We start from the raw sequence: 143,342 nt of genomic DNA on the forward strand, positions 1-143,342 counted from the left end.
GAGGGGATGGTCCCTTCTCAGGCAGCTCCTCATGCGTGACCACTGGCAAGGGCAAGCGTGTCAGGCAGGGTGAGGAAGTGGCCCTGGCTGCCCTCAGCTCCCCCAGGGACAACACCATGGCAGGTGGGTTTCCCATAAGTGGAGTGGAAAGCTCTTTATTTAACCTGCACCCGCCACCTGCCCTCAGCCCCGGCCTTGCCTTCCTCGGGAGCGTGCCAGGGCTACTTTTTTGGCAGGCTGAGCCAAAAGAAATATTTTGCAAGCAAAGGCTCCAGGTAACCCTTTCCTGCCTGGGGCTGGAACGCTGCAGAGTGTCAGGGCAGCCCCCTTGCAGAGCATGATGCAACACGCAGCCACCCCGAGCAGCCTGTGCCCCGAGGAGTCACAGAGCTGCCTCCTCTGGCCGGGGTCCTGTCCCTCCCCATCCCCTCCTGCCCGGGGAGTTCATCCCCACCACCCACCGCCCTCGCGCTGCGTCCGCACGCGATGGAGGAACCCGAGCAAATGACGACAAACAACAGCGTTAGGGGTGTGACAGAATGACTGGTGATTTAATGCTTCTTGAAGTTTTTTGTTTCCTTCCACAGGGCATTGGTTTTAAAAACAAACAAAACGAGATAAAATAAATTAATTTATGTACACTTTACATACACTGTGTCACATGGAGCTTTGCAGCAACAGTAACCAGAAATTGTTACAAAATAGAAAGTTACATGGCTGTTGCAGGCCCTCAGCCGCCTGCAACCTTGAAGGTTGTCATCCTGAGCGTGGTTGGCAAAGTGATCATGTAAACATGTTTAGAAGCATTTACGGTGGACAATGGATGGGCCAGCTTCATCGTATTCCTGCTTTGTGATCCACATCTGCTGGAAGGTGGACAGGGAGGCCAGGATGGAGCCACCGATCCAGACAGAGTACTTACGCTCAGGTGGGGCAATGATCTGGAAAACACCAAGAGAACCGGGATCAGCAAACAGGACTCTGCCGCGGGAGGCAGGCACGGGGCTGTGCACAGCCCCACACTCCCAGCACCCTCCTGCTCCAGCCTTACCTTGATCTTCATTGTGCTGGGCGCCAGGGCTGTGATCTCCTTCTGCATGCGGTCAGCGATACCTGGGTACATGGTGGTGCCCCCGGACATGACGTTGTTGGCGTACAGGTCCTTCCTGATGTCGATGTCGCACTTCATGATGCTGTTGTAGGTGGTCTCATGGATACCTGCGGACTCCATGCCTGGGGGCAGCAGGGGGAAACAGGCAGGCACAAGTTAAGTGCAAAGCAGGAGCTCTACGTGAGACTCCGGAGAGAGGGGAGAGGTGCCAAGGGAAGAGAGAGGGAGGGGGCACACACCGATGAAGGAAGGCTGGAAGAGGGTTTCTGGGCAGCGGAAACGCTCGTTGCCGATGGTGATGACCTGCCCATCAGGCAGCTCGTAGCTCTTTTCCAGGGAGGAGGAAGAGGCAGCGGTGGCCATCTCATTCTCAAAGTCCAGCGCCACATAGCACAGCTTCTCCTTGATGTCACGGACAATCTCACGTTCAGCTGTCAGGGGGAAGCAAAGGCATCAGTGTTTGCAGAGGAGGAACAGGGAGCCCTTGCACTGCCTCCATAGGTCTGCTGGGACTCCAGACCCCCAGCCACACATAAGCTCCCACCAGGGACATTTTCGGGGCTTGCAAGGGGGTGAGAGCATCTCTAGAAGTGCGAGGGTTGGAAGCGAGAGGGAACCTTTTGGAGGAGGGAATGGTGCTTACCTGTGGTGACAAAGGAATAGCCACGCTCAGTCAGGATCTTCATCAGGTAGTCCGTGAGGTCCCGGCCGGCCAGATCCAAGCGCATGATGGCATGGGGCAGGGCATACCCCTCATAGATGGGGACGTTGTGTGTCACACCGTCACCGGAGTCCAGCACGATACCTGGGGAGACAAGAAGCAGCCTTCTGAGAGATGTGGCCCACAGAGGGTCCTGCCCCGGGGACAGAGCGCTTGTCAGACATAGGGGACCGGTCCTGGGTGTCCTTGCCTGGGGAAGAAGGGCCAGCAGGACTTGGCACTCACCAGTGGTACGGCCAGAGGCATACAGGGACAGCACAGCCTGGATGGCCACATACATGGCAGGGACGTTGAAGGTCTCAAACATAATTTGGGTCATCTTTTCACGGTTGGCTTTGGGGTTAAGGGGGGCCTCAGTGAGCAGAGTGGGATGCTCTTCTGGGGCGACACGCAGCTCATTGTAGAAGGTGTGGTGCCAGATCTTCTCCATGTCATCCCAGTTTGTGATGATGCCATGTTCAATGGGGTACTTCAGGGTCAGGATACCTCTCTTGCTCTGGGCTTCATCTCCTACATAGGAGTCCTTCTGACCCATACCCACCATGACGCCCTGCAGGGGAGGAAAGCGGGGGCTCAGCAACCTCTCCACGGGCAGCAGCACGGGGCTCCCCAGCAAGACGGGAGGGCTGGAAGGCAGCAGGGATCCGCAGCCACGGCCGTGGCAGGGCATGCAGGGAGGCTGGCAGGAGGAGAGCACCGTACCTGATGGCGGGGGCGGCCAACGATGGAGGGGAACACGGCCCTGGGGGCATCGTCCCCGGCGAAGCCAGCCTTCACCAGGCCGGAGCCGTTGTCGCACACGAGCGCGGTGGTCTCGTCCTCGTCACACATGGTCTCGGCTGTGTCTGCGGGGCACAGGCAGCGGGGCTGAGCCTCACGGCCGGCCGGCAGCCGCGGGCGGTGGCGGCGGGGCCGGGGCTTACCTGGGCTGGCTGCGGGCTCCGCGCGTCGGGCAGAGAGAGAGGCTCCCGCTCCTCGCCGGGTCACTCGTGGCCGCCGCGGCCGCCGCAGAGCCTTTTATCACGGCGGGCGGCGGCAGCGACCGGCCCCCAGGAATGCGGCCCCGGCCGTCCCCATATTTGGGCGTCGGGCCCGGCGCGGCCCCGGCCCGGCGGTGCCCAAAGAAGGCGCTCCTGGCCCCGGCCCAGGTGAGCCGGGCCCGGCCGTATAAGGCGCGTCTGCCGAGCCCCCCCCGCCACCGCCCGCAGCCGGGGCCGAAATAATCCCCCGGCACCACCGGCCCCGTTAAGGGCAAAGCAGGTGGGGGCGGCCGGGAGCCCCGAGGGCTCAGCGGGGCAGGAGGCGAGCGGCCATCGGCTCCAAGGGCCACCACGTGCCGGGCTTGGGGCTGCGAAGGGAAACGCGCCTCTCCCGGGTCTTTCCCACAGCTATAGGTGAGCCTGGGGGGAGAAGGAACAGGAGAGAAGTGACAAGGTAGATCCCCGGTTTGCAGGGCACACGGCGACAGCACATGCAAACCCCACAATTTTACACATCAAGTAAGCTGTGCATCCTTTCCTTGCTGTGATTCAAAAATGGAAAATAAATGCACGGGATAACATCTGTCAGACAAATGCCTGAAGAGGAGGCTGGTAAAGGACTAATCCTGGTCTGATCCCAGGAGTCTGACGTAGTCCTGAATGCTGGTGCCATTACGAGTGCCCATTGCTGGCTGCTGAGCTCGCCAGGCAACACGGAACCAGTCAGCCATCCCTGTGGCTCACCCCTTCCAAAAGGAGTGCGGTCTCACAGGCAAGTCATCCCTGACGAGCTGAAGGTACCATGCAAGTGAAAAGGAACAGTTCATCTCCTTCAGCTATGGCTATATAAGCACAGATTCCATATGGGACACTTGGAAGATTTTACAGATCCTTCATTTCCAACAGAAAGAAGAGGCAGTAATGCAAGCAGATTTGCAGCCTTGACACTACGTTGACGCAAATCGACTTTCCAGATCTTCTCTGAAGAGACAATTGGTCAAACATAAATCCTTTGAAAATTTAGGGAGTCAGGCAAGAAGGAAGAGGAACAGTAGGCTGGAACTAGCACTGTGCTGTGAGGAGTCTCCTGAGAGTGAAGGTATTTCTGCAGGTGACTTCCTCCACTGCAAGGCATAGAAGACAGCTCAACAGAGAAGCAGACAACTTTTCTTCTCCTCTGTTTAACTTCTGCATCCTCCAGGTTGGCACCATTGCTCTTTACCATTGGCAGCCATCTAATCCCTTCTGCTACAGATTTTGAATTCCTGTCAAGTTACTGTATTAAAATGTGCTCCTCTCTTGCCCTGTTCCTCAACTTGTATTATTCTTCAGTTCTGTCATCAACAACAGGCAGTACAAAAATCGGAAGCCTGAAAGCACTTAAAGGCATCACAGCCACCAAATCTATTTACAGAACTGTAGTGCTTCCTTGTGGTTTCCAAAATACGGTCAGTTGTGTTGAATCAGAAATTTAGTAACAGAAACCCTAACGTTGCTGAAAGATAAACATCCTTAATCCTGCAATGAAACATGATGCAAGCATAAACCCACTCTATCCCTTCTGTCCCCTTTTATTTTCTCTCTACCCCAATCTAGTTCACACAAAAGTGCCCAAATGGCAATGTTAATTCTCCCACTTCTGAGGAAAATATAATTTTCTGCAGGTAGATCTGATGTTTATCTGGATTCACTAAATGAATGTGGTTTCTGTCTCAAGAAAGCAGCTAGAGTTAGTTTCCAGTACAGGGCACAAAGAACTCACTATCCACCATGCATAGCTTCTGAAATTGATCACAAATGACAACTGATAAACTTTCCTGCTGCTCTGGTGACAGCAAAGAATGCAAATGTGTACCTCCCCTGCTTTGTGTGCTCTCCATTACTGAGAAAATAACTATTTAAGAAACAACGTATATCCTTATTCAAGAGGAGCTATCCATCCCCCTTAGGCAGTTTTAACCCTCATCTTTTTGTCACAAGTTTGTTTTTGTTACACTTAGAAACAGCCTAGAGCTGCGGCATTTGCCACCTTCCATATGCAGTGGTAAATGAAGGCATCCTCCTGGAGCAGTAATCTGAGACAGGAGTTCTGCACCAGCACAGTTTATTACATAATGAAGCAGAGGACAGAGAGGAGGAATAGCCCTGAATCCCAGACTCTTCAAACTTTCCAACAGAACAGAGAACTGGTTCAACATTACTAGTACAAGAACATTAAACATCTGTTTAGACATGGAAGTTATTTTAATGAGGCTTTGTTTAAGTAAACTTATTGCAAGCAGCCTTCTGTTTTGGCAATAGTCAGATGGAAAGCCATTGTATAAATGCCAAGTGCGTCCCAACCCAGCAGTAGAGTAAAACAGTTGAAAGCCCTACACAGCTCATCCTTTCCCAAAAACCTGGAGAACGCTTTTACACCAGCCATGACAAACATGACCCAGCAGAGAAGCCAGGCACTTTGAAACAATGGATAAGGGTGATCAGAACTACTTGTACCTGGAGCAAGCTTTCCAGGGCTTGCTCTGCCGCTCCTGACAGAATACAGAGATCTGGCCAACAGTCTAGGAAGATATGAGATACCTCCAAGGTGATTTATGGTGGACAGTCAGTGAAAGAGATTCCTCTTCAAGCAAAATTTAAGAGTCTAGGAAAAGTTATGGCAGAATGTATTTTGCCAGGGACCAGCAATCATTTATTCCATCAGCCCCTTTCTCTGCTAAGTTTATGGATGTGAAACCACCCTCAAAGTGACATTCAGGCAAACACGTGGAATTCTTCCAAGGCTTTAAACGAGTGACTCCTTTGAAGCCGGAGCTGGGAGTTACGCTCACACTTCTCAGCCATGCAAGACTGCAGAAGAGCAAAGTTCGCTGCTTAGAACAATCTTAGAAGATGACTGCTAGTGCATTTCTTTCCCATATTAGTTTGAACTTCTCTACATAAATCTATTCTTCCAAACAAGTTCAGACTCTCAGTCCAGCTTACTGTAATAGTACAGGGAGGAGGGGAAGCCATGGAAGGAGAGCTGTGCTTTTAAAACTAGAAACTGGATTCTCTTCAACCAATTTAACTTCTGACCTTCTCAGCTGTTAGATCAAGTTGTTGCAGCAGGCATGGAGCCAGACAAGTAAAACATAAGGGCGTGCAAGTTGCTCTGCAGTTTCTGGCTCTCGAGCTACGTGCAAAAGAAAGGTGCAACACATCAGATCACAGTAACTTTTATTGAAAGACTAAATTCTGCTGTTAATCAGAATAACTGAGAAATTGATTATTTTTATTATTATTCCCATGTCAGAGACATCCAACTGGGGTTAAAAAGGAAAAAAGTAGTGCCTACCAGTAGAGACCAAGGCACGGAAGTAAGGAAGATCATGCTGCACTCCCACACTTTCGCAACTGCTTTCGAGGTTTCTTCTGAGCCTAGGCACAAGCAGTTGCTGTGAATGACTGCATGGTGAGCTGCTAATCCCATTTTACATGTATGCTAGAAATAGCTTAAAGGGAAGTTAAATGGATACAATACTAAAACGTTTTGGAAAAGTTTAATTTAACAGATACGAATTGAAAGAATGGAGTATTTACTGGACCAGAAGGCTTTGAATGAGAGGTGCACTTTATTCCTCTCCGTCACAGACAAGCTGAGTGATCAGTGACAAGCCAGTTATCCTTTTCGTGCAAGTAACCCTTAGTGCAAAACTGAAATTACCTAGCTTCTACAGCAAGAAGTGTTGTACAAAGAAAGAGTGGAGTTATCTGATAGAATAACCTGTTGTTTCCTAAGTGATGTTCGCAGTGACCCTGCATTAACATGTTCAGTATTTTCTCTGAACTGAAACTACAGCCCCAGTGGTGACAACACAAGTTTCCCACCCTCTGCACTGGGTCCCTGCATTTCACCCTGCATGTCTATGTATCCTTGAGTCTCAGATAGGACACACTCTAATCAAGATACAGAACAACACAAGTTTATGAAAGGCATAGAAAATGAAAACTTTATTTTTACTTTGTCTGAAAACACGACTCTGCGTCCTCTGACTAAAGCATCCATGTTTATACATTTAAGACCAAGTATATTACTCATACAGACTTTACCACAAAGTTTAAGCAAAAAACCAAACAAAATATAAAAAAGTAAACAAGAATTCAACAGTTCTTTAGAAAAATATTTTAAAACCCCAGTGAGAATCATGCTTGTCCCTGAACGTAGAGCTCATAGTTTGCTTTTAACACAAATTCGAAGTAAGCGTTGTATTTCAAGTTGCCGAGTTCGTTTGCTTGAAGCAAGTCCTTCACCTCTGGTAAGTACTCACTTAACTGAACTCCTACAAAACAGAACCATTTATTACAACACTAATTGAAGTACTTTGCATCAGCAGTAAATACCATCTTTAAGTAAACACCTGTGCCTGCCTCACAGCTAAATTACTCCTTTGGAATTGGGAAGCTCTGACTCTATTACACACGTTGAGAAATACAATAAAGCTTAAATAGCCTTTAAAACCAGAGTTGAGCAATTTAATGACTAAACCAAAAATCCAAGTCTTTACATAACACTTCACCAAATTCAAAATAAGTAATAAATAAAAGAAAGGAATGAAAAATAAAAGCTCAGTCATACAATAACTATGTATCATTTGCAAGAGTTCCAGCATAGGGTGTGCAGGTCTTACAAATGCAAGGAAAATTGACACCAAACTGGAACTGTTCTGAAGAACTTAAGATCTGTCTTTCTCACATGAAGCCTTATGTGTTCTGCAAAAAGTTCCTGTACAGTAATATTTAAAACAGGCTTTGACTCTCAGTTGCTTCCCTTCCCTCCCTCCCTCCTCCAGCTGTGAATTCCACGGCCATAACTTCCTATAGTCAGCTTTAAGTGGAGAACGGGAGGTGTATTTTTTGTTTTAGCTTTTGGACAGGGAATACAAAAACAAAAAAAAAATTGGCTACAATAGATTACGTTCTACAGAGCGACAGTCAATTAGTTATTATCCTGTATCTTACAGAAGAGACGTATTCTCCTCCACAAGACCTTCTTTACTGCACAGTAAGCAACTGCTAAAAATCTTCTGAGTGCCCTACTCAGCAAATAACTTCAAGATACTAAGATTATAACCAAGGAATCTGCTCATCTTTTATCCCCCTGAACAGTTTACAGAGATAGAATTAGCTCCAGATGATTTTAACTGCTCAGTGGAATGAACTTTTCATTACTCCGAGAATTTAATAATGCTACTTTTTTACACATGAGTGTTGAATCTTAAGCAGCTTTTGAAACAACAATTTCAAGACATTCAATTATATTTAAGTACACTTTACCTTCTTTCAATAGCTTTTGTAGTATTTTCACAAATATACTATCTTTAGATGCTTCAATTGGATCATCTCTACCATCTGAACAGGACCATCTGCAAGTCAAAGAATAATTTTGGGAAAGAATTACACAGACAAAATAATAGGAAAACTAACAAGAAAAAAACCCACAAGAAAATCAGATAAATTATCAAAGGTGATGAATACATGTCCATATGGAAACATTATGTGCTTGGTCGTAGCTTAAAGCAAGAGGTTTTTTTCTACCTTGTGTTAATTAATCTTTATTCCACGAGTAAAACTGGAACGAAACTGCACTACTATAATGTGGTCTACTTGGGAGGAGGATAGAAATGGTTTCCATCTTCTAAACCATTAAAAATCCAAATCAAACAACATTATTTCTTTGATAAAACAGAAGTATTATCCACTGAGATAAGAACTACCTATTCTCAGTAACTCTATTTTACAAGTGAGGTGATGAAAGTGTAGATTTATTTTTTTGGTAGGATAAAGCAAGAGAAGCAATTCTCGAATGTGAAAAAATCAAAACAAAGCAAAAATCAAACACTGAGAAAAGAAATGGGGAAGAAATTTGCAAAATCTAAGTTGCAGGCCTGTAACAGCACACACAGGCAGAAAACAAATAGTTTGTTTATCTACTCTGGGATTAAACGTGAAGACTCATGAATACCAGTCTCATCTGTGACACAAAAACATACCAAACAGATTTTTCTAAGAGAAGGATTGTTTTAAATGACAATTTTTCATCCTTGCAGAGCTTTATATGCACCACTTCAAAGTCAACACCAACCTAACTTGTTTTGCTGTGGTTCTAACCTTTCAGTTGTTAAAATTTCCTGTTGCATGTGCTAAGCTGTCAGACAAAACTGGTTCTCATATCACTCTCTAAACTACCATGGGCTTGTGGGACATGCCTGTAACAGATCTGGACCTGGATCCACAAGCTATTATTGACAAATCCTCTGTACTTCACTGGTTTTACCCTGGATGTCTCTTCAGCTCTTGAATGTCTAGGATTACATCTTTAATTCCACTGGGAAGAATGTGAGGAAAGGAGGGAGGGAAGAGGGATTTTCTCCCCTCGGGCACAGAGGAGGATAGTGAGGACACTAGTAGATCATCAGGAGCACACTCAGCAAGGCTCTCCATCCTACCCAGCAACCTTACCACCATCTGTAGCCCTCAAATTAAAAATCACAGGCCATCCTTAAAAGCAGCTACTGTCACATCTCAAATGTTTACTTTTGCACACAGATGGAAGTTAACACCACCTCTCTGTAAGCCTTTGTGAGCCTTGCTGGACTGGAAACTCAGCTGGGCCATCAAGTTTTCGACCCAGTACTCAGTGTAAAGTCTACATCTCAAATTGCCCCTGGTTAGCTGCCAGGGTGGCCAAAATCTTGTCAGCATTGTACATGTTTGAACTGTTAAAATACCACATTCTAAACCCTGTGCTTGTCCAGGGTAGATAGAACATAAACCAATAACTGGACTGCTGCCATGTAGTTCTGAATTCTTCTGTCTTTAAAATAACAGGAAGGGAAAATACTTGGAATAGTGTGAACCTTTTTCTGCTTATTATTTGTGTTATATGTGGACATAACTTAGTCACACAATTAGGAATTATTTCCTAGACACCACTGCCCTTTGGAATCTATCCTATACATAAGTGTGAATCCAAATGCTGCTTACATCCATTTTAATCACAAATGGCATAGTGCATTTGGAATGTATTCTCATCTCATGTTTTCTTCCTTAGGTCCCTCTTGGAACACAGGTGGGAGTTAGGAAAGTAGGAAGACTTCTGAAAGTTAGAAAGGAGAGGGAGGAAATGCCATTTGTGTTACTTAACCTGAGAGAGAACTGTACCACTGTTTGATGAGAAGATTCTTGTGACCAACTGGACTCTGCTTGTATTTGGGTTTGAACATACATAAGACTGACTTTTCTAAGCACTGTCTAGGCTTTGATCTCTTACAGCCAAGAATGCAGTTTTAACTCAAAAAGGTCATGGAATTGCCCGTGTGGTTCAATGGCAAATCCCAAGTGAAATTAAAGCTTGCAGGAGTGACCTCTGCCTATGTTATCTTATTTAAAAGCTTCTATATGAGATGCTTGAAAGGACAAAAAGAAGAGAAAAGTTTTAAAAAGTTCAGCATTGGTCACTTCTTTTACCTTAGGAAAGAGTTCAAGAACAAAAGCTGCATGGGTTCATTTCTGTGTCAGGTGCCAGGACTGCATGGTAGGTTGCCAGTGAGATAAACCAACAAAGCACTGCAGATTTTTTTCTGCTATGGTTTCACTTTACAAATAAGAATACACGTTCTGATCAGACACATTATACTTTACCAACCTTATCCTGTGAAATTAAGTATTTTTGGTGAATTAGAGAATAGTACACTAAAATATAGTTCTGGAAAAGCTGTGTCTCAGTCACTTGTATTTATACTTACCCATCTCTTTGGAGAGCCTTACAGAGAATTTTAAGTTTAAGATCATTTACATCCACTTCTTCTTCCTTCAATTCATATAAGAACAAAAGACAGGCAAATTAAAATTTTAGGGTTTTTTTTCAAAAAAATAATTACTCTATCACACAGATTGCACCAATGAATTAGATTCTTCAATCACCAAACATCATTTTTAACATATGCTGTTTTAAGAGATGATCTGATTGGACTGTTGATACACCAAACACTGTTTCTATTTAAAATCATGGATTCAGACTTTCTACATTGCCATTCGACTGCTGAAGACCAACTAACACAGTTTGTAAAAGGCCCATTTTAAAATACCAATTTGTAAAACATTGTATTCCAGGCAAATTTTATTTTACCATGTGCTAAATGATGAGTGGAGTCAAAGCTCTTTTTTAGTATGGCCAAGTTAACTAATATGCATTAGTGTCCACATTAGGTTTTATGAATATATTAGTAAATGTTTTCAGAAATATGCATTTGATTTGAAAAGGGCAGTTTCCTCATTGCACAGAAACCAACACCTCTGATTTCTGCTGAATGGTTCTACACAAGTTGTTAAAAAATTTAATATCTGTGTGAAAAAAAAATTGAAATTGCATGGGTTTAGAGTAATATTTATTTTATTGAGATGAAAAAAATATAGTAGGAAAAAAAGCAGTTGGCAAATCTGTGCTTCAATGCTATTTAAATGTTAGAAAGTGGTGACTATCCTACATTACCTCATGACAATCAGTGAAAACTGTCAAGAAGGAAGACACAAGAACTAAAGTACTAAAAACAGTTGAACTTTGTCCTGTTTGGAGACAGCCTGTAGGGAAGCAAGGCTCTAAAAAGAAACTATAGACTATAAATGGGAAGTGAAGATGAAGAGTGTCATTTTTCTTAAATTATCTAAACCACATTTGGCATTATGTCTCCAGCGACTTGAAAACAAACTGAAAAAACATATCAGGGGTTGCTTTAATTACCACTAAGCTAATATGCAAATTAACTACAGATGCATCACCCTAGCTTAAATAATAATAAAATAGTCTCTAGGTTAGAAATGCTTCAAAAGATTTTCCTACCTCATCAATATATTCCAGCAGATCAAGTGCTTTCTTGAAGTCATATTCATTGGCTCTTCTGTTCTCATCACATATGAACATCTATGAAATCAGAGAATTAACATGGAGAATTATTTTTAGCCTACAAATTAACATAATCAGTATCTGGGACAGCCCACTGTGGGAACCCACCACGTATTTTCTACTTACATGACCTTCTCATGAAAATATGTCTTGATTCCACTGCTAGTATTTTTATAGTAAGGAATATACTTAAGGTTTTAGAGCAGCATTCCATCTACGTGACAATGGTCTGTGGACAAATGATACTGGATACAAGGCTGCTGGGTTTCAAATTTAAGTGCCATTTAAGGCTGTAACATTCCAGGACTACTGTAGCCAGAGCTCAGCTCCACAAATAAGCTCTCTGAATTATTTTGGTAATTAAGCTCAAAGCAGTACTTCAGCACATGTGCTGCCTTTCACCCCTTAAAAAGAACAAGTTCCCCTCAGTATTTCAATATCCCCCAACTCTAAATTAGTACTTCAAAGAAAAATTAACATCAACGCTCTTTTAATTTACACTTTCTTAGTTTCATTTTTGCATTGCAAGTAGCAAATATTAACACTAGTTTGACAATAAGAGAGAATTCAGAAGGAAAACTGTTGTGGTGCCTGCACTTGCCAAGTCCTGACTGACACTTCCTACCCTTCCCAAATCCCACAGACAGCCTTACTTAAAGACACAGGTAAGGACTTCACAATCTGCTATTAGCACAGTTCTAAGGAAATGACCAGAATGTGAACAAGCATGCTTGTTTACATGCTAGGCTTTGATTTTCTGCAGGATTACAGAAAAACACAGAAAAACTGACACCCAGACATAAGTGACTTCTTTTACAACGTATTGTTGTTACTCATGGAGTAATTTTTGTTTGCATCACTGGATGGTAAAAATGTGGCAAACAAGGCAGAATCAGTAAGGCTACTGGTTCCTGGCTGATACCAGAAAGCAGTGTGAAAAAGGGGTCAGCACTATTACTTATCCCAGTGCTGGAATTGTTCAAATTTTTGTTTCACTACAGGTTGGGTTTTTGTAAAAGGAAACAGAAGTAGAAAGACTTCTGATGCCTCTTAACAACAGGTGACCAAAAGCCTCTTCTTGCTTCTAGGACTTCCTTTTTCTATCTTGCAGCATCCTTCTCCACTGAGGTAGAACTGTTTGCTCATTCTGTCTTCCAAGTTCTGCCCTTCCAAGAACGTAAAGGAAGGTAAAAACTGTCTCACATCCAAAAACTGGTTTAGACCAGTAAATCAGCTTCTGGCACTGATCTGATTTGCTTTTTCTTGTAACAGCACTCCAAAGCACACATTCAGCAGGAAAAACTAGGACTAAACCCATCATTCTGATGTTTGCTGGTAGAAACTAAGTGAAGTTAAACTCATTCATACATTAGATCTTTAGGTGCTCAGCAAGTCATACAGGGGATGAAGGCAGCTGTGACCTTCTCATTTATCACAAAGGGACAGAAAACATCCTGCAAGTTTACCTGTGTAATGAAGCAAACACGAGACACTTACATCAATGAGCTGAGATGCAGACAGCACTGGCATATCGTTGAGGTTCAACTGTTTCTCTGCCAGGAGCTGTTCGGGAAGTGTCTCCTGATGTAACAAAAAGCGCTCCTGCTCTGATATTTCTTGTAGTCATTTAAGGAAATGAATGTTTCATGTTATTAAAATATAATAATAAATTCTGTGGCACAACAATAACTGTTAAGTCACAATACTATTCAAGCCCACAAGCGTTTGTTATGAAGCATTATGTTTGGACTCTCAGCCACGTTCCCACTGCACAGAAATACTTCACTCCAATACTGCCATCCCAGGGAACTAGTTCTTACTTTCCACTCATGTTCCCACTGTACTGAAAATGCTTAAACCTAATTTTGCCCCAAAACTTCAAAATTAATACAGAGAATTGGATGGAAGCTGTTGCACCATGCAGGAAAACGAGCTGGTTGTGACTTTAAGGAGCTGTGCCATGGACATGTTCCATTCCATGAACTGTTCAATTTTTGACTGTTTTATACTTGCCACTATGAGCTGCTTTAGGATGAGAAGCTTACTAGTCTCAGACATTCAAAATGGAATAATATCAACCACACTATATGAACCCTGCCCTTCCCACCAATTTCCATTGCATGTTAGAATAGGGAAAATAATTCTGTGGATCATTTTATCTGTTTAGAGGAAAAAAGAAAAATGTGGCAGAAATAATTAATCTTTCTGTATCACTAGGAAAGGGATACACAAAGAATTTAAGTTTTAAAAACTACATCATGTGCCACATGGAAATGTGTAGCAGAATGAAGTCCAGAACAAATTTTGAGTCCTCAAGCCATTGAAATAAAGCTTTGTTTATCTCATTTGCCATTTTAAAATTTTCCTATTTAAAGGTGAGATTTGTCACATCCGCATAAGCATTTTCACAGTAATAAAAAAACAAAATTAAACTTCAAGATTTCATGCAATGCTATACAACTTAAAGGGCAGATAACACATTATTATTATGAGCTAAAAATAATTTTAAAGTCTGCTTAGTTAATCTAATTATTACCAAGCTTTTTCAACAGGATTTAAGAACTATTCATTACAGAGATGATAAACACGCAGATAAACTGAAGTAAGCTTGAGCAGCAACCCTGAGTCATATTCCAAAGCTTCCCCCTAGTGGCCAGAATCCTTTAACCAGTAGTGCAAAACTGCTTTTTTCTCAAACAGCACATGTGCTGCACAAACAGTATTTTCCACAGGGATAGGAACGGCAGAGCAGTGGAACCATTGCATTTGGTAATGAAGCAGGATAGATACTGGTACTTTTCCTGTTCACATCATTTCAGCTAGAGTACAATGAAACATTGTCATGGTAACCTTCCTAGCTAAAGAGCACAAAAGCCTGAGAAAGCACTTCTTGATCACAACTGTATATATTTGCTATTGCATTACTGCACTTAAAAAACAAAGTTACAGGACTTCCTTGTACAGCCTAAGAGCCTCAGGCATTGAGAAGAATTCAAAAGTGAAAGCCATTCTACAAACAGGGTCTATTTTTTCTAATTATTTTTACCTTGCATCTGAAATATAAAATGCAGATTCATTAAAATACATTCAGTGTGAATGACTGACAATTCTCAGCCACTTCTCAAAGTACAGGTGCAGGTTGTTATTTCTGCCAATATCTTACATGTCAGTAGACAAAGTGGAAAGGTACAAATTTGCCATGCTAACTCATGAGAAAGTGAATACTGAGGTTAGTGCCTCACTCTGTCTTCCCTGTGCTTCCTAAAATGAGCAAAATCATCAGCCCATTTATCCTTACCACACTAAGTCAGGACCCTCAACATAAAAAATCAACAATCTCCAAAATTAATGGGATTCTAATTCAGTAATTTATTAAGTCTTTTCTTCACTTTGTCCTGTTGTTTTCTTACCTTCTATTTTCTCTTGTAGTATGTCTTCTGAGAAGTCTGACGCTAGTGCAGCTAATTTGCTCAAGCCAAGAAGTGTTTTCTTCTTTGCAAAATATCGTGTCTCCATATTTGCTAAAGTCTGCAAGGTTCTGTGAGCCTAAAATTAATAAAGATGTTAGAAATCAGTTTTGTAAACTAGGATCAGAAGGTTAACAGACAAGACTTTTATCTGAACAGAAGTCTCATAGGTATTTATTTTTAGTAATACTATAACCCTTAATTTTTGAAGTTGTACAATTTGCACAGTGAAACTGTGCATTACACTCTTCAAGAAGAAGCTCTCTCCTTCAACAATATATTAATATATTTAAAATTTCATTGCTAATCAAAAAAACCCTACCTCACTCTCAAAGGATAAATTGCAACTTCACACATTGTATCTTTAGGATCTAATTCAATCTGCAATAAAAGACAGGCAAATATGTTTTGACAGAATACTTTTCCATGCAGGCTGATTTACCTGTTAATTCAGGAATTCGAAAAAATATAATTGTGTGTAACTGCTGCAGTAACCAACTACAAAGGCAAGAATTTGTTTATCAAAGGAACAGTTTCTGAGCACTTACTCAGAAAAAAACTACCTATGCTGAATTAACTGTGTATTTTAGAATCCTTATCCCCTCTTCAGAGTGCTTTGCCATGACATAGAAAACTTCAATTGACACGAACAGAATATTAAATTATTCTCAGAGTGGTTTTTGTTTGTTTTGGTTGGGATTGGTGGGTAGGACTTTTTTGTTTGTTTAAGAGGGATATGGCATTACGTACCTAGAATCTGGACTAAGATAAATGTTTCCATGCTTTTTATGCTTAACAAATGTGCATGTGGATTGAAAGAAGCCATTTTTGATTTGAAATACTTTTAACTGTCAAATGACATGCATTTTTAAGTCTAGCAGAAGGATGGAAAGACTGACAAGAAGAGGGGACGTAACTGAAAAGCCCAGAAGGCACCAAATGATCATGTTTAAAAACAATGGCACATTAATCTATCCACATACACATTTGCTATTAAAAATATTTAAACTATGAATGTAAATGATTAAAGTTATCAATAGCTTTTTTTACTTTCATGATACCTCCATATTCCTTAGCTTTATGTTAGTCTTGAAAGAAGAGTTCCAGTTTTTCCCTGGCTGGATATTATAACGCTATCGATATTCACTATAAATCCCCAATTCCATCAAAGCAGTGATCAGGTAGCCAAGCCAAACTTCCTTGGTAGAAAGTACTGAAAGCCACCAGCCAGGGATGAAAACCAGCCCTGATTTCCATTACATGGTGAAGCAGTTTACATGAGATCAGATGGTGCCTGAAGGGAGGCTTTTGGACTCCAAAAGTACCAAATTAATTCTCTGCCATTTTCCCCCTAACTCACCTGGATAAGCTGTCTTTTGATGGGGAAGAGTCATAACTCGGTAAATTACCTACTTGAATATGTACCTGACCTGTTCAACATGTGGTATTTACATTTGGCTGTATTTAAAAACCACTACCTTTTGGAAATCCTGGCTGTTGATATCATGTAACCAGCTCAGATGTTCATGTGCTTGCAGGAAACTGGCCAGCTGTCCATGCTGAGCAATAGGCTGAGATAACAGCTTTCCTCGCTTTCCTTTCTCCAGATACCAGCGAAACAGGAAATCTGAAAAGTTCTGAACATAACAGAAATATGAACCAATTTTAAAAGTTACTTTCCGGTACCTGGTTTGCCTTCTAAGTCCTTTATAAAATACAACTGGTAAGAAAATAGTAAGAACCTGCTTGATAAAGCCAGACACACACATGACACAAAACATAGTGTTGATAAAAATCCCCACGAAAGTCGTGACAGAAAGTCAGCTCTCTCCAACAGATGCTGATAAACACAGAATCCTTCAATTAAAGAGATGAAAGTGCCAAAAGTAAATTCTTCACCTTTATACACAAGAACAGGAGTAGGTATCACATCAATCCTAATTCTTCTCATCTTGTTTTCATACCTGTTCCTTTGCCCCCCTTGAAACTCCATGCTTAACATTTCCTTTCATAAACAAGTTTACTTCAGCTGTCACTGTTTTTGTAACATTCCCTCCTTCCCACAAGTTAACCTGCAACTTTCCTTCTCTCAGGCGCTGTTTAAGAAAATCAGTCTTTTTAAGAGAAAAAAACCCCCATTTTATCCTCAAAAACTTGAATGTGAAATAACTAACCAGGATTTCTTTCTGAGATTTAATTTAGTCTTTTCAGGACAATATTAGAGTAACATTAATAACTTAAAAAATGAAGTCTGAGGAGGCCATCAGTCTGACAGTCTATCCACTAGACTTATCTATTCAGCTCTACATTTGCCACAGTAACTTCTTTTCAGGAAGTTTTACATTTCCCCTTTAAAATAAAGAATGTGACGAGGGGAAAAAAGGGTAATTTATCCCCTTTGACAGTCAGGCTGAGTATTTAAGATGCACTATTTAAAAAGTTTGCTATAATTTCTGTCTATTATCGATATTTCTGGTTTTTTGTTACTAGAACAATCTTTATGTACTCTCTTTCCTATGAAACACATAGACTGCAGGATTTCTCTTTCCCCAATAGTTGTGGAAAGCTAAACAAATTCATCTCACCAATTCTCAAATCAAGCCCCTTTTGTTCCAGTTGCACACATTTCAAGTAATCTCCACCACCTTTTCCTTAAGCTTTCTAATATTTCAGCACACTTAATTTTTACACTGGATTTTAACAGACAGTGGAAAAACTGTCCAACAAATATGTAGCAGGACAATGCAAAAAACCCCAAAGCAACAGCCCTACCTTCCCACTCCTCCTAACTACTTTTATACTTATACATTAATTACTTTTCTATTTATACATTTAACAATTTCATCTCTTTTGGAAATTATCCTCCACTTTATGTTAAGTTAGTTTAATAAAACAACAGTGTAATGACAACAGCACCTGAGTGAAGGAAACGTCACAAAATGCTGAAAAATGTAAAGAGTGAGAAAACATGTCTGGGGGAACAAAAAGATCCCATGAAAAGGCACTGCCCATACAGGATGCACCTTTCTTTCTGCTGGCTAGCTTTGCCTTCCCAGCATAAAATACTCCACTGAATATTTCACAGTGAATATCGACTTCAATTTTCCACATTACCCCTGTATGTATACATAATTACATACAAAAAAAAAGGGAAAAGAAACCCCAGAAAGAAATAATAATTTTGCAACATTTCAGGTACAACCTTATTATAAAACACTGGCTAAAGGACACAGAAGGGACTTGCCTGATCTGCAAACTGAGTCATGTAGCGTTGTAATCTGGCCTGGTTGTCTGTCTGCTCACACATTTGCACCAGGATATCAAAGTCGCAGTACTTCTCTGCTAAAGCAGCTGCCAACTGGTACTGTCCTAGGGAAACTAAGTAACAAAAAAAGGGAAGTTTTATCAAAGAAGCTCACCTTTGTCTGAGACCAGAAAAATGAAAACAAGTTTCAAGTGTTGCCATCCAGGAGATACTGACACATTCCCAAAGGAACACTCCCCTCCTGCATACATCTCCTGTGCACCTGCACGCTCACAGATCTACCACCTCTGTTGGACAGCACAAGAGGGAAAAGGGAACACTAACTGGCATCATGTCTTCTGTTTCCTCTGGAAGTTACCAGCATCTGCTATTGCACTGGGGGAGGGAATTCCACCCATGACTTAACATCTACAATAGCAGCCACTTAACAGTAGCCATAGGCTTTTGAAAAAGAACAGGACAAATAAGGACAATTGGGCTTGCATTAAATAAAAACTACTTAGAATTTTTCTTTTCATCCAGTTAAATACGTAAGCGTTGGCAGAAGACTCAGTTTTGTTCATAAGGAAATATGAACCTTAGATTGAACATGATTTAAAATGTATTTATAAGCTAACAGAGCCCATGAATGTCAGGAAAATGGATGATAATTTTATAAAGCTTTTTCTAAGAATGCTCAAAAATTATCATTAGATTGTTCTACTTATATAATTTACTTCAGCAGAAAAACCACCAACTTTCCAAAGTTACTAAAATGCATTTACAACAACTTATTTCCATTTTAAAAGGGAGCTTTTCTATGTCTTACCCATTCAGGACTTGACCACATCCAATACATTAAACAATGGGTACAATTATAAAATAATTGGTATTCAAAAAGTAACTATTTACTGACAAACACAGAACAAACTTTCAGGCATATAGGTTTATCTCAACTTGCAACAATATAAACATTTAGAATCCATTTACAGGCTACTTTCTGCCAGGCAGCCCAAGATAAAAATCCTGCCAGAAAAATGTGACAAGTTGGCAGAAGACAAAAATCTAAGCGCCCAGGTGTCTCATAGGAGATACACACACGGAGTGCAGTCCTGGATGCTAACTTGTAATCTGCTTTTATTTTGTAATTATTTCACTAAATCACAAACCAGTCGTTTGTACTCAGAAAGCAACTGTGTAAAGCAAGCAGAATTCAAGCACTGATGCCATTTACTCCGTCAAACCCGTGTCATCTCCTCGTGTCACGGACCATTTAACCCTTGTGTTACAGGACACGGAGAGCACTCACGCAGAGGGGACAAGAGCTCGGATCTCTTCTGCACGTATTCCATTTCCACGCTGCTGTACCGCTCCTGGTCAGCCAGACGATCCACAGACTTGAGCTGAGCAACGTAGCCGTCCAGGAAGCAATCCAGGAGAGCCACCAGCTGCTCGGCCACCACGCTGCGGAGGTTGCTGTCCACCTGGGGATACACCACCTTCAGGATGAGCCCGTGCTGCCGCGTTATTGCCGCGCGGAGGCCACTGGAGGCTTGGGAAAACAACACAGCGAACATTAAAGCAATCATCCAATCACCACAGCAATCCGCACCACAGCAAAGCCTAAGAAAAACATTACTAGGTATAATTAAAAAAAAAAGGAAAAAAAGCTAGTAAATCTTTTCATTTTGAAAATCGAAGTAATACCGTCACCATTCCACCCCCGCAATGAACAACTACTCCCATCTACTTTCACATATTAAACCAGGCCAAGATGTCATAAACACAAAGCCTGAGCTAGGCAGATCTATGCTACCAACTCAGCTCTTTTTCCAGAGGAAAATTACTTGCACTATTTCTAGGCAAAGCATGAGTATATACACAAGGAAAAGGCAACTTCTTAAATACTTCGATATAGTCATCAAAACACAAGAACAAAAGGGTTTGCATGGTTCCTCCTTTTGTGAGGAGGAATATGGATTGCAAGACTTTTGTCTTGGAAGCACTAAACAAATATGTTTTACATGTAGAGGCTACAAGGAACTTAAGCACCAACTGGAAAGTGCTTGCTTGTGAGAACATTTGTTCTGACATGTGAACATCTGTTCACTACTAAACCATCAAAACAAAACACACTTATCCAAGTAGAGAATCATCAGTCCCTTTAAAACAGCTACAGATCATATTTTATGATTTATTTTAATGTTATGTACCCTACAGATCTGCCAACCAGAACTAATGCATTAGAAAAACTATAAAAATTCTAAAATTAGTTTTGTTTCCCAAACTTGTGGTTTTATAGCCAAATTTGCAATCCAAGTTTTAAAAAAAAAATCATCAGTACTAAACAAACTAAGTAGTAATTGATTCATCCCATTTCATTCCCCAACTGAAAACTTCATTTTCACTTACTCTCACTGACAACCCTGTGGCAGCTTTTAATAGTAAGTTTAAAATTCAGACTGAAATTCATGTGTTCTGAAACTTATGAACTTGTAAATGTATTTTCTCACCTGTCCATGGAATATATTCAGGTTCTCTTTCTGGAAGTTCTCCTGTTTTATATAAAGAGGCTCTAGACTGACGATACTGACAGGCAGCCTGTAGCATGTCCTATTGAAAGGTAAGGACGTGAGAGTTTTAAAGTCTACTTCAGTACACACAGACAACAAAAGATGCTGTGTTTTGTATTTCTGAAATGTTCTTTCAATATCCACATTCTTTCTACACCACTTTCTCAGCTGGACAGAAGGGGACATACCGATTGAGCAAGAAACCTCGGCGCTCAAACACAAGCTCTTCACTCTTTGCTACGTATTCATGACTTCACAACTTCCAACAAAGCTGCAACTTCTCAAAATATTTTTAACAGTGGCTCAGGAGCAAAAGGAAAGTCCCTAATTCTGCCCAAGGCCATCTTTTCCTTCCTACTGTATTTGGACATGTGAAAAGCACACTCAGTTTTCTTCTCATGTCAGTAACTCGGAAACTTGCTCTGTGCTCTTCAATGTTTATCTTGCCCTCCCACAAAATCTTGGTTATGGCAGTTCTGTACCTTAATGATGTTGTTCACATTGACAACTATCTGGGCCCACTCAATTGATTCAATAGGCATATCTTTCAGGATTTGTTCCTCCTCTTCCAATAAGGATTCAAAGATGGAATCTATCTGGGATACCTTGAAGACAGAAAGAAGTTACATTGAACACAAACATGTCCACTGTCAGCTGATACCTGAAAGCCAAGAGTTGTATAGAAAAATAAGTACATTAGTATAAACCATACAAATAGCCAAAAATATAAAAAATATAAAATATTATACCCTAATGCATAATGAGATCGCCAGCTTATGGTTCATACAATACTTAAAATGAAAAAAAAAAACCCTTCTTTCTGGACTTCAATCTGAAAGGAAAAGGAAAAAATCCTCATTTCTGAAGACAACTCCATACACTTCCATTAAGCATATTCCTCCATCATCTTCTGGAATATCTGGCAGCAGAATCTTTGTTAGATAAAGTATACTGGATAACATATCTGCTTTAAAATAGCAGACAACTATTCCTGTTTTCTTTTATATTTATTTTTCTCCCTTAGCAACTATTGTTCTCTGCAGTAAAAAACTTCCTAAGAATAAATGTTTTGTGCATAGTTCTTCTCAAGAAGGAAGAAAGAAATAAAGACTGGGCACTTGACTGGAACGCAGCATTAACTGAGAACTAACTTAGCTTGACTAACGTTAGAGAGAACAAAAATTATAAGTGACTGAATTAATATAATTCCATCCAGGACAGCTCATCAAAGCAGCTCTCCTATCTGGAAAGCTTCATACTATTCAGTTCACCCCTTGAAAATTATAATTTAGCACGCCTCTTCTTATCTGTCAAAAAATTTCTGTTGTCCTTTTCATTGCTTATCCATATTAGGTAGTTGGAAATTGTAACAACTTTACTTCTGCTACATCAAATTTGTCAGAATTCATGTTTCAGCTGCAGACACAAAACATACATACACTAAAGTGAAGAAAAATACTACCATGTTATCCCTATTTAAAGGGTAGTTGTGTAAAGTTGAATTTATTTTTACAGTTGCACAGGGAAAAGTTTCAAAGCACATTTCAAAGCACTGTACTACATGCAAGGCTATACAGTAATTCAGGAATGACAGGTTTCTTACCTCCCTGAAGAACACATCAGCAGGGGTAAGGCTTGGTGGAACATCACATTCCCTTTTGTTTAATGTAATCAGAATAGCAGCATTCACCAGCTCAGGCAGCCTAGAGTGGTGATTCTTGAGAACAATGGCTGCTGCCAGTTTCTCTGCGTGCTCACAGAGCAACAGTCGGGTGGCCATCGGCATCCCTCGCACTGGAAAACTGCCCAGGCGCTCAAATACACCAACCTTTTATCAAAAACAAAACAAAACAAAATACCCCATGCACTTTAAACACTGTTCTAGAGGAATCAAGGCAAAGTAATACACTGTGTGTGCTGATAACAAAAGAACAGTAGGACCTACCTGATGAAGAAACTCAATGAAGAAGGAGTGTGCTTTTGTCTTATCCTCTAGCTGATGAAGAAGAATGAGAGATGTGTTGCTGAAACCAGCTGCTTCTAAAAAAAGTAAAATCTTAGGTCAGAGCACTTGATATCTTCATTTCTGGATAACTGTGGTTTTTTCCCTCTGAGGCAAACCAATCTGTCAATTTTTATAGTTGTACCACACTGGTACGTTTTCCAGTACATGCACACATTTATATACTGCTTATCATGCTATTTTTAATCTGTTTTTTCAACTCTATCATAGCTGAAGTAAAACTTTTAGAAGAAATAAAGTATCTTTAGATCAGTACTATTCCAAAATACTCAATTCATTATGCTGCTAAAATAGCAGCTCACAAGCATATTCTAGTTTTAGTACGATTCAGACTCATATTTTTATCCTTATGGTGGACTAGCTATTGCTAAATTTATTATGCCCTAGACCACAGCTACTAGAAATGACAGTGTTAACAGGCATTCAGATCTAATTGATTCTGTATCCAGATTTTTTTGTATAAACTAAGTGTGCTTATATCAAGATAAAAGACTTCGAAGAGCTATCACTGAACAAAATTAGCCAGATGATTTCCAAGAAGCTATCAATTTTCATTTCTGGCTTTAGTCAGGAATAAACACAGACAGGCTGCCAAATTAAAAATAAAGCTGCATCAGAAAATAGTAAGGCTCTGATGCCTGACAATTTCCAACTGGCTGCCTCACACAACAACAGGAAACATCATCCATCTGTAACTATTCACATGAACTTTCAAATGAGGCCTCTACTCTGTAACTGGAAACTACCACCTAGAGGTTTGAGGCACTTTCAACTTGAAACTTTTAAGAAACACCGAAGCATGAACAAAGAAATTTCTTGCTGAAAACATGTTCACTTTAATCCTTTCCATACAACAAGTACTTGTAAACCAGTTTCTTTAGTCCTCTTTCAGGCAGACATATACACCAAAGCCCCAGAGGAGTACGAGTTCACTGTACCCAGGATCCAAGGTGACCAGAAGCTGTGCAGTCACACTGACAAAAGGCCTAAGAATGAACAAATAAGCTCTGTCTTTTAACACATCTATTTTTTGGAAAATGATTCAAAACTACACAAGGAATCATGGAAATACTAAAGTGACATCACCTGATCCTTGCACAAAGTACCCTTCTCAGAAATATGTTTTCCTTGCTGTTTGTGTTTACTGTATGAAGTCAAGAACTAATCACAGCAGACTTCAAGTTTATCTGATAATATCAAAAGATGCACCTTTAAGTCTTTCTGGAAATGTATCTAGTGGTGACAGAGGGCAAGGGACACCTAAGCTTAAAGTACAATGTTATCTAGAATATTATGGATACTATTTCAGAAACAAACAAACAAACAAACAAAAATAAAACCAAACAAATGAAAAAGCTCAAACCCCAACACATTACACTTACCTTCAGGAACAGATTCAGCCCATCTCGGATCAGAGGCAGGGTAATCATCCATTAAGTCCACACTGATCTGAGTCACTGCTCTATCCAGTTCAACATCAGACTCCAGATCTGCATTACTTGGAAAGAGCTCAATTACCATGCTTTGTGCATTGACTATATCTTTCCTGAAATTAAAGAAACAAAGTATGCTAAATAAAATCAATCAACAGGATTACAGAAAAAAGAACCCCTCAGTTAACAGGATTTTCTGATACTTTTTGTGAAGTGCTTTAGGTTATATACATCAAGCATTTTTTGCACTCTCTCTAAACTAACTGTGGATAAAAGGTATTCCAAATCTTTGAAAGTAGGAAGTACAACTTATAAATCAAAAAAGCACAGGCCAGGAGTCAAGGCACACTTTTTTTGTTACCTCTATTATTATTATTATTTAACAGAAAAGACTCCTCACACAGAGCTAAGCCTGGAAGTAACTGGTAGTTAAGTCACTAAATTTCTATTGCTTGCTTTAACATTTTCTTGTTTTCTCAATCACTTCCACTAATGGCAATAGAAGGGAAGCTCATAAAAGCTCGAAGGAAAATGCTTCAGCAAATATAATGCATTATTTTTATCTCCTATCATTTCAGAGAATCCTCTCTTACTCATATCAAGAAGTAAAAGAACAAGAAGCAACCAAACACAGACCTCCAAAGTATGAAGCTGTACTTCTGTGTAAAAAATTATATAATATACACAAAACCCAGGGATTTGATTTGCGACTAAAAAACTTTTAGTAGTCAAACCAAAAAGGGATATTGTGAGTCCAGTACTAGAAGTATTTATATTTCTCATGAAACTTTCAGTTTGAACACTTATATGGCCAAGATGTCTACAAATTTTTAAAAAAACAACAACCCAACAGTGCACACAGAAATTTCACAAAGGTAAACTAAAGCAAAGGATAATTTTGAAAAACTGGAAGATACTGGATCTTCTATTAAAAAGAAAGTCCCATCTTTACTACCCAGCAGGATGAATTTCTAAGGAAATCTGGTGGGACTTTATTAGCTCCTTCAAATCATGAAGTGCCCTCAGAAAGGGTCAACCTGGTCTTTCCACAGAACTTCTATTCCCTCTGAAGATCACCAGATCTGTAAAGTTGCCAGAGCTCACTGTACAGCTGGAACATTTTGCACTTCCAGTGGCTCCACAACCTTCCATTATTTGGTCTGCATCAACTCACTGGCCATCTGGACAGGCCACTGCTACATCTGTTCTGTGGGAGACTGCTCCACTTATTTTACCAGACTATTTTTTCTGGAAAAAAAATCAGAATAACTAGTATATACATAAAATTATTATTTTCTTCTAGTTTCATAAATAGAACCCTAATTTTTATTGAAATAATTTCCAACTTTCATATTATTTCACACTCTTTTCCTTACTACCTCGCACTTCCTTTGTTTTCCAACCCCCCTTGTACATATCCTCAATGACATCATGTTTGTTAACTGTGCTCTCAGACCCCAGCTAATCCAGCCACCTTCAGCAGCATTTCTGTTTAATGACACTTCTGAACACATGCAGAATTTGTCTAAATTCTTGTATTGGTATCCATTATTCTCTGTTCCTAATCCCCTTCATTATCTTTTACCTCACAAAAAGTTCTATGGCAAAAGCACTCCTACCTCTTGTTATCTTAAACATGTTCTTTCCAAGTTTTAAGACTCTTTCAGGAGATTAGTCCTAAGAGGGTTTGTGGGTTGTTTGTTTTGTTTTTCAAATACATAAACAATTAAAACAATCCCCTCTAAATATAATTAATCTAAGCCTACAGATCTGTTTATCTTCTTCTTTTCCTCCTTTGTTTACATCACCCTTCTCAACACCAAACATTTCAGGAGCATTGCACGCCTCCCCACACTCCAACTGTTCTAATCAGGATAGTTTCACAAACAGGGTATTTTTTTTTTCCACTCATTCTTCCATATCAGCCAATCTAAAATAAAATATCATCCTGCCCAAAGTCTGCCATACCAGTTAAATCTTCATGGCCATAAGTATATTCAAAAGTATTACTGAAAACAGCTAAGCAAATAAAAATGAGGATGAGAGTTTTTCCAGCAACAAAACACCACTTACTAAAGAATAAAGAAGTCAAAATGCAAAGCTGAAAAGTGTTTCACTGGCACAAACATACCCATAGAATTTACACAGAGGAAGTGACAAGTGACTGAGATTACAGAAGTCTGCTCCTTTCTAGCACACAGCCCTTCTTCACTAGCCTAAGGCATACTGAATGCTTTCCTAATAAAGATGTGTGTCATTAAAATAGCTACAACTAAAATAGCACAGGAATATCCTAACCAAGACAATCTCTTACTCAAATACCAGAGTGCCTTCAAAACCAGCAAACACAGTGTCAAAAACGAAGTGCAGTTTCTACCTGCAGTACTGTAGAAAAGCAGCTTTCAGTAATTTGGTTTTATCTTCTTGAGCTATAATTTCTAGCCTACCGCTTGCATCAAATGCAGGACTCTGAAAATGCAAAATAAAAACTTCAGCTGAAAGACAAATATTAATCTTCATTATGAAATGAAAACAATTTTTTTAAGTAGTAATGACACAGATTTAAAATAAAATCACCACCTAGAAGCAGTTGTGTTAATTAAGTCAAACATAAACCTCTAAGATAAGTTATCATGAAAGTCACACAGAGGTTTGACCAAAATTCACACCATCTGCAAAGGAACTTAGACCAACTTACTGTGCCCACCAGATTTTTTAAAGATAACTATTTGAAGATTCAAACCCACCATTTTTGACAGGATTTAAAAGGTATTCCGGAGTACTATCGTCCACAGAAACAGTTTAACTGCAGACAAACTTAACCAGAAAACAGTTTGTTAAGAATAACAGAGTTTCATCAGAGCAATCACAGAATTCCTTCCACTAAAATACTAGTTAATAATAACAACTGACTATAGTGTTACATTAGGCCTAGTGATAGACAGCAACACATCTACAAGGAAAAAATGCAAATTTCATGGAAACCTCAACTGTGAAACAAAGGGGAAAAAAAGCTACCCAAACTGGCAGATGTAAAAAATTTTGTTTTGAAAACTGCCTCCATCACAAGTGTTTGAGTCCCTATTTAAAAAAAAACACTGTAAAACTCAAACAAGCCAGTATTTCCACAGTGAAAATTCAAAAGTGACATAAAACCCACTTTGTCTGCACTCTGTTTTCAACCAGGAAAGCAAATAACCATTACCTCACTTCTTGGTCCAGCAATAGAAGACGACAGGGCATCTTCAAGGTCTTCAGGAAGTACAGAAATATTTTCCCTGGACAAGATAGTGAGAAGTCCACTTTTTCTGGCAAAGAAGATGGGAAGGCTATTACAGGAACCAGCTCCTAAAATACTATCTCCTAAAATAAGGAGAGGGGAAAAAAAAGCAAGCACATAAATACTACTTTATTTTAAAACCAAAACATAAGAGTTTCATAGACAATTATTGACCTCTGTCATTAATCAACCAACAGTAATTGATAACTGCACCTGACCTAGAAAAATTGTGGAACTATTTGTTACTCTAGATGTAGACTTCCAGATGCTGCAGGTGTTAAAAACCAAACCAAACCAGGAAGAAAAGAAAAGCAAAAATTAAAAACACCTTGGAAGGTCATGGATGACAGACTTAGAGACATCTGGCACTGAGTTCACTTCAAGGAAAAAATCAACCCACAGTGAATGTTAAGAAAGAGAAAAACCAAGGAAAAAGCCCCACAAGCAAAATCCCATCCTTTCATATACCAAGAACGGGGATTTGCTTCATCTACATTTGAAATACTGCACAGTAACAACACTGGATGTCACAGCAGAACTTCTCCACATGAGAAATTCCCAACTTGAAACATTTGATAATGGAGCACAAGTACGACACTGCCCTCTGAGATATCTAAGTACTGTAAAAATACTGAATTACGAGGTACCAACAAAATGTGATTTCCCTCCACAGCAAGTTACCTTGTATGCCAAATATGATCTTTTCTTGTGGTAAGGAAACTCTGCCAGTTCCAGTGGAACAAGCAAACACTTCATCTTCCTTATAAAGGTAAGCAGCATGGCTGAAGTAATCTGGGACTACCAGGCAGCACAACACTTCATCTTCTGACTGAAAGTGTTGAATAGAAACAATATCACATATATTATCAATCCCTTAAACATGCTAATCCATGCTGCCTGAACTTGTTTTAACTTCTAACAATGAGGTATGAATGTAACTTACAACCTAAAAAACCAAACAAAATCGCTTTTCATTTGCCCTAGAATTTTAGATCCTGTTTTTTTTCCCTTCCATATGCACTATATTCTTGCTAATTTCACATGGAGAGGTAAGTGAAGAGATCAATTACTCCACAGTTTTCACACTCTTCTTGCACCTTTGAGCTTTAACATGCCATTACAGGCAGTGGGGAGAGGGGGAAGAGTGGAAGAATTTTGCCAAAGAAATCTAATCCTCAGGTTTATGCTTCCAGGAGCCACAGCACAGACAGTGTATTCCACAGAATGTGTCCTCCCATCCCAGCAAGGCAGCTGCCTAGCAAGGACCAAAAACCAGATCTCGTAATTCCTTGTCCTGCAGCAAGAGTCTCAGAGTTTGAGATCTGCTCCAAATGGATTACAAGAGCGTATGATAAAATCACTCTGTAGAAACTTTCACAGACAGCACAAAAATTAAAATAAATCAGTAGGAGTCAGATCAGACTTATTTTTTAAGGTTTTATGTTACACGTTAAAACGCAAAGCATAAACTTTATGTAAAGTTGTATGAACATTAAGAGTTGCTGGTACACATTTTCCTCAGAGTATTACAAATAGGTGCTTCCAAGAGAACCTGATTTTCCTTTAGACAAAAACCTGACATATGATTTATGTACAGGAATGCTCTGAAACACTGAACTTTCTTAAGTCGGTATCAGAACCTCCACTAGCATACCTGAAAAGATGGATTATACTGTGTGACCTCCACAACAACATCATCAGACATCTGACAGCCTTTATCTTCTACTGTTATCAGAGTGTAGTAGACAAGACACGGGCGATCTCCAGGATGCCATGCTGCAGCAAGTATGACCAGTCCATCACTATCAACAACAGATATCACACCATTGAGAGATGAGTATTACATACTTTACTTGCTCAAACACTACCACTCAAAAAACCAAAACAAAACACAAAAAAAACCCAGAAAACCCCAAAGAAGTAACTAACTACAATCTCAACTAGATATTGTTCAATCTTTATTCTTTTAGAAAGAAAAACTACGCTATTTGCTCTTCCAAGTTACTTTATTAACTGTATTCATACTGCAGTACAAAACTGAACCAAGGCAGATGTAATTTCATGGAATTAAATTAAATGCAAGAAATACTAAATTCTCTGCATCTGCTGGAACAAGTTACAGTTGCTTATTTTTTGTCTTTGTAAAATCAAGACAAAACAAATATACAATCCTGATAAAACGACACTAAAAAAGTAAAGGCAATTATCGGGTAAAGGATTTGTAATGCCAAAAAGATGATAGCATGAAATACAGGATAACCTAATTACCTAAGGTGCTTGTTTTATCAACAGTTCCACTCCAGTAAAATTAAATTGCAATTATTTTCATGAAGTTTTTGCAGGAAAATAGATTTATCTCATTAATGAAGGTCTTAACAGATGCAAGTGCACTTCCTTACCGATTATGTTGCAAATCCATGTATTGTATATTTACTCCTCCTTTAATATCTTCATAGTTACTTTCAGATCCCTAAAAAAAGAAATACACCTGTTGTAACTGTACATAAACAGGCTATCAATTAAAACAAGCACACTAACCCTGTCCAGCTGGGCTGGCTCTTACCCAAATTGCATCTGTAATGTGTTCTTTCAGGATCCTGTTGATATCCCAGCTGAGAATGAAACGTTCTGATGAATCATCAATCTCCCATTTGTTCAGATTTGAACTTGTTAGCATGTAGAAGCTTGACCTCTCTCTATCCCAAAGAACATTAGAAATCTGCATTTAAAAAATGAAAAAGCAAAAAAGGTTAAAGGAAAGCCTGAATATTTGGATAGAATAATCTAAACCACTCTCAGCCCACAAAAAAGAGTCACTTCCTTGGACATTCTACAGAAGTTGCACTCAAGATGAGCCTTATGATAACTTTCAAGAGAAGTCTTATTTCACAGATAGAAGAACATCTATGCTAAATACACTTCTTGTACTTCTTGCCAACTTCTGTGGGGTTCATTGACAAAGCTCAACCCAATCATCAACCCTTGGCAGTGCTAAATTAGAAAAGAATTACAGGCTGGTTTCTTCAATTAGTAATGAGACCATCACTAGAAAGGGGCAGGACATGCAACCATTGCATATTCCCCTATATACTGCATATATAGGAAGGACTATTATTCCAAAGTTTCCTTTTATTCAGAGCTGAAGAGTAAGCCAGCATTTGCCTTCACAAAACATACAGATTTATTTGGTTTCTGTCTTTGTTTCAAATTTCAAAGGAATATATGTAAAATAAATGAGCTGAGTGAGTCTTGTCTTTTTCTGCCATCACACATCCTTATGCAATCTCTTATTTTTCCTTTCTTAAACGCAGGCTAGAAATTACAAAGAGAAAGTGAAGAAGACAAATGTTTCTCAGGCTTACCACAGCATCATTTCCAGGAGACAATATACCCAGGAGAGAAGAAACCCTTCTACCAATTCCAGAAAACATGCCCTGCCCCTGTGGCAGCGCATGTTGATGGATCTTGCCAGAACTGTCAGGTATCAACCGGACTAGTTGACCTCTGGAAGATGATAAAATAAAGCTTCCTCCCTAACAAAAAGAGAAAGCAACTACATTCAAAAAATAAAAATCACATTCTAGAAAACTCCACTCTCAGCCAGAATTCTTTTTGTCAGCTCATGTGGGTAAATGCTGAAGACACAAGGCATCCTTAGGAAAAGACAAACATCTCATGGGTACTTAGCACTGGCAGAGACTCATTTTCTTAACTTTGTGTGACATGTTCATCCATGTAACTCAATTTCTCAGTTAAACAACCCAGTTAAACAACAGAATTAAACTCTCACATAATCCTTGGAATCTAATGATAAAAAGTGTTACCTTCAGGACATTTATTACAGATTTAAGACTAATAAAGTTGAGCATACTTTTCCATCTTTAGATTAGGAATAAAAAGGGAATTTTAATATAAATCATATTGTTTTACCTTTACTGCTGTGAGGAAACTGCACAGAGAGCCTCCAAAGTCTGTGAAAGTGTCTGTATAGGATCCTTCATGTACAAGGTTGGGCCAGTAGCGCACAGAACCTTCACTGGTAGCAACCATTATTGCCAGAGACTTGAAGTGAAGAAGTAATTAAGAGAACAGGCATGATGATGATGATGACAATAATAATATTAAATCAGACAGCAGCTTTAACTAAAACGTGTTATTTTACATATCTAGATTGTAGGTGACAAAGACATGAGAAAGTAGTAAATACATATGGATGCACACTGACAAACCTGGAACTGAATCACAAAAACATTCTGCAGCATAACTTAATTTGTGCAGGGAATGTTATACTAATTTATTTTCCTAATGAATATTTTCTACTGGTTCTTGATCCTGATAATTCAGGGTCTGCTGCTGAAATGCAAACAAAACTTAGAGTTGTAAAACAGAAAAGAGTCTGTGGAGAATTTCAGATGTGAAGCTACTATGGAAGACATTGAATGCACACTATAATTTAACAAAGAAACTGCTCTAGTGTCTTTAAGAGAAATATCAAATCACATAGTAGCTCTTCTCTTCAAGGGCATAGGCCTGCACCATAACTCAGGAAATCACAGATACCAAATGAGAAGTGTGAAGCAAGAGACTGTTCAGGTAGAGATTTAGAGAAAAGCATTGTACTTAATCTACTGGTTGCTAAAAAAATGTAAAAATCACAGAACAATAGAAGAACTGTAGCTGGGAGTTATTATTGAGCTCCTTGGAGCTTTCTAATCAATTTTTTACTAGACAATGACTTTCAGGTCACAAGAATGATGAAATTCAAAAATACAATAAATAAATTATTAGGGTTAGATGTATTACTTCCTCTTAAACATCTTTAGATATGATTAAGTCAGAACATTTCAGGTTTCATGAGATAATCCCAAAATACTCAAATTACTTTTTATCATTTGGAAGAGTAACACACAACAAATCAAAGAAAAGATTGTATTACATATTCTGTGCTGCTGCTTACTTCCAAGGACAGCTTCTTAGCCAGTTTTATCAGAGCATCACATACATTAACTGAAATCTAAGCTAAAAATGAGAGGTTCTTTTCATGAATGACAGTGACAGGCACCTTAACACACTTTCAGAACAAAACTGATCTTTGAACTTCATCCTCTAGCACAGTAATTTACAAAAAGCCACTTAGGAAACCAATCAGTCAAACAGATCAAGCCTGTCCTTCCAGAGTCAGCTTCCTCACAAAGACCAGGCAAGGGAAGGTGCTGGAGTTTGTCTCTCATCTATGAATACTGGGAATTAATCCACTGAGCAATGTTTTCAGCCAGTACTGCACTTAAACTGCACTTGGTCACTTTTTGATTTTTGATTGCCCTGGTGTTTGTTAACACCTCTTTAGTTTTCTTCATTTTTGTTTGTTATGAAAGCATGTCAAGTAATCCTTAGAAAAACTGTTATTTAATCTGATCCTGTAAGATGCACATGGTGCAATTTAAAAGGATTAACAGAAGTTTGTTTACTTCAAAGGTATTTACTGCTAACTATCAATCCTGACCTTTTGAACAGATAGCATACCACCAGATGTTTTCAAATACTTTGAATATATCCTTTTGTTAAAAAACTATATTTTCAAAGTAATTCTTAAGACTCTTTTAAACATTAAAATTAAAAATTTGATCACCTGAAGAGAAGGTGCTTCACCTGAAGAATTGAGACAAGATATCGCTGCTAAACTAGAACTCCACTGGAAGTCACTGGGTGGCAGCTGCAACTCCTTGCACAGAGATAACTGGAAGAAAGAAAGGGATGACATAATAAATATCAGACTGGAAGAACTTATTCCTCTGCCACAAAATCTTCAGACTTTTTGACCCTGCTAAAAATTAGATTTCAAGTAACCCAGACACTGTGTAAGGGAACAAAAAAAAGGTCACAAAACAATTTCAACAAGGTTGTCACAACTGGCAAACAGCTAAAAAACATCTTCAAATTTTCAAATATCACTGGTTTCCTTTAGTTATTTCTGAGTGTTTCTCACAACACTACAATATTGGATTATTTCTACTGGAGATTATTTCACTATTCTTTAATACAATATTCTAAAAAAATTAAATTAGAAACACTTGAGAAAACTTGTTAGGTACTAGTAGGGTAGAGAGGGGAATCATTCCTCAGTCCCCTGTGCCCTTGAAGTTAAACAACCAGAAAAATTTTAATCCCATGAAAAATCTCTCCAAGTGCCAGAATGTGTGTACCTGACACTGCCCTGTAAGTGCAGGACCTGTATAATTAACATACATTGTCCTGATAGAAAGAAGCTGATTTTGTAACTACAGTTTTTCTCACACCACCACTGAAGGGATGCTGAAAGAAACACTGTCCTGAGGGGATATAAGAATTCTTGACCTAAGAAATCCAGGTGAAACATACGTTCAGTACCTCTGAAATTACCCGTGTTTTGGGGGTTCATTGCAAGTTGAAATTTGGTCCCAGAATAATCTAAACCAATCTGTAACATATCAACTAAATTTTAATTATCAAAATAAGCTTTATCAAGACTATCTCATTGAAGAGCCACACACATTAAAATTTGAAGAATTAACTTCAGTGTCAAGGTGACAATTAAAACTGAAGAGAGGAATATAAAAATTATAAGCTCTCTCAAAAGCTTGAGCTTCAGTTACTGTTATCATGACTTCCTATCAATCCTGCTGTTTTTGAGGGACACCAGACAAACTCCAGCTGAAGAAAACTCCAATCCCGTAAGTGCATAACCAGTTCAAGCAGCATAAAATACAGACTTTCCATCTTGACCCTTCAGTTACCTTAGCTACTGCAGACTGACCAATCTTCCAAATAATCAGCCTCTCCTTATGAACCAGCCAGGCCCATCCACTTTCATCCACTTGAACGCTCAGCTGGTCATCAGCTACATAAAAAAGTAACTTTTTTAAAGCATTCAGATTTTTAAAACACTACAGAGTAACCTTTAAACCATTAAACTTTTATTCTTATATGAAAATAAGAAATGTTTTCTATTAAATTAGTTTCCATGTTAGAATTTCCATCTATTTGATCAACATATTGAATTACTACATCTGGTTTAAAAATCCATTTGATAAACCCTCAACTTTTCAGAATTAATAAACAACCCTAAAACCCATTTCCATGTATTTAGCGCAGATTACAATAGCTTTGTAAATCCTTATACAATTTTAACATTATTTTAAAGACCCACATTTGGTTCCTCTTATATCTACTATAAAGGAAAAACTTGTCCACAGAGAAAAAATTGCTTAGGAGACCAATTTCTTGAACTCAGGAAAAGGTTTGTGTCACTAAGGCTTTTGGAAGAGATAACAAATGCGAGTCCACTCTAGGACACAGCAAAATCAAAACAGTAAAAAAGGTGAGAAAGAACCAATAAGTAAAAATTACTAAAAACCTACTATTAGCTTTCTTTATAATCTTGGCTTTTTACAATAAATGGCATAAGCAGGACCTGAAGGGTATTTCCATGCATTGACACCCACACGGGTATTATTATAATTATTACATAAATAACCAGGTTGGATTCAAAGCAAGACACAGACATTTTAGCTTCCCCTGCAAAGCCAACACTCCAATGGCATCGACACAATAAGACTTCTCTCATCTGTCAATTTTCATAGAGAAAAATAACATCAATTCTTACCATCAGCCTTCTTCAGGGCTTCCATAACCTTAACAGGCAGAGAGGATCCAAAAGCCTTAACATCATAGTTAATAGTCTCAGTTGCTGTAGGAAGCTGGATAACTCTGGTGGGAGTCGCTCTTCAACATAACAAAGTTACAGGTTACTTTTTATTGCTTCTTCATCAGTTTCAGTGGGCATTTACTTCATGAGTATCTATTTAGACACAGATTTATGTAAAATAAACATGCTTCCTCTGGGAGCACCACCTAAAGCAATAATTTGGTGGCTTCCTTGAAAGTTGCTAGCTGTCATCAAATTCTTTATTTTTAATGAACTGACTTTGAATATGCATTATTCCACCAGCAACACACTCACTGTTCAACTTCTCTATACTCTGGTTATCTACAGAATAAAGACATTCACAATGTCAGGAGAAGTTCAGCAGAAGCTCTTCTCTGACTGCAGGGGCTACCTCCATCATCCCTAGCTCTGGCACTGCTGGGCAGTGCAACACTTTAAACACCCATGGCAGCTTGGATCCAACAGCACTTCTACCACACTTACTTTGCTGCGGAGACTGCACTTCCCACCTGTTTCATAATATCATTTGTAAAAGCTGCTTTGCATCTTTCCCCACCTTCTCTCTGTGGAACAACACAGGCCTGTGTTGTCTTTTGAACGCAATTAGGTGAGCAAACTTCTCTGTTTAGAGAAGTTTCTCCTCACTGGTGAAATGATGTCTCAGACCTCCCCGTGTGAAATGGCAAAAGCTGATGCACAGCTAATAGAAAATTCCGACACCCAGTTTGCAAAAATTGTTAAACAGACTTGAAGTATAAGTTCCCCAAAACTGAACATGGGCAATCCTCTTCATCTCAACAACACCACAGATAGCTGCTCCCGAGAAAGGAGATTATGAAGCTGAAACTGATCTGATGCTGCATCTCAGTTTGGATCCATAGGGAAGGGAGAAGGCAGGGGAAGAAGCTGGGGAGAGGGGTGGGTGTGAAATGCCTGAACTTTGATTATTTTATCTTCTTTTTAAACATGGAAGCTCTTATTATTTTCATATATAATATTTGGGGATCATATATCACACAGGGATATATTTGAGGAACCTGTGAATTCAAAACCTAGTGAGAGGCACTCATAACGCTGGGCACGTGGTGCCGTATATTTAGGGTTTAATGTACAGTACTGTGATGTAACTGTACATTAAACTGTACATTAATGTAACCCACACCGGCTCGAGCACCTAACACCGAGGCCGGCTCTGCGGCCAGGCGCGGGACTCACCGCGCCGAGAGGGAGCCGCTCCTCCGCGCCGCCGGCGAGAACAGCACCGGGGAGGCGGCTGCCGCCACCACGGGTAGGCCCTTCTTTCCGCCCGGCCGAGAGAGAGGGCTGGGGGCGGCGCTGCCGAGAGTCCTGCGGGCCGACCCGCCCGGGGTCCGCGGGGAGGCGGGAGCCGACGGGAACATTGCTCTGGATGCGGGAGCGGCACCGGCCCCGCGCTCCCGCCAGGCGCCCGCTGAGCGCGTCACCGCGGGGCGGGGCCGCGCGGGAACCGCCGGGAGCCGAACGGAGCCGAACGGAGCCGAGTGTGCCCGGGAGGAGCCGAACGGAGCCGAGTGTGCCCGGGAGGAGCCGAACGGAGCCGAGTGTGCCCGGGAGGAGCCGAACGGAGCCGAGTGTGACCGGGAGGAGCCGAACGGAGCCGAGTGTGCCCGGGAGGAGCCGAACGGAGCCGAGTGTGCCCGGGAGGAGCCGAACGGAGCCGAGTGTGCCCGGGAGGAGCCGAACGGAGCCGAGTGTGCCCGGGAGGAGAGGAACGGCAACGGGTGGAGCCGAACGGACCCGAGCGCAGCGCGGCCCCTGCCGGGGAGCGGCGGAAACCCCGCGGCAGCCGTGCAGGGGTCCTGCCCCGGCCTCCAGCAGGTGAATGGAGCCTGGGTTCGTCCTCAGCGCTGCTAACCCTCAGCGCCACACTGAAACACGGTGCTCTCGCTCAGATGTTCCTGAAGCTGTGCTCGGTCTTTCGGGACGTTCCCAGGACGATTCACAAGGGAGGGCTTGAGTACCATTCCTCACTGAGTTCATGCGATTAGCTGGCACTAACCAGCTGGAGCAGGGAAGGCTGCATATGATCAAAAAGCAGCTGTTCAAAGGCCATTTGGAAGGACGTATTTTCCACGAAGGGTTACCTTATCTTTAAAATAGCCTGTACATTCCTGTGTTTGTCCCCAAATTTCTAATTAAATAAATAAATACCATATTCCATGCAAACCTTGGCACGTTTCACATCTGTGGTAAATAACAACCGTGCACTACGGCTGTTCTATATATCTTAGCCTTGAAGGGGGAGTACATGCTCAATGGCATCGGTTTGCATAAAAAACCTTTCAGAAGGTAAGTATGTACCACCCTCCTGGGGAAGAAGCTGAGTGGAATGTGTATTATCAACAAAGCAAATCAGTTAAGGTAAAATTAAATAAAAATAGAATTTAAAATAAATTGCATAACTTTTCCAAAATGTGTTCTTTGATAATAGACTCAGGGCTTTCTATGTGGACTGTGGTCCCCTATGACGGAACGTAAACGTGGATGAGAAGAACTTGGGATGGTTCATCTGGCAGGACTGAAGTGGCACATGTCAAGTGTCAGTGCTTTGACTTTTTCATTCAAGTAAACTCCTTTGCCTTTGATTTTATGAAAAAAAAAACAACAAAAAAACCAACAAAATTTAGTGGAGCATCACTACAGTGTTACAATAATATAGTATCCTTCTATATAGTCTTCTTTATACATATGATACTAAATCATCATGTTCCTGTCACTTCATCAAGAAAAACAAACTAAACCAACAAGGAAATGCACAGACAAACAAGTAAACACAGAAAAATCTGGAAGGAAATTCAAGCTGACATCCACATTTCCCAACATTCACAACTGGTGACATTCAAATTATTTTAAAAACGGAATGCTCCTCTTTGCAGCTCATTCCTAAAATATTTAAAATGATGCAGCATGAACAGTTGTGTTTTACTGATTGAACCCTCTCTATATGCAGCTATACTTCCTCAGGGAATTAGTTTGTTTCCCTGTGCTGGCTGTCCCAGCCCTGTAAGAGCTCCATCTTCAGGAGAAAGATACAATTCAACATTCAAATCTCCTTTTCGACACAGAAATAATTTGTACTGATACCAGTTAGAGACTTTAACAATTCTTGTCTGTCTCATAAATATCCCAAGTCTGCTAACCGATGTACCTGTTATGACAAAATTTGCCTTTCGGTGGACTGGAGCTTTTGTGTAGCTTTTCACACTTCTCTGTCGGCTGCAAAACCTGCCAGGGCAGCTAATGAGCAAAAGACATGAAACACTCATTCAGTTCAGCTGCAAGTAATTCCTGTAACCCGTGTAAATACAGGAATAAAGGGGCTCGTCGGATCTCACGTAAGGAGAAATTACATGAGTGAGGATCAAAGATGCAAACCCCTCTAAATACATTAACTAATAGGCAACATTGAAATTCAACATTGGGTCAGGAGTATTTTTTGCATATCTTTAAGTACAACATATGCTTCTAGGCAAATTTTATCTGAAGATAAAAGCACATCTGGATGCAATTTTATTTTCATTCTCTAATATTTTCACTATATTCCACAAGATGCCACTAATGGCACTAACATTTTAGGCTTGCCCAGCAGTAGGTATTTCAGCTATTGCCAATAAGGTCTTCCAGCAACAAGTTTTCCTAGCATGGATGAGTTTTAATGTGACCTAGGAAGCTTCTAGCTTTTTTAAATCTCCTTGTGGGGTTTTGCATCTTCAGATATTCTATTGATAGAGACTCTTCAATCAGAAACATGAGGCAAACTCTTCACTGCCAAACATATCCCACTGCAGTTATTCCAATTAATGTAATGCTGCTATTTTACTAGTTGTCCTTGAGAAGGTCGTTTATTAGTTGTTTCTAATAAAGTAGTTAGGCAAAACTCATCATTTGTATCACTGAAATTTTAATTAACAATACAAAACTTACATATGCCTTTAAAAAGGACAAAAACATATATAGGAGGGCATATTCTTTCAGATATCATCTTAGAAAGGAAGATAAACTAAAGAAATGGGAAAATAGAAAAGGGAAGAAAACGCATGCAAATGTTAGATTTTCCTATGTAACTTGATATAGTAATACACTTCTTTAGTCCTTATGCAAAGTCAGTTTTTTTCTTTGGTTGCCTTTTTTTTCCCCGTTGGGTTGTTTGCTTTATTAAAGAACTTTCCTCCAACTCATGCTTTCATAGTCTCTGATGTGTTTTAATATGTAGTTCTCTACAGGAACTGTAGATGGGGATCACAGTCAAGTTCAGAACACATAATCACATTTCGGAACAAACGGTAACTGGAAGGACAGCGCAGTGGAAGTCAGACAACTTTCAGAGTGTGTTGCTGTCATGCATTTTAAGACTACTGACAAACACAAAACACAAAAGTTCCTTGGAAAGAGAGAGACAATGATATGAAAATGATAAGATTGTCATTTAATTACCTTTAAAATACTGAACTTGAGAATGAAGCACATCTTCACACAGTGCATTACAGCAAACAAGATTCTAGACAATCTCAAAGTAAATACATGGAGAAAAATCTATGCACTGAAATTATCTCAGTGTGACATATTTTTAAAAGTTACAATAGTTATTAAAAAGCTTTCAATAAAAAGTTTAAACACATTTAAGTTTCAAAAGAATATTTTGTACATTTTGGAAAAATATAACATTTACTTTACATAACTGAAACATAAGTTATAGTCTTTGCAAGTTTCCATTATTCATACATTGTCTCATACATTTTCTTTGAATATATCCTTTTCTCTGGATTGTGAATCTAATGCAAAAGTATCACCATTCTGAAGAAAAGCTTGTTTCTGCATTAGTTTCCTGAAAAGTCCATTTGGATTTGCAAGTAGTTCCTCATGTTTCCCACATTCAAGAATTCTCCCCTGGCCAAGGACTGCAACAGAATCAGCATTTTGAATGGTAGACAGACGATGAGCAATAATTAGCACTGTCCTCCCTTCCATCAGCCGGTCCAGAGCTTCTTGCACTAGATACTCATTTTCAGCATCCAAAGCACTAGTGACAAATAGGGGAGTGGGAGAGAGGAGGATATTTGTTATTGTAAGACAGGTTGGTTTTGTAGGTATGAAGCTTATTTTGGCAAAACTGCAAACCCTCTCTATTCGTGGTGAAGATGAACTGCTGGAACTGCAGGAAAGTTTTATGAACATGGTCAGTGCTCACATCCAAGCAATAGGCATTACATATTCTCATATGGAAAAATAAGCATGGAGAAATAACACCAAATTAAGTCAGTGGAAAGAAAAATCAGTTACAATGCAGAATAATCCCATCTCTTACACTAGCATCTATGTTTAAACTAAAGATACAAAAAAGCCTTAAGTAGATGTTTCAAAATCATGTTACATACTACAAATTTAACTCCATGAAAAATCACAATGTACCAGCTATCCTTTCTGCTTTGCATATAGAGTTCTTGTTATAGGTCTCCTAACCAAGTCACACATTCTAGAAGACATATTCTTTTTTGTGAGTAGAGAGCAAGAAGGGGCTAGATAATGTATAATGACACGGAGAGAAAGAAAGAAGAGAGAACAGTTCCCAAATCTGAGTTTTTCAGGTACATAATTTCTAAGTTTCTATATCTTTTTCTTCCTACCTTGTTGCTTCATCTAACAGAAGAATTTTAGGATTCTGAAAAAGAAAGTAAAACTGGTTAAACAAGATCGGAATATTTATATCAATAGAGAACAGGATTCATATAGCTTAAAACTCCGAGAACCTACTTCATCAAAAGAACTGAGCATCATTCAAAGCATTACTTCTAAGAAATCTAAATGCTACAAGGACAAAAGAGAAACAACACTCCTCCATTTTCAAATTTTCCAAATATAGCAGAATACTATTCCTGGATAACCATTTGAAAGATACAAACTAAAGGGGGGAGATGATTTTCAGGCATTCTTGGCAGCTCTGTGGTCAAAAGTTCTGCATTTTTATGTGGCTCTTTCACAGTGGCTCAGCTACCCTCTGCTTGCAGTCAGTCTGCTATGTAAAACTGTCTTAGTAACTGAAAGTAACAAAGCCCTACTAACAAGCAGTATTTCACTCACAGGTAAAACACATAGTACTTAAGAGCTAGCATTTAAGAACTTCTTCCAGTCAGATTATTAAAAAAAAAAATTGCCAGCACTCAAATCCTTTAGAAGAATTCACTACTGAATTACAGAAAATAACCTGAACTTCCTTGATAAAGTTGAGAATAAAAGCTTTAAACTTTATCTGGGACAGATGGGACTCCACTGCACCCCTAGCTATCCCAGTATATCAACTACTCATTTATCTTTACAACCTTTTTACTTCCAAAAAATAAAGTTTTTAATCCCATGAACCATTTAAAATGGATGGCTTGAAATACAATCAGCTTTTCAGCATCTGTGGTATAAGAGAACTGTTATAATGAAATTCCTATTAATCTGGCAGAACTGGGCATGCCAGGATGCTACAGACACCTGTGTGGCTTACCATGAATGCAAACTGTGTTCAGCAAGGACCAAAACTTCCAGCTGAGCATCAGCACCAAACTGCCTCCCAGCAAGGCCCAGTGGCTGTCCCTGAATGAAACTCACTGATCCTCAGAAGCCCCCTCAAATTTGTGCAGCAAAGAGCCTGCCCTGAAGCTAGACCCATACCAATCTTGGAAGAAAAACATGACACTACATTGTGCCTGAAATATCACCTTGTCCCAAATCCAGGCCACCTCCCCTCAAAGCTAAGACAAGGCTTCTGAAGTACTAGTAAACTGCAACCCAGAAAAATTAACCCATGAATGATAGAGATCTGAACACAGATGTGTCATATATACATTTAATAGTACCACATTCCTAAAGTCTTCCTTCATCCTTGACCTCATCTTATGGACAGGGGCCATTATACAATGCTTTAAGATCAGTCTTGGCAAGAACTATCAAAAAACATGGCTGAAAGATAGGAAGAAGCATTGACATTAGGTAAATTGTCATTAGTTAAGCCACTCAGCCCTTTCAAACTTCATCAACGTAAAAGATACAGTTTTCCCTTTTAAAAAAATATTTTCCTACCTCTCCCATTGAAATACTCCTTGTTAATCCTTTTTGCCTCCCCCTAGAAGTAGTTAAATAGTTGTTTGGGTGATGGCTTACCTTGAGCAAAGCTCGAGCAATTGCAATTCGTTGCTTCTGTCCACCTAGGGGAAAAGAATCAGTAAACTGAAATAGGAAAAAAGATGTCAGGTAATTTTAACTGAATGCCTGGGCTGAGCAGAATTAGGCCCAGTTACTTTAGTGGGGAACGGAGGCCAAGGGTGGATTCTTTTAATACTTATGGCAGGCTACAGCTTGGAGAAAAAAGTGGTAACAAAAAATGATGGGATTTTTACAACACTCAATAGCATCAAGATTTTTAAAATAAGCAACATAAAGACATACCTGAAAGCAAAATGCCTTTTTCTCCAACTACAGTATCAAACCCTTTTGGAAAATCTCTGATAAAGCTAGCAGCATTAGCTATTTCAGCAACTTTCTGAATCTCCTCTGCAGTCACAGTAGAAGGATCCTCTGCACCATAAGCAATATTTTCAGCAATAGAACAGGAGAAGAGAATTGGTTCCTGAAAAATGCAAACACATAACCAATATGGTAGACATGTAATTGTATGCATGCGTTATCTATAATGTCAGATAACATAAATCCCACTTACAAGACCCCACTTACAATATCCATACAAAGAATATGTAAGCTAGTGTTAATTAAAGACTAATATAAAACCTCCTCCCCTAACACCAAAATTGGCAGTGAAAACAAATTAAAAATTAAGTTGCTTTTTTAATTGACAAAACGTAACCCTCAATGCCTAATATTTTAGGAAGAGTTGAGGAAGAGCTATACATTCAAACATCAAAAGCCCTTCCTTTGTACTTTGCCACACATCATCATAGTGGAAGGGATGAAGCACCTGTCCTGTGAGGGAAGGCTGAGAGAGATGGGGCTGTTCAGCCTGGAGAAGAAGAGGCTCCAGAAAGACCTGATTGTGGTGTTTCAGGACTTAAAGGGAGGCTCTAAGAAAGATGGAAACAGATGTTTTAGCAGGGCCTGCTGTGATAGGACAAGGGGTGATGGTTTTAAACTAAAGGAGGGTCAGTTTAGATTAGATATAACGAAGACTTTTTTACAGTGCAGGGGGTGAAACACTGGAAGAGGTTGCCCAGAGAGGTGGTGGATGCCCCGTCCTTGGAAACCTTGTAAGTCAGGCTCATTCAAGGATGGGGCTCTGAACAACCACATCTAGTTGAAGATGTCTCTCCTCAGTGCAGGGGGATTGGATTAGATGACATTTGAAGGTCCCTTCCGACCCAAACTATTCAATGATTTGCAACAATGATGACTCTTCCCTTAATCTCTGCACAGATTTTATGGCATTATGTGTATTTAATTTGTATTCAAGCTTACAACAGAGAACTGTGAGATAGGACAAGTGATGTACAATGGGAAAATGTCTGAAACAAGGTAAGTGAGCTCTGTTTAAAAAGTAGAGTCATGTTCTTTGAATACCAGTATTGACCTCCTACTGGTAATTTAAATGGAATAGATTCTTTCAAAAAGAAAAGTGCTAATGAGCCAACAGGAAAATCATTTTTGCACGAAAGATTTTGGTGGCATTATTACATAAAGAAGTTGTTTTGAAATGCAACAAATCCTCAGTTACTCTTATGCTTTTAACCAGAACATCAGCCCAACTGTTAATTGCACTGTGAAGTACCTGGGGAGAGGAGGGTATGAACATTTTAATTGATGAAATAGTTTATTTTTAAGACATCATTGACTTCCAAAGTCTGGAGGTTGCTAGGAAGGTGGCACTATAAAAGTAGGTGCCAAATGTGCTGTATTTTCATGCTTTCCTAATGGAATTGTGTTTTCCTGGAAACTAGTCAGAACACAAAAGGTCAGTTGTTTAAATGGCTGTGTAAAATATGATTGTGTGACTTGCATCAATACAAAAATATGATTGTGTGACTTCCAAAATGGAAGGATTTCACTGAGATGCAAGGTTATGTCTTTTGAAAAAGAAGGAAAGTGAGGAAAAGCAAGCTGATCACAAAATTATTTCACCCACTAGGATTTTTTTTCTTCCTTACCTGACTTACTGTTCCAATCTTTGTCCTGAACCACAGTGGATTTAACTGACGGATATCAAAGCCATCAACGGTGATAGTACCTTAAGTTAGGAAACAGTGAAGTCAAGTGTGTTTGACACGTACTGAAAAGAGTCTGAAGGAACAGCTGAGAATGACAACTGGGCAATCACACACTGTGCTGGTGGATCAGAAATCCAAAGCTATGCAGGCACCACCACAAGGTAACCACACATCCCAGAAAGAACCTCAAGCACAGGAACCCCAACTGTTTATAAGGTTTATCTGAGATGCAAAGCACTAATTGTTGCAAATGAGAGCAACACACAAATCATACCTGAGATAGGATCATACAGCCGCAGCAGGAGGGATACAATTGTTGATTTCCCTGTACCACTTGGGCCAACGAGAGCCATAACAGAGCCAGCTGGAATGGAAAGACTGAAATCCTTGAAAATTAATGCTTCTGGACGAGTTGGATATGCAAATTTGACATCTTTGAATTCCAAAGCACCTCTGAATACATCTTTGCCTAATGTGATTCCCTCTATATAAAAAAGAATAAAATACAGAAATGTGAACAGAAACAAAAATTGGCTCAGCCTTCCTAGAACTTGTTTCACAGACACTCAGTATAAATATCTATCTCCACATCCAGTCTATGGATAACTGCAAGCCACAGTTCAGGACCACAGTGGTTCTATTTCAGCCATGAGTGAATCAGTGTGGTATACCAATCATTCCTGAATGCAATTTCAGGTTGCTCACCAGCACTGAACCTGTAGGCTACCTACAGCAAGAGGGAGAATTTGCACCTTGCTAATACCTAACCACTAACAACAATCACTTCTCACAGAATTATCTGAATTAGGGAACATACTATAAACAATTCAAGCTTTGTCAATTAGGAGCAATGAAAGAAAAAGGCATTGGTGAAGGACAAAGTCCTATTACCATAGAACACAAAAAGATAAACATTGCAAATCATTTATTGCCCTTTCACCGAGCCACAAAAGTCACCTGAAGTACCCTCCTCTGAACAAGAGCAGCTCCTGTCACTGGAATAAAGCTGCTTCTAGGTTTGTTGCACTAACAGACAATTTTTAGTTTTATTTTCTCCTTTCAGTGGAAAGCATATTTAATAAATTCAAATGCCAGTCAGAGGCCTAGATCTTAGGCAACAGTTCACTGAAATAAAAATTTCAGTTTGTGAAATTTTCCATGAATTAAACCACCATAAATGAACAATTACCAAAGTTAAATAAAACCAGCTTCTTTCTGGAACACTTAAACAAGTATCTTAATATCATTACTAGAAAAAGCTGATAAATAGTTAAGACAAAAAACAAAATTTTTTCAAGCCCTGTTAAGACCCAGTGACACATATCCATACAAAGCAAAGTAATTGGATAGTGAGGCTGAATTTCCAAAAGACAAAGTTCCCACCAACTTTGTGAAAAGTGGCAGTACTACAGCAACACCAGAGTGATGTTTGTTTGTCCTGGAGAAGCACAGCTCAAACCCTTAATTCTTTTCAGATGCAGCACACGAGTAACTCCCAACCAGCCACAGTACATGGCAGCACAAGCCAATATTTGGTTAAATGGTAACTGTGGATAGGAAACAAAGACACCCATCAGGAGCAATTAAGATTTCACTAGCTCTGCTCTTTTTTTTCCCAGGTTTCCATTTCTTCTCCAGGCTTTCATTTAATAACAGTAGCACTGAAATGGAAAAGGCAAAAGCATACAATTCCAGATTCCTTCCTCAACTTTAACCTGTGGACATTCACACTGTAGTGTTTCTACAATAGCCTGTAAACCTCCTTTTGGGAAAAGAAATGTATTTGCTAAATCCTGTGTTAGCAGCATAATCCTTATTATTACCATGGTGGCAAGTAATCACTTATCTTAAGTCTCAGTTCCAGTTATTGTACAGCCTATCCATGGCCCAAAACACTGAATCTACTGCAATACAGGAAGTCTGCTACCACAAGTCCTTCCTCTATATGTCACTGTAGAAATACCTAAAAACTACGTACTTGTCTCTTGTTTGGATTTTAGACACAAGAAAAAAAGACATTATTACTTGTTCCCCAGATATTTGTTGTCACCAGCAACAACTAGAGTTCTGCAAAAATAAAATCTTACCCCCCAAATAAGGAAGAAATGTGGGTAGTATTACTGCAAGGACAAAGGTGCAAATCACTCCAAAAGCAACACCTATGGTAGCTGCACATCCACACTATCCCAAGAAGCAGAAGTCCCCCTATCAGCCCTACCCTTTACTTCCTTTTATTCCCCAGTCATGCCTCAGTCTCGGATTCCTATGGCAGAACAACACAAAAATTCAGTTTAGTATGTGTTGCTGAAAGGCCTCAATCTGTGTGTTTGCAAGTTAGGATTCAAGTCCACGTGTCTTACTATGGGCTGATTTTTACTGCATCAGTATGAAATGTTTAAGCTTGCAATACTCTTAATGAAACCACGTGGTTTTGAAAGCTTCTCTGATCATTTCTTAGCCATTAGAGACAAGCACGGTAAACCTTTCAGTGGAAATATGAGATACAGCCATCTCAGAGCTCCTCCCTCCTCTCCTTTTTCTTCATTCCACTCTTTTTGCTCTAAGGCTGAATCAAGAGGAAGTAGTGATGACATCAACAAAAAATTCCAAAAAGCTGGAAATGACCATGTCCTCAGTCACATAAATTAGAAAGTAATATGATTTAAAATCATACTCTGAATTAAATAAATAAAAAATAATTAAATCAAAAGTAACTAATTATGCCAAACTTCTGGCTTCTAATTTTTTTTTATTAAAGGAATTTTTCATCATCTCTTTCATACTTAGGTAAAGTCAGAAGGATTATGACCATATCTAGTTTCTTTGAAGAGAATGTAAATCAGTACTACCTTTAAGTGTTACACACACCCTTCTAAAGTCTTGCTGACCCGTAAGAGAAAATCAACCTTTAAATAGTAACAAACCAGGAACCCACCATTAAATGGAAGTTGGGGCTTCCTTTCAATAAGTTCCCAAAGACGTCCACCAGCACCTAGTCCTTTCATTAGCTCAGAATAAAAGGAACTTAGACCTAAACAAAAAACAGAACAGTATTATGCATCCAGATGCAATAGAAGACACAGAAGAGATAAAATTATCATTATACTTTTCAGCAGCAGCGTTGAAGGATCAGATATGTAGGGGATCTTGTATCCCAACAAACTGTTAAACGTGTTAAATCCTATCTAGTCTCATTTGAGCACTGCCAATAACCCTTATTCACCATTCTTAATGTATCTGTGAAACAAATCACTCTGAAGAAAAGAAAATGTTAATACACTTCAGCTTATGTATGCCTTTTTTCATTCACCTCTCAGGAAGAACAGCATCCAACTTTAGGAAAAGGGCTTTGCATTCAACCAGCTATATTCCCAGATCATTCAGAAAGCTCTTCTTTGTCAGACAGGTTTACACTGATACAGGGAAGCCTGACTGAGTCAGCCACAGCGGAGAGAGAGCACAAAACCTAAGGCTGAAGTGATGCTTGAGAAGGTGTGTGGAGAGTGGACAATGGAAAGAAATGTGTCTCCCATGCCAGAGTACTTCAAACAGTACTGGAGAGAGCAAAAGCTAAGCACAAGGCCTGCACACAGTACTGGGCCCCAGCTCTTGGCAGCTGTGTGAATCATCTTGAAGGTAGCTTGGCTGAAGGGCTTTCCAGCTGACATAAACACAGAAACCGACACAGAAATAAAATAGTACATAGATATAAAATGTCCAATTTCTTACATTCTTGTGCACCTTTCAAAAGAAAGAAAGAAACTGATTTCATGATCTTTGAATTCCAACAGAATAAACATACTTACACTGTAAAATGCAGTGTTAAGAGTTATTTCAGGAGGCCAGAAAAACCAAGGTGCATATAAATACATTCAGATGTATATCTGAATATTTATATAATGGATTTACTGGTTTATTTTTGCAAAGCAAGAAGCTCAGCTCAAGGTCACAAGTCTGTAAGTGTAGGCAGGGTGTTTCATCATGCTGCTGCTGAGGACTATCTGAAAGTTTGCAACACTAGCCATGGTGAGAAGCTGTCTTCTCGGAAAAAAGAGCCAAAGCATCACATCCTAGAGCAGGGCACGGCAGGGGAAGGCATAAGCCTCACAGAGCAGCTTCAAACTCAAACACTGAGGTTTGCAAAGTCACAACCACTCCTAAAAAACCCATTATATAATATGGATAGCAAATACAAATTAGAAAAAGTTTTTATTTTTCTTAACCCATGTTCTGTGTTTGGAAGAAAACACAGCAAGCTTACAACAAAGAGGGGCAAGTCGCAGATTATGCCGTGAACTTCACTGTTGTTGCATTGACTTCTGTATGTACTGATGACATATATAGAGCAGACTTAGCACTTGGAAGATTTATATGCCTTGTAGGCATCTAGGAAGGCAGGCCTCTTGTGGCAAGTCACCTCTGCTTCAGAAGCCCCATGAGAATGAGCTCTGTGCAGAACTACATTTTACAATAATCAGAACTAGAATTTAAAAAATATGTTTTTAAAGCAAATAAAAGGTAATTCAATGATATTTTTAGCAGCACTTCTAATCTTCATTTATTTAATGAACTTGTCCCATGTTTTCAAAGTGCCAGGTATCTCTCCACTGATCAAACTTCAATGATTTAAGCAGAGAAGAAAGGGGGCTGGTAGTTGGAATTTTGATACACAAAGAAGTAGGTTTGTTAAATTCTGCCCTCAAGAACATCTTTGTGCTCCCTGTGATATCAGGCCTAGTCTTAAAAAAGAAAAATACAAGTAAGCTGCATCACTCTCCTAGTATATCAGAAGTGACAGACCTATTTTAAAGAAGAATGCTTCCAGTAAGTTGTGGAACCTCTGAGCAACTTATCTTCATTTTTGCCTGTATACAGCCATGAAGACAGCTCCGTCAAAAAGATGAGCAGCTTGTTGCTGGGCCAGTAGATTACAGAGTGTGGGCTTCCAGGAGGAGTCAGTGAGTAAGGAAAACCAGAAGGTTAGCACCAAGTGCAGTATTCTGCTGGCACTTTGTTCACTCTTCCAGTTGAGGACACTCAATGCTGAATTACAGCTAAACGCTACATGCCTTTCTAAATAGAGTATGCTTAACATAGACCCATGTATTTTATTGTTTTACACAATACAGTAAGTATCTTAATTTAGACCTGAAGAAAATTAAAGCAATATATACTGTCACATGCACACATTGAAAAAATTGACCTTTCTTTTGGGGAAAAAGAAGGCTTATATTAAGTTATAGACTATTATTTTCATTAAGTCTTCAGAAAAAAAGTAATTATGATTTCTCAAGAAGTTAATTTGGAAGATTTTTTAAGAGCTTCTTCCCTCCTGCCCCTATAATGACTGTAATGCTTTGAAGTGAAGAAAATCTAATTTCCCATTCCATACCTCCAATGCTTACACCAACCCAGAAAGCATACATGAGGAAAGATGAGAGTTCACCAACTGTCATGTAGGCACTGCCCATTAGTAATCCTCCTTTGTATAACACTGAGAGGACAATTAAGTTCCCAGAAAGGCCAGTCTAAGGAAAAAGGAAAAGGCAGATTATGTAACATACATCTTGAATTTCATCCTCTAAAACATTGTTTCAGAACTTTCCTTGTAATGAAAAGAACTCTCACACTGCAGGTATTTAAGGCTTTTGGAGGACTGAGATAAATGAAACAATTCTAACGTAAAGCCAGCCAACAGCCGGCCAGACATTCAGTGGCACTGTGCTATCCAACAAGTGTTCAAAAAGCAAACTTTTTGGTTTTGTTTTTCCCCCAAGGTGGAAAGGAACACTAAACATTATCCTCAACTATCATTACCAAGGAAGAATTGATAGTCTGCAGTTATGTTAGAGAGTTACGGAAAAATCCAAGCCTCCCTCCCCTACCTGTGCACTCCTATGCATTGATGCTCCTCTCATTGGGGAGCCAAACCACTAACTGCTAAGGGTAGGGGAAGGTTTCCACTGGTTTAATTCCTTCAATAGAAAGTGTGGCCTCAGATAAGCAGTCCCCAGCTGTGGGGTGTGGTGCAGAAATAGAGGCTTAAAGTGACTTTATCATACCATTTTATCTTGAGATGCAGTTTCACAGCAATTTAGACTGATTTAAGTCCAGTCTTCCCAGAGTTTTATGCAGGTTCAACTTATTCCAAATAATTTACTTGCAGATTTTTAAGTATCATCGGGAGTTTTAAAATAACTGACACTTTGCATAATGTGGTTGGAAAGTATGTTTGACTTTCATTAAATATACTTACTGCTCCGAAGAAGCCTGCCCGAGCTATTGCCTCTTTTTTAGCCAGCTGTAGCACATAATCAACTTTATTTGTATACTTCTCCATTTCAGCCACTTCTTGCCCAAAAGCTCGAACTGTTCTGATGTTTCCAATACGCTCTTCAGCTAACTGCATTGAAGCAAAGCACAAAACAGATCCACAGAGACACTGAATTTGAAATGCTCACATTACAGAACATCTGAAAGTTAAACCAAGATCACTTCATTAATCTACATATCTTTGGATAGCACTAGAAAATTTCTCATGCCTTCCTCTCCCCACCCCAACCCCCTTTTTTTAAAAATTCTATAAAGTTAAAAGCAAATTGCATGCCCAGGCAATTTAAAAAAAACCTCCAGATTGTCTTAAGTGCTAGCAGAGACAGAAAAATATAAAAGTAGGGTTAAAAAAATCGGTGTGAATAACACTCATAGGGAAGTTACTATTCACAATATGCAGTAATAATGTGGGAAGGGAAAAAGAAAGAATATTCTGTTCCATACTAAGCTATGCAAGAAAGTCTGCAGCTATTACCTAAAGCAATTCCACTCATTTGATCAAAGAAATGTTGGAGATTAATTTAGCCCAACTGCTAATATCTCATTTCAACTCAATATTTTAACTTCTAAACAGCAAAGTATTAATTCTAAAATACCTGAATTGTAACCAATTACACTAAGTTGTTAATGGACATTGTGATGGTCTTAAAAAAACAAGTTCCCTTTTTGTAAGTAAAAGTATGATAGAAAAATATAATTCTCCTTCTTCCATCTCCCATTCAACCTGAAAATTTGAATGGAACACAACGACTGCTTGTTCATATGAAGTCCCACACCTGGTTTACAAAGGCATGAGCTTCCCACCAACACAGCCTGAGGAAGACAAACAGAAGAGGGCTAATCTTCCTTTTCCACAGTTCACAATTTTGAAAGAGCTGACAACTATGACTATTTTAACTAGAGCTTTCCTAGTTATATTTCTATGCTTTATAATAATGTTTTCCCACTCTAAGCCTTTCAGAAAAACATTTAAGAAACAGGCCCCATAAACATTTAAGAGCTGACAGTAAGGTCAATCATCAGGGATGCATTTCAGAGACAGACTTGCTAGCAAAAGAAACATTCATCTAGGATGCTCCTGATGGCTTCAAGCTCAAAACCGTAATCCAAGAAAAGTGGTTTTCAGACCCAGGTACCAACTTACACAAGACTTTATAGGCTGATTTTTTATGCTCTCACAAAGCTAAAGCCTAAGCTCCTTGTTATTTCTTACATTTACAAATTCTCAATGCCTAATATCTCTGTATTATATTGTTATGGACAAAGAAGCATGGTTGTTCTTGAGATCTGTGAATATGTGTTACTGACATTTACCTTTCATACTACTCAGGTGCAAAACTACAGGGTCAGAATTAACAGTACAATTGTTTTCAGAAGATCTGTAACTTTAGAGATATTAACCTACATACATTAGAGCAACTTTAAAGTTAACTAGACAGGTTACCTGTGTTGCTTCTGCAAGAGAATCTTGAGTCATTTTAGTAAGCTTTCGCAAGTATCTGCCATAAATCACAGCCAGGACAGCCAAAGGTGGCACAACGCTCAGAACAAATACAGCAAGGCTAGGGGAAACAAAAAACTAGAAGAAAAAGGTATTGTCAGAGTTTAGCATTCAGATTAAAAATAATCCCTGGAGTACTGAAGTGCAACTTCCCTTTCTACTTTTCTAAAACTAGTAGGGATTTAGTGCTGCCATGCTTTCATTTCTCATGTTTAAATTTTTTCCAGGCAAAATATCCATCCTTCCACAGCATTTGGGAGGTTAGAACAATGGACTATAAACAAAGCCGTCTGGATTTAATTTCTAGCTTTCTTGCTGGTTCATTGTGTGGTCTTAGTCAAGCATCTTAACCTGCCAGTAAACAGGCCTACCAGGAAATCTCTTGGGGATGCTGAAAGATATAGCCTATTACACAGTTTATAAAGTGCTTTCACAACTATTAAATAGATGGTGTAATACAGAAACTCTGAGTAGAGAAATATTATACAGTACTTCTGGGTAACTGAGGAACAAACAGATGGAGTCACCAGTACTCCCTAGCACAAGTGGGTGGAACAAGGCATTTAATTTATTGCTGCAAAACTTTATTGCCTGTAATGATCATCATCAAAGCACCTAAAGAGGTTCTCTTCATAAGATTTACTGACATTAGATCTAATGTGTTTTGATTTCAACTTGCTTTCTGTACTGAAAACAAAAATCTCCAGAAAGATTCAAAATCAACATAACTGACAGGCTTTATAATTATTTCATAATAATATTTCTTTCTTTTCTTGGCAAGCTTTTATAGTCCACCTCTTACAACTGTCTCACAGCAGTATTTTGGAGCAGAATGCATTTTATAAAGTTATCTCATTTTATCTATGGTAAGATAAAATCTTAGACTCCCTTTGTAAGGGAGTACAGAAAGCTATTCTTATCAGCAATTCTTATGAGTGACAAAATAGTAAAGCTTTAAAGCCTTATAAAAGAAACTCTTAACAGTTTCTAATAATGACAATACTGGATGCTTATTTTTATGAGGAGACTATTTGCTGTCTGTTTTTAACTCCAGGTAGGCAGCAGAAATTACTACACTTTCATTTAAGATAATTGCAACCAATGCATAAGCATAAAAAAATCAATGCCACAAAAAAACCCTCAAGAGAAGTCAGATGTTCATATAATCCAACTGACCACCAAGGAATATTAACAGATGCCCTGAACTGAAGCCTTGATTAACAAGACCCCTATGTAAACATATTCTTTACTAACAGATTAAAGCAGAAAGACTAATGCTTGTAAAAATCCTCAGCATTAATTAGACATGCAGTGCTGCCTTTGCTCACCTAGGCTTTAACCAGAATCAACCAACTTTAATGATTTTCTCTCAGGCCCCTCATACCCTATTTTATGTACAACCATGGGAATGTTATCACTGGTTTTAGTATCTTCAGTAAGAATGGAATTCAATGATTTGCCTACTATATTGCTTGATGATTTTGGGTAGCAACAGTAGTTAATGTCAATCCATCATCCTCCAAATTTTGCTTGTGAGTAAACATCAAGTGGCTGGCTACAGGCTCATCACCTATTGCAATAATCCCTGCATCTGTTGTAGAAAACCAGTGAAATACACTTGTACCCAAGACCACACGATTGTTCCTGGACTGATTCCCACTCACCTAATAGAACTGAAACAAATGTGAAACTACAAGAAGTGTCAAGCAAGTAAGAGACCACCATACCATCATTCCAACCCCCACAGATGCTTGTGCTCCTGCCCTGAGCCCATCTGAAAGGTTTTCAGTCACTGAGCGGCCCAAAAGGGCTGTATCTGAAGATAAGCGGTTTATCAGCTCTCCTGTTCTGGTCTTGTCAAAGAAAGCCGTTTCTTGCTTCACAATAGAGGAGAACATGGTTGCTCTCAAACGTTTCACAATTCTTTGTCCTGTCAAAAACGTAAGTCAGTCAAGCATGACACAAGAGAGTTTACAAAGACACCAACAATATAAAAATCACAGGATTGCACAGCTCTGAAAAAGGCGCATTACAGGGAAGAGAGTCTGGTAAGATGTGTTAGATCAGAGCTTTAAGATCTCACCTAACAGCAAATGAAAATGAGCAATCGTGCTGGCATACTTATCTTTGCACTATTAGTTTACCTTTGCTCTGGTTAAAAAAAGCTACTGATTCCAAAATCATCTCTTGGCCATTGCCAAGAGCTTGTTTAAGATCATTACGTATCCTGACTCCATGAAAAACAAGATGACTCTCAGTACCGCTTTTGCTTCTGTTTTTACCTGCAGTCTGCATGAGGTAGACACGAGTAGCATTTGCAGCACCACCACATAAAAAGATTCCGCTCAGCAAGGCACACAGGCTGGTCAGGCTGTCAGCAAAATCCTCACTGGGATTTGTATAAATAATGTCAATAACTTTCCCCATAAAGAAAGGGGCTGACATTGTAATGACACTGGAAACTGCCAGAAAGCCAACAGCAGCTGCAAATCAACAAGAAAAAGGAAAGTTATTCTGAACATACAAGATCGTTTATAGTACAAATGAAATGGTTTTTCACTTGAAACTTCTATTAAGCTTGCAAGTGCCAATTGAAATAATCAGCACTCTTTTACATCCAGTTCTGATCAGGGTATTTTAAGCCACTATATAAATTAACATAGGCAAGGCACATTTTAAGACTCTGAAAAGCCTCTATATACAATCACAGTGCTGGAATTGCTTCTCTTGTCTAATCTTCAACAGCACCATCCAAAAAGGTTAACTTCTCACAGGTGTCACCCTTAGAGATCATTGACAGTCACCAAATTCTCAGATACAATCCTTCAACTCCTGTTTGGTTTGGGTTTTCAGATGTCACTGTATAGAAGCTTCCAGTTGTCTGTTTTTGAGATAACAAGGGCCTGAAGTAAAGATCTGAGAACCATTCAGTCATGCAATTTTATTGGGGAAAAAAACCCCAAACAACCAAAGACCAAAAACCCCTCCAAATTTGATTTCTTCTTAACTGATGAATTTATAAACATTCATTTTGTTTTACTCTTTACTATTGTTGGTGTAAAAGAAAAACAGTATAAGTCTTAATTAGAAGTACATTCACTGATGAGCAGAGCTCTTGAATTCCAGTTGCAGGACCACCCATGGAATAGCCTGTGAAGCTTTTTGAAGGTTTATCACAAAGTATGAAAATCACACTGGACCAAAGCAGCCTTTTGAACTTAAACCTCCAAAGAAATTTCTAGAGCCAAGAACAGAGTTTAATTCTAAAAAGGCAAGCCAAGCTTGGAAGACTGAGAGCTAGAAAAAACCACATCTTAATTGAAAACTGAACAAACTTGATATGAAAACCACTGAACCACAACAAATAATGACATTTATATAGCATCATTTTCCAAGAAGCAACCACACACTTAAAGCAACCATTCAAAGGATTGCTGCAAAACTACTAGCAAATAATGCCTTTCAAGACAAAAATATACAGTGCTGAAAGTCATGAAGTTTAGTTCCATTCTAGTGAGCTTCTTGTATCACTTCCATGGCAAAGACAGCAGCCAGCCTCCCTATTGCACACTGCTGTAAGTAGTATTTCTGACCAAAATGGTTTGATGCCTCTTACCACCTTCACACACACATGGAAAACTTTGTTTCAGTTACTACTTGAAGTGTAAATACAGCTGTGTACTTATGAGGAAGAATTCAGAGTACAAAAAATGCATAGCTAGAGCCTTGTGCTTCTTTGCAAAAACAGAAAGATTTGTTTGCAATCTTTCCCTTGTGTTACAGTCAGGCCAGCAAGTGTGTGAAAGATACAGGATTTGGGTCTTTAACTTGAAACTATAGAAACTATAAGAAACCAGAGGAAAAAGTGAAACACTTTCTGATGCAAACTTATTGATCTATGCCATAGGTATATCTCATAAGGATATTACTTATTAGCTAAAAATTCATAGATGACCTTACTAATAGGCTGGCAGCACTGGTGTATTCAAGCTGTGAAGCAGCAGGGAAAAATCCAACAAAACACAGGTTATTTCCTGTCAGGAAAAGCTGATTGGTCTCCAAGGCAGCTGAGATGGACAAAAGCACTGATTATAAGCACAGGACTGCATGGCAGCTCAGTCTCCATCAGTCCAGACCATTTCTCAGTTATGGATGGAACAGCACATATGAATTGCAGATATAAATATTCACAGGAACAGGACTGAAGGAAGAGGACTGTATAGCTAAAGCATCCATATGTTTCTGTCTAGTGGCTTGAATTTATCTTCAGCTCTTCTTCATTTAAACAGCATGGACTTCACTGTAATTACTTCCAACAGCCTTAACTGAATTAAGAGTAAATACTAGTACCTAAAGCAAGCTGAAAACTACTGAACTAAGCAATATACATGTCTTTATTAATTTAATCACAAATCACATGCAAAATAAGGTGCCCTAATTGAAACTCTCATGTTAATTATACCAGCAGACCAACTAGAAAATTGCACAGCTGCCAAGTGGCCGCTCTTTTTTGTTTCTTTTAAAATGTTGACTAGTTGAAAAAATAGGAACTAACAAACACTCATTGCATTGCCTCCTTTGAAGGAGCTGTCATGGTGATAACTGGCTAAGGGAGGAGTTCCATGTGTTCAGCAACCAGATATGAAGGCACTCCAGAGGCACTGAAGGTTGTTGCTGATAGAAAAAAAAAAAAGGTCACAGTAAACTCTGTAGTATTAGTTTCACATGGCTTACTCTGTTATCCAAAAAATTACATCTAATAAAGCTTCCAAAACACACCCTTTTATTTTTAAAGTAATTTTTTTGAAGGCTGTGAGATGACAATAAAGAAAATGTGAGGCAGATCAGCGGAACTTACAAAACCAGGACTTCAAAGTGGCAACAGCAGCAACGACAAGGAAAGCTGGCTGCAGCAGATGAGCCACCCTCTTGGAAATGTTAGGTAAACATTTTGTTTGTCTACTTGCACAAAAATCCAGATTGCTGCACAAAGTGATGCCTTTATCACTATTAAGATCAACACACTCTCTGTTAAGGCTGAGAAGGGCTTGCTTTTTGACAGCAAACCTGCAACTTCCTCTGAGGACAAGGCTGCCAACTGATAAACCACGATGTTCACAAGTAATAACTAGGCAAAGCTATCAGAAACCTCTCTTCAGAACATAGACAAAGTGACTCCGAAGAGTCATAAATTAATTTTCTACAGACAGAAATAACATGAAGACAGTGAATGTTTCTAATTTTGCTGGTTCCTACCAGCGCACCCCTCTTACCCAGTACCACAGTATGTGGAAGTGTTTGAAGACAAAATACTTGCAAGACTGTCTGGTGAGGGGCTGTTTTGAAGACAAATACATAAGGATTTTACCTCAGATGAATTAAGATCATCCAAGCCAATCAGAGATGAAAGGCAGAAAAATGAGGTATCGATGAGATCTGGCAGTGCACAGTAACCCAGCAACAGGTCGTTAGTTTTTACTATTCCATAAGCGATGAGTGTTACCTCTTGAAATCTTTTAGGTGTTGCACTGGTTTCATTCAAATATGGGGGGCTGGTGAGTCAGAAGCAAGCTTTGGATTGTGAGAAATATCCTTCCACCAGTGACAATGAATGTCTGTCCTTTACCAGTTATCTGTGCAGTTTTATTTAATATCTGGGGAATTTTTAAGCTTAATACTGACTGGCTTTCCACAAGGGCATTTGGAGTGATGAATAAAATCTACCACATTATCATGTGCATTCAGGAAGATTGGGATTTTCAGTTGCTCTTTTATGGGAAAAAAGATGCACTGGTAAATTTTATATTTGTTGGTCAAATAAAGTTCATTTTCTTTTGGTGGACCCTGGTCCACAATATTTTTGGGTATCAACCCTGCCAAGGTATTAACCCTGCAAAGTCAGCTCAGCATATACTGTAAGATAAAAATCTTCTTCCAGAGTATACTATGAGCACTTAATGATGTTCTGTATAGTTCTAGGTTAGGTATGAGTGGTGTGATTTTCTTTCTGTGTTTAATTCATACATGACACCTGCACATCTATTATTATGCAAGGACCTTTTAGAACCACCCTCCTTACATTGTTAAGAACAACTGTGTTACTGTGCTCAGCAAAAAAAAATTCAGTTCACAAAATGCTAGAAAGTAATTTTATCGTGCGTTTAACAGTAAAGCATTTAACTTGTTCATATTTACCTTGTACAGAAGACAGTCTTTATGTCAGACCAACCTAGCTATGACTCCTTCTATCTCCACAGGTCACACAAATAATGAAGCAACAACATTCCGCAAGGAAATTAAGGTCTAAGCAACTAACTGATCACAGTGATAAGCAGCTACTGTTTCTGCAGTATCTTACTTCAGTAGTTTTGTTAACAGTTCACCACTAGTTTAAAATAAACAACCATCACCAATTAGGCACAGAAAAACCAACTTTCTGTGATAAAGCTACAAGGCTGCTTGCACCTTTTGTGAGTTTCATACCAAACATTGACAAAGTCAGAAGAAACATTAGTGGGAGAAACAACAAAAAGCACCTAGCCTATATTTTATTGGTGCACCGCACATGAGAAAACAGTCAGTAAGTTACCTCGACATATACACATATAGGAATTATGAGTTTAAAACCACAAGAATGGCTTTCCAAGAAAAAAAAAAATCAAAGTGCATTATCTGGTGTAATTTTAAAGTAAAATAAAATCCAATTATGAATAAGGCAGTGCTCTTCTGACTTAATTGAAATTTTAATCCATAGGAAAAAGCAGCTATTACAAATTTACCAAAAATTACCAAATAAAACTTATGAAATAACATTTCTTGAATGCCTCTAAAAAAGACCTGTGTACAAAACAGACCTTCTTACTCAATGCACAGAAAGTTTTATAGAGGGAAATGGCACACTTTGCTATGAGATTAAAAATTTCAGAGTTCCCTGTGCTTACATTGCAATTCAATACAACTATTGTTTCCTTCGAGTGTGATTTGGATAAAGTGCAACAGACAGATTCTCACAGGGAGAAACAAGGAGGCAGAAGGATATAAAAAGGGATCATTTTGAAAAGGCATTTTTGTGGTCTCACACACAGAGAGCAAGACTTACTAATTCCAACTACAGCCTTGTCTTCTTCCCCAGGAGCTGAATTTAACTGAAGGTGCAGGTTTACCTTACCTGACTGTACCAGATCGGCCAAAGAATTCCTACAAGTACTTCTCTCCTTTGTTAAACCTGGGAGCTATTACGGGATTTACAAACTCCTAATCACTACACCAAACTATGGTCACTAACAGAGTGAATTCCCACCACAGTATTTGGGCTTCTTTTTACCACTTAATTGCTAACAACAAAATTTAACACACATGTCCCGTTTAAAATATATTCATAGCTCTTCCTCGCTGTAGAAGTAACTGGACACGGAGCACATTACATTGATACTTCTTTTTTTTTTTTTTTCGAACAGTATGACATTTGATACATTATTTTCATTCCCAGGAGCCTCCAGAGGGTCAGAAGCTCCTTCTGCAAGAGGTGCTGTGTGCCAGTGCACGGGAAGTCTGGGCCAGAGCACACTCCTTCTTCCTGAGCCATGGGATGGTGAAGAGGCCCTGCACAGCCCAAGATGGGACCTTCTCCTCTGTTGCCAACCCCAAGGGGAGCAGGTCACCTTCACCTCTGTACCTGCACCTCATCAGCTGACACCACTTCCCCAGCACACCAGCTAGCGTGTGAAGCTAGTCTTGCTCAACTTCCTCATAAATCATCCTCTGCCCCACTGTCCTCACGGCAGGCACTCCACCTTCTGTGACTGTGAATTTCAACCCACAAGTGCAATGAGCTGTGTGCCGTGTGGAATGCCAGGAAAGGCACACAGCACTGCATACTGGTACTGCTACACAACCCCTACATTACCAGCCACCGGTTCAATAAAATACAAAAAATCTGGAAGAACTCAACCTTCCTGCAGAACTAAACAGCACCTGTAGACCTCTGAAGAGATCTCACATCATTTGTTTAATGGTTATATGGACTTGAAAAGGAAATTAAATGTTTTACCCTTGGTTCATACAGCGAAACCATTAACCTTCCTCTTTTTTGAATAGAGCAAACCAAGACATACTGAGTTTTTAAGGACTAGTTTCTCCATACAAAGCTGTAACAGGAAGAAAATGCAACATATTTTAACATATTTTAGATACAATGGGTAGATGCAAATTCCCTACAACCACCTACAATGCATTTTTACCCTTATTTGTTATCCCTGTACTCTATAATGACCACAAGCATTTTCCATTAGCTTTTCCATCACTCCAGCTAATTACAACTTGACGACTACTTTTCCCTTAAGCAGGATGCCAATAAAGAAGAATCTTACATAAATTCCCTCCTCTCCCAGAATGAAGACCAACTGAATACTGAAAAGAAGTTATTACATGTCCATATTTTTTCCATCCTCATGACTTGGTATCATCAAGTTGTTGTGTTAGGGTTTTTTTAAACTTTAATTCAGGCCATTTTGTTATCTTCACAGACAAAACTGCATGTAGCTGGTTTTTAGTAACTGTGATAGCTGATTACTTACATAAAACCATCAGCAGACTGCACAGATTAAGGATACTTTGCTCTATTTCAAAACACAATTACAAACCAGCATACCATACCCTACCTGTGATAAACAAGCTGGCCGCAAGTGCCTAGTAAAGTGAACTAAGTTAAATTTTCAGTTATTTAGAAGCCGAGGGTCCTAAAAGCCAGCCTTAAAATAACTGATTTATTTACTTGATTAAATTTAAATGCGAAAACCACAGACTTTTAAAACTTCATTGTAAAACCAGCAGGTAGTCTAAAATCTATAAACATTCATTTGGATCCAAATTATGTTGGCTATATAATACCAACATGTAATGAAACTCTGTAAATACCCACTGTGAATGAAATCTTGTGCAAAGTTTTGTATTCCACAAACCACCTATTTATATGTCCAACCATCTCACATCTCCTCTCAAACACCATTTACCCATTCCATGGGAAGCAGCTGAATTTTTACAGAGGACTACAGGCCTCTCACTCATGAGACAGTGCACATGCTGTCTGCCAGTAAAGAAGCCTTTAAAAACCCAAAACAAGTAATAATTTGACATTGTTTTCATACCAACAGCTATTATCCTACTAACACATGAGAAGCAATGTCAAGCAAAGTTCATTTATACTCTTGAAAATATCAGTGTTAAGGGTGCAATTTATACAACCATGGCGTTTTGGTTTCACCGCATAGACACCAGAAAATGAACAATTTTCAAAACATCTTAGAAAAGTTTTAAGCAAAAAAATTATTGGGGAGAGAATTCAAATTTACTTTAAAAAAATAAACGCACCAGGTTTCCTTTTTACTTAATTTCATGTAGACTTGGGCCCAATTTATTGCAAGCAGATTGTGCAGCCAGCGTTGAACACGCACAGAGGCATTAAATAAAGGGAACTGAGTTCTGTTAACTTCCAAAACTTTTGCCTTCCCTTCAGAAACCAAGAGATTAAGAGATGGGAAAGTGAGACGAGGGGGCAGAATGTATGTGTTTCCTTTTCACACGTATGGAAGGCTCGCTTCAAGATTCCGCGCTGTGCTGGGATGCTGCCAGCAGGGCCGGTTCTCCCGGGAAACACGACCTTCTCCTTCGCTCCTGCGGCGGCCGCGGCGACCGCGCACCCCGGCCCCGGCAGCCCCTCCGGGCGGGGCGCCCGCCGCCCCCTCCCGCTCCGGCAAAGCCCCGGGGCGGCCCCGGTACCTGTCAGTCTCCAGCGCTCGGGGTGCGCCAGGGCCAGCAGTCTGCGAGCCTCGAAGCGCGGCGGAGCGCCCGGAGCGTCCCGCGGCGGCTCCGCGCCCGCCGCGGTGCTCAGGGGGCGCGGGGCGCCGCCCGCCGCCGCCGCGGCGGGGAGGAGGCGGCCGCGGTAGGACGGGGAGCCCGGCGGCCGCGGCAACAGCGGCGGCGGGGGCTGTGCCCCGCACCTGCCGGGCGGGCACGGCGGAGCGCGGAGCGCGGCGGCCCCGGCGGCCGCCCGAGCCCAGGGGGGCGGCGCCGCCCGGCGCAGCAGCGGCAGCAGCCAGGGCAGGCGCGGCGCGTAGCCCGCCATGCGGCCGGCGCGGCAGCCGAGCTGCTGCTGCTGCGGTCGCGGGTCCCCGCCGCGCGGGTCTGCGGCGGGAGGAGGAGGAGGAGGCGCCTCCGAGCCGCCGCCGCCGCCGCCGCCCATGGGCCGGCGGCCGGGAAGCCGCGGCCGCGCGGGCCCGGCCCGGCCTGCGGCGCGCTGATAAGGCTGCGGTGCCGGCCTCCTCCCGGCCGGCCCGGCCAGCGCCCTCTGCCGCCGCCCGGCACGGGAAGGCACAGCAGGGAGCCCGGGCCTGCCGAAATGGCGCCCGAGAACACCCAGGGCATCTCGGTAATGTGTATAAATATCTCAAAGGCAGGTGCCAAGAGGAAGGTGCCAGGCTCTTTTCAGTGGTACCCTGTGAGACAGCGAGGAGCAGTGGTCACAACTGAAGGCGTAAGAAGTTCCATCTCAATGTGAGGAAGAACTTTACGTTGAGGGTGGCACAGCATTGAACAAGGAACAAGCATGGAACAGGCTGACGAAGGAGCTAATGGTTTTTCGTTGTCTGGAGACATTAAAAACCCACCTGGACGTGTTCTGGTGTCCCCTGCTTGAGGTGACCCTGCCTTGCCATGGGGTTGGACTGGAAGATCTCCAGCGGTCCCTTCCAACACTAACAAGTCTGATTGTTTGAGCCTGCCCTGCCCAGTGATGGCAGAGACCCTCCTGGGAGGGGACAGGAGCTGAGGCATCCGGTCTCGGAAGAAGAAAGCAGGGACTTGGCCCCCTCCCCTGTTCCTCCTTTCTAGGCCTCCATGGGTCACCAGATCTCCAGCCATCTCAGGCTGGGCACTAGACCTTGCCAGCCTGTGTCCATGGGTTTGGTCTTGGTCCAAACAAGGGAAAATGTCCATCCAGAGGAGAGCTGCCTTTCAGGGACACTATGTGCCTGATCCCGTGCTCAGGCTGGTGTCTACAGGATTGGTATAAACTGTCCTTGTGTGCCCATGCTTGGGCTAGAGCCCACAGGATTAGAAGAACTAATGGGATCAAACAGAAAGCGGGGGAATTTAGGATAGATATTAGGTAGAAATTCTTTACTGTAAAGGTGTTGAGATACTGCAACAGGTTACCCAGAAAAGTTCTGGATGTCCCCATCCCTGGAAATGTTCAAGGCCAGTTGGGATGGAGCTCGTGTCCAGTGGGAAGTGTCTCTGCGTATGGCAGGGGGGGTTGGCACTAGATGGTCTAAGATCCCTTCCTACCCCTTAACATTACTATTTCCTTCACATATCGCTGCTCAAGGTGCGAACCATTAACCAAATAATCTCCTGCCCCAAACCTGATTTAAGAAAAAGAAACCAAATCACAGCTTTCCTGAGGCCACACAGGTACCAGCAGCCAAAGCAGGGAGCTGACCTGTTTTCCCCACCAGAGTGCCCAGTATAGGGACACCTTCCATTTTTAATTTTTGGGTCAAACTTCTGTATAAATTAGTTAACATCAGTTTGTGAGACTAGGTTTGCCACAGTGGTTTGGACAATCACACTTTAAAGTCTACAAACAAGTAAAATTGTATTAAAAGATCATAAGGAAACATGAAGTCTTTTGCTACTGCAAATGATATAGCCAAATTCATAGTATTTAGGGAAATCAAGGGGTTAGTACACCCATTGACAGTGCTGAATAATAGAGCCTCATCCTGGGAAAACCACTGGAGCAGCTTCCTTTGATATTTGAGTGAATTAGCATAAACCTCCCTTGACACTTGAGTGAATTCACATAACCTTCCTCGAAGGAGGCCTGCAGTGCAAGGGCAGTAACTCCACAGCCTCTCCCCAGTACCTGGGTTTCCTCCTTTCCCACACTCAGCCTTCCTGCCCTCTATAATGCTGCTCTTAGGCACTGCTAGGAGGGTATAGTGTATATATTGTATATTAAATCACAGAACTTGTAAGGTTGGAAAGGACCACAGGGAGTCACCTGGTCCAATCTCCCTGCTCAGGCAGGGTCATCCCAGAGCACCTGGCACAGGATTGAGGCCAGGAGGTTCTTGAACATCTCCAGTGAGGGAGACTCCAACCTCTCTGGATAATCTGTTCCAGTGCTCAGTCACCTGTACAGTGAAGAAGTTCTTCCTCATATCCAGGTGGAATTCCCTGTGCATCAGTTTCTGCCCGTTTCCTCCTGTCCTATTGCTTGGCACCACTGAGAAGAGCCTGGCTGAATCCCCCTCACACCCACCCTTAGCTATTTATACACACTAATGAGGCCCGCTCTCAGTGGTGTCTTGAGCCGAAACCCCGTAACCACTTCCCGGCGCTGGAGGGCCCTCACGGCAGGCAGGCCGCGGGCACTGCGGCGCGCCGGGGCCCGGAGGCCGCCATGGGCAGGGTCCGGCCTGCGCGGGCGGGGCTCCGGGGACAGCCCCAGCACTCGGCGCTTCCCGGAGCTGCGCTCCAACGGAGGCGCGGCCAATCGTCCCCTCGGCGGGCCGGCCTCCCTGTGAGGGTCGTGGGGAGGGTGTGGATCTGCGCCGCGCTCAGCCCGTGCCCAGGTTTAGGGCGGGTTTTTTGAGCAATTCTCTCCCTTTGGAAAAGGCAGTGCAGCGCGTGGCCGCTTCCCGCGGGCCAGGAGGGGGCCCGGGCGGCGCCTTTCGGCGGGATCGTCCTGACCGAACACGCGTTTCCCAAAAAGAGGGGCGGAATCGATTGCTTTGGGAAAGACCTCTACAATCATCAAGGGCAACCTATGACCAAACACCACGCTGACCATGACACCCAGTGCCACGTCCAGTCGTTCCTTAAACACCTCCAGGGACAGTGTCTCGACCACCTCCCTGGGTTGCCCATTCTAATCAGCCTTTCTGTGAAGAAATTCCTCCTGATGTCCAACTTTAAACCTCCCGTGGCACAGCTTAAGACTGTGTCCTCTTGTCCTGTCACTGGCTTCCCGGGAGAAGAGGCCAGCTCCCACCGGGTACAGCCTCCTCGCAGGTGGTTGTAGAGAGCGATAAGGTCACACCGGAGCCTCCCGCAGGCTGAACATCCTTGTTTTGGAAAACTACTGGTGTAGTTTTGGGGCAACACTACACAAGGCTGTTAAACGGGGAAACACTCAAAGAGTACATTTTAGTGAGAGGGTTGGTGAGTTGACGCTGTTGTGGCCTGAGGAGCCTCATGCCACTGCAGGCTGTGTGCCGTGGTGCACCCCAGGGCCAGCACTGCATCTCCCACACCAGCCCGGCGTGGCTGTCCCCCGTCTCTGAGGGCTGGGGATTAAATGGGCTCAGGGGCACAGGACAGAGCAAACTTCAAACCTGGGTGTGATGCCAAGGGCCAGGGTCTAGCCAGACCTGCTGCAGCGCTGGCCCCCTGCCTCTACGGGGTGCTGAAAGGTGCAGAGGGGAAACCAGTGAGTGCAGGGGAGGATACAGGAGAAAGTGCTACGAGAAGGGCACACCCAGGGAAGTCTGCAGCTATGAGAGTTTGTCTTGCAGTAAAGCTTCAGGTGCTGTCAAACCTGTACTGTCCCCAGGTTATCTGACTGGGTGTATAAAAGCTGATGGGGTTAGATGTTGAAGATTGAATTGCAAATATTAAATTTCTATTTAGTTATTGCATGATACTGAAATAGTTTTGTAGCCTCTCTGCATCTTCAGGGAGAAAAACACAGGCGCTTTGGGACAAAAGTCTTTGCATTGAATGAAGCAAGCAGTACAAAAGCAACAGAACATTGAAATCCCATAATACGTGTTCTTTCAAAGCGCTGTTTAAAAGAAAATGAAACATTTCCATTGTGAAATTAAACCTGAATGAAGCATGCAGTTCCCAGTACCAAGTGCACCGGAGCAGTGAAGTGTGCAGGGTGGGGCTCTGGCATCTCTGCATGTAGATGTCACTGAGGTGTGTGATCTCTCTGTGCAATAAAACAATCCATGGAGACACAAACAGTTCTTCAGAAAGGCAGTTCTCAGCACTCATGTCTATCCTATGCTGGTTGCAGGACAAGAGCTGTTGGAGAACACAGGACGTTTTCTCTTGAGAGACTTTGGAGAAGTGAGACTTATGGATAAATCATTTTAAAAAGAAAAGAGAAAGCCAAGCAATCCCCACCTCCTCCAGGACAAGGAGATTTGCCTAGCAAAGGCACCAGAAAGTTTAGGTGCAGCACAGCTTTACACTCCAGTTTGGTTTAGGCTTTTTCTGGGTTAAAAAATAATATATAAAAACAGAACCACCTCCATACTCACAGATGGTCATACAGTCATTCTAAGTGGTCATGAAATAGTTGCACTAGTAGAGTGGAATTGCCAGGGGGGAAGAGAGTGCCTAAAATTCTGGCTATTCTTTTCCAGTCTGTTAACCACATGCAGATTGCTCTGCTATTGCCTTAAGCAAAAATGGCAAAAAGCAGCAGCAGTCCTGCACATGTCTCCAGCTAAGCTAGTCACCAATAATAATAAAAAAAAAAGTGTGGAAACATGCCTCACTTCAACTCCAGTAATGGGCTGAAGTTGTGATGTGTTAACCTAAAATACTACAAAGTCACATGTGCACTCACAACTCCAGTCTCTGGGAGCGAATGTTCAGGGCTTGGCAGACTCCTGGTGTTGAAGTACATGCAGCTCCGGAAGGATCTGTGCCATTTCTAAAGGGCAGCTTGTCAGTACATGAGCTTCGTTGTGCTTCTCTGGATGCCAGACAAATGGCCATTCTCCACATGCAGCTGGCACTAGCTTGTCTGGAGTTGTCTTACAGCATGACCCCAGTTTATCACTGCAGCAGCACACAGCAGTTTCTGCCCTTATTTGCCCTGTCCCTCCCCGTGAACCACAAAGCATCAGTGGCTGTTGCAAAGCCAGGCACAGGGCTGGCCTAAGGCAGAAATCAGAGAGCACAGGTAGTATCACTGTTGTCCAGAGAACAAGAAACACCTTCTGGCAGGAGCGGTTTGTTATCTACCAGTCTTTCTCCACTTTCCCCTCGTTACTTCCAGGAACTTCCCAAGATTCACATGCAATGCAGCCTTTGGATATTTCAGTGGGGTATTGCTGTATCTCCGAATAGAACTACAGCACTCACTGCTGCCTAGGTAGCCCGCTTGTCTAAGTGTAAAAATGGAGTCTGATCTGGCATCTTCCAAATTAGGGGCAGGGAGTTCAAGAAATCCCTGAATATTCCAAAGAATATCCCAAGATCAGATGTTTCTTTCAGATGGACACAGGCAATTCAGTCTGCAACAGCCTACCTCTGTTAAATAATTTGAAGCCACAGGAAAAACAAACTAAAACCCAAACAACAAAAAAAAAGGCAAATAAAAACTGAACAAAAAACCCCAACAACAAACAAGAAGCACCCCAACCCAAACCCCAGGCTTGATATTTACACACCATTTACAAGGACTGCACAGTGATCATTTCAATTAGCTGCCTGAGCAGCCCCACTGCTGCCCTAGCAAGGCTGCTGGGGTGAGTGTTGATGCATGATGTGCAGCAAAGTGAACAGAAGCATCACTACTCGGTGGGGGAAAGGAGTGGTAGCAAATAGAACCGGATACCATCATGATCCTGGTGCCCTGACACCCATAGCTCCTGAGCTGCCTCCCATCCCACTCTCCACAGCTGGGATAGCAATCCCAGTATACCTCCTCCCTTTGGCAGCCCGGTAGAGGGATAGGATGGAATTACCTCCTCCTTCTTCCTGAGTCAAAGTGTCAGAGGAGCACTGCCCATGTGCTGAGATGCTTGTACAGCACCAAACGCGATAAAGCTCTGTAGTTAGCTGATCCCCCGCCTGTATATGCTAAAATCTTGTTGTTAGTAGGCTTGTCATAAACAGAAGGCCACAACTTCAATGAAGATCACAAACCTGTGCAAAGAGAAGACAACTTTTTCCTAAAAGAAACAGCAGAGACCTGGACTAGGTAGGAAACCAGGATTACTGATAAGGCAGGCTTCTGAAATTGCCTCCTTCCTCTCCCAACCCTCAGTTTAATGCAAGAGTAACTCTTGCAATATCAAGTTATAGAACTTATACAGCTTCCTTGTTCTACAACTTCCTTGTCCCAAGAGACTGTGTCCTCAGGGTAATGCACAGTAGATAACACCTTGTCTTAAACTGTGCACTTAGAGCAAATCACCTTCTCTGTTCACGTGCTGCTCAGTGCTGTTGTATAGCAGTGTCCATGAAACAGAAAGCCAGACAGAGGTTTAAAATTGTTAAATTACCAGTCCAGAGGAAAATTTTTATTAGTATTTTGTACTTGGAAGTACACTGAGCAGGATGAACATTGTTATTTCAGTCGGTTTGGGCTCCTAGCCCGTACTTTAAAAAAAAAAACAAACCAAAAACTCATAGCTGATGTGCAGCATGCCAGGATAGTCTTTGGCAAGGGACATCCAGGCACTTAATTTTACTGTCACATTGGTGTCTTGTAGCGGTATGGTTTTAGAGCCTGGCTCACCAGAAGCAACTAGACACCACTCAGATGAAAGGCCATTTCAGGACTCTGTTGAAGAACCCACAGAGCCCAGAGGTCTAACAAAAGGCAGCAAATGTTGAAACAAGGTTAGCAACATGGCCTAAAGTCCTTTTTATTTTTCTTGGTGAACCCAAAGGACTTGTTAATGGAAATACCATTTCTGTAAAATGCTTTTAGACCTAAAAACACTTGTAAGAGACAGTCTTTTCACAAAGTGACAAGAATGGGGAGGAATAGGATGAACTTTACCATTTCAGGGATTAACACATTTAGACTAACAGTGTGGCAGCACACTGCTTGGGAGATGCCTGTGTTGAGAGTGAGAAGGGCAACTTTAGTACAGACCTGTGAATGGGTGTAGCAATTTATTAGAGCACATACCCTCTCCTTTCCTCAGTATCCAGTGACTAAGCATGGACTTTCACCTTAGCTTTGTCTATACCTGCTGTGGCCTGGGCTACCTCACACCCTGGAAAGGGGTTTTGCTCTTCATTGTCTTAATCAATTCAAGAAGTTAGGGAACAGAATAGAATTATCAGATAGCAAATGTCAAAGCCAAGGAAATATTTTCCCACCCACAAAAAATCAACGTGTAGAACTTCTTGCTGCAGGAGACTGTGGAAGCTACAAGTATATAGCAGATTAATAGAAGAGATGAGTCTGTTTTAGATGAAACTAAATACATCAGCAGCCACATAGCCTGCAGTGCCAGTGGTCTACTATAACAAACCCCAAACCCCAGCACACCTGTGAGAAGACAGGATTGTGTAAAACATGAAAAGACCACTGTCCATTTGTCCTCTTTTTCTGAGTATCTCCTGACAGCCACTGGCTGGTACCATGCAATTCCTGGTGCCCTGTGCATCATCCAGGAGGCACATGAAGTGTAAAGTTTTGCAGGGGAAGGAGGACCCAGTTACCCAACTGAGAACGATGTTACACATGGAGAAACAAATTGCAGGATCCTGCTCTGATGTTTCTTAAGATTTGAGTGCTTAACTATGTTAACTTAGGTGCTTTTGCGGCTTTTGGTATATATTTAAAATAAAGTGGTCCATGCAAGTATACTTATTTCTGAACTAGATAGCTAAATAGAGACTACAGTCCAAATTTTGCCAGACTTTGTTGTATTCCTTCCTTCCACTCATACTTTCCTCCCAATTGTGCCTTAAAATTCAGCCTGTCAATCAACTGCAGACATTTTTATAGTCCAGATTATTTCCTAGCTTCCTTCAAAGAGCACCAAAACTCTCCACACAGTACATTGTTGTTTATAGGTTTAAAGCATGTAATTAGTGATTGTTTTTCCAACAATTCAGGAATCACTTTTACATCTTTTAGCCTATGTGCATGTAACAGGATTTGTTTCCGAAGTCTCTTTACTCTTGTAACTTCTACATGCAATACTTCAGATCAACCCAAGTAATAAAAAGCCCAAATCTGCTGCAGAAGTAAGATGTTAATAGGAAACTTTGTTCTCTGCCCATCTCATTCTTATTTCTGGCCCCTACTCTTTCTCCCTCCCTCCTCCCCTCCCGTTTTGGTTGCTGTTTGCTCTGCTTCAGAACCAAAACTCCAGCTGCTCTAAATCTAAACACTGCTCAGAACATATGGCAACAAACAGCAAAATGAGTTCCAGTGAGCGCTGGTGGGCCATATCCTTCCTGGGTATTCACACAGGCATTCAGCCAAAACAGTCATTTCACAATGAAATCTTTGGGCTAGAATCTACAGAACTGAGCAAAACCACTCAAAACAACTAGAGGGATTACTGCAGGTTGAAGAATACCATCTGTTTGGTCTGGTGAGTGGTATTGGCTCAACAGAGCTGAAGGAGGTCTCTCTAGAGATCTGCATAGCACAAAGCAGCAGCAACACAACCATTTCCCATAGATTTTTCTTCAACATGCCCCGTCCTGGCCTGGGATTGTTAGGCTGCTTCACACTTCTGACACGCAGCCGTCAGATCAGCAGTGCCATTCAGCTCCAGGTGTACACAGGGGTTGCTGGTACTCCCAGCACTGAGCCACAGCGCATGCTGGTGTTAGTGTCAGAAAGGTCAAACACTTTTCTGGTAAAAGATTTTTGAAGTTTACTGTTTGGTAAATACATAATAAAATAAAATGGCAACTGTGAGTTGTTGTCTGAACTCTTAGATTGCTTAGATGTTCAAGAGAATTTTCTCATGAAAATCCAGAAGGGCTGGGGAAAGCTGATGGGAATTATTTAATACTCACAGCCTGTCTAGAAGACATCTGCTTGGAAGAGCCATTTTGAAAGATCAAACCACAAAGCGAAGGTCATGTAGTGCTACAGAGTGAGGCCTTCTGGAGCAGAGTGTTAACCTCAGGGGGTACCCAAATCCTCCACATACATATCAGCTGATCTACAAAGCTGTATCAATATCCCACTCCATGACATGTCCCATCGACTCTGTGGAAAGCAAGCAGGTTGACATCAAAACAGCACCAAGTGAGCGAGACCACCAGATTCAGCCTCCAAGTGAGAGGCTCAAGCAGTGTAGGGGAAGCTGCTGCCCTCTTCTTCTCATACAAGTCAGAGTGAACTTCCCAGAAAGGGACCAAACAATTTTTATTTTTCTTTTTAAACTAAATGCTTTTAATAGAAAACAAAATACAAAATAACTCTTTCCAGAAAGCAGAAATATTTAATCTCTCCGAATGACAAACTAGAACGTGCTTTTTCTGCAGATCCTTGTAAATGCTGATGATTTATCTCACAAACTGTTCATGAAACCGGTATTGCAACATTTAAGAAAAATCCAACACTGGCAGAGCTGCCTCTGTGTACACACAATAATTTAGTAATACTATTTCTTCCCATGTCACTTTGTGTGTTTCTCCTCATTCCCCTCTCCCTAGACTGCCAACTTCCATTTATGGAAATCTTTCTGTGAGGTGCAGTGGTGGGTTGCCATGCCCTGTTTCCATTAGGAGTTCAAACTTGGCCTTTTCCGTTCTACGGTGCCCTCCCTCCAGACAAGGCAAGTTGTTGTTCATTATCCTTAAAGCCACCACTCTGTCCCCACTGTCCTCCCATCCTCAAAATGGAGTGCAACCAGAGTCAGAAATTCTCCTAATTAATGGAACATAAATACACATAATCACAGCTAGTACCAGGAACCAAACCCAAACAACAATGCAGAGATGGGCCCCAACTGAGGTCAGATTTCTATGCCCTTACTAAAAAAGAACACGCATTTTCTACTTATTTAGTCCAAAATATTCCAGAAGTGCTATAGGAAGCTGAAATATTTAGGACCACTATCACTGTAGAAAACACAATATTCTTTTAATAGAAGGGTCTTAAAAATGCTGGTCCTCTGCAATACCAGGAAAGCAAAAGCAAAACAAAAACCACTGGGCCAGTGGTACTCCATACACTCAAGCTGAATTAACAGTAAGTAAGATGTGCCCATCAATCAATAAAGGATATTTAAGTGCAGGTCACCAGCTTATCTGGTTGGCAGTTTCACTTGGCTGGACCAGGCTTTCAGTTTCCCCCAAGCTACTGGATTTATTCCCCTTTTTCCCATTCCTACAAGTACAAAATTAGAATGTGTATGTATTTTTATCAATCCTCCTGTTTTTCCTTATTCTGTTCAACAGCACAGGCATTTTTGTGACATCTTAAAGGATTTGCATCACTCTGAACATGCCTTTCAAGGGGGCAGAGGAAGAGAAATGTTTCACAGTCAGTAATCTCAGCTTGCAATGGACTCTGGCATTCAAGACACCCACCCGCTTCCCTAAGACAAAGAGCAGAATTAATGTTCCTGATTTTCTTGTGCAATTCCGGTCACTAGAAGGAGATTACAGGCCATAAACTGTACGCTCAGTACATTATTCATCTGTCCGGTATATACACCAACCAGTTCACTGGAAGACCCATCCGCAGGGGCGTTGCAGTAAGTGTTCCGAATGTCCCAGACCCGAACTGAGTTGTCCATCGACGCCGAAGCAATTAAACTACTGTCAGGGCTAAAAGTAAGGCTGGTTATGTTGTCTGTGTGCCCTCTCAGTTCTTTGTACAGGGTTCCTGATGCCAAGTCCCACAGCTTCAGCCGCTGGTCTTCGCCTGCCGAGGCCAGGTACTTACCGTTGGGGGAGAAGGCGAGCGCCAGCACGGGGCCCCGGTGCCCGGTGAAGAGGCGCACCGAGTTGCCCTGCTGAGTGCTCCACAGGCGCACGGTCTTGTCCGTGGAGCCCGTGGCTAAGTAGTTGGAATTGGGATGGAACTTGATGCAGTCCACGTCCGCCAAATGGCCCGCGTATATTCGCAGCGGGTACGTCCGATCAAATGACCAGAGCCTCGCAGTGCGATCGTGGGAACCGCTGGCAAAGTACAGGCTGCAGGGGCTAATATCCAGATCCCAGACAGGATAGGCGTGTCCTTGGTACAACACAGTGTTTGTAAAACTTCCGAGGTCCCAGTATCTGATGGACATGTCCTCAGAACAAGACAAGAGTCCTGAACTGTCCGAAAGGAACCTCGTGCTATACACAGGTCCACAGTGTCCTCTCAGGATCTTCATTTCTGTGCCTGCGTTGTCATCCTCTTCCTCCTGGTGATGAAGAAGAAAAAGAAACAAGGAAGGAAAGCATGTTTATCCATTCAACAAATATAAAAACCTCCACGAGGAAACCAGAATGATATTAATACAGAAGGAGTTAGATTATTTACTTTATTTACTTTAGATGTGGCCCTGTTTGTGCACCTCTGAGACACATACTGCTCTAACTGCATTTGCTCTAACTGAATACTGAAAGAGATGGTGAGATAAGACGTTCTATAAAGGCATTATCTTTAATTTTGGTAGCCTTATGCTCAGTCCAGAAGGCATCTTAACTTGACACTGCAGGCACAAAGGGGAAAAAATATTTAATGACATTTTTCCTTTTGCTTAAAACATATGCATACTCTCTCTTCCACTCTACTAAAAACATTTGGCTAAGATGTTGAAAACAGATCTTGGCATCTACTCTTTTTGTGTGCTCATTGTTGGAAGTGAATCTCACAGCAAAGGGAAACAATCCCAGATATCTTAAACAAAAGGCAGGAGATGGAAAGAAAAAGCATATTTGACGAGCTGTCTACTTAACATTCTTTCTTAACCCTGCATGTGAACAGAAATCCAGCAAGTCTCTAACATCTATTTCTCCCTGCAAGCTCCATCAGGATGCTTTCACGTCCTCACCCTCCAAGAACAGCCTTCAAGAATAGCAAAGGTATGCAGCTTATTTAGGTCAATGTGTCTATTTTGGTGCAGGTGAAGACGAACAATCACAAAAATGATGGCACTGGAAATCTTTCTATCTTGTTATTCTCCAAGTCAAGTACCAGGGCATATAGTCAACAAGAAGAGGCTTTTGTATTTAAAGACAGTGAGCTGTGCTAAAGGAATTTCCCGATGGAAGGTAAGAGTCTCTAAAAGCTGCTCAGGTAGCACCTCTTGACACTCTAAGGCTACAGACTACACAGGGTTCAACAGATCCCAGAAGTGTCCTTGCCTGACAAGCTGGGGTTTCACTGACAGGGCAAGACAGCTTTGCTTGAGGTGCACCTGCACAGCAGCTTGAGACCACCTTTCCTTAGGGCTGTCAGGCAGACACTTTTCCTCAGTACTGAATCAGTAACACTCATTCACAGACAATCTCTGCACATCAAATTCAACACAACATCCTTTTGTTTGTGAGCAGCTCCTTTAACATTTATCATCTTAGACTGGTGCATTTCCTGCAGAAGGAGCACTTCCTACCCTGAGAGGAAACCCAATTCCCCAGGGCTGCTAGACTGTTGACAACAGCAGAAGTCAGAGCTGCAGAAGTCGGTGTGTTGTAAGCAGCTCTCTATCTCCCAGCTCCCTGACCTCAGGACCCACAGACAGCTTCAGACTTAGCAATAGCTGGGAAAGTGCTTCTCCTCCAGTGGTTTCAAATTTCAGGCTAGAGGTGAGCAAACTCTGACTTGGCTATCTCCTTGCCTTTCTCCACCTCAACAGCACGTTACATAGTAGGCAGCAAGCTGTATTTAACAATGCTGCTTCCCTTCACAGTCAGTGCCCATGGGAGCTTTATGATGAGGCTGGAAGCCAACTTCATCTCTGCTATCGAGGTGAGGCAGAGAGAAACGGCAGGATCTGGCATGAAAAGTCCCATTCTTACTCAAATTGCTTTTCTACCTCAGATAGAGCATGGCTTACTGGAATCCACAGCATCTCTAGGCTGTGTTACCACATTAAAGGAGAATGGCCAATACCTGCAGCATTTTATACTATTTAATTATGACCATAAGATTCCTGACAAGTACCAGTGGAAGCCCATTCAAGCTGCCTGTATAGTACTACAGTTTCTGCAGAGTTTGCAAGTCCAGGTACTTAATTTTGTGCATTCAAATACAAGGCTACATGGGCTGTCTGCACGCACCTCCTCTTCCCTCCTTGTATTACAGTACCAGGAAATTTGACAACACCTTCTGCAGCATTGAAACCCACACTCCTATATGGTCACAGGTAGCAAATCTTATCTGTTTGACACCCATGTAGCACAACTTGGACACCCACTTGCACCTCCTGTCACAGCTCACTGAAAACAGTGCATTTATAATGCTTCTGAGTCACCAGAGTTTTCAGTTTCCTCCCTATCCAAGTCAGTCTGCTGACCAGATTAGCAAGGCAGCTGCAAGTGCAGCCACCAAGCCTCAAACAGCAATAATGATAGCCTCAAAGAAAAACAAACCATAATCTCACATCCCTCTTTTTTTTTTTTCCAACCAGTACCAGGTTTACCAGTGTCATCATCTCTCTCATCCTGCAGTGCTCTTAAGATGTCAAAAAGGAAGATCTCTTATCTGCCTACAGCAGAGATGCCCTTGGAGGGAACAGTGAGAAAGGATGGCTCTCTTTGCAGGACATTTTTAACTGCTCCTTCCAGAATTCCCTCCCATCCGCCACCGAACAAGGTGTCCCCATCATCCCCACTCATTACCACTTGGAGGACCACTGCCACTTAAAAGCAGAACCTTAGAAACAGAGCTAAATGGGGTCAAGTCTTAGTCTTCACAGAATTTAAAGGCTGGCACTATTGTGGCTTGGAACAGAGCATTATTTTCCGATGTTGATTTATGGAGTACCAGCGATGAGCATGGTAAAACTGCAAAGAGACAGACAATGCATCCATTTGTACAGCTACAAAACTCCATTTTTGTACTGGATCCAAAGTAAGAGAGACTATAAAGTGGCATTTGTGAGATGCTACAACAAAGAAACATAATTACTGTATCTCAAAATAGTAAGTCTCTCTTATTTGCAAGAAGCAAGACTACACTAGTGAAGGACACTGCAGCACCACACGGAGCAAAATTTAGTAAAACTACACCTAGAAGATGATTTTGACCTTAGTGACACAAAGGCTTCACATGGACTAGAAAAAAATGTTGTTCTAACACATTTGCTAAATCTCAACCTCATTTATATATATATCTGCATGCCCCTTCACAAGAATAAACCCAAGAGTAGCACTAGTGCCACCCTGAACAATATCCACTGAAACTAGCATGATTTTAGACCTTTACAGCTTTGTTAAAGGAAGGATCTGTTTCCTTGCAGAAAATAAAAAAACGGGCTGAAGACTACTTATTTAATGCATTACTATTTAAATACATTATCCAAAGCTAATTAAACAATACAGAAATCAACCAAATCAAAACTTAAATTCCTCACAAGTTATTCTACAAAACTCACAGAAATAATGTTAAAGCACATTCAGAATTTTTGTTCTTTGTCAAAGTTTGTATCAGCTTTATCCCTGTGAAGTGCTACTGATCAGACTGCAGTGACAATTTCAAATACAGCCCTTGCTCACACTGAGCTGCAGCCCAGTCAAGATAGTCTGGTTTGGTCTTGGTATCTTTGGCTTCCTCTCCCATGGCATCAACGCAAGTGCTGGCCTGTTCCCACCTGCAACACTGTGGGTGCCTGTGTATTTTTACTTAGGGCTCCCAGATAACTGAATTTATTTCCTTGTAGGCAAGGGGCTTTCATTTGCATTTGGTAACCAAGTTTGTATTCAGGCTGGTATTGGTATCCTCCCTCAACTTTGAACTCCTGTTCAGGTCACTATTTGTTATGTCAGTGGTGGAAATTATTCAGGGCAATGATGAGTTTGATCTGTGCTGGTTTTTGACCAGTTTTCAGCTTTAGACCTGTGCACAAAAATTGCAGGGTAGACAAAACATCTAATTAGCCATCAAAAGCCATCTGCATTCAGGATTCCATGGCTGTCTCCTATTATATGCACGACACACAAGTCTATGACTACCTCCCAAAGAAAGCCAATAGACACACTCCTGATAACCTGGTAATACCACACTTTTCCACAGTCCAGAGCCAAAGAAGGTGACCTGCTGATTTACCACACAAATTCTGCTCTGTGGCAAGTTGCTGACATTTGGCTTCCATGATGGGCAAAACACAGTAGTCACATGCCCTATGAACTCTTGCAGTTTATAATGAAAACAAGTCCACAGCTCCATTTTGGGCTAGTCTGACCCACTTACCTGCTCTCTCTGCAAAAAGGGTTAACTTTGGAAGCAGTGAACATGCTGCTGTGCTGTCTCACCTTGATGCCTGCCTCTTTTCTCAAGCTGTTTAACAAAGCAATTCCTAATCACAGATCCCTGAATACACCAAGTTCTTGGCACTCTTCCAAAATAAATAGAACCTTGCCACTAAGTATTTTTTAGAAGAAAAAACAGTGGAAAAAAGGGTGTCTCTTCTGCTAAACAGTCAACACAAGAACAAATGAGGGTTTTTTTTAAGGCGAAGAGTGATTAAACAAGGGAAGAGTCAAAATTTTGATCCCTAATCAGATATAAGCTGCAACTTGGGCAGTTGTGTGCAGAGGGAAGGAAGGGTGTGACTAGAAAGAAAAAAAAAAGTCAAGTGGAAGATGCCATCTAGTATTGCATGTGAAGTGAAGGTACATCCCTGACCCTGTCTCCAGCACTCTGGAGTAGGAAGCCTCTGAAGTTTCTACACTTCAGATCCCTTAGCAGAGACATTTTGCATAATTTTTCCATAACTCTTGATCTCTGGTAAATGAAGGTGATACCTGAAATACAGTTTTGCACATAGGCATCTGATCAGACTTCTTTCCTTACTATGTCTCTATTTTCCTCTTCCTGTGTCTCTGCCCATCTCTCCACCCTTCTGCCTGCTTGTTCTGAGCTACTTTCCTTCTAGTTTTCATTTGGCACTGTGTTTTCATTGCCCGTATTGCCTTGTTTCATCTTCCCATCCCAAAGAAGGCTCCATGCTCCTCAGGGAAGGGAGCCTACTGTATTCACCTGTCCTTTCTGGGTTGCCTGTCTACTGTCATCTGTTCAAGGACAGCTGGAGGAGGGGGCTCAGCACCTAGCACTACCAAACTATGACCTAACCACAGACTGATTGCACCTCAGTTTAGCATTTACAACCACTGCAGGGAAGAACAAGGATGGGAGTAGGTAATAAAATCTGCGTATCACGGCAGACAGGTTGTGCAACAGCTTCAGAGTTCCCTAAGACATTACTAGATACTCAATAATCCATACTCAAAACAGGACAGCAGAAGGGGAACAAGGGGCAAAAAAAAAAGGTATCCAGACCTCCTCATCCAGAATGTCACAAGCCAAACGGATGCGAGAAACATCAACAAGGTGGGGCTCAGATTTCAACTTCCTGGAGCGCAGGCTCCACAGCTTCACACACGAGTTATCGAACCCAGCAGCGAGCAGCTTGCTGTTTGGTGAAATCTCTGCAGTGTTCAGCAACTGCTCTGTGTTATAGAAGGCATAGAAACAGATGGTGGTTAAGGAAGGGGGCCCGTCCTTGACACGTTTAATGCTGTCCTGCAGTAAATCCAGCGCTGCCTCGTTCTGCAGAATGGAAGCTGGCACATCGCTGGGTTCCAGGCCGTTGCTCTCGCTGCGCGAGGAGCTCCCACCAGCGTAGAGCTGGTAGTCAGTCCTCTTGGCAGGCTGCACATCCAGGTGAATGTGCAAGGTCAGGACTTTGCACAGGGCGTTGTTGTTGTCACTTTGGAGGTAGCGAAGAAGGTAGTTGTAGCTGTCCTCTTGAAGGCGGATGACGTATTTGTTGTCCAGAAAAGCCCGGAGCTTCAAGTTGGACAGGATATCTTGAATAGTCATGGTAGTCTGCAACTGTTCAATGATATCCTTCTGGCTGGCATTCTGCAAGAACATGCCATGGAAGCGGCTGTAAAAACTGTCCACTGTGCTTTTTAGGCCATTCTGGACCATGTTCAGATGGAGGTAGACAAAGAGGGGATATAGAAGAGGCATCACTTCATGGCTGTGCTGAGAATCTGAATCTATATAAAAAAACAACAAAAAACTTAGAATGACTTCTCAAACCACTTCCTATTGGGAATAAAATAGAGCAAGGATTACTACTGAAAAAGCCTTGACAGTGACATCAGGGAGCAAGCAAAAAGAGACATTTGTTGGCACATCTGAGCAAACCTCTTCTGTCACCTAAAGGAGGTACAACAGAGATTGCCACATCACTGAGGTACCTTGTCAGAACAAAATGCAGAGATTTCAAAACTTTTTTTAGGTGTGGGACAGCTAATAATATACCACCTCATAAAATACATGACAGTTGAATTTTCCCCATGTATTTCAAAAGAAATAGTATGCCCTTTGTACTCTTTGTTTACTGTGATGAATGAACTTTAAAATGTATTAATTATGTTTAAAAGGGTATTTTAAGTGTTTAAGCCAAAATTATTTACGTAGCTTGACTGGCTTGAGCTTTGGTGGCATTTTTTCTCTCAGCTTCAATAAAATGTGTGTGTGGTGCTTTGGATGGAACTGATTAGTCTTCAGGAGAAAGGAAGCTACAGTTTCCAAAATGTACTGCAATATGCTGTGCTCTTGTTTTATTTCTGTGCCTGCTCATGTACATGCTTTTCTCTCCCTGCCAAGGCAAATCCCAGCAGTAATTCCTAGTACACAGTGTAACAAACCCCGATTAGGCTGTGCTGTACCTTGCAGAGGCTGCTCTGTGCAACAGCTCCACCCCTCCTTCCCCAGCTTCTCTGGGGCTGTTTGCCAGCTGCAGGGACCTGTGAGGAGCGGAGCCCTGCCGAACACCATGGCAACAAACAGGGCCACAATGAGTTACTACCACAGGACCAAATGGGCCAAGTTACTGGAAAACAAATAGGCACTGCTGATCTTCAGACACTGGCTGATCCTCAAAATGCAAAAGGCATTGCTGATTTTCAACATGCTCTTCCCTCCTGCCACTCACCAGTGCATGTTCTCTTTTCTACCCTTCCATTAGTTTATTTTTCCTTTGTGCTGAGCACTCTTCCAGACTTTCTCTAGTCCATACTGTGCCTCTCTCATTTCTACAGAAGTAACTACAGAGTAATGAGTGGTGTGCAGTGTATACATACATATACATACATATTTGCACACTTGAGCATCACTCTCCTTCCTATCCACTGAAACTGGGCCAAAGCCAGTGAAAACAGTGGTCTGCATGCAGGAAAAGCGCTAAGCAGTCAGCAGGTCTCTTCTCCAGGTGTATTAGTCCAAAAATGAAACTTTGCAGTAGGGGAAAAAGGGAAGAGATGGGAAGTTGGCAGAAACACGAACAAAGAAAATGTTCCCTAGGAATATATGTCGAGGAGCTGGTCCAGCCTGAAGGATAAGGGGGTATTCAACTGCTTGCCTTCAGTATCCAGTGGGACATTGTACAGTAAAAGAGCCAGCCTCTGCTCAGTGGAAGGACAACAGGCAAGCTGCTGCAAGGGAGATTCTCACTGAATTGTAGCAGGGCCCCTGAGATGCACTGCAATCTCCAGAGTGCTTGATTTTCTAAATCTGACTGGAAAAGGCAACTTGATCAAACACCCATCTTGCCCTGCTTTGAGCAGGTGGTTGAACTAAAGACTAGTTAGTTAAGTTACTCCATGTCACTAATCCCCTGCCCAGTCCTCAGTGGGGCAGGCAGCACAGAAATGGGAAGTGTCCTGCTGTGCCTTGTGGCTGGTTGGCAAGCTACTCCCTTGAACAGAGGTAGTTCGTGTGTGTAAGATATCAAACTAGAGCAAGAGGGACAAAAAAGACGAAAAGTCAACCCGAACACCAAAACCTAGCAGTTCGTCAGGCATTAAGGAAGCACACTACCAAGCACTGAACAGAGCTGTTGTACTTCTAAAAATCCATTAAACCATAAGAATTTACTTCAAATACTAAAGTGCAAAGGTATTGAACTGCTGTAGGTAGCAAGGCTCCAATAATTCACTATTTTCTGCATTTGCCTGCCTTCCTTCCCTTCCAAAACTATCAGAAATAATAATAATCTGATGTTATGCACACTGGGATCAAATCCCTACACTGGACAAATGTTGTGTGCGACAATTTCACTTTCCTTGGTACTATTCTTTAAAAATTCTATCTGCTTTCTTCTTCCTGCGTTGAGGACTTATAGAAGAAATAAGGACATTCCCAAGAGTAGTTTTTAAAAAAAATATTGAATAATTAAAAAAAAAAAAAGTGTCTTCTGTATCATTATGGAGTAAGAATTTTTTTACTTTGCTGTATTGCTCCAGTCTCAAAGCCAGTATAGCTGAATTTATGGGAACAGATTCTCCCTTAAAAATCCTGATCATCATAAAAACAAGCCAATTATGGATAAAATCGAAAACCTTAAACTAGGAGACAACAGAGAACTACAGTCATTTCTCAGTTACCTGCCTTTCACATAAAACACTAATTTTCCTTCCTGTCCTGCGTAAATAGGGTGTTGTCTAGAAGATCTACAAAGAACAAATGCTTGAACAAGAAAGGGCAAAGAGCCAGCCATCTACAAAATTCAGAGCTATTCAGTACACAATAAACAATTAAAAAAGGAAAAATCAAATATTTCTATTTTAACCAAAATCTTAAAACTAGAAATCAAAACATTGTTAGAGACATGATGTTGAATTTCATTATATCACCCTTTACTCATTGACATGACAAAAAAAGTCAGCTACTTTCTTCTTCCTTGCTTCCTGATTTACCTGTCAGAAAATTGCGTAATCGTCCAAACTGTACTTCATATTGCTGTGGCTCTGCCAAGCAGGGAGCTGCAGACACAACGTTGGCACAACCAGACTCAGATTGGACTGTGAAATAAAAGAAGCAAAAATTACATGAGGATTTAGGGATTTTTACAGGTGTGTCTGAAAACAAAGCTTCTCATAAAATCCAAGGTATGCAGCCACTCAGATGACATTTCATCTTTCAAATCATCCAGGTATAAACAAGTCCAAAGCATCTTAACATGGCATTAACCACCTAGACCATGAATGAGAAAATACACTGAAAGCCAAAACCCATTCTAAAATCTCAGCAACTCACCTGCTCCACCCAGAACACATTTTTAAGTTTTCAAATACAACCTTAAATTCCCAAGAAATTCAGAGTAACATCCATCACAAACCCCTCAGAAGCTTTACAAAGTGGTTTTACAACTTTACACTCGGAAAAGATGAGGAAAGCAACACACAACTTTCTCCAAAATCCAGTTTCTTTTTCAGTGAGTCCCACCAACCATCATGAACAGGTCTAAAGTGACACTACTTCAGATTCTCAAATTTCTTGTCCCAGTCATTATAACTTACAACAAATTATAATCATTATAATTTATTAACTCTCACAGAGGTTCTGTAGAAAACACTGAATCTCTAGACAAACACTTAGTAATCTTTAACCAAAATGTGCCCTCCTCCCTGAAGATTTTAGGTTAAGGAGTAGCTGGCAACTGACCACAAACCCAGTTGTTATGGTCTCCTCAGATTATGTCAAACTGTTTTTCAGAACCGGATTCTGGAAAAAGCAGTCCTGAACTGTTTCGAAAGGGAATTGGCTTCTCCTTCTCTGGCACCAAACCACTGCTGTTCTGCTAACAGTCTGGAATCTGCAGGCGACTTTGTGCAAGTTTGCAGACATGCATCAAGAAACCCCAAGCACATGCAAATACCAGTGATTAAAACCCAAGTTCTGCTGTTCTAAATAGAGCACAAGAGGACAAGGAGTTCCACTATTTTCCTTTCAGATTTTTTTTCCAAATCATAACTCTCGTCTCCTCCCAACCCCCTATTTTTATTACTTTCACTTCAATTGATTTCAGTCTCCCATGCCCTGCCACCACTTTCCATCCTCTGCCTTTCTACTCCTGATTGACTGGGGGGCTTTTTGTTCCAGCATTTGGCTCATGCACAGAGGCACAAGTCTGCCAGCCCTGAAGTCTATAAACAACATTATCAAATGCTCACACGCTAAAGAGATAGGCCAGGCTCCAGCTCATCTCAATGCCTCTAATTAGAAAGAGATCAGCACATAGTACACAGGCAGTCATTGTTCTTCCCCCACTCCTCTCTCTTTCTCTCTGGTAAGACAGAGGTTTACCTTCCTTCAGTTTATGTAAATACAGGAGGTATGTTTGGCAAGCTGAATTCAGCTTTTGAAACAGAGAGGTGGGCTGAGCTCATCATCTCCTCTTGGGGGAAAAATACCCCAAAAACACCAAAACCAGATTCCAGCACCAATATGATATCATCTCTTAAATCAGTTTGGACATAAACAAGTATAACTTGCTGAAAGGCACAACTACACTGAGCTTTTTACAGCATGGCTGTGACAGAAACTCAAAGGTGGTAAGAACTCCAGGCTCACATACTGGTACTACTCAACAGCTAATCTAAAAAGCTCTGCTATTTGGATGTAGAATTGAATATAATCAATATTCAGCATGAGAAAATAAACTGCATGTATGCACATGTAGTAACTCAAGAATACTTAGTGACACTTTCCAATATCACCCATACAACTCTGTAAAAGCAAAGAAATACAGAAACATGAGGGCCTGTCTCTTAGGCTATCACTGGATACATGTAACAGTCAACTCTTCACACAGATCTGGTGGCCTCATTTCTGCAGGAATGGGAATGGCTTGCCAGCTTGCTCATGCTATGCAGGCACAATTAATTGGCCTAGACCTTATGAGATATTTTCTCCATGCCACAACTTCCTCTGCATAAGCAACTTAATTCCATAATTAAGGTGTACTTCATGCTTCAGAAAGTGGAGTATCATCTTTGCCCACCTGTTCTGAAACAGTCTGACTGGGCATTTTACAGCCTATTCTTTCAGTATGGATGCTAGAGCTCGTTCCCATCCAGCAAATGGTAAGTGAACACTACATACCAGACAGTTCTAACAAATTCCAATTCTTTGCCTTCCCAAAACTTTAAACCAATGAGAACTGCAAAAAGGTTCAAGAAGTCAACTGATTCCAAAACAAGAGTAAAATTTCATGCACATTTTCCACCTGATAGAAATAAAACACTGGCTGTATCTTTCTCATACATTAATAAACCTACCAGAGTTTCTTTTCCACCTTCCCCAGTGTTCATAAGAACATCTACTGAACATTTCTGCTCCTCCATAACCAATAAGTGTGGCCAGCTATGCAACCTGATAGGAAATTCAAAGGAACTCACTCCTAACTCAGGGATATGGACAGTACCCTCCTGGTCTTGTGTATTGGCTACCAGCAGAATTATCTACTGTAAATGTTGTGTAACAGCAACAGCAATTCCTATTTTAGGTGAGTGTGATATATAATTGCACATTATTTCAGCTAGCCATATGTGCTAATACTGCTATGGGCAGCATTAGAGGAACCTGTTCCTTGGTCACTCACTCTGTCCTCAGATGTTGTTCTTGTTTTCTCAAAAAATATGGGATAATCACAAGGAAGCTCTGTGCTGTATTTTACTCCAGATACAATTGGACAGAATCCTAGATAATCTCATCTGGACTCCCTTTCCCACAGAAAAGGTTGGACCAGATCATCTTCCAAGGTCCCCTCTAAGTCTCCCATTCACCCAAGCTAGTTAATTTAAAGGTCAAATAAAAGAGTTGAAGATAAAAAACAAGGTGAGCTTTGCTAAGGAAAAAGCAAAAACATCATCAGAAAACCACATTTGATCACTTTCCCAAAAATAAAGCACTGCAGGCTTTACAATCTGCCCAGTTTTTACTCGGTTCGCAAAACTCAGATGACTGCAGCAGAAAGTATTTTCAGCATCTGTTGTCAGATTAAGCAACAAGCTCGGGTTTGCTTTTCTAACAGTCATGGATGGAACTGCAGCATCCTCACTGACAGCTCACTGCAAGCACGACTGACAAGAAGTAGTAAGCAGCTGAACACGAGAGCAGCCCATCTTCAGTTCTAATGAAAACTGATGACTAAATTCTCAATCACCATCCACAAACCCCATGTGCTCGCAAGAGGATACAGATTAGTATGAGATGTAGTAATAACATTTGGTGGAAGGTCAGTAAAAAAGACAAAACCCAAACACACACTCATTCATCCTCTTTACTGAAGTATTTTTCTTCTGCATGAGGCCACATGCTTGTGCAGGGGCTTGTAATCCAGTTCATCTCCACTACTTCAGACACTTTCGTGTCCCCCTTGGGTGGCTGGTATCACATTCTAAGCATGTTTTGACCTTTCTATCCACTTCTCAAATAAAATCTCCCATTGAAAAACAATTCAGCAGTTTACTTTGGTTTCATTCTTTCCCCATCTTCCCCAGTACTTTTTCAGGAATTGCAATAAACTTCTGACAGTTAGACTGAAAAAAGCAAGGAAATAAAAAGAACTAAGACTTTAAGTTGCTTCTAATAATGAAATATTGTCCAATTTTGTCCAGGCCACTGAGGGAGTTCTCACCTATAGGTCACTCATCTTTGAATAGTTAACTAAGGTAAAATACTCTAAAGGTGGAATCTGTTCCTGCATCCAGTCTTATCTAGCCATAATCACAGTTATATAGCTACTAATATTTTGTCAGATCAAGTCGTATTACAATGAACTCCACCACTCTCCTTTGTCTGAGATACTGTCATAAGCTAAGCAATTTCATTGACAGAAAAGTTTCTCCTTGCTTTTTTACTCAAAATGCCAGACCCAGTATTTTCTATTACTTTTACAAGTAAATTTAATCTCTATAACATCTGCATAGCTTTCATCCCTCTAATACTTCTATGTGCTCAAGCAGCTGCAGAGTTTGTTAAAACAAAAATAATAATTACAGTGAAAACTGTCACAGACACAATTTGGAAAGCAAAGAGTGTGGCAGGATTCAAAAGTCTTTAAGAAAGAGAAGAAAGTTTATCTCCCTGCACGCCTTGTCTCATCCACTGAAGGTTTTGGGTTTTTTCCCCAAATGACAGAGCAGACTTCTCATAGCTATAAAGCTGACTATGCCAGAATAAGATACAGCCTTATCACTTTAATTTCACATGATATAATTCTCCTGGAGTACAAAGGTACAACAAAATTTCCTGCTTCTACTTCCTTTCTCATCTAGGTTCTTTTCCCCTTCATTCCAAAGCACCACCACTCACCAGACTTCACGTTATTTGGGATAAAATAAATGTATTTTCCACTACTCTCACATGGTATTTCAGCTTGATGCTCCACTAACTATGAATGTCACCTTATTACACTTCCACCCACATTTTCATTCTCCAAAAGTTCATAACTCACGACAACTTAACAGTGAGAAATTTTTTCATTTCAAAAGGAGAAATGTTGATATGTGCAGACAAATTCCTATAGCTGCCAGCACACACACTCACAACTCTGCCAAGAAGTAGTCATGGAAAATACGAAAGGCTTACCTGTGAGATTAGCTGCCATCTCTTCAGCAGTCTGACACAGCCTCAGCCCTTGTTTCAGGGGACCTTCCGAGTCCACATACTGACGGCGCTTGAGGTAGCAGGACACTGCCATCTGAATCTGCTCTGTGCGTACGCGTTTCATGACCTTGAAAGGAAAGAAAGAGGTGATGAGACTCTTACAGGGTAAGCTGAGATCAGCTCAGAACTGTAGCTGCATCAATACTGACAGAAAACAAACATCTCTGTATTTTTGTTGCTGAAGTATGAAACAACCTTCAGGGATTTGTCTCTCAGTACTATGGCCTAACTAGGCATTTTGTAGACCCTTGAAGATATTTTGCTGCCTAATCCTACTAATTTCACAGAGGAATCAAAAATAGTTTTGAGGATTCTGGACTAAAATCGCAATGGTGAACTGAAGCATTTTTGTTAAAAATACCTCATAAAAAGGAAATGTCTCTCCTCCTTGAGTTTTGACAGCAGCAGTTTGAATAATCAGTCACTTTCTGGTTCCTCTGCTTGACCAACCAACAAAAAAGAACTACAGAAGATTCAGTGGAATCAGAAATTAACATACAGACACCGAAATTTTGGAAACATAATGCTTTATATAGCAAATCTGTTTGGGGAGTCCAAGAAGCAACAGCTTATTGGCTGAATTGAAACATTAGAGCCAGACTTCTAGCACTTCACTCAGATAGGTTCCCCAAGAAAAAAAAAAGGAAATTAAAAGCAGAGCCTTCTGCCTTGTTCATCTGCCTTGACCTATCCAGGCTTCCCTCCTACAAAAGTTTGAAACAAAAAGAATCCTTTGAAGGTGTTTTAATACACATTTAGGAAGCCATCATCACAAACACCACTTGGAAGTACCTCAACATCAAAATGAACCCAATGCTACCTTTTAGCCCCTGGCTGGTAATAAAGGAACCTCAGTAAGATGAATGCAATAGCTCTCTTGCTATTTGGGTAGTCACTGACTGCACCAATCCTTCACAATAGCCAATGACTTTACACAGAAGTCCACATAACCTAAAAGGCTTTAAATAAAGTAGAACTAAGCCACAGGGGTTTTTTTACCTATCACAATACGAGGTAAAGGCTGCCTGGAGATAGTTCAACACCTTACAGCCCCACTACCAATGACATTAATGTTTCCTGAGTGCTAGTGCTTCCTGGTTTAACCAGCTAAATCTGATGAAACACAACTTCTCTGAGAGTGACAAGTATGCCCTTCCTCCCTTTGTAAGAACCATGATTTCTACCAAAAGGACAGCTTTAAAAATATTACTACAAATGAGTTTTTTCTAATACCCATGCACACCTTACTGCTTATTCCACTTGTTAGAACAGTAACTCTTCTGTGAAGATAGGTACAAGTGGATGAGGATGCAAGGATTCAGCAATAGTTCACCTTAAACAGATACATGGAATTGCAAACCCACATGTTTGGGTGAAAACCTTAAAAAGATTCTCTTTTGTTCCCACAGATTAAGTAACTGTTGAAGGTGGGGAAGGGGCATCAACAAGTGGGTGTTTTCAAAGCATTTCCAGATAGCCCCATTAAAATAAAAAGTTTTCAACACCGTTTTTCACTCCAAAAGCAAACTTCCTTTTTATCTTCCCTGCAATTAAAGAAGTTATATCTGAGACACTGTCTCAAGTGTAACACTTCTGCTGCACAAAACTGTAGGAAAGACAGAACTCTTATCAAGACCACAAGGAAGAGTGGACACAAGGATGGACCAGCAACTTAGCACACTCCTAAAACCACCCTTAACTAAGCTTTACAATGCATTGCCACCATTCTGCATGTCAGCCAGCAGCATGGACTCGGGCAAGTGATTTGTCCAGGTCTGCACCGAGGCATTCAGGCAATAAACCCAGACATTTATGCAATCTGTACAGTTCTTGCTCCCCTATGTACTCCCCACTGCAGTCACAGTAGGGGATGTTACCAGCAGTATCTCATGGAGAATTCTGTCCCGACTCCCAGGTAACACAACAGGAATTACCGTAAGGAAATGTGTCTTCACCAAGAAACACCCATTGGCATCAGACACACTGTCACCCATACTCTAATTTCAGCTCTTTGCTTCTTCCTTCACTTTGCCTTTATACTTCACATTCAGCATTACAAAAAACAATGTCACCGAGGCAGGAAAAGCATTCATGAAAAGTGCAAGAGCAAAGCCAACACTCCTACAGATATTCTTTATTGAGCCCTTTATCAAAATTTGAGTGTATCATAAAATAAACATAAGGATTGAAATGCCTTCAGTATAGTTCAAGCTACACCAATTCACAACAGGTCAATGATGCAGAATTTAAAGGCATGGAAGGACAAGCCTGCCATTTTTAACTTCCAATCAATTTTAAGACTCTAGCTCTCATAACTGAATATAATCTCCAAAATATGTAACAAACTGAAAGCATATAGAGCTCCTGGTCCACGAAATGCATAAAGCTTGAAACAATTGTTCGGAAGTCCCAGCTGTCTCATTCTCCTTGAACAGCCAAAGAGAATGATACTAATGCTGTTAACTAAGTTTACTGATAAGCAAAGTACATAAGGAAAAAGAGAGCAAAGATCACATTGTGAGAATGCAGAGCTACAATGCAGCATCTTCTGCAGTGTTCCAAACTGGAGCACTGAGAAAAGGTTAAGATAATTTTTTCTGAGGAACCAAAACCACTGAAAAAAAAAAACAAACCAGAGCAGAGGCTAATAACACAAAACACATCACAAATTCCTCCTTCCTGGAAAAGCTGGAAATTGGTTGTGAACTAAGCACTGGGCCAAGGAAATTATTTTCCCGCCTCTGCTACATTTCAGGTACAGGTTTAGGCAGATTCCACGGCCTTGAAATAATCCCAGTACAGACGAACTAAAAAGAGCTTAAAAACTAGCACTGGAAACACTGCTTTTAGACTCTGTATTCCTGCCCTGACACCGGGACAGCAGCCTCTTTCTGCCAACAGACTGAGGAAAGACCTGTGAGTATCAGAGAGCTAAGTTAAAAAACAAGCAACCCCCAAACCAATAAAAGCATAAAACAAAAGCATCTTTTGAATATTCTCTAATAAGAACTCTGTCTCAGGCCTCAGTTATGGACAGCAAAAAACCAATCTTTTATCCTTTACCACGACAGGTGAATTTTGGGTCCAACCAACAATAATAGGTCTCAATTTTTAATTTTGTGACATTAGGATAATCTGAAATTTATAAAATTTCAGAATAAACGAGATAAGGGTAAATTGATAGGAAGATAACCGTGAACTCAGAGCCAAGGGACGCCGCACATGCAGCAGCTGAAAATCACAAAAACAGACAAGTAAACATGACAAGTTGACTTGGAGAGCATGGTGGTGGTGCAAAATAGGAAAACACGACTGCAGGAACTGCGGAGAAGGCTTTTGCCTGAGCAGTGGCATTCATGTGAAGAGGCAGAGAGGGAACAGCTGTGATTTTAAAAGAGCATGAATCCATTTGCATTTGGACCGAGATCTGGCTCACAATCCACGAATGACGCTTTGCCAATTCCACATTGTTTCCCCCCGACCCCCCCGCGGGCCCAAGGCGGTGCCAAGCAGTGCTCCACCGATGTCCTCTGCGGGACACGCTTTCCTCCAGCCCGCTTCACACCACCTCAGCTGCAGCTCCGCCACCCCCGGGCCCTTGCTGGGCCGAGCGGCCCGCGGGACCAGGCACTGCCCGCCTGTGGGCCCTGCCGGGGCCGGCAGCGCCGCGGGGCCCCGCGCCCGCCCCGAGGCTGCTCCGCGGGCCGCAGGGCGCTCGCCGAAGGGACGCGAAAGTTAAAGCCTTCTCCTGTCAATATTAAAAAAAAAAAAAAAAAAGAAAAAGAAAAGAAAAAGGAGGAAAAAAAGAAAAGGGAAGAGAGATGGCGCGATAAGAAGACGCTCACTAAACCCACGCACTTTCCAAGGGAAAGGAGGATATCACGAGCAGAGGCCCCCCCGCGACCTCCGGGCGCAGGGCACACACCCGGCCCCGTCCGCAGCCGGGGCTGCCCCAGGGCCGCGCCCGTGCCCGAGGTGCCCCCGCCGGCCTCCCGGGAGCCGCGGCCGGGCCGGGCCTGCGGGCCTCCGCCACGAGGCGGCCCGCGGGACGCCCGGGCCCCGCTCCCGCCGCCGGCCCCGCCCCCGCGCCCCCCCGTGCGGGCCCCGGGCCGCGGCCCCGGGCCGGTCCCCACTCACTGAGCATCGCAGGCGGCGGCAGGCGGCGGGAGGCAGGCGGGGGCCGGCGCGGCCGGGAAGCGCTGTCACTGCGCCCAGCGGCGCCGGGCGCTGCCGGCGGGCGCACCGCCGCTGCCGCCTCCCCTGCGGGCCGGTGCCGGTGGCGCGGCCGGTGCTGCCCGGGGCCCGGCGAGCGGCGGCGGCCGCTCCATGGCCCGGCTGACACACGCCGGGGCGGGCGGGAGCGGGGCCGGGGCCGCGCAAGCGCCCTCTGGCCGCCAATGGGCGCGGGCTCCCCCCAGCGCGCCGCCTCCCGCGCTCGGCGCTCGGCTGGCGCGGCTCGGCGGGGACAGAGGCCGGCGCGGAGGGCCCGGCCGTACCGGGTGCGGCGAGCGGGCAGCGACGGCCCAGCGAGCGGAGGGGAAGGCGAGTGGGACCGGGGGCTGTGGGGGGAGAGGTGGGCGCTGCGGAGCGGGGCCGTGGGAGGCTGGCGGGCGGAGGGGCGCTTGGGCCCCGAGCGGCGCCACGTGGGTGAGTGGGTGAGTGCCGGGTGCGGGGCCGCTGCCCGTCCGACCGCCTTCTCCTTGCTTGGCGTTTCTTCCAGACCCGTGTCTGCCTCTTGGCTCTTCCCACGTGCCGCCCCCATGGCAGCGATCTACTCCGGGATTTACCTGAAGCTGAAAAGCAACAAGACTGCTTGGGAGGACAAACTCAAACTAGCCCGGTTCGCGTGGATTTCTCACCAGTGCGTCCTGCCTAATAAGGAGCAAGTGAGTACTTTTTAGTGATGAACAGTGATGAAAGAACAAAATGCTGATGGTGGGTTGCTGCTGTGGATGAATCAGTTCTTAAAATCCAGATCTATCTTCTAGCTAGCTGATAACACGGTAAATGTAGCGCTGATTTAGGACTGTGATCGGCTCTTGATTTCTTTGTCGTTACAGAAATGTTTTTATAACAACATATTGCAGGGAGCTTCAGCACGAAGACCTTCATTCGTGCAGGATGGAAAAAACTTTCTTGTAGAGAGGGTGCTGCCTGTGTTCTGTCTCTCAGAGACACGAGAAATCCTTGTCTTCAGAGCTGTCATTGCCATTGGTATTATGTCCAGTGCACGATGCTCAGAAGTCAGATGCTGTTGGTCATAGTTAAAAACAAGAACTTCAGGCTGGGAGGACTGACTGTAGCTATGTGTGTTTTCTCTGGTGCTCAGAACTGCTTGTGCCTGAGCAAAGAGTGCACAGTGGATTCATCGACTGCTGCTTGGAAGATGATTTGGTTTTCTCGTCATGGAACTTAGTCTGTCTCCTAAGTCTTGTTTTGATCCCATATCCTGAAGGTCTGTGTATTGTTTCCCTGGGTTAGAGGTGTCTTGTCCTATTTCTCCAGCCCTGATAGTACTTTGGGGTCTAGGGTTTGCACATCTGAGATCTATGTTTCAGCTTCTTGTTATTTCAATTACTTAGAATATGAAACTTAGCCATACACCACAACTTTGGTTTTAAATCAGTAATAAGAAGAGTTCAACCTTTTCCAGTTTGCACCCATCTAAGTTCCTAGGCCTGAATTTCTAGGTAGTGAATTTAAACATATGAAGAGAAGTATGTGGGTGGAATAGCAACTGTCAGGAGGTGAAAACCAGCTGATTCTCTGAGCACTGATTTAAAAGACTGCATTTGCTAATGAGTATCAAGTGTTAGAATTAGAATGTTACCAGATTAAAGATGTTCACTCCTGAAAGCTGTTTTGGGATGGTACTTGCGAGCACAGGTCCAGCATTAGGTATAGAGTGTGAACTCTTAGGAATTTAAACCTTTGGGAGCAGACTTCTCTGCTCACTCAGAGGCTATTCTGCTTGGATGTAGCACAGTTCTTGAGGCACAAATGCTGTAACTATGAAGGAGTACTGCTTTTGTCCTGTTTTTGCTTGGGGGTTGTTAAAGATTTCTTGTTTTCCCTTCTGTTAACAGGTTTTGCTTGATTGGGTAAGCCATACATTGGTTTCCAGCTACAACAAGAAACTTAAACTGGAAGATGAATTTGTTGAAAAACTCTGGGTGTATCTCGACAATATTATCCATAGTAAAAGACTACAGGATCTCATAAGGAGTGGGAAGACAGTTGGTCTCAGTTTTTCAGTTGCACAGGTAACTATAACTGTGGATATCTGGTAAAATTCTGCACAGTGATATGTATCTCTTACAGTACTTGACTCTTTCTCACAGTGTCAGATGTTCCATGAAATATGTATTAATCTGATTGTTTGCAGGACCTATACTGAAAGTTTCTTTATTGCTATCCAGTGATACAGTTTGTGTTTGTGCAGCGCTAAGGTTAAAAATGGCAGAATTAGTGAGTGCCTGCAAACACAGTGAAAATGACTGGGAAAATGACCCTTTTGGTTTTGATCAGATTGAAGGGAAGCAAGAAAAGATTGTCTTCACATCTAGAAATCGAACTATGGAGTATGGAGAATTGGTTGGATGAAATCTGTGCTTCAGAGATATTACACAGAAAGTGTGCCAAATTTAAAGGTGGTCCGGGTATGAAAACCTGTCTGGATGAAGATTGGGTCAGAGGTACAGGACAGGGTGGTAGAGGGTTGAGTGGGAAGAATTTAAGGGTCTGTTTTAGTCCAACAGTGTTCCAGCTAAGGAGATGAATCATCCACAACAAGGTGTAAGGAGACAGGTGAGGTTTTGAACAAAATAGAGGCATATTTGTGAATTGTTACTGAGTTTGTTTGCAGGCATTATCTGAAGGTGAGAAAAGGGAGTGTGTGAAAAGTGGATTGACAAAGAAAACAGCAGGGAAATACACACAAAGTTTGAGAGAAGGAAGAGAAACACAACATTATTTCTCTACAAATGTGTATCCCTCAAAGAGAAAAGAGAGTAGTTCTTCACATTCCAGATATCAGGAACAGAAACTGTCTCCTTTTCAAATATAAAGATGATATTTAGTCATGGACATTCTTACTAAATAAGCTCCCTGTATCAGAGCAGGGATGTCTATCGTGTGTGGGTTTTTTGTTGTTGGGAGCATAATTTTGGGGATCATTCAAGTAGGGAAGAAATTTACCCCTCCATTTCTGCAGGATGAGCTGTTAGTATCAAGAATGGATAGTCTTACACTGTTGGCAGTAGCATGCATGAGGGCTTCCTTTCTCATCTGGTGCTGCAAACAAGTGCAAGGACAGTGGAGCTTCTGGTTTGAAGCCTAGGATGTGAGAGGCCCAGCAGCAGCTGTTGGCATGAACCCCCTGCTTGCTGCCACAGCTCACAGAAGGTGTTGCTGGTTCATTATGATGGGCTTTATCTTTGTATGCTAAATTGACTGGTTTTTGGGGGTTTGTTTTTGTTTCTTTCTTCAGGTCATAAACAAAAGGTTATCAGAGGCCTGTTCTGAAAAAACGCAGCAGAACATTGGCACTGTGCTGAGCTGCTCCAGTGGCATCCTGTCTACTCCTTCACTGTCCATCATTTACACAACAAAGTGTGAGCTTTTGGTTGATCTCCTCAGCAAGCTGTCCAAGCTGGCATGTCAGCAGCTGGCTTCTGAAGATGCTGTGGGCTCCCAGTTGTTCAGTGTCCTCCAGCTCGCCTTTGCTCAGTACCTCCCGTTCCAGAGGCAGCAAACCAACCTAATACGTGTGTTTGGGCTAGTGACAAGTCACTTACTCCAGCCATGTTTGCTCCTGAGGCACTTGCTGACTGTGAGGAGCTGGACACAAGCGGATGATAACCACGTGCGTCAGCACCTGAGCAGAGAAATACAAAGCCAAATAGAAACTTTGCTGCAGGCTGGGTTATTTCAGCCTGAGCTTTTCTCATCCTACAAAGAAGAGCTGCTGCCAGAACAGCACAAGAGGAAAGGAGGTTTCAAAACTGTTTTGCTACCAGTGAACACAGTGCAGAGCAAGCTGGGCAGTGACTTGTGTGAACCTGCCCTCCATGGAGCGGTTGTGGCCAGTTCGGTGTCCCTGCTGTATAAGCTCTTTCTGGACTCGTTCTGTAAGGCAGAAAACCACCTTGTGTGTTTCCATATGTTCAGCAGGCTTTTTGGCTGTCTCAGGCTCTCTGACCTGCAGGAGGAGGGGAGGAGCGATGGGCTCTCCCCTGTGGACTGGAGCACGGAGCTGCTTGCTTTGGAAGAGCTTCTGAGCTTGGTGCTCAGCAATGATATCTATAACGTTGCCAGTGACCGTATCCGGCACAAGGAGGTGCAGTTTGGGTTTTACCGGAAGCTAGCACAGATGCTGCTGACATACTCCCAGTCTTCCATCCCTGCTTGGTTCAGGTGTCTCAAACTCTTGATGTCGTTAAACCACCTTATAGTAGAGCCAGACCTGGATGACTTGGTGTCATCAGCTTGGATTGATGCCGAGGCCTCTGAGCCACGTACAAAGAAGCCGCAGGAAGCTCTCATCAGCACCATATTCCAGATTTACTCCAAGCTGAGGCAGTTCCCACGGCTCTTTGAAGAAGTGCTGACAGTCATTTGCCGGCCAGCTGTTGATGGTCTAAGGCCACCCGTCTTCTCTGCTGGCCTGACAGTAAAGCTTCGTGAGTGCCTTCTTGAATTGCCACCCAACCAGATTCTGGACATCCTGTGTCTCTTTGTGGAGAAATGCCAGGCCCTTATCATTCCAGCTGTTGAAGGGTCAATTGACATGGCCTTGAAGCTGATGTCAGTGTGCTCGGTGCTGCATGCTTTTCTGTTCAACATGAGGAGCCTAGATGATGTCACTCCTTCCCCTGTGGTGCTTCGCACTCAGCGGTTGATGGCAAACATACAGAAGGGAATAACTCAGCCACTGATGGAGCTGCTGCAGGCTCCCAGAAGAGAGGAAGGAAAGTCAGAGCTTTGGCTAAGAAAGGCCAGTGACGCCGCTCTCCTCCTTGTTTACACTTGGGTTGAGGTAGACTCTCTGTTTGGTATTAGCTGCAGTAAATACGTGTCTCCAACAGCTGAAATTGCTGGTACTGAACCTGCTGCAAGGCACTGCAGCTTTTCAGCTTTTCTGCCTGGTGTAAAGGAGCAGTGTTGGAGGACAGTTATGGAACTTGCAAGTAGATTTACCTCCACTAGTAAATATTGCTTAGAACTGCTCGCACTTCAGAGAATGAAGATGATGTTAATGCAGACTGAAGCTGACCTACAGGCATTGCAGCATGCTGCAGCTTTCATCCTGGAGTCTGGAAGATCCACCATGAGCAGAGGAGAATCTGAACCGTGGGATGGAGATATCAGCGCAGTAACTGAACTTAGTTATCCCACAGCACACTGGCACCTCATCATGTCCAACTTGACCATTCTGTTGCCATATATTTCCTTAAAAGATGTAGACTACATTGCAAATGTACTTCTAGAGACATTGATGTTGGCCAAAGCTCAGGAAGCTGCCACAGACCAGGAGCCTTCCATCAGCATTGGAAAAATATCCCTTGGTTTGATCCACAGCTCTCTTCTACCAGAAATGAAGGTCCTGCACTGTGCTTTTCTGACCCACCTTATTCACCAGTTTGCTATGGTGCTGCCCACTGCTACCAGGGATTCAGTAGATCTGCCACTTCAGCAGCTGTCTGTGGCTAATATTCCTTGGCATGAAGAAATTCTGACTCCTTGGAAAACTGCTGACCTGTTGGAAGTACCATCAGAAAACAAACTGCCAAAGAATGAGCTGAGCTTGTCTTGGAAAACACTGGAGAAAGTTGCCCAATGTATAGTATTGTTAGCACAAAATGGCTGCCCTGTCATCCTGAAAGAACGTCAGCTGCAAAGATGCCTGGGTTTGCTAGAAATCATTTCTCTGCTGAAATTAGACAGTTTTCTTCCCTCTGACTGTACTCGGTGTTTTCTGGTGCTGCTGTCCCTGCTAGTTAATACCAAGGCTAGTGTCTCTTGCAGCAAGTTGTTATTGCTGAAGCTTTTAAGTACTTGCCTCCACGTCCTGAGATGCCTGCAAGCTGGCAGGAGTGCCAGCTCTGTTTTTCGGGTGTTACATGCCAGTGATGTTCTTGAGGCTGTCATGGCCTCCCAGTTTACAGCTAGCAAATTCTTCACTGATGTCTTGACTGTTCCTGTTTGGGCACAGTATCTCCATGAAGTCCAAGAGTTTTTGGAAAACTTTCTTCAGGTGATTATTGAAAGAAGACAAAGCGCGAAGCTCAACTTGGAAAAGTTCATGTCTTTCCTGGCGAGCTGCAGGCCAGACACAGGTGCAGCCAAAAGCAAAGACTGGAAAAACTGGAATCCCGCAGCTGAGCAGTTACTGCTCACAGCGTTCACCACACTGTGTCATGTGGTCACACGGCACCTCCAGCAGCTGCCAGAGAAGAAGCTGCATTCTGCGGATGTGCTGTCAGCTCTGTTGGAACCAGTCGTTCTGCAGATGGTCAGAACTGTTGAACACGGTCTTCAGAGTAACACCCCAAACCAGATTTTGCCTGTAGCATTCATACCATCTGTCACTACTCTCCTCAAAGCAGATCTGAGCCATCCTGTCAAGAAGGACTGGCAGAAGGAGCCCAGTGGGATTTTGGAGCAGCCCCGTATTAAACTGTACCAAGAGTTTTACTCTCAGATACTGAAAGAGCTGCCCTGTGCAGGGAGTAATCTGCAGTTCCTTCAGCCTGCATTGCAGTTCCTGACCGTCTTCTGCTCAGTGCCAGAGCTGTATCCTGGAAAAGAAACTGCAGTCATGGTTGTTTTTGCTATAAAAAAGCTTCTTGCTGGTATGAAAACTCTCTTTCTGCACCTCCTTTGCCAATTTTGCTAGTTAAGAGCTATTTAGCAAAGCACACAGCTTCTTTAAAAGTCTGTATCAGTTTGCTTGTGTTAAAACAGCAGGCTATCCTTTTTAAATGCATAACAGGAAAAATTTCAAGGAGGCAATGTTGTGGTATCTGGACCACAGCCACCATCTGGTTTGGTAATGACCTTCTGATGGATGTTAACATCTTAATAAAGTTGAGGTCCTGTGTTACTCATCCCTGGTAGAACATTTTGAAAGTAACTGGAACATGGTAATGCTTCTGGAGGTAGGACTGAAGTGCAGTGTCCTGCTCATGTAATTAATATAGTAGGCAGTACTGAAGCATCTGATCTGCACCAGGTCAGAACTTACAGTAAAATACTCATCTGCTTTTGTGTCTGGTAGGTGAATTTATAGAACAGTGGAAGTTACCCAACTGTTAAGAATGCTGAACAGCATGTGGTAGTTCTAAAAAATTCTGTGGGATATTGGCAGGTTCCTTTATCCTCGTCAAACAAAGAGCTAGGGCTGGAGATGACATGAAAAATCTCTGCTGCCAGGTGTGGGAACTAATGACTCCTTTGTATTGTCTCATTCAGAAAGAGAGACAAACACAGAGCAGGCATAACTGTTCTCTTTGACTTCTTCAGGCTGTTGGAATTTGTCAAACTTATTACTGGCATGCTCTGGTGCAGTGGTCTCCAAACATTTTGAATTGCACACACCTATCATTAAAAAACTAAGAAATTAAACACACAGCCTGAATATAATTTACTCATAAATATCACATGTGCTACTCCACTGTGTACATTACAAAGCACACATACAGAAAATGTTTAAAAAGCATGAGATAAAGATGAAATAAACACTATTGAAACATCTTTTTATATTTATTAAGGATATTTTACTTATAATTCCCATACCCCAATTTATTGTCTTATGTGCACCCTGGGGTGTGCACACCCTGCTTTGGGGACTACTGTTCAAGTGAACTCTTGTGATCTCAGTGTTTATATTGCCATTAAGTAGTCATAAAAAAAGCTTTATGCTTTTGTGATTTGTGATGGGTCTCTGGCCAGCATTTGTAGAAAAGAGCTGTGGCTTGTTTAGTTTGCTCCTTTGGCTTGTGCAGCCACTTTGGTGTAGTCTTTCTGTATTATTGAAGACTTTTTATTGGTATGATGACTGCTTTGTGAACCTGAGGGTAGGATATACTTGAGATCATCAAGTCATTTACACTAGTAGGGACAAAGATAAAGTATCAAGCCCTCTATGTATTTGAGTGTTAAAAAGGTACCCCCAGAGCTAGTTTATTTTCAGTTTGCCCTGTTCTTACCTGTGGAAGTCCTTGTCTTGGGAATTGAGTGCTTTTGTCTCTTAAATATGCAGGTCCTGCAATTACAACCCAGGTGATCCGAAGTATGGAGATGGAGCTGACAGAGGTGCTTGTCCAGGTGCTGGGAAACTGCTCTGCTGAGGAGTTTTATGCCATAATGAGACTGGTGCTGCAGGGACTGGAAGTGAGGAATGTTTGGCAGCAGAAGGCTAAAGTAAGCCATGAGCTTAATGTATTGCCAACTTTCTTCTGCAGTCTGCTGTATCTTGAAAAAAGGTTGTTGGTTGAATGACATTTGTTAAGTATTTTTTTCTTCTTCCAGCTTTATGTTCAGTGATCAGGTGAAATTAATTTGCATGGATAAGGGCTTGGTGACTGTGCTATGTTCTGTATATAAATTGAGAGGTGGAAAGATCATGGAAACCTACTCAAAAATCTTTCTGTTCAGCTTAAGGATTCAGCAGTCTCGATTCCATGTATTGTCAACAGAAATCACACAGGTGTGGTGTTACAGACCATGCTGAAAACTCTTTCCTACTTGCTGCTCAGAGCTCTTGTACAGCAGATACAAGCAGTTGGTGTTTGCCTGTGGTTCTTTTTTACAAGGTTAAAGGCATTTTCAGAAGTGCTGGCATTTTAAGTAAAACCAAAACAGTACCTGTGCTTTTGGTACTTGTTGTAAAGACAATAACCAGATAGCACCCAGTATCTTTTTAAATTTTGTACCCTTCTTCAGAGCAGCATTAGCACCAGTGGTAATGTATGGAACATTTTTGGCAAAAAAAGTCAGCTGTGTGCTCTGTAGAAAGCCTGGTGACTTGAGAATGACACTTGGATCAAACTGGCGGGGTTATCCAGCCCTGTCTTATTTGTCAGAAAGGGATGTGGGTGTGCTGCATCAATTCTTGATGCATCATTTTGAAAGTGGATCTGGAATTCCTGAACTTCACAGATAATTCCTGCCACCTGAATGTAGCTTGCAATATGCTTCTTCTATCAGTCTGTATAAACAACTAGCAAGTAAAAAAAACCCTGCTGCCAAAAGCAGCATTCTTAATTTATAGTGTACTTATATATTTATAGTGTACTGGTATCCTTGTATGGCCTCTGCTTCCCTCTGTTATCTAGTGGCAGTTGTATGAGAAGCCTTTCCTTTCTTAAAAGTCATGTAAGCCTTTTTGTACAGTAATTTGATTATGAAGCAGATGTGGCATAAAGTACATTTGGGTCAGTGTTGCTCAGTGCATTGAATTCTGTTGAGCTGCTGCTTACTTCACAATTTCCAAAGAGAGGTATTGGTGGGAGGCCTTTCATGTGTCAAGGCTCTGGTAATGCTCAGAAGTGCCACTGGCCTTGAAAGGGCTCTTCTGTACTTGAAAGGAGCCAATGTGCCTTGCACCCCTGGCTGATGATGTCTGCTTTCTGCAGGAAGTACTGTCAGCTGTTACACTAACCAGGTTATTGCTCAGCTGCCCATTAAGTGGAGACAAAGAGAAAGCTTTCTGGTTTGCCAGCCCACAGATAATCACAGCTTTAGCCGTAAGTATCTCTTTATTGTAACTTCATTACCTACCCCTCCTATCTGTTAGAGTCTCTAGTGCTTACATCTAACTGCACAGAGGCACACACAAGCAAAAACTAAACAAATCCATGCCAGATTAATCTGAACATTCTTGTCTAGACCCTTTTTCTCTTCCTTCCTCAAGTAAATCTCCTCCTGTGAGTGCAGTGTGCAGGTCATCCAATACACAGTAATTTTATGGAGCTACACCCTGTAATATAGAGCTTGGGGGAAACTTGTTAGACTGCAGAGTTGAGAGTCTGTCTTCTGTCCTTCCTCCTGCCCAAAGGAAAAGATGATTGTCAGCCATGTGTTGCAGCAGAAGCCAACAGCAGCAAAACTAAACAAAAAAAGTGTTTCTAGAAAAAAGTAATTATATAAATTCACTGAATTATGAAAGGGAAACTTAGCTGAAACGAATAAACCCCAAGTTTCCTGCCCTTCATTTGTACAGCATATAAACCTAGTGATGTAGGGTTTTCTTCACTTGGGATGATATCTCTAGGCAAGAATTTATCAGAGGTTGGTTCTGCAATGCCTGGGAATCATAACCTTGCAGTTTCTGCTCTTTTTGATAGCTCTGCATGCATGTAAAGGAGTGAACTGCATCATTGCATTCGTGTGAAGAGGTGCTGTTTTTCAGGGGGCTGGGGAATAGTTGCCATTCCAGGTATGCTCACAGAAGTGTTTGTTTGAAGTGCATCGTTTGCATCCTCACACAGAGCACAATTGCATGAAAATGGCTCAGGTGCAGGAGTGTCTCTGCCAGTCCAGCTAGCACAGGTCTAGTTCCTTTGACTCCAGTCAGAGCATTAGGGTTCTCTGGTGTTCCAGCACTAATGATAAGTGGCTAATGTGTGTCTCATTGTCTGTTTCCTGTCTCGTAGCTGCAAACCAAAGAGGCCTGTCAGGACCAGTCACTGATTTCCATCATAGTTATACCTATTCTAGAGACTGTGGCAGCTCTCCTAAGGCAGGGAGAAGGGGTTCTTGTGAATCCACACCACGTTTCATTGGCATTCAGCATTCTTCTAACAGTCCCTCTGGATCATCTGAAGACAGAAGACTATCGTGGTGTCTTCATGGGAGTCCATGAAGTGCTCTTCTCTATTGTGCAGTGTCATCCAAAGGTATATCTTTGAGGGGGTGGGAGAAGGGCAAAAAGTTTGAAAGAGCAAACATATATGTGATAAGAATTTTTTTTTATATGGTTTTGAAATATTTTGTCTTGATAGTATGAAAGTGCATTGTACTGCTTTTCATTTAAAAGGCTGGGAATCTCAAAACCACATCATTTCACTTGCTCTCCTGCTTTGCTTGTGCCTGCATTGTTGCTCTTTGGCAGTGGATTGCTTATAACATCTGATGCTAGATAAGGAAAAAATGTTTCCTTTTTCTATGATTGATTCTAGAAGCACAAATGGCTCAGGATGCAGAATGAAAAGATAGTTTCTATCCTCTCCACTCCCTTCACTATGTACTCTCAGATGTTTTTATTTCATGTCTTTTTCAGGTACTGTTCAAAGCAGCACCATCTTTTCTGAGCAGTTTCCATCGTCTGGTTGTTTCTGTTATGCATGAAGGATGTCAGAAAGGAGATGGAGGTACCGTATGTTTTCCACCTTTGCATTATATATATACTCTAGAGGAGGAGGTGCTGAATAGGACAAAGTCCTTAAAACCTAGCTGTGGCATTGAACCTGTCAGCCCTACCTGTCCTTCATGAAAGATTGGGGATGAGCTTTGTGGTGTTGTGGTCTTGGGACGAGAGCTGGGGCTCCCAGGGAGCTGCATGCAGACAGCATTGCTCTTGGTGAATAAGTTATTCTTCTCTGACTGGCTGGCAAGTAGACAGGAAGCAGTAAGGCTTGCTGTGCCCAATTTCTGCTCTTCTGGTCAACCCCTGTGTCTGCAAGCATGGTGGCTGTGAGCTCCAGTGACTCGTGCTAATATCTGTGAGTTATAATTGCAAATGGATTCTACTAAATGGAATTTACTGAGATTGGAACTATGTTTTCTACAGAGCTGCGTTGTCACAATTCTGTGCCTAGTAAAAGAACTCTCTATATATCTGAAGCATCCATTTGGGATTAGATAATATATCTGTATGGTCAAGTATTTGGAATAAGTGTAATTAAATATCCTAAGAGAAAGGGGTAAAAACAGACTTCTTACTGGAAGTTATTAAAGAATTTACATAGTCAAAGTAGACAAATCAGAGATGTCCACAATGATTAGAATGGTCAGGACGCAAATACCATGTCATTAGTAGTGGAGGGTTTTGAGACAGGTCGACTTCATGGCCTGAAACTGATTGTATCCCAGCTTTCTGCTGATATCTTGCAGCCTGTGCCATTTTCAGATTTATCTCGGCTGATATGTTGCCCACAGCTGTGGGCAAATGTAAATGTATGTATTAGTTGTAGAGGAATATATTAGCTGAGGCTCAGTGATAGGAGAAAATGTATGTTAAACTGGTGCCAGATTTGGAGAATTTTCTTGCTTCTGCAATCTGTTTACATAAGGCAATCGTCACAGGAAGCTTACAGGTACATGGCATCCTCAGGCTGATAATGGTGCTGTTAATCTTCGCAGGATTGTTCTGTTTTTGTAAGAGATAACATGAAAGTAATTTCTGGATTTTCCTTGTCCCTTGTTTGTACTAGCTCTCTTCATTCTCTGCCTGCTGAGCTGATTCTCAGCTGATCTCACCAGTCTCACTTTAGATATTTCCAGTGATGTAGCTTTTGCTGCTATATTCCACATAATAGATCTCATCAGAAGGCTTTGTTACTATGCTGTTTCTAAGAAATGTCTTCTGATTTTCTCTAGGTAGGGAATACAATTTTTTTGTCTCCTTGTTCTCTCCTCCACAGTGCTAGTTGGGACTGACTTGTGGAAGGGCCCATAACTGCTGTTTTGAGCACTTCAACATCTATAACAAGTAATTTTTGTCTTGCAGTGCACATGAAATTGGAATCAGTATGCTCTTACAAAATAGCCATTCTAAGAGATGTATTTTGGGTGTCGTGGGGGACCTGTAGCTGTGGCTTGATAAGAAAATATGGTAAAATAGGCAAGTTGTCTTTGGCCTCAAGTAGTTCAAGGATCATGGAAAACTGAGTGATTCTTTGGGGTTTTTTTCCTAATATTTTTAAGCCTCACATGCCAGGCTGCATCTCACTTTGTGTTTTAGGCAACACGGATGAGTTTGAAGTTACACTGAAATGTGCACACTTGGTGGAACGGATGTATACTCATATTGCTGCAGAAATGGAGGACTTCACTGTGTTTTCTGCTTTCATTGTGGCTCAGTATGTGACTGAATTGCAGAAGGTATGTTCTCATCCGTCTTGAAAGTGCTGTAATTCTGTGCTAGCTTTGGAGTTTCTGTTCCAGAGGCAACTCTGTTGAATTTTGTAAAATTTGTGAAGTTACAGAAGTCGTTATGCCTCATGGAGATGCAGGTTTGATTCAGGGTGTTACATTAAGTAAGAGTTCCTGAGAATCTTTCTTACCAAACTCCTGGAAAATGTTCTGAAGTGTGGGCTGTGGATTTTTTCTTTTCAGGTAAAACAGTGCAGTACCCAGGTACAAAGCTGCTTTGCTTTAGTGCCATGCTGGGCGTTGCTTTTCTTCAGAGAATCATAGAATGGTTTGGGTTGAAATGCTGAAAGATAACCTTTAAAAATCATCTAGTCCAACTCCTCCACAATGAGCCAGGACACCTTCAAATAGATCAGGTTGCTCACAGCCACATCCAACCTGGCCTTGAATGGATGAATGGATTCCAGGGATGAAGTATCCACCACCTCTCTGGGCAACCTGTTCTAGAGTTTTGCCACCATCACTGTTAAAAGTGTCTTCCTTATACATCTGGCAGTAAACTTTATCTTCCAAATAGTCTCAGTTGTCCAGGACTGATAGCAGTTAAGGCCCCATCTGGCAAAGTAATGGTGGAAGATTCTCCTGGAAAATATCTTTTAATATGGTCTAAATGATTAAGTGAATGGAAAAAATGTTACCAAGGCAAGAATTGTTAGCTTTTCAGTAATTCTCCTTCTGTACCAAAGATATCATTCTGATCCTTACTGAAAGCAACTACTTCTGTTCTTGTGGATGCCAGAGCCAGATCAGTGTTTTCTCTCATCCAGAGGTAACTTCAGCTTGTTATTTTCTTCAGCCCAATAGACTGAGATTTCACAAGGGTTTGAATGCTGCTTGTGGTGCAAGTACCCACAAACTGATAATTTGTGGTTCTGGCCTGGGCATGGGCTGAAATACAGAAAGGAAATTTAGTCTTTGTTTTTAGGCCCTCTTACAAAAAAAAAATTCCTAACTGGTGCTATGCTTCTGAAGGATTGTGGTGTAACTAACCATGAAGGTTATTACAGAGGTAAAACTTCTCTGCCTTCTCTGTCACCTGTCTTTTTTCTGTCTGTTTTCTTTTTTGGGGGGGTGGGAGAGCAAAACAATGGGAGATGTCAGATTTTAGCCATATTATTTAGTATTCCTGGTTAGTTGGTTATTGTTTACATAGTGAATGTAGTAGATCAGCAAAGGGAAAATTGCTGTTAAGATGGCTTCTGTTCTCTTTAACCACCTGTGAATTCTGTAATCTGGTCATCACTGAATGTAAGTCTGAAAGCCTGACTTGAATTATCAAACGACCTTTTTAAGCTGAAAGAAATACTTGTCTCACCCCTTGCAGGGGTGCACAGTCTCATGAGACTTCTAGGAAAGTTTTGTGCCAGACGTTCACTGGGAAACGGAAAGTGATGGATGATAGCTGAAACCACAGTCAGTAATATATGCATGGAACCTTTGGGTGTGGAAGAGGGAATTGGTGTAGTGAGCCACCAGATACTGTAGCAAAGGAATGTTTTCTGTCTGGCAGAATAGACACATCACAAGTAGATGATGATTTATTTGCTCTTTAGACTGCTAAGGATTGATGGATATCAGAGGAAAGGGAGGCCTCAGATGCCTGTCTTAAATGGGGCATGTACACATCTTTCATGTTGCTCTGCAGAGGGAGAGAAAAACTCTTTTAACCATTCATCTCTTCCGAGTCAGGATCAGTGGCTTTCTCCCTGTGATATGAAGACCCTGAGGGTCCATCAAAGATAACTGAGAAAAACATGTTAGTAGATTTAAGTCTTTACATAGGCATCTGCACACTTACTGGAACTTTTTTAAGGGTCCATGAACTAGAACTGATGAAAGCTACTGGCCTAAGCAGTCACTTACCCCTAAAGTGGTTGTGTAACAGCTCCCTCTGCACTTCCTCTTTTTACCACAAATTATTTTGTATTAATCTAGAAAGATTCCTTACTGGAGTAGGTGGCATCTCTTTCATACTGTTGACAGTGCTTTCTGCTTGTTGCCTATGAGCTGTTGCTTAATTCAGCAATGGTGAAATACCTCTTCACACATTTAATGTCTCACATCAAGAGCTCTATAATGCTTGACAAATTGGTTGTGCTAACTGTATAGACCATAAACCACTTACAAGTATAATTAACTGCCAGCCAGTAGTGGCAGCTTTTAAATCTTGGGTTCTGTTTCCCATGGTGTTATTGGTGTTTATGGGAAACTGCAAAGCAAGAATGGCCCAAATAAGGCCTGGATCCAGATGAATTTGTGATGTGAGGGATGCAGTTCCATTAACTGCAGCTCTGAGACAGCTGCTTATCCCAAGTGGGCCATCTGGTCCATATTGCCAATAGCTGTGGGTTTTCCTGTCCTTGTTCTCTGCAGTCATTTCTCTGCCCTAGGAGGGGAGAACCCAGACCCAGTGCATTCATTGGGAACTGTGATGCTCAGCTGTCCTCCAACTGTATTGCACAGTGTAGGGAGAAATAACATCTTTTGTAAACAAATCAATTGATCAACTGACAGAGAAGGGAAAATTACAACCTCTTGGACATGCAAACTCTTCAGAGTCACAGATCTAAAGGAAGTCTTATGTGCCTTAATGCATGCTATATGTTTTTCCCTGCTATGTTAGTGGATCTAACAAAACATATTAGCTGTTCCACATTTAGGGCAGAAATACAGCGAGAGCCTGTCACAGTGATGAGGAGTGCACTTCATTAGCAGAAAGTTTATTAGTTGCCTAAGGAAGAAAGAAGCCTGAATTTTAATGACAGCTTTTTATGTAATTTTCATTAGGCCTGGAGTGCAGAGGCTCACATCTGGAGGCATAAAGCTAATATTGGGATTCAGCAAAGATAAGACATGGTTCTGCAGCAAAAATAACGCGATGATGCCAGAGGCAAGCACTGTCTTGGGCAGTGAAGTATTTAGCAAGTGATTTGTGAGCACAGGACAAATTCCAATTGGCCTAGAGCAGCAGAGCTCTGGAGAGTCAGCACTGATATTCCTGGTTGTTAGTGGTGGTTCTGCTGGTTGTGGGGTTGAGCAGAGGTAATGTCAAGAGCAGAGTGCTGAGTCCTGAGTCATTTCTTGTATTCCACTAACTTTCTGCATGACTTCAGGCAGGGTACCTGATTCCTGGTGTTAAAACAGATTAAGGAAATACACATCTCCAGAGATTTTTGAAGGCTTCTTTTATTAAGGCTTGCACATTGAAGTACTCAGAAAAATATTGTTAGATAAATACGAAATTGTTAAGTGATAAGTTAAAATTGTTTGACTACCCAATGTAAATGAGAGAGTAGCTTAAAGGATGTATTCATTTGAAACTGGCTTAATAGCACATAGCCTATAGGAGATGTACAGAATCTACTGAAATGTGTAATCCAAGGCAAGTATTTTAGGGTTTTTTTAATTAGAGTTGTTGTGCTGAGGAGTGTCCATGTGATTCCAGGATGATTAGTGTCTTTGACACCGCAGCAATGTGTATAGTACTCCTGTAGATTTTACTGCAAGGGCTGTGCTTGTTTTGCAAAATTCAGGAAAATACTGCACAAGTCAAAATCCTGGATTTTATCTAATGGGCTGTTCCAGATGGTCTGATGCAAAGGACAACGCTGTCAGCATTTAATGTGTACTGACTGTGGAAATGGTGTTTTCTTGCCTTTCTGTCATCAAGTTTAAGGCAATTTTGTTCTTCTTGTAGGTGACTTTGCACCCAGCTGTGAAGACACATCTCACGGAAGGAATATATCACATCCTTGACCTTTGCATTGAACGGGACATCAAGTTCTTAAATGCGTCGCTCCCAGCAGGCGTGAGGGAGGTCTTTAAGGATCTGTATAATGATTACAACCACTACCACAAAGCGAAAAAGCACGGGGAGGAAAAGTACACTGCGTGATGAATCCTGCCTGGTGCTGCGTGATCGGCTATGAATTGATCTTGCAGTGCTCAGAAGGTGCTCAGTTGCTGTTTGGTTTGAGATGACGAGTAAGATCAAACCTGAGGAGAGTTCTAAACATGGATTGCATTTATCCCTATACAGCCAGCCTTCATAATGGGGAGAAAGAGAGCTGGGGAGGAGGGATGTGCTGTGCTGTTGGTTCTGGTCCTGCATTGTGCCACAAATGGCAGAACTGCCGTGCCTCTGCTGGCCTCCTGGTGAACTCTCTGGGAGCCTTGGGGAGCTCACTGCAATTTGGCAGCAGATGGCAGGCTTCAGGCTTTGGCACATCATAGTGCTTTCCTGTGGAAGCAATACTCTGGTCTAAAAGCCAGTGAGGGATATAACCCCTGTTTTTGCTTACATGGTAAGCAGAATTAAAGCAGTTAAAGCGCTTATTTTTGTACCCTGTTATTTTACACTTTTTAACTGAAGAAATTTTTTAATGTTACACAGCCATTACAGTAGGTTACTGTGGAAACCTGCAGAAATGACAGTAAAAAATTTGAAAGATTGTATCTCTCTGCTTGATTGGTTTCGCTGTCCAGTCCAGCCCTGGGCAACCTGGTCTGACCTATTGAATTTCCTTCCCAACTTTATTATCCTCTGATCTCATGATAATCAAAAGGACTGACTACCTGGAGCTCTGGTCGATTTACTGTCATTAGGCAATTACACTTAGTCATCTGAGCTGTGGTCACTCTCAGGGTACAGTTTTATCTTATGACAAATATAAATTACCACTGTCACTATCTGAGACCGGTCTTGGTCTAAGCTGAGCCTTGCTTTGCATTCACTCTAGGTTAAGAGTAAGCCCTCGACCTCTTGCAGCTCAGCTTCTGACAGGAGGCTTTACCAAGTTTTATCAAATAGCTCCCTTTCATTAGCTAAATAATGGAAGTTTAGTTTTTCGAAACTGATACATACTAAAGATCTAAATTCTTCTGCAAGTGTTAAAACAGTCTTTGCACGTACATGTAGGTAGTAGAAAGAACCCAGTACTCTGATATGATTATCTGCTTTAATCTATAGATGGGGGGTGGCCAGAGGGAGACTGGAGTGTGGCTTACCACTTTTCTGGGTCCATCTACCTCATAGCGAGGTCCAAAGGATGAAGTTTGTCCGGGGCAAAAGACTCCATGTGGCTCAGATGAGGGAAGTGACCAGAGCTCGCTAAACTTCATCCTGTGGACTGGAGATGATCCTCATCTCATCCTGAAAAAGCATCTTGGAGAGCTTTGATACTGTGCAAGCACTGTTCAGAAGCAACAGTGCTATGTTAGTAACATGTTCTAGTCACAAATGCAAACCACAGTGGTGTATAGGCTGCCATGAAGCAAGTTAACTCTGTCCAAGCTGGATCCTGTGCACCACTAGGGCCCCTTGTGTATTTTATTTCATGTGGGCCAGCAGTGGGAAGGGAGTTACTTCTGCCCCACCAGGAGGTGGGACAGTGACATAGGTCCAGAAGAGAAACATGTAAGAGCAGGGTGGGCATCCAAAGGGCCACCAGAGAGGGGAGGTCTCCAGGGTAGGACACCGGAAAACAAAGGGAGGTTTTGAGCTCTGGGAGAGGATGTGGAAAGAACAGCAGAAAAAAAGAGCTGGGTTTGGAGCGGGGGAGGAAGGAAGTGAGGGAGGAAGGAAGTGAGGTAGCATCTTGGCTGTAAGTGTCAGGGCCCCCCGATGCAGCCATATGGTGCAAGCCACACATATAGCCCCAAAGCCTCTGAGTGCAGACCACAGTAAATAATGTTAGCCAAAGGAGGTAAACTAGCTGAGCTGAGATCAGATTTATTTCATTAATACTAACTTTTAAAATCTTACCAGTTTTAACCTCTTGGCTTGGAAATGAAAATATGTTTCTGACTTAGATGTACCGGGGTGATGGAATTAACAGACCCCCACTATCAAAAGGGCACAGTGCTTGAATGAATGAAAATCTGAAATCCTGCCACAATTAAACCTTTATTTCAAGCACCCCATACAACTGCCACTTATCCCACAGCCCCCCTCCTTCTCCATGCAAAGCAGTGGAGTTCTGGAGCACAAAGCAGCGTTTCTGTGTAGAAGTGACAAAGGGGTTAAAAGGAAGGCTGTCTTTCACTTGCTAATCCCAGGTCTTTGTCCAAGAACTGCTCCGGATTTTTTTTTTAGCTCGAATAAATTAAATCACTGGCAGAGGACCACCTGCTGAGAAAGCAGGCTTTGTGCTCCCGAGTGCGTTCCCACGTGGGTGCAGTTTTCCTCTGTTGTCACACGATGGGGCCATCCTGCAAGGGTACAAAGCACCGTCTGAAGTCAGTTTTGGAGCCCTTCCTCCTGGGCTGGGTTAGTTTACGAGCCTGAACGTCAGGAAGGTAAAGGGTTTAGGAGAAACAGCATCTCAGGGGTAAAGGCAGAAATCACGACTTTTGTTTCACTGGAGCGTTGCTTTGTGCGAGTCAATCTCCAGGCCTTACAGGCTTCTGTAGCAGATATTCTTGGCCAGATTTCCAGTTTCCACATCCCTTCCCAGGGCTTTTCTTGCTGCAGCATGGACAGAAATTCCTCCTGTAGGCAGAACTCGGAGGCAGTGATCTCCGGGTCCTGCTGGCTGTGCCGCTGGCTCAGCCGGTGTCTCTGCGTGCCGTGTTTTTCACTGGGGCACGGCCAGTGCCCAAGTCTGCAGTGCCAAAACTGGCTCAGATAGCAAGAAACAGGAAAGGCAAGAGGAGCAGTCAAGATAACAAAAATCGTGCTGGGTTTATTTACCCCTTATTTTTGTGCGTCCGCTGTGAAAATCAGCTGATTTTTCTACTTACCTGGTGGTGGGGCTAAATACTTGATTTACCTTGCAATTGTGGATAGAAATGTCAACAAAGATGATGGTTTAAGAGTTTAGATATTGTATTACTTATTCAAAAATTATTCTTCCTGATACCTTTTGGGAAGAGACCATTGAGTACTAAGCTTGAAATGAATCAGAAGCTTCCTATTTGTTTATTTGATGCAGTTTTGGAGCTTCTGGATAACAGAAGGCTCCTTCCAAAGCTAGCTTTATGGGATAAAACATAATAATATGAATAAATGAGGACTTTGAGAAATTTCTATACCATTATTACTGAACCATTAAACGTCTCCAGTTACACAGTTTGCTGATGATACTAAACTGAGTGGGGAAGTGAACGCTTGAGACAGGAGAGCCAAGGTGCAGGAAGACCTGGATAGGCTGGAAGGCTGGGCTAGCAAAAACCCTGTGAAGTTCAACAAATACAAACACAGGGTCTCACACCTGGGAAAACATAATCCAGGAGTCCAGCACAGGCTGGGATCTGCCTGTGTGGGGAGCAGCTCTGTGGAAAGGGACCTGGGGGTGCCAGTGAACAACAAGCTCAGTACAAGTGAACATGAGCTTCTGAGGCCGAGAAATCCAATGGAATACTCAATCCCATCAACAAGGGCATCACCAGCAGACAGCAGGAAGTCACTATCCCACTCTATTTAGTGCTACTCAGGCCACACCAGGAATAACGTGATCAGTTTTATTCCCCACTATGCAAAAGTCATGGACAGGCTGGAGAAGGTCCAGGGAGGGCTGCAGTGATGGTCAAAGGACAGGGAAGCTTTCCATGGGAGAAAAGGCTGAGACAATTGGGTTTGTTTAGTCTTGAGAAAATAAGGTTTAGAGGGAGACCTTATCACTGTGCTCCTCTATATAAAGGGTGGATACAAAGAGGATGAAGACACCCTTTTTACAAGGAATTACATGGAAAACACAAAGGCTAGTGGTAAAACTGGGGACATTCCAGTTGGACACAAGAGGAAAATTTTTCACAGAGAGAACAATTGGCCATTGGAGTAATCTCCCCAGGGAACTGATGGATTCCTCAACATAGAACAGTTGGGGTTTTTTTCAGCTAAATGACTGCTTGATATTTTTTCAATGAGAAACATGCAAAAGTGCCACTGTAGGCAGTACTGACATTTGCTGCTGAATGATGTATTCTGCAAGCAGTCAAAATTTCCAAAAGGGAAGAGGCTCCTGTTATTGTACCTACCCAATAATATTTATGTCACAGACAAGCAGAACAGAAACCTGACTTGCTATGGAGCAGTACTGATTTGTATTCACATACCTTTTTTTAAAACTATGAAAGTGTTTTGGTATTTTTAATAGACTTTAAAGTTTGAAAAAATTGTGAAAGAAAGTGTGTCCCTGTGACCTTCTCAGAAGCTTTAATCTAGGAGAGCCCTCTAGCAAACCCGTTGGCAGTCCTTCAAGACAATCTGGGAAGAATAAATAAACGCCTCCTAGTGACTAAGCTATATTGCCATCCCTTTACTTCCAAAGAAGGATACTGACATTTTTGTGCCTATTTCTGAAGATGGTAGCAAACAAAAATGACCAAATCAGTTTTGTCTTTTGTAGGAATCTCCTAATCCAAGCATGGTGTGGCAAGAGGTACAGGCCTGCCATGGCTTTCAAGTGGTGACTGCTTGGTTCTTTTTAGGTGTAGACTTGTTTGTTTCAGGAGAGCTTCATTCTGTCATGTGCTTCTGAGGCTTCTCTTTTAAGATTGGTGGAGACCAATTTTTGCCCCAAAGCAGTTGTCATTATTTTAATTACATTTTGTGGAAGTTGGATTCAGAATTTCTTCTTGAAATAAGTTCTACAGATGTTCTGCACTGAATTGGACAGCTTCTTGTGGAAGCTGCTGCAGGGCCTGGGCCCTCTTTCCAGCTGGGAATTCACTGTAATGCCTTTTCAGTTCTTCCCCACAACCAGAGGACAGAGTGTTTTTGCTAATAGCTGGCAGAGAGAATTTGGAAAGCAAACAATAAAAGGAGAGGCAGATTAGGGACAGGTCCCCTGTTAATTCATCTGTTCAAGTTTTCTGTTAGGTTCAGGTGTCTCTGCTTTTGTTTTTACTGCCTCTGCTTGAGATATTGGTTCCTCAGGCTTTCACAGAGCTGCTTGGGAATGTGCACAAAGCTGACACATTGCTGTCCTAAAGATGACAACCATGGGCCGCTTCTGCTGTAGGAAGGGAGAGAAGAAAAAGAGCAGGAATGGAGGTCTGGATGAATCCGGTCTCTTGTCAGGACTCTGCTGAGATGACTTTATTAATGATTTAATTATGGGTAGGAATCAGCAGCTTACAAGACAGAAGTTTTCAGTGGTAGCTGAAAGCAGAGCAGCTTTGAAAACCAGGCTGTTCCTGATTTTCAGTACATCTTAAGCATCCACTGCTTTATTTGGTCTGCTCCAAGCACCTAGAAGCCTTTCTGGGCAATGGGCCACCACGTGTGCAGTAGTGTGAACTGTGAGCAAGCACTCGCTGTCCCAGCACACGCCAGGTGTGAGAGACAGTGGGTGGCAGAAGAAACAACATTGTAGGAGAAGTGATTGATTTGTGTTTAGTGTTTTTATGCCAGTTTTAGAGCAGCATGTGGGAGTTCCCTCCAGTAACCCCAGGGAAGAATATTCTTGGGTTTGGGGTTTGTTAATATTCCAGGAAAAGAAAGGAAGAGTAAAAGACCATCTAAAAAAAAAAAAAAAAAAAAATTAGGCAGACAAATCCATACAAGACAATTTGATCAATACTGCCATTGGTAAATTATGTGGTCTGTGCAAACAAAGCCTCAGCTTTATCAGAGAGTGTATTAACTCATGGAGGGAAGGCTGATTTATCACTCTTCATCCAGTAATTATCAGCCCATAATCCTCTGAAGGGAAAGAAAGCCATCCGTGCTTATCACTTGAGGAGAGACACTAGAACAAACAGATGCTGATTTTAGCCTGGCAAAAAACCACTGCCACTTGAGCACAGCTGGTCTGCCCAAATGCAAGTGGCTGCTGCTTTTTCCTGCTCCCGAGGCTCAGGAGTGCACCTGATTTTGAGCACTCATGGCTGGGAGTAAAGCCTGGGGCTTTGTGGTGGTTTTGGTCTCCCACCTGCTGCAGGTCACCTGTGTGCTTGCTTGCTGAGGCCTTGCCTTCTTTGGCCTTTGACACAGACAGGAGTCTTCCCCGTAAGAGATTTATGAAGTTTGCAGAATTTTTAATGCTCTGTGGGTATCTGAAGGAACTGAGATTTTTTTTTTTTTAACTGCTACAGAGATGAGTGATACAGCATTATTTAGCTGATCCACGGTATCCCCAGTGATGACCAGAAAATATGTTGACTGACTGCATAATTTCTGCCCCTTTTGTCTTCTCACAAGATGTAAGTGAATCTTACTGTTGTTTCAGTGTGCAGTTTACTCTCTTTTCTAGGCTTTGTTGAGATTGTTCAGTGTTTTCAGGAGACAGCTATGCAAATGTCAGCTGCTAGTACCTGATTCCTTCAGACTGAAATTTTAAATATGCTCATGAAATTTTTCATAACCTAAGCCCATAATACTGAGAGCCTAGAATATGTGCCTCCTGGTACCACATGCAAAGGAAGTGTGACTAAGAAACCTGTTATTAGCAGCTTGTATTTTGTTTGTGCAGTGACATCTAAGGGACTTTCTAAGCAAATTATTTTCCCTTGCTGTAAAGGAACATTTCTTACTGCAGCAAGAGGCAAGTCTGTTCTTCAGATCCCAGCCTGTGCCGTATTGTCTGGATGAGGAGAAACCTGTGGAATAGAAATAGTTTTGTTTCTGAGCCATGGAAACTTCAGCAGATGAAAACCTCCTCTGGCCCACATGCCCTTTCCCTGCATTAGCACAACTCCTCTGATCCAGTTTTTGGAGGAGGTTATGTGGCTGTGTTGTCTTAATGCAGGCAGTATCTAGAAGATGGGCTCACCTCTGCATCCAGGTCTGGGATGTTGAGGGGGAGATGTGGTACGTGCATCTTTTTCGCTGCCACACTGTGGTAATGTTTAGAATTAGCTTCTGCACATGATTCCTAGGGGCTTCAGAGAGCAGAAACCTGCCCTTAGAGCTCCCAGCACTTTTCATCTTCAAAGGGCATTATAATCATTAATACATTAATTAGGCATTCTCCCCTTCCATCCTGCTAACTAGGTTTATTAAGCTGAATGTATTTATCTTTGGGCAGCTTCTACAAGCAACTGAATGAGTAATTTTCCTAATAACTTTAGGAGCAAAGACATGAAAAGGAACAGGGATGATGAGAACAGCAGACCAAGGCAAATAAAGCTGTGCTGTGAAAGGAGAGGAACGATTTGATTCTAGGTGTAACTCCACCTACCCCTGCAATTCCCAGCTGACAGCTGTGCAGGCTTTCTTGCTTCTGTCTTCCCTAACCTACATGGAATGGCACATCAATGTAACATTTATGCTAGCACACACAAATGCAAAAAAAAAAGGGGGTCATGGATGACTGGGATCTGCGGAAAAGGAGAACATGAAAATAGCTTGCAGTTACAAGGTGGAGAAAGCCAACGTGAATGTTTGACTTTTACATATGCTTGTATCTTAGGTGTTTTTATGAGAACTTGTATAGTCTAGTGTTTCACTCTATAGTGTTTCACAGCGAGTGAGCTGCAGGGATGGAGGAAGGTCATGAAAGACTCAGGGAGTTTAAGGTGTTGAAAACTGTCATCTGAAGCAAATGAAATCCTGTGTTCCTTCTCCATCTTTATCCTTCAAACATGGTTGCTCATGCCCTTAAAGCACACACAAATACACAATGTGTGTATTGCTAGCATACGCATGCAGCTTTGCTCATACTCTCACAGTAAATGTTGGTGGAAGGAGGTAAAAGATTTTCTCTGAAAAAGTGCATGTTCCTGGAAAAGTTCAGAGACTTGGTGGCTTAGTGGCTGGGATGTTGCACTGTGAATTTAATGATATTTTTTGCAGTGCTCTGCCATTTGCCAAGTGATTTCACCTCTGTCTTCTTGCTGTCTTGTTTATTTAGATTCACAAGCTTAAGACCAGGAGGGACTACTAGATCATCTTGCCAGACCTCTTGTGTACCACATCACAGTCGATTGAGCTTGATTTAGTTACAGCTGTAGTGAACCCAATAACCTGTGGGTGGTTGCGACATATCTTCCATGAAGCCAAATTTTTGACATTAGGCTCTTCAGGGCAGGAGTTGTGTTCTATCCCTGCTTTAATTACAGATTCTCAGCAGTGCTATTGAAGCAGTATCAACACCAAGAAAAATAACACCAAGGGTAATACCAATAATGTTAATTATAATAAAATCTATTAATAATTTATTGGTTAAGTTTGTTAGGTTGATTGTGTTGTTTTGAATTTTCTTTTTAGCTGTGAATCCAGCCACTGTATATGAACTGTAGCTTTCAGGAAGGAGACTAAGAGGTGGCTTTTCAATTCTAGTATGCAAATACTTCTACAGAGCATCAGACTAGGTATTGGAAGGCCTCTTTAATGCAGTGGAGGAGGTTGTAAAAAAACCCCCGAACAAGCATAGCCAGCAGCTGCTCTCCAGCAATGCAGATTGTGAGTAAGTTGACCTCCATACAGCAGTAAGGGAGTAAAATGTTACTGCTGATAGCATGCAGGATGAATTCTCTGAGTCTCAAATGTGGGTTTTCATAAACAGGGGAAACCTATGCCATTCTTCTATCGCTTAATTCCCCATTTAGGGATCAAGTAGTCTGCCCGTGCCATTTTGATGGAAAGTGGCCGGCCAAGAGGAGCAAGTTGGGGTTTTATGTAAGAATTCTTTTGGCTAATGTGGATTTGACACTCCCACAGTTTTGCTCAAACTCTGTCAGACCAGAGAGATGTTTGTCAGCATCCTCTCTTACTGGAAGAGCTAACCTAGTCTGAAATCTTGAAGGAATAAAACCTTGACTTAAAATAGAAGTGTTTGTGACAGGACAGGGTGATGGGAATGGAAAGATCCTTCCTAACCACCTGTCTGGCTGTCAGAGGAGCTCATCTCTTCCCCTTGCTGCCTTTGGCTGTCTAGAATTTGCCATGGACTGCAGGCAGGCTGCGGAGGGACCGGGTGAGATGAACATGTGCACTGAGAAGTGACCAGAATTTATTTGTTGTGACAGGAATGGTGCTCCCCTCCACCACTGGCAATTGCTTCCCACAGCCCTGGGATGGAGCAGCTTCAGCTGATTTAACCAAAGCAGCACAGGACTGTATCCTCTCTGCACCCTGCTGGAGGTTACTGTCCCCATGGCAGCATCAGTGGAGCAAAGCTGTGGTCTTGCCTCAGACCCTGCAGCTCCAATACTGATCCATTACCCCAAACCCCTGGAGAGGATGATTAAAAATAAAATGCTGAGATGCAGAGAAGCTAGCACACTTCTGCTCTCTCTGTCCCTGCTGTGGGACAGTGGGACAGTAGTCTTTGGCACACAGGCAGGACAAACACAGCTGGTGAAACCCAAGGTAATACCTGAAGGAGATGCAGCTAGGTCAGCGCAACCCACAGGAGCTGCCTCTGAAATCCCAGGGCACTGCTGGTCCTGCATTCTCTGGGTGGAGCTCAGCCCTGTCACACCTCCCACTCCACCCAGCAGTGTATGTGTGCTGCAGATGGAGGCACTCACAACACCAGCAGGCAAACTAGCTCTTGGCTGTTTTCCCACAGATGCCAAAGCTCAAAAGTGAAGCTTCAATCCTGGCCACTAATTGCCTTGGAGGTTATGGGGGTGCTGTCTTCCCTTTAGCTCTCATTACCCTGGCACCTCAGGGGCTGCTGTCACAAACACTTTGTTTAAAGCTGGCCAAAGGACAGCCAGATGTAGTGCACTTACTTACACCTCTGGTGCCAAAACAGACATGCCTTGGCTTTAAAGCCTTGCCTTGGACTTCACACAAGAATGGATTCTCTTTCTCAGAGCCACATGGGAGTTTTTCTGCAGCAAAAGAGAAATAGTGGAGTGAAACTAGACCAGAGCAAAATAAAGTTTATGGTTGCAGGGCTTGTAATGCAGTTTCCCTTCTGTAGCTAGAACTGAGCTTTAAGCCTTGTTCAGTGAATGAGATAAGCCACTAGGGCTTCATTAATTCAAGGTTCAGTGATAATACCCCTGTTGTCTAGAAACCAGACAGTTTGGGAATCCATTCTTTTGGGACAATTTTAAAAGGAAACATTCACAAGTTCAGATGCAGGTCTCCTTCAGGATTTTGTTTCAAAGCAGTAGGAAATGTTAAAGTCAAAACCTCCTTGGAAGAAATCACCAGTGCAACTCAGTTCAAAGCAAGGTCTGCCCTGCTGTTTCTATTCATAGTACTTCAAGAATGTATTTATTTTGGTTTTTTTTTCAAAGACAGCTGGGATGGGAATTTCAGTATGGAATGGGAAAGGTTAAGGCTGAAAAGCTAAAACAAAAAAGCCCTGCCATGGTAGCCCTGTCTTCCCTTTCTTTTGGAGCCAATGCAGGCTGCAGGTGAGCAAGGCCACAGAGAGACTAATTTCTTGCAGCTGACAGATGATATCTGGAGCAGTGGACTTCCAGAGCTCTGCAAAGCAGCTCTTGAAGACTGAGTGGCATATGTTACAGCATGGGTGTAACATACCCTTACCTTGGATTCCCACAGGATGTGGTACTTTTCTCTCTCAAGGTGTTCAGCACACAAGGGGAGCCCAACCCAACTGCGGCTGCAGAATCTGGGATGTGCTGTGCTCTCCTTGTGCTGTCACCTTTATTAAAGGTAATGTCTTCTACTGCTCTCTGACCAAGCAAAGGTTGAGGTGGCTCTGTGCTCAGCTCTTGTGGATAGCTATGCTCATCAACCTTCATCTTGCCCAGGTGCTAATCTTCAGTCCTGGGCAGGGTCATCCCTGTCAGGCAGCTTGTCCTCCTTCCTAAGTGCCATGTCCGAGCATCTGCTGTATTTCACCCCTTCATGCACTTCCTCTGTTTGCACAGTGATTACAGAAATAATTTTTGCCTGCACTAAGCATTCCTTAGGTTCCAATCTGTTATTGTGATTGTTAAATAAAAGCCAAGCTGCAGCTCAGTACTGAGGGTGAAATATTCCACCAGCCAGATGTGGTAACTATGTCCATAACTCTCAGGCTTCTGAGAGCTTAAATTGGTCTAAGAAATGAGTGCAGTGTGTAAGACAATTCGAGGTGAAGCCAGCCTCTATAGCAAACTTCTGAGCAGCTTCACCTGCTCTAAATGTTTCAAGCTTTTTATAACTCTTTTTTCAATGTGCACCTTCTGAAATGCCAACTCTTTCCCTGATTCTGCTGACAGCAACTTCTGGGGGTCTTCTGCAACAGTATGAAAATTATAAGCCCTGTCATTTGCCAGTTTGATGATAAACCATCTGCATTAAGCCATGCTACTGTGTTCATCCTTCAGCTGCTCCTGTCCTGGGTTGGGTATTTTCACAGCTAAGAGTTGATCAGATGTGCTCATCTGCATTTTGTGAGCCAAGGAAAGATTCTCAACATCTGCAAGAACTCTGCCCTGCCCTTACGGGGAGGGTGGGGAACCCCCACATTTTGTAACCATATGGTTTTGGCTGATTTCTGGCTTTAATCATTTCCTCTTGGCAGAGGACTATCCCGCTCTCTGTGCTCTCTACCATTGAAGCGTCTCTCAGTCAGGAACTGACTCATGGAAATGGAGTTTTCCCTTGATGGATTGTGAGAGTGAATATCTATGTGTATTTGAAGAAACTAGTGAGCTAATGTGCAGGTGATGAAGATTTCTAAATGTGGGGGGAAACCCCATACTTGGCTATTTTAAATTAAGCTTCTCGTTTTATGTGTCTGCCATTTGGAGACTCGTCAATTCTAAACTAGAGATTTGTCTTTCTCATTGCTCACAAACTGTAAAGCTGGTGACCCGAATGTTGTTGCTTTGCAGAGGTAAGTGATAGCAGGGAGTGGATAGAGTTGATCAGATACCATGGAGATAAGCCTGATATAAAATCCAAACCTTAGTCTTGCTGTCAGCTCTGTGCAGATCTTGTGCCCTCTGTTAGAGCATCATGGCCTTGGGCATCATCATCATCTAGGCTTGAATCTGGGATCTGTGGATCTAAAACCACAACCTGCTATGAGCTGTAGGCTCAGGCAGGCCAGTGCACTGTGACCAAACCTGAGGTAAAGCATGTTTGCATAAGCCACAATGACAAAGATTTAAGCAAATACAATTTTATCTCACTTTTGTGATACGCTCAGCGTGCGTGCAGTGTGCCGCTGCAGCCTGGCTGATAAGCAGTGTCTTCCTGAGCTGTAGCAACCCATCGAGTGTCTGAGCTGTGAGTGGAGGGCACATCCTTGTCACCGTGAGACTGAACTGTCTCAGTGGTAATTGACATCCAGTCACAGGGAGACTGAGCTGCAGTAGGCAGAGGTTCAGAATGTTTGCCAGAAGTCCAGTTGTTTATAAAGGGAATCCAGGCATTTGTGTATCCAGGGGTCTCACAGATGGATGTCTCTGTTACATCTGAGGTGTCTTGGCAGACCAAGCTCTTTAAATTACATGGCGTGTCACCTGTTCTGTGAGAAGTTGGGAGTTTTTGCATGCTGTTTTTCTTTCACAGGATTAACTGCTCCAAAATCAGGGCTTTCTCAGTATCTTCAGGAAGTTATTTCCTACCTTTAAAGGTTATTGTCATGGGAAATTTTGTTTGATCTCAAGCCTGAGTTCCTTGGTTCAATTTTATCCTCTTATTTCTGGATAAAAGGAACAATGGCAGGAGAAGTAGCATTTCTTGCATCAAGGTTTGGAAGCATGGTACCACTGTTGCTCCTGCTGCAGAGTTGTGGATGGGCAGTCTTCAAAGCAGTGATGCCTTTCCCTTACAAGCAGGAAATCTGCTGCCTTCTAGATGTGGTGTTTGTTGGCCTCCTGACTGATCTTTGATGTTTTTATTTTGAGACACATCTCAGTGTACCAGACACATGCACAGCTACAGCCCTAGAAGATTATCTGTATGCTGTTGCACGTGAACAGGCTGTGCCCAAGGCTAAATCCCGTATTAGCTGACAAGCAGGTGACGTGCAGGGAGAAAATGGGGAGTACAGAGGGTGTTTGTTTGGCTCCTAGGGCTGAAGAGATGGTGATCTGTGCTCAGGAACAAAGACAATTTGCATTTAATTTCTCTGGGCTGCAGTGCTGGCGACAATGGTGGATGTTCATGTGTAGCATTAAAGCCCTGCAGGGCTGGGCTGAATGGCCGCCTTTGTTCGGGGCTGGGCCGGCAGGAGCGCTGCGGTCTGGACTGAAGCTCTGTCACAGAGCATGGCCACAGGCAGGAGGTGGGGAGAGAGAGAAACTGAGTTTTGGGAAAGCCTACCCCATCTCTCCTCCTGTCCAGGGGAGCGTTCAGCAGCCTTGGGATGCCCTAAAGAGAAAACAATGCCATCCTCCAGTGGCTGCCTTGTAGGGTTGAGGTCAGTGCCTGTCTGTGCTGGTGTTGGCTTCTGCTCTGCACTGAGAAGGGGAGAAGGGGTTGGCTTTAGCTTTTCCCAGAGAGCTGTGGCCAGGGGTCATTCAGGTGTAAGCCAGGGCATGCACAAGGTGCATCTGCTCCTGCAGCTACTTGGGCTCTACTCAAGAGACTGAAGCATCCTAAATCTAACCTGCCTGGGATATGTTCTCCTCCCTAGATGAAGCCTTCAGAAGGTGGTGAAGAATTGTATGGGTGGAGACAGTGTCAAGTGTGGTGCAGAGACTTGTTCCTCTAGCAGACACCTGAGTTCAGCCAGGTGTTAAGTGGTGGATGTCCCCCAGACTTTGTTAGGGCAGGCTTGGCTCTGCTTTAGCAGGCAGTTAACCTGTCATGCAGCTTGGAAAGCCCCTCCCCAGCGACTCCAGGCAGCCCTGGATTGTGAAAAGCAGGGCTCATCCCCTCAGATTGGTGGCCAGCAGCCACAGAACACGTTGCTGTATCCATCAGCAGTGTTCTCCTCCCCACAGCCCCAGAAGTCCCAACTCATTGCAGGAGCTGGCTGTCTGGTACAAGTACCCAAGTGGTGGGAGTTTGTCTGAGACCACCACCAGGCAGCAGGTGAGAGTCTTCTGGTTTCTAATCAGGCGTGATTTGAAGTCTACCATTTTCTGCAGTAGGTGGGAGGAAAGTGTGGGATGTAGGATCCTGTTCTCTAGCTCCACAGGGAAATGGTGTTTGGCTTGGGGAGTGACCATGCAAAACTCTGACAGAACCCTGAGCTTCTCCTACCTCACCTACCCATTGTACAGCACTCACCACACCAGCTGAGTACAACATAGTGTTAATTGCTCTGTGTGCTCCTAAGCCTCTTTCCATGGCTTTTAGGAAGCTGATTAAAAGAGTGAAAGTGAAGTGCGGATTAATGGGATCCTTGTTGAGGCTTGGGGGGGAAAAAAAAGGAAATTCCTTGGAGGGGAAAAAGAGGGATTTGAACAGCTGACAGCAAGCCTCTGCAAACAAACCGGGAGAGTTAGGCAGCAGATGGACTAACACTCTCTGGGCTTGTGCCAATGCATCAGATTGATTTTAAAGATGAAGCACCCACTGCCTGGGAAAGCAAGCCCTTCGAGTAGGAGCTCTTCCTGGCAGCTGTTCAAACACTAGCTGCTTTACAGTTCGCTTTCAGTGCACCAAGAGTCAGTGAGAAGCACTGGGGACTTGGGATATGAAATATGACCAGTGGGAACTATAGACCAATAAAGGGGTTATTTTTGTAGAGAGGATTGCATGGAAAATAATGTCCAGTCGCTCAGAAATGCATAGTGTGCAATTAAAGAGCCAGGAGAGATCAAAGGGCCATCAAATCAAACTCTGTGCCACCTAGCATGATAAGTGCCAAATCTTTCAAGCAAAGGTGAAGACTTCTCTGGAGTTCAGTTCCAGAGGGGAATCATTTTGCTGGGCCTCAGCTGTAGAGCTTGCTGTAGATCAGCTTATGTCATGAGGTGTGACTGCTGTCCTAACAAGCCGTGTTACCGACGTCTCCCCTGGTGTGTCTGAACTGAACTCACAGGGTGCCTCGGTGATGGGCTTGGATAGGTACCAATGTCTCCTTCTCCCACACCATCCTTTTCCTTCTACAGAAATGATATGAGCCAGAGTGCTTTATTTTTCCCTCCTGCCTTTTTCTCAAAATTAAATAAAAACCTTCCTGTTCACGGGAAAAAAACCTACTGAATAATAAAACATGTGAAGATTCCTAGGTGAAATAAGCATTTTCACAGCAGTTTGTTCCATCAGATTATATATTACATATATATGATATAGCCCAATGGTCCACCTAATTTATGAAGGCTGTTCCATGGTTCTCTCTCTTAATTTCCCATTACATATTATTTGGTTCTCTTTTAAGTCTGCTGTTCACTGTTTTTATGGTATGCATGACAAGGAGACACAGTCTCAGACCCTGTGCTGGTGCCAGCTCCCACAGCTTGAATTGCCCCTTGAACATAGGCTTATACAAAAGTTAATCAGTTTTTAGGCTGATTGTACAACATGTGCAGTTGTGATTAGAAACTATATTTAAGACTTGGCTGCCAAAAAGACTTCGGCAATGACAAGCTTACAAGTATTTCAGCAAAAGGCTGACACAAATGTGGGGTGGGCTGGGAGTGCCACACAATTTATACTCTGCCCTGAGGAAATGCCACCCCCCCCACCCTGGCACAGCACCTTCCTCCGCCCCTGTTGGTGTTGCAGCAAAGGGTACTTGTGTTTGTCATCCTGCCTCCTCCTCCATCCCAGGGTTTCTGATGCAATAGGACCGGGGTGAGAAAACAAGTATGATGCAGCAGGCCTGGCAAAGCACAGCTGTGGCAAAAGGAAAAGTACTCGGGGGCTGGCAGTAGGTCTGATATCAGGGATTTCAGGGGCGCAGAGGTGTAGAAAGGCAAAGAGAGAGCAGCATCAGCTGCTAATTCCCATTGATGAAGAGTTCCCTGTTCCCCTCACTGTGCTGCGCGTTGCTTGCAGCCAGAGTAATTTGGAGAAAACCAATATCCAGCTGTCGCTCAGAGGTCGGATGGGTTGTGTCTTGATGTGTGCGGTAGCGTGTCTTGACTTTCGAGCAGGGTCTTGCTGAAGCGAGAGAACCTGATCGGAGAGGATTTGCAGTCAGATTTTCAGCTGCAAGTTAAGACAAACCCAGATCTGTTCGCTTGGCTGACAACCGTGAGCCTGGGAGCTGGCAACTCGGCCTTTCACTGCTGGGGTGTTTGTTCAGATGTACTCCACACAAATAGCGTGACAGGGGCTGACAGGCTCTACCAGCTGCTCGGGCGTTTATGACATTGTATAAAATAGGCATGGTACTCCCTAGAAAGCCAGCAGGGATTTGGCACAAGTACCACCAGGCTCAGATGAATATCACATAAGCATTCACTAAATGGGCATGTATCAAGATTTATCCAGTTGAATGAGAGGTTTGAGGATTCCCAAAATAGCATGCCATCAACCAAAGCTCTCTCGTTCTGCTTTGCTACAAGACTATTGATAAATATTAAAATAAAAGTTATTTCCCCCTGTGGAATCTTCTGTTGTAACCTGCCAGTTTTACACCCGTGACTTCAGTGCAGCACCACTGGCATGGAGCTGTGACATTTTGATGGTGAATCTAGTCCTGCATTTGCTTTAGCAAACTAATTGAATGGATTTCTAGAAGTGGAAATGTCATAGTAACTGATGGGAAATGCATCAGGTACACAGGTAAGAAATGACAGGTTTTGTGACTGATAGCCAAGCATGTTAAAGATGTGGATATTTACTTGGCAGAGATTGTTACTAGAACAAAGCATTTTATGTTTCATGAAAAATAAATGCAAACATAAAATTATTTTATTTTCTCCTCTCCCAGTCACTGAGGACACTTGGTTTCAAATGCTGCCTTCCTGCTCAGAGAACAGAAATGAATGTTTTCTGGGGAGACCCTGAGGCTGGTACACCAATGTCAACCCGGAGTCATGCCTCAGTGCGAGTTTCTTTGCATTTACACCAGCACTGTAGATGAGCTTCTGGCTCACAGAAGCAATCAGAGCTAATCGATGTGGCTAGAATTTGAAATTTCAAATCCTTCTGTTGAATGGCTCATGAGCAATCTACAGGCTAGGAGTTGTTTGCAGAAAGTATCCAGCAGTTAATTTCAAATCCCATATACATTTGAGATGTTCATAAGCTACTTGCAGACAATTTGCAAACAGAAAAAGAGGATAAAATTCATCAAAATAAATGATCTGCCATGAATTATTCATTTGGTTCCCATCAGTCATGCCAAATCTCTCCCTTGTTGTTGGTTTCTGCAAAGAGATCAGGGACTGAATTTAGCTTAGAGACAGAAGCATGCATTCACCCCTAGAGGTGCTTCAGCAGAGCAGACCTGCGGCATGTAGGTGATGAGAATAAGAAAGCTTCTGTGGCACACGACATTCCATTCTGTGGATAAACAGCAGATTTGAGCCAGCAGGGCTGTCAAGCAGGCTGCTTCCACAAGGACTGTTTTTAAACAGAAAACCCCAGCTACCAAAACAAACCCTGAACTTGAAGGGGAGAGGAAAAGAGAGAACTGGGGGTGTCTGATGTTAACAGGAGAGATGTGTTTCAGCCCATCCTACCAGCAGGCTGAGGGTAGTTTTGCCTTTTAATGTGGAAGGGAAGAGAATGGGTGAAGTCTGGACCACAGAGAAGCAAAAGCAGGTATCACCTCACCTGAGAATGTTTCAGGCACCAGCGTGGCTTCCTTCCCTGCATGCGTAACTGATTCATAGTCATGGGCTCTCTCCCATAACAAGCAGAAAATGGACAGAGGAACTAAGGGGAGGTCTGTGAAATATCTTGGAGAGAGTGGGAAAGCTCTGTACCCCTGATTAATATAGTGGAAGCTATATCCAGATACAGTTTGTTTTGGGGAAAAAAGATAATTAAAAGGAAAGGGCCTCATTCACTGCTGTTTTGCACAGGTTGACAGCAGAGAAATATAGCTGATACCAACTACATTTTGATAAATGGCATTGGCATAGCACAAATAAGAGTAAATAAGCTGTCTTACGTTAAAAAAGAAAAAGGTTGAGTTTAATTCAAAAACAATATGTGTAGCAGCATCAGCCCTCAGCACTCAACAGGCCCTCATATGAGGCTCTTATAACCTGGATTTATTTGCAGCACGGATGTATTATTTTTGCTCTTTCAATAAAGGCAGTGGCATGCTGCATGCACAGCAACAAGCCAGACCCAACTCTCCAAAGCCACAGACCAGTGCCTGAGGTGCTAAGTTACAGCTTTTACTATTCAGAAAATGGAAATAAATAGGGCATAATAGAGTTAAGGGAACCGAAATGTCACGTAGCTGAAGGAGGGTGTCTAGCAGCACAACTGATAAGAACGTCTGTTGAAGCACTTTCTGCACTTCAATTTACATCTTACACTTTGCTGTGAGCCCTTTCCTTGAGAACCACTTGGCAAAATTTAATTTAATAGACAAGTGTACCTGTCATCTTTGGCCTGTTGCTTCTGATGCTGGTATAGCACAGACAGCTTGCTTGGGGGTGAGTGAGAGGGGCTGATCTCCCAGTCTGGGAGAGCTGGGGCTGCTGGCAGCTGGCTACCTGCCTCCCAGAACATGCATGGCTTCTCATTTCAGTCCTGGTTTGGAAAGGAAGGTCTTGTATGTCTCCAGGAAAGAATGGCAAGGGTCTCAAAGAAAGGTCATGTGGAAGAAACACTGATTTAATTTTTTAATAATTTTGCCTTCCTTGCAGAAGGTTAGGAACAGGCTCATACAGCTGGGGAGATGTACTGGAGTTTATTTCCCTTTGATTTTAAGCTTTTACCTCAGTCTGGTTGACCTGAAAATGAATCCTAATCTACCACATACAGAGTAACATGTTTTATTTCAGAGTGTATTACGTGCACACAGTTTTAAGATCTTAGCAATCTCTTGTCACCTGTGTAAGGCAAGCTAAGGGGAGGGCTCAGCAGGGTGCTGGTGAGCTGATGGCACTGGGGTCACAAGAGGGGAGGCAGCTCCTGTTTTCATGGGGCTACCTGCCCCTGTCTGTCCTGCCACTCCCTTCCAGAAAGGCTCTCTGGCCCCAGAGGCCAGATACAGGCAGTGGTTTGGCAGAGAAGGCAACAGCCAGAGAGACAGAGAGGAGTAAATCCCATTACAGGGTTCATTCAACCAGGGATTCAACAGGAGTCTAAAATGCTCAATTTTTAGGATTGCCAAAAACTGTACAGGAAGGGATTATTCAAGTCAGCACGGCTGGATGAAAGCACGAGCCTGATCCATGTGGGAGCAGACCCATTTCTCTTGCCTGCCCTTGCAGACCTGTGACCTGAGTGGTGCTCCCTGGCCGTGGCTGCCTGGACAGTGTCCCCAGCGCTAAGATCTGGGCAGTCACATTGCACCTTGTGGCAAAGGCGTGGGGGACACTGAAGACTCGGTGATGCTAAATTGCTTTGCCATTAATGACACAGACTCTGTTACCTCAGTTACCTCATGTTTCATTTTAAATACATTTGCTTGCAGGCAGCAGTTTCGCCGTCTTACATTGCCATAGAAACAATCTTTCGCATTCTTCTATTTGTTCTGCATTTTTGTTAAAGGCTCTTTCTTCTTTACTTATCCACCCCATCTTTTATTTGCCCATGCTTCTTTCATTATGCCCTTCCAATTCCCTTACCTTCTAGCTTAGCATGCTGCAGCTAAGTATTTTTCTTGGTAAAGATACCCAGCTCACTGCCTCTGCCTCTACAGGTGTCAAAGTCCACTGGTGATACTCCACACAGATAAGGAAAGTGAACTAAGCATGTCCAAGTGGACTTGTTCCTATGCCCACAAGTGTTGGGATGAGGAGAGGAGGAGGAAGTGGGAAGAAGTGTGATATTCTGGCATGAGACCAGTTGCCCTTGACAGTAATAAAATAAATTTAAACTTCTGCTTTGGACAGGGAATGAGGCTGCCCATCAGATAAGGGGCTCTGGGACTCCAAGGGTTGTCTCACTTGGTTCATGTACACTGTGAAGGAGCACTGCTAAAACCTCTGTGCTCCATGTAATTATAAGAAAACAACAATCTTTTTGGGCGTGCTGATTAGACAGATTTTATTATGAATCACAGCCCCCTGTGGATAACATTTGATTGTTTGCTTCAGAAGAAAAAAGGAAGAAAAAAGGAAAAGGAAGATGTTTAGCCTTTTCTGATTGCAAAGGGTGACTTTTGCTAACACCCAGATTTATACCTTATTTGTCTCCTCCTCTGCTCTTGTAGGCAGGAAGTACCCGAGATGAAATAAGAACTATTTATGAGAAAAAAAGAAAAAAAAAGCAAATATATTCAGTGACTGATCACATAAAAACAAATATGTCTATTTTCCCCCCATTCCTCATGGGAAGCTGCTCTACTGCTGCCAAAGAGACAGGCAGTGATGCATCCAGAATCACCTTGCAAGTGCTGGGCAGGGCCAAGGACAGAGTATCATCTCTTTGAACACAGGGGAGGGCTTTCTGTGCCAGGCTGGACACTTCTCCTGAACTGCTGGAAAATCTCCCAGCAGTGAGCCATGTCACCAGCTGCAGAAATTGCTCCTTTGTCCAGCCTTTGCTGTGACATGCAGTGAGTGAGGGGATGGAGGTTGTTACCTGGGCTTCTGTGTTACCACTGCCTATTTTCCTTTCTTTTTTGTTAGATTTTGTGGTTGAGAGTTTTACATTTACTCTTCAAAGATAACTCTTACTTAACTTCCTCTTCCTGAGAGATGCAGCCATTCTGTATGTCCAGGCAATGAAACTGTGACAAGAGGGTGGAGTATATAGGAAAATCCCTAAAATCCTTCTTGTCTTGCATGAGAAGATAAACAAAACCCAGAATTTCTTCTCTGAACAGGGCATGAGAACAACTAACAGCTGTAAGAGTGTTTGGTTTTAACATCAGGAAGACACATGCAGCACAGATTGAGTTCCTTCTTTCCCTGGCCTTAGCAAATCCTTTAGGAATACCAAATGCAGTGATGATGAGGTGGATGAAAGGAGGAAAGCAGAACAAGAATTAACTGGATTCTTCCCACCCTTCAAAGTGCTCAGGGTGTGCAAAGGAGAACATACTCAGAGAGAGCTTTTGCTTCTTGCTGGGCTACCTCTCATTTTTTCCTTTGGAAGCAGCCGTGCACCAAAATCTGTTTATAGTACATAGTTATTAAGATCAAATGTAGCAGTAATAGCATGTGACAGTCTTCTCTTTTCTGAATCAATTTGTACCATATATGAGGCTTAGTTCTGTCAGATGAAGTGAACTGTGACAATGTCTATCCATCCATCAGGACAAATCAAGCTATTCATACGTTTACTCTGAGAGCATCTTAGTGCATTTAATGTTTTTTCCTGTGGCAGCGTTTCCCGGTTTTGCAATGCCAAATGTAAGAACTGTGGGGTCACCAAGTCCTTCAAAATTAGTAAGAACTACATTGGCCATGTTGTTATCGCCAAATCACTTGTATTTCCTGTATGTGTTCTCCTTCCAGTACTGTTTTCTTCTTCATTTTTTTTCTCTTTATTTCATATATAGGGAACTTCTTTCCTCATGTCACGTATGGATATCATGCACAAACTCACAGCTGACCCATAAAGATGCTCCAAGTGCTATTAGCTAATGGCAGCTATTAGTGCTGCTGGCTTACTGGTGTGGAAAAGCCAGGGCTTTCAGAACAGAAATGCACACTTTTTCAGTCTGGTGATGTTGCAGTGCAAGTTTGTTATTAGGATTGGGTTATAGTAGTGGGAAACTATTTAAAAGAGAGGCCCCAGAAGTTGTGGTTGGAGGGTCTGAAACAGGTATTGGTACTTGGGCAGAACACCTTTGCCCTTCCAGGGAGAGTAGGACCAACCATGGGCTGCTCTATCCAGTGTATTCCCAGGAGAACTTGTTATGTGTAAAGATATGTTCAAAGGCAAAACTAAATTTCTCCCAAAGGTAAAAATTTCTCCCTTTTATAACTCCATTTGAAGTAGCAGTTCTCCTAACCTGACTTCCAGGTGTCTTCTTAGGTATGAACATAATTTTTCTGCAAGGGAAGCTCATGGTGTTTATTCCATCACCCTGAATTCATAAGACTCTTCAGAACCTCATCTGCAGCTATTGGTACTTTTCATTTCTGAAGTTATTTTTCTCCCTTATCCTCTCCAGAGACTCAATTAAACAAGAAGCAGCTATATGAAGGATCAATAACTGACTTGCAGCAAGCGATGCTTCCATGTGGTGGCACGGTGGCTCTCTGTGCTTTCTGACACTCAGACCACTGGGGGAGCATCCTGACCCACTCTGACTCCATTTCCATTTGCACTGGGCTCTTCCACAGCATGCAGTCTTGTCAGTAGGTTTATCAATGTGGTGAACTACAAACTCCTCCTGCTTTAGGCATCCTTCCCTACAATGAGCACGGACACACCCCATAAGATGACTGCTGTTAGGAGAGAGTATTTTCTTGGTATCGCACTGACTCCAAAAATGCTAAGGGCTCTCTTTACAGAGCTGCCAAACAGGCTTGGCTGGACAGAACAGAGCACAATAAATCCCTTCAATGAGATCCCAAGTGGTGAGTGTCATGTTGCTGTTCAAGTCTTTTGACAAAGTTTTGTTTTCACACCACTTTGACTGTCTTAGGGCAGCTGTAGGGAGTTATTGCTCCTTCAGAGGTAAGCAATGTTTTGGTAGCAGAGTAAATGGATAGTCTTTTTGCAGAAAGGACTCCTTGCTGCAGAAATGGCTCTGCTGGAGAGGGAAGAAATTACTTCAGTTTTTAGCTGAACATTTGTTATTTTTTTAGTGAGAGGGGTTCCACTGCTCAGGCCAAAGATGCTACGTGACACATAGCAATGATGCCTTCACCAACACAGACACTGCTGCCCTTGAAGGACCTAGCTATGTAACTAGAGACTGCTGAGTGAAGCCTTTCCTTCTCTGAGCAGACTTAGTGGGGCTGCCATGGACCTCATGGAAATAATGACTGTGGTCTGGGAAATAACAGCTCTGGTCTTCTCTGGTCAGAGAAGATTGCGTGTGCTGTTAAGTACTGCGATGTGTAGAGAGAGACTGTTGGCTTGATCTCTTGCTTGTACTTACTTAAAGTGTACTCCTCTAACTAAGCAATAAGCTGTGGTAAATCACCCTCTTATACTCTGATGCTTTGGTTATAATGTTTCATTAAACAGCTCTAATTGAATGTCTGGAGAAGCTTACGTCTCCCACAAATCCTCCTCTGCTAATGGAAAAGTCATGTAAACAAGAATCACTTTATTACATCCATTGTTCCAATAATGCCCTTTCCAAATGGGAAAGACTTGAATCAGAGCAATTTAGTCCTTGTCTCAGCGCAGTTTCTCTTCTGGTCAGTTTTACTGGGAGGAGAAATAAAAGGCACACTGAAAACACGTTAGTGTGAGAAATGGCTGCAGCTTGCATGCTCCTTGGTCTCGGGAAGCCATGTCGAGTGGCATAGTTAAAAACCATTTGCAGAGCACACATTGCCTCCCAGGGCTGTCACAGCCACTGAACTTTCTGCCCCAGTGCCTGCTGTGCCAGGGCACGGTTGGTGCACTGGCAGCGTGGGGGTCGATCAATACCCCAAAGCCACGCCAGGCAAACAGAGCCTGAATTGCCTCCCAGCAGCCGAGGCACTGTGGCATCCAGCGGGGTCGTTCCTAATTTGCCCTGACTTGTAAGTTGTTTCAGGCCTCTAGTTTGGGTCCATGTATTCAGGGACAGCCAAAGTTAACCCCATAAGGTAAAAAATGTGAGAGTTTGTCATTGCATGAAAGCTTGTAGAGAAGGTAATTTATAATCACAAAAAACCTATGTCCCCATTAAATTCCTCATTTCTTGTAATTTCTGGTAGATTCATGCAGGGGTTCTCCTCTGTTCCTAGCAGTGGGTGAAGCCAGATGGATCTTCCTGGGACTGGGGACCCACTGGTGCACAGGTTTTGACCATACAGAACTCAAATCCTTTCTGATGACTGGTATGAATTTTCACAGCATAACTCTCAAGTCCCAGATGAGGAAAGTCCTCCAGCCCAAGTGGTGCTGTTTCTCTGATGCTTTTATTCCAGCCTTAGCTTCAGGGTAGCCCTAGTACCAACTTGCACCTCCACTGGAGGATGCTTTATTACATCATCATTAAAGTTACACTGAGGCAGCAGGACCTATGCCTGGACCAAGTGCACCAGTCCTTTATTACCTTGTAAAGAGAGGTCGAAAGGCTTCTACAAGCATTACTTTCCCTTCAGTCATCTGAACTCTAAGACTTGCAGGCAAGTCCCTGGTGGGGCCTTGCAGTCAGAGCTTTAAAACTCCATCCCTCACCCTTCTGTTTGGTTTTCTCAACGACCTTGCATGAATCATTCAGCTACTTGGGTCCTCAAGTAACCTTACTGTAAAAGCAGCAACAACATGACCCTGCAAAAACCGTGTCCTGGCGTCACAGCTGCATCCTACAAGTGTCCCCTGTTTGCTATAGATCACGTGGCAAAGCTTCCGAAAGACAGCATGAGCACTCCTTTACCTCTCTTTGATCATCAGGTGCTGTATTGCATGGGATACTTTGAATTCTCTAGTCTATTTTGGGGGAGGAAGGAGGAAAATGAGATCAAGGCAGTTACTGAAGGCAAGTCAGGCTCAGATTATAACTGTGCTATGTTTAAAATATTTAATTCCACAGTATGAGTCACTATGACTTGGCTGCTATTGACCTGGGTAACCTGAGTCAATATTGCATAAAAGGCCCTCTCATTTTGTCACTATAAATAAAATCTGTGATTATTCATAGCGAATGCTAAGTTTCTATTACCATAAGCAGCCTTACAAGAGCATTATGCTCCAAGATGTGGCTGTGTCACTGCTTGTGGGTCTTCTGGAGCTGCCTTCATGGGTGACCGGTTTGAAAGGGGCAGCAATTCTGCCCTCGAGCATTTCTGCCCCTGTCTGGCAGAAGGAGAAGCCTGCTTCCATCAAGAACAAAAATCACTGAAGAAATTGTGCAGTGGTTGCAAAATCAAGAAAAGAAGCTGAGGGAGAAAAAGTGAAAGAAGCTAAACATAGGGAAAGGAAAAGAAAGAAAAGGAAGTTGTCTCCCCCTCTCTGCCTCCCTCAGGGCTAATTTTCATTATTAGCTGCTGTTTTATGGCACCATCCCCTCCTACTCCATGTGTTGTAATTGGGCTGGCACACGCTATGCACATCCTAAAGGGACATGGTAATTATTTGTTAGATAACCAGAAAGCCTGTGCAGGGATGTTTGCAATGAGCTCTCGGTGCCATCTGGCCCTGCCTGTGACCAATCCCATGCCAAACCCACAGGAGATCCCAGCCCATCCTACAGAGCCTTCTTCCTCCTCCAAAGGGTTTATAAAAGCTCCATGGACGGGACCAGGTGGCTCTGAAGGAGCATCAGTTGGCTGAGCTGCCTCGTTGTGCACTTGGGGGGCAGATTTCTGTGAGCCCAGCAGAGATGTGGGCTGTCACCTGTGTTGGTGGCTATGCAGACCAGGCTCAGGAGCAGCTCTAGCCAGTGGAGGATGGGGGTGAGTAAGATTCTGTGCTCTGAAATAGAGGGTGCCACCTTGAACAAGGGGTGGGCAAAACAAAGGGATTGGTGTACTCTTTGGATATGTTAGAGCTGTCCTTTCTAGTGTTGTATTCCTGTATTTCTTGATGGTAAAGCACCATGGATGAAAAAGACAATCAGACAGCAAAGTGTGGCCTTTTGATTTTGTCTGAGTTGTGGCACTGAAAGACAACCTTTAATTGTCTCTGTGATTGTCAGGAGGACAGCATTAATCTGGTCCCTGCCCTCACCCTGGGAGACACAGGAGAGACTCCCCTGTCCTGCAAGAGGACCAGCCCAGAGCAGCCATGGGTAGAGAGAGCTTTAGGGGTTGGATTATGGTGCTTGCATTACAGCTGTACCAGGGAGTCTGTCATGGAGACATTTTAACGTTGATCTATGCTTTAATAATATTGAAATAGGAGAGTGACATCCTTCAACACAAACTTCTGCTTCCCCACTGCATGCCCTACCCCAGGTCTTCTCCCAAACCCCAGTGCTGGTGCTGCAGAGTGAGGGTCTGTTTCCACCACCACATCTCACCCACCTCACCTCTTTGTCCCACCCAGCACAGCAGATGTCCCACTGACCCACGGTGCCTTCCAACAGCAGCCTTCTGTCTGCAGCTGGCTCTGTTTCCTGTATAAATCGCTCTATCAGGTATCTCAGCTGCTCAGCTTGATCTTCACACTAGGTCCTCACACAGATGGCAGTCTGTGGCAGGCAAAAAGGTCTTCTCATTAATTACTTCACCCTTCAAGCCCTTTACTGCAGACATCTCTATGCACAAACCAGGTAAGTAGATATTGTTGGCTTATTTTATATCTGGGAAAACTAGGTCCATGGAGTGATCAGCATGGTTTAAATAGAAAGAGACAGATGTTAAATGACTTTCCTAGAACATTAAGGTGCTCACTGTCCCCAGAGTCCTTGGCTTAGATTCACTAGCAGAGACCATTCTTATAATAGATTGGCAGTGAGCTGCTTTTAAAAGATTTTCATGTTTGAATAGAAAGACTCACCTTAAAGAAAAACCTGGCTATGTTTGTGTCATGACAAATACAAGCACAGAGGTTACAAGCTTCTGAGCACTGAGCTGGAAAATGCTCAGTGATGAAATAAGCTCCTGTTATTTACCAGAGGTTTTGGAAATGGGACTAAAATATGGGATAGACCACTCATTGCTTTTTCTTATCCATACAAGCTTTACTGTACGTGTTAATTGTGACCAAAGTTACTATTTTTCCTGAATGCACTGGAAGCTATGTGACATTTTGAGGCCTGAGTAGCCAATGGAAATTTGCTAAGGCAATAAGGCAGCACTAAACAGATAACCTTGCTGGAAGCTCAGATACAGTTGGTATCCCCAACAGAGCTACCCCTCTGCTGCTTGCACAGTCCCAGATAAGCTCTGTTGAATTAGCCTCTTCCCCTGGATTGCTCATCTGCTATGTTTCTAACTCACCTTTGGACTCAAATATTTTTACACCAAATACTCCACTGTACTCAGCAAGCATTTACACAGCACTTGCATGCATGGTTGATACTCCAGTGCACACAGAGCCATAGAGGGACAGGTTTTTGAAAGTTTCTGTTGAGTATATGTTTAAAGATAGAAGAAATACCATAAAATTGGGAGCAGTTTGAGAGGGGCAGCAACCCCATGGCAATGCTTAGACTGGAGGAGGACAGTTTTGGAAGAGCGGGCTGCTGACCTTAGCACTTATAGGGCTGACTGAGAGGTTTCCTCAAGGCGAGGCAGAGTCACAGAATATCCTGTTGGAAGGGATCCCCAAAGATCATTAAGTTTAAACCCTGGCCCAGCACAGGAAACCCTGAGAATCACAACATGTGCCCGAGAGTGTTGTCTGAATGCCTCTGGAACTCTGTCAGGATGCTGCTGTGACCACTTCCCTGGGGAGCCTGTTCCAGTGCCCGAACACCCTTTGGGGTGGACGCTTTAGGAACCTTTTCCTAATATCCAGCCTACACCTCCCCTGATACAACTTCAGGCCATTCCCTCAGGTCACCACAGAGAAGAGATCAGTGCCTGCCCCTCCTCTTTCCCTCACAAGGAGGCTGTCACTGCAGCCTGAGGTCACTGCACTGTGAGGTCTCCCCTCAGTCTCCTCCAGGCTGAACAGACCAAGTGACCTCAGCTGCTCCTCCTTTGGCTGCTCCTCAAGGCCCTCGATCATCTTTGCTGCCCTTCTTTGGACTCTCTCTAATGGCTGAATATCCTTCTTATATTGCAGAGACCAAACAAGTGTCTGCTTTCCTTGTCTTGTGAAACAGTGCTAACACTTGGTGCCTCAGCTGCTGTCCTAGGGACCTCTGAGGACTTTCTCAAGAAGGTGGAAATGCTGAGACATCATACAGAGGTAGAAAGACTTGTGTAAAATATCTCAGCTGAAAACCCTCAAGCGGCCCATGTTGGCTGTTGTCATGCTCTGAATCAACAATCCTTGACACCTGTTGACTCAAATGTTTCCACCAAATTATGCTTGTATTTGCATTAATAAGCTGCAGCTAACATTTTCTTCCCATTTTTTTCCCTAGGAAGTTTTCTAGCAAACAGAAGCCCTATCAATAAGAAGGAATATTTCCAGATGAAAATTAAAGGATTTTTTTCCCCTTTCCCTTCTCACTTGACTTCTAATGGTTACTTTAGAAATACTCATCTTCATAGAGAAACCAAAAGCAAACTCCATCCCTGAATAAACAAATTCATATTCATGTGTATGTACATCCCTATGTCCATATATATTCCTAAACACATAAAAAACCAAGTGCATGGCATTGCTTGGAATTATGTGGACAGTTTTGGACGCCTATTTTATTTACTGTACTTCTGTTTGAGAGGAAAATTGGATTTGGGCCCGTATATCTCTAAGGGTGCATTATTCGACTTTTAATCTACATCAGACTGTAACAAAGCACATCGCACATCACAGCTTTGGCTGCCTCTGATACAAATTCTGTATTTCAAGAATATTTATGCATACAAGATTATTTAGTTTGGTGGCAGAGGTGTTGCATTGTGCACTTTTTTTCCTGAAGAGTATTACCAGTGTTTATTGTTTGAATTGGCTGTTCACATCAATTCCATTCTCTGGAATGGGTGGATATATGTATGGACTGGTGAATAATGACAGCCCCCAGTAAACTGGTTAATAACAACAGTCCCCAGTAAAAAAAGGGTTAACTTTGCATGTCTTTTCCTCTGCTGGGGAAAGGCTGCCAGGGATGGAAAGAAGGAGAAATGGAGGCTCCCTCTCCACTTTTGAGGAAGGGATGAGACCCAGCAAGGAGGGAATCCCAGGTGGTTTGCTCCTGACAGTTCCTAGTTTTTGCTATGCCACAAATGAGAAGAAGGACAATAAAATCTGATTTGCATGATTTATTATGTATTTATATATCTGCATCAGAGCAGTCGGATTTCAACAAGGACTTGTCTAAAACTTCTCTATTCAACCGTGTTATTTTTTCCACTTGTCTTGTCTCCCTAAGCCCAGCTCCTGTAAATACTTTGGCCCATCCTGGACGTTAAAAGGAAGACCAGCAGTACTGAGCTCTCTCAAATTCCCTTGAGGGCAGCTTTTTCTCCCCTGTGCCCTAGACAGTGCTGTCAGCTGCTGTGCTCCAGTGACAAGATGGCTGCATTTCACAGCAAACGAGATGCTTTATTAGCACGCGGCAGTAAAATACTTTGAAACTCTAGTAGATGAATAATGTTGTATCATAAATATAAAATGAATATTGGTTTACGGTTCCTGAAATATTAATTTGTGCATGGAGTCGCTCTTGGAATGTTTTTTTTACTAAATGTAAAGATCTTTTCGAGTTCTGAATGTCCTTGCTTGGGTTTTTATTATTAATATTCCCTCCAGGAGACATTGACTTTCACTTCCCCTAGACATGCTGACTCCTGCCTGCCAGAGTGATTCAGCAGCTTGCCACTCACTTTTACAGAAGGAAAGTTTTCTCCTGGCTCCTTTCATTGGCTTGGTGTGACATTGGCTGCAATCAAGGGACATATTAGTGTGGCTGGTTGACTCTTCACACCGACTTGCTGCTGAGCAGCTGGGCAGCTCTGAGCTCTCTGTCTGGCTCGTAGCTCTGTCCCTTATACAGGGAAGAAGATCCCCATGGAGAGCATCAGGGCTCTCTGCCTCACAGCTTTCCCTTTTCCAGGCAGGATCATGTTAAATATCCAAAAGTTATTTATAATTGAGGCTGGCTGCTGAGTATCTGTCACAGTCATCCAGGTCTATAGAGGAAATTGTACAGAAAAATGCTGCTCATTTGTTTAACTGCAGCAAACACCCATAAAAATTGCAAAGGATAGGGAGTGACTAACACTTTCTTTCTTTCTTATGCAAAATGTGGGGGTAGGCCATTGTTTTTAATTGAACCCAAGGAGAGGAGACTCACATCACAATATTTAATTGCATTTTTGTTTTCCTAATAAAGTGTTAAATACCTGTCAGAGCTCATAAACTTAAAGCCTAACATAAACCAAACCAGAGACATAGATGTATATACCTCCGTCCAAACCACCTGATTGGTATGTCTTGTTTTATTAGAGCATGGTATATGAAGTTAAATTATGTGGGGCTTATGGATCCTTAAATTACATGTTTTTATCGATCTCTTGTCACTCTTAAAAATATATTACAGAGGAAAAGAATGCAGTCTTTGATACCGAAAATGAAATTCAGCTGCAACCCATAAAAGATCAGAGAAACTATAATTCAATGTGTGGGTCTGAGAAAAATGTAAAGCACTTGGTTGTAGCTAATTAGTTTAAAAAATTCTGTGTCACACGCCTTTAGAGACCAGATCAGGAATCAGTGTTGTAGTCATTCACAGGACAGCTTTCCGGATTGCCCTGGGGTAGGCATTTTGAAGCAGACACCTTTGCACAAAACTTTTATATCCCTCAAATCACCCAGTGATCTTCTTTGCCCCTTATCCTCCCTCAGATGTGGGAAACAGTGTCCTGGGGTTTGAAAGCCAGGTTTCCACAACAGCATCTTTTCTGCAAACCTGCCCTCTGTCTGGGTCCCAAACTGGAGGAATAAGACTCACTAGTGTATGGTCTTCTGTGCTTGGACATGGCACAATTTTGTATGTGGAGACCCACAGTGGTGCTGTGGGAAGAGCTCGGGAAATAGGGGCTGGGGTCTGCCTTGCCCCCTTGCAGTACCCACCACCAGAGTGGGAATAAACCTTGTCAGCACGGGATGAAGCACTGATGGCGAGGCTGAGGATACTGTGGTTTGTCTTATCTGGTGGAGAGGGGCTGGGGTGGAGAAGCAGGGTGGTTTTGGTGCTCCCCATGCTTGGTGAGCCCGATTTGCCTGGTGGCTGTGGCGTGCCTGTACCCTGCCTTAGCTCACAGCCTGGGGTGAGGTGCTGAGTGATTCAGAACAATCACTTTTATATCTTTTAAGAAATTACTCTGTTTCCCTAGTGGCCTCTTATCATTGCTGGAATTCAGCAGCTAGCTCCAGAATGGACATATCCTTTAATACTGTTTGATCTTGTAACACAGAGCAAACCGGATGCTAGCGTTGGATAGACCTGAACATAACCTCAGCACCCTTTTTCTTACAATGGAGAAATCCCAGCATTTAACCTGTTTCTGAACCTGTGTTTTTGTGCTCAAATAAAGACAAATATTAAATATGTACTCATATCCCAGAACTTGTTTCTGGTACTCAGCTACTAAAAATTCAGCCATGGCCCTCATAAATTGTTACTAATGTTTGAAGTTGCTTTTTTACCTTATCTGCAGGAAGCACCTGCACTGCTGCATTTACCAAGAGCAAGAGTATTTCTTCTGTTTCTGCAGAGAGATTTAAAAGAAGAGACTTGGCCAGTTCATATGCTACTGAAGGTATCAGCAGAATATTAATAGGTGAGATAAACAATAATGAAAGGAAAAATAAAACTAGTTTTGTGGGTAGTTTTGAAGCTGAGGACTGGGTTTCTGGATTTTAGGGCATTTTCAGATCAACTTGCCTGTCTGACACTTGGATTTCATTCTCCTATAACTTTTAAGAAGAGGAAAGGTGTGCATTTGTCTTGAGCAGTAAGTCTGCTTTGAAAGTTCATTGAAATTCAAAAATCCCATTTTCGACAGCCATCCCCTGGCACTTTACAATTCATGCCTCTAAAAGGGATTGCTTGTAAGGAAGTGAACTGTGGGAGCATAGCAGAGACTTTAGAAATGTTGTCACGAGTGTTTCACAGGAACTTTGCTATCACTTTGGTTCTGCTCTCAAGGAGGTCTCTGATCTGTGAGTGAGCATGGTGTCCCCCAGACACACAGTTCCCTCTTTCAGCTTCCCCTGTGGTCCCCTCCAAGGAGGCTCCTGTTCAATTTGCACTCTGACAGACTTTATGGTGTGCTGTTCATGGTGGTCTAGGACCCATCTCAGGGGCACCTGAGACATCTGCAGTGGGGAGAGGAACATTTCAGAGAGGAGCAAGGCAGCTGTCTGAGCACAAATCCCACTGCAGCATCTCCTTTATGCGTCAGAGCCGCCTGGCCCTGTCCTGCCGTGTGCCAAGACACTGAAGAGACTGCAAGAGTCCCACCTTGAACACACACATTGAGTTATTTGTTCCCCAAGAGAGGGAGTGGTGTCACATGCTGAGAGTTGTTTGTGAGTCTGGGAATGTTCTGTGCTGAGGAGAGCCTGAGCCGTGGCTGGCTGGCAGGGTGGAAACATGCCTGCAAAGGGCCTGTGACTCATCCTGGACACGAGTGATGTGGAACCAGGTAGGACATGGCTGGCACAGCCCGGAGGGAGGATGTTTCTGAGGACATGGCCCACTGGCCAGATGAATCTGAATGGGAACATCACTTTATTGCATGTCTTCTCTCCTGTGACCCGAAGGAGAAAGGAGGCACTGCTCTCAGGTACTGCCATGCCCCTGAGTTGGTTCTACACAGAGGCTGTTGGTTACATGCCAAGGAGAGCAGGAAAACCGCTGTGCTCACGAAGTTCTGCACATAACAGCCCATGATGAGAGCTGTGATGCTGCGTGTGTCTAGATTAACACTGTGCTGCTGTAGTAGGTTTGTAAATGAACCTCTGAGGCATTAAGACAATATAGGTAATATTTCACACTTTCTTCTGACATTAAAGAGCATAAGATGTTTCTTACAAGAACTTTAAGTGGAGAGTAAGATCTCTTCACAGACAAAGAGCAGGAATAACAGTGGTCATTGAGTGCCCCAAACTGGGGCATGCTAAGGGCACAGTGTGAGCAAGGGGAGTTTGCACACTTGGGAGGGGAGAGCATGAAGGCCCCAGAAGCTGGGAATGGAGGCAGCAGAGGGAGTCTTCAGCATCACTGGAAAAGGTGTTGAGAGTCAGGCACTGAAAGAAATTCCAGAGGTAGGAGACTTCTTGAGTCAAATCAAGTCAAGGCTGTGGGCAGAGAACAATCTCCTGGTTTTTGAGGCTTACAGCATCCATGAAAATTAAACTTTTCTGAGGCTTTACTCAGTGATCAGGGATCCATCAAAGACACAGAAGACTGACACCACTTCCTCTAAGAATGGAAACAGCTTGCAGGGCCCTGAGCATTGTTTGGTTGCTCCTGCCAGGGTTAATACAAATTTCATAGAATATGCACCACCAAATTCTGTTTTCTACTCACTGACAGTAGCAATGAAGAAGGTTTTCTTTCCTCTCTCCTTTGGCCAGTGGCTATTCAGAGACTGAGGCATGAGTGAGGGCTTCCTCACGGGCCTGCTGTGGAAATTGGCACCTCTGCTATACCTCTTGCCATATTGTGCATGCCAGCAGAAGGGCTTCCAGCTGTGGGGACAAGACTGGCTGATGCTGACAAGCCTAAACCCCAATAGGCACAGAAGTGCTGCATTAAAAGAATGACAGATGATGGGATGAGGAGCAGATGATTTCTCAAGCCCATACCAGTCCCCCTGTGCTGGTTTTCCCTCCATGACCAAGACAGAAGGTGTGGGATGGCACCATGGGCTGGTGGTGCAGGACAGGATCAAGAGACCAGTTGGCCCAAAAAGAAGTGCTAGAAACAGGGTTCTGTCATGCATCTCTCTGTCTCCAAAGAGAAAACCACCAAGGGTTTTGTTCTTCACTGTGGATAATTAGCAGCAATCCTCCTGGGACAAAGCCAGTGTGTGATCCAGCCCACTACACAGATATGCTGAGGTGTGAGGCAGCATCTTCCACAGCAGCAGCCAGAAAGCTCCTGCTGAGGGGTGACACTATTGTGGTGGTCTCGGGAGCAGGAATGAGCCTAGCTCCCACTTCTCAGGGGCAGAATTTCACCTGCAGCCCTTTGGTGGGGGTAGTGTTCTCAGTGTATTCAGGCAGATGTTTCACTGGGGCTGGCCCTGTCCCAGTGTGCCAATCTGAGGCACTTGTTCTTCTGTTCTGAACACCAGGCTGATTGGGAAAAGCCCAAGTCTTTTTCTGATATCTGCTGGGTGGCAGGAGGGGTGGGAGAATGGTGCAGGTGGGATAAAAAAGGATACTGAAGGCAAGCTGGAGAGGCAGGGAGCATTGAAACAGCACTGCTCAAAGCATACACATAATTCTAGGAATGCCTTGCAAGCTACATCATTATTATTGTAAACTGCCCTGACTGAAACCAACTGCAAGCAAATGCTGTTCACAGTGTTACACCAGAATCTGGCATCAGCATGAGCCAGCAGGGGACAAAAAAATCAGAGTGGAGTTGTATTTGTATCCTGGGCATGAATTAAGCCTATACCACTGGAGTTAATGTACGCTGTCCCCACCACCTACCCTGGGGAGCTTAAGCCTCCCTCCATCAGTCTGACTCCCACTTGGGCAGCAGTTACTTACAATGCCATGGCATGAGTGATAGGATCCCTTTGAAATACAGCCTTTCCCAGTCAGAGGCCTTTGGAACAGGGCACTGTCTCTTTATTCTGGAATTGTGGCATTTATATTAGCAAGGCTGCTAAGGAAGTCGTGTTTAGAAAATATGCACTCTGCAGAAATGTTTCATGGAAATTAGATTTCAAGAGGCAAAAATAGCACAGTATCCTGAGACTGCAGAAGGTAGAGATCCTTTTCTTCCCTCATTCCCCCAGTAATTAATTTCTCCTTTGGCATAATTTGAGGAAAATACTTAATTTCATTAATGCACTGTCTACCTGTAGGGAACATTCTTTCAATGGATTTGTTTAGCACGTACAACTTTGTTGAATGCTCATCTCAGATTTGGCAGAACAATTTCACAGAATCATAAAGAAGTTTGGACTGGAAGGGGTCTTAAGGATAATGTGGTTCCAAGCCACCTGCCATAAGCAGTGAATCTTCCACTAGAACATGTTGCTCAAAGCCCCATCCAACCTGGCCTTGAACAACTCCAGGAATGGGTCATCCTCAAATGTAATGCTGCTGAGTGTTTTCTTTGTAGGATACTCATCAATCTCATGTGCACTTAGTCAAATCCAAGTCTGGGGAATGTAGGTTTCACCTTAGCAAACCCACTGGAATTGCATCCACTTCAACAAGAGCTCTACTTGGCTATTTGGTTGCACCATGGAAATGGCAGTGACTCATAAAGTCAGGCTGGATCTGACTAAACAATGATGTCTGTGGAAACACAATTCAGTGTGTTCCAATCCTGTGTGTTTAGCTATTTTCTTAGTAGACTAATCTCAGAGGCTGGGGAGTCTCTGCTGATTTAGGCCATGAGTGTTTCTCCTAACCTTTTACCTCTAGCAAACTGGAAATAAACAAATAAACCTTTCATCTGGCTGGTCCAGGTATTTCCTTCATGTCAAAAGTCACCTGAAGCCTTACCCGGAC

At 42.4% G+C, this 143,342-nt stretch overlaps 5 protein-coding genes across 6 annotated transcripts; 1 reads left to right on the forward strand and 4 right to left on the reverse strand.

Moving 5' to 3' along the window:
* Positions 1-523: 523 nt before the first annotated feature.
* On the reverse strand, positions 524-2,915 carry ACTA1 (actin alpha 1, skeletal muscle). Its single transcript, XM_063390504.1, has 7 exons — positions 2,756-2,915; positions 2,535-2,677; positions 2,058-2,382; positions 1,755-1,916; positions 1,351-1,542; positions 1,052-1,233; positions 524-941 (listed from the first exon to the last, which is right to left on the reverse strand). The coding sequence occupies exons 2-7, from the start codon at positions 2,661-2,663 to the stop codon at positions 798-800; spliced, it is 1,134 nt and encodes a 377-aa protein (XP_063246574.1). The 5' UTR covers positions 2,664-2,677; positions 2,756-2,915; the 3' UTR covers positions 524-797.
* A 3,862-nt stretch (positions 2,916-6,777) lies between these two features.
* NUP133 (nucleoporin 133) lies at positions 6,778-36,976 on the reverse strand. Its single transcript, XM_063390506.1, has 26 exons — positions 36,697-36,976; positions 35,419-35,537; positions 34,550-34,653; positions 33,406-33,513; positions 31,707-31,838; positions 31,139-31,309; positions 30,340-30,495; positions 30,176-30,246; positions 29,431-29,578; positions 28,458-28,605; positions 27,702-27,859; positions 26,874-26,965; positions 24,446-24,609; positions 22,986-23,080; positions 22,644-22,868; positions 21,523-21,645; positions 20,981-21,080; positions 19,777-20,019; positions 18,468-18,601; positions 16,702-16,860; positions 15,167-15,302; positions 13,254-13,372; positions 11,694-11,774; positions 10,600-10,664; positions 8,129-8,217; positions 6,778-7,134 (listed from the first exon to the last, which is right to left on the reverse strand). The coding sequence occupies exons 1-26, from the start codon at positions 36,879-36,881 to the stop codon at positions 6,998-7,000; spliced, it is 3,462 nt and encodes a 1,153-aa protein (XP_063246576.1). The 5' UTR covers positions 36,882-36,976; the 3' UTR covers positions 6,778-6,997.
* Positions 36,977-39,401: 2,425 nt separating this feature from the next.
* Positions 39,402-63,159, reverse strand: ABCB10 (ATP binding cassette subfamily B member 10). Its single transcript, XM_063390507.1, has 13 exons — positions 62,329-63,159; positions 54,834-55,034; positions 54,279-54,481; positions 52,495-52,629; positions 50,974-51,120; positions 50,110-50,245; positions 47,653-47,748; positions 44,992-45,201; positions 44,658-44,737; positions 42,952-43,132; positions 42,667-42,710; positions 41,145-41,179; positions 39,402-40,540 (listed from the first exon to the last, which is right to left on the reverse strand). Exons 1-13 carry the CDS (start codon positions 62,789-62,791, stop codon positions 40,249-40,251), a joined length of 2,223 nt encoding a protein of 740 aa, XP_063246577.1. The 5' UTR covers positions 62,792-63,159; the 3' UTR covers positions 39,402-40,248.
* An 8,527-nt stretch (positions 63,160-71,686) lies between these two features.
* On the reverse strand, positions 71,687-91,308 carry TAF5L (TATA-box binding protein associated factor 5 like). 2 transcript variants are annotated; one of them, XM_063390509.1, is made up of 5 exons: positions 91,103-91,308; positions 86,888-87,032; positions 82,210-82,314; positions 78,779-79,503; positions 71,687-73,697 (listed from the first exon to the last, which is right to left on the reverse strand). In XM_063390509.1, the coding sequence occupies exons 2-5, from the start codon at positions 87,027-87,029 to the stop codon at positions 72,900-72,902; spliced, it is 1,770 nt and encodes a 589-aa protein (XP_063246579.1). In that variant the 5' UTR covers positions 87,030-87,032; positions 91,103-91,308; the 3' UTR covers positions 71,687-72,899. The 2 variants fall into 2 exon arrangements, with proteins under 2 accessions (XP_063246579.1, XP_063246580.1); XM_063390510.1 differs by lacking the exon at positions 91,103-91,308 and adding an exon at positions 90,824-91,030.
* A 65-nt stretch (positions 91,309-91,373) lies between these two features.
* URB2 (URB2 ribosome biogenesis homolog) lies at positions 91,374-113,607 on the forward strand. The gene is made up of 10 exons (XM_063390508.1): positions 91,374-91,507; positions 91,686-91,851; positions 93,052-93,228; positions 94,455-97,818; positions 99,228-99,388; positions 100,603-100,713; positions 101,623-101,865; positions 102,249-102,339; positions 103,932-104,071; positions 107,820-113,607. Exons 2-10 carry the CDS (start codon positions 91,726-91,728, stop codon positions 108,015-108,017), a joined length of 4,611 nt encoding a protein of 1,536 aa, XP_063246578.1. The 5' UTR covers positions 91,374-91,507; positions 91,686-91,725; the 3' UTR covers positions 108,018-113,607.
* The last annotated feature ends 29,735 nt before the right edge of the window (positions 113,608-143,342 follow it).

This window comes from Prinia subflava, chromosome 2, assembly GCF_021018805.1.
Source record: "Prinia subflava isolate CZ2003 ecotype Zambia chromosome 2, Cam_Psub_1.2, whole genome shotgun sequence".
Lineage (NCBI taxonomy): Eukaryota > Metazoa > Chordata > Aves > Passeriformes > Cisticolidae > Prinia > Prinia subflava.

Excerpts from the sequence above, each read along its gene's own strand:
- ABCB10 (XM_063390507.1), bottom strand. The coding sequence starts at position 62,791 with ATGGGCGGCGGCGGCGGCGGCGGCTCGGAGGCGCCTCCTCCTCCTCCT. Across the intron at positions 55,035-62,328 it reads CGAGCGCTGGAGACTGACAG|CTGCTGTTGGCTTTCTGGCA; the intron begins GTACCGGGGCCG and ends GTTGATTTGCAG. Across the intron at positions 43,133-44,657 it reads AGATTGGAACAGTAAGTCAG|GAACCAATTCTCTTCTCCTG; the intron begins GTAAGGAAGAAA and ends TGCATTTTTCAG.
- TAF5L (XM_063390509.1), bottom strand. The coding sequence starts at position 87,029 with ATGAAACGCGTACGCACAGAGCAGATTCAGATGGCAGTGTCCTGCTAC. Across the intron at positions 82,315-86,887 it reads GATGGCAGCTAATCTCACAG|TCCAATCTGAGTCTGGTTGT; the intron begins GTAAGCCTTTCG and ends TTTATTTCACAG. Across the intron at positions 79,504-82,209 it reads ATTACGCAATTTTCTGACAG|ATTCAGATTCTCAGCACAGC; the intron begins GTAAATCAGGAA and ends TTTTTTATATAG.
- NUP133 (XM_063390506.1), bottom strand. The coding sequence starts at position 36,881 with ATGTTCCCGTCGGCTCCCGCCTCCCCGCGGACCCCGGGCGGGTCGGCC. Across the intron at positions 28,606-29,430 it reads AGTATAATCCATCTTTTCAG|TCAGAAGATGAAGTGTTGTG; the intron begins GTATGCTAGTGG and ends CAACACTTTCAG. Across the intron at positions 20,020-20,980 it reads TGAATATATTCCATGGACAG|CCTCCAGTGGCCTCCGCGCG; the intron begins GTGAGAAAATAC and ends TGTTTTCCCAAG.
- URB2 (XM_063390508.1), top strand. The coding sequence starts at position 91,726 with ATGGCAGCGATCTACTCCGGGATTTACCTGAAGCTGAAAAGCAACAAG. Across the intron at positions 93,229-94,454 it reads TCAGTTTTTCAGTTGCACAG|GTCATAAACAAAAGGTTATC; the intron begins GTAACTATAACT and ends TTCTTTCTTCAG. Across the intron at positions 101,866-102,248 it reads TTGTGCAGTGTCATCCAAAG|GTACTGTTCAAAGCAGCACC; the intron begins GTATATCTTTGA and ends TGTCTTTTTCAG.
- ACTA1 (XM_063390504.1), bottom strand. The coding sequence starts at position 2,663 with ATGTGTGACGAGGACGAGACCACCGCGCTCGTGTGCGACAACGGCTCC. Across the intron at positions 1,543-1,754 it reads CTATTCCTTTGTCACCACAG|CTGAACGTGAGATTGTCCGT; the intron begins GTAAGCACCATT and ends TCCCCCTGACAG. Across the intron at positions 942-1,051 it reads CCAGCACAATGAAGATCAAG|ATCATTGCCCCACCTGAGCG; the intron begins GTAAGGCTGGAG and ends GGTGTTTTCCAG.